This window comes from Macrobrachium rosenbergii, chromosome 4 (genome assembly GCF_040412425.1).
Source record: "Macrobrachium rosenbergii isolate ZJJX-2024 chromosome 4, ASM4041242v1, whole genome shotgun sequence".
Lineage (NCBI taxonomy): Eukaryota > Metazoa > Arthropoda > Malacostraca > Decapoda > Palaemonidae > Macrobrachium > Macrobrachium rosenbergii.
In genome coordinates, this window is record NC_089744.1 from 8,456,963 (window position 1) to 8,601,141 (window position 144,179).

At 40.4% G+C, this 144,179-nt stretch overlaps 1 protein-coding gene across 1 annotated transcript; it reads left to right on the top strand.

Moving 5' to 3' along the window:
- Positions 1–7,861: 7,861 nt before the first annotated feature.
- Positions 7,862–98,285, top strand: S2P (membrane-bound transcription factor site-2 protease). Its single transcript, XM_067089921.1, has 9 exons — positions 7,862–8,068; positions 13,174–13,322; positions 29,561–29,678; positions 35,120–35,223; positions 63,961–64,075; positions 66,955–67,086; positions 80,995–81,178; positions 84,540–84,693; positions 97,345–98,285. Exons 1-9 carry the CDS (start codon positions 7,994–7,996, stop codon positions 97,799–97,801), a joined length of 1,488 nt encoding a protein of 495 aa, XP_066946022.1. The 5' UTR covers positions 7,862–7,993; the 3' UTR covers positions 97,802–98,285.
- Positions 98,286–144,179: the final 45,894 nt, after the last annotated feature.

Genomic DNA, 144,179 nt, shown 5'->3' on the forward strand with positions numbered 1-144,179 from the left:
AGAAAAGTAAGCATAATCTATTTAAAATCAACACACCATTTGTACATAGGTATAAATAACCAAATATCCATCGTGCTCAGATGTAGTTTAAGAACGATTTTGCTCTTAGTTACAATACGTTCATCGACTTTATGAGATTAGATAAACGAACCATCGAACTACGTGGCTCTCGGCGCTCTCGAAATTTTCGACGAATAACTAAGCTAAATTCAATCATGTCAATCATCTCACGATACATGTATGTGACTGTCATTAGATACCAGTGAAGAAATAAAACTGAGTTCCATACTCATAGGACTGCCTACCATTCTATTTATCGATGATAGTGTTCACATAGGTAGGGAATTGAGCGTAACAGTATGCTATTTTTTTTTCAAGGAATCCATTTCAAGACAATGCATCCGTGTATTTTCTCTAAATAAGCCGAGTTTTGTACCAATCCGGAGAGCCTCCTCAGCCGAGCCCGTCGCTGTGTATTTCGGTGGTTTTTGTCGGGGTCGATTCTCGTTTTAGTTTGAGGTTCCCTGGTCCCAAATCATTGAATAAAAGCTAAAAGGAGAAAATGCAGTTTCGTCGGTTTTCAGATGACCGACGTCATTCCATGAGAGTTTAAGGTCGTTGACACTAATAGATATATACATTGTATGTGTATATTTTGTTAATTACTGATTTCGATTTTGGCCAAGATGTTACTCGATTCGTTTTACGTCAGGCCAGAAACTATCTTTCTTCTTGCCTCGTTCTTCTTCGTCTGCAGTTAAGTAACAACGAAGTGATGATAAAATGATTTATTATTTAGATGAGTCCTTTCTGTGGGTGTGTCTCTCTCGTTGCTTTCTCCGTTTTGATACCATTTTGTTTGTTCAGTGGTCTGCCTTCTTGAGTTACCCTTATGAAAAGAAAAATTGTCCCGTTTTGTTTCTTTTGATACTACATTGAATACGAGAGTAAAACATCCTCTTTCATTTCATATACTAGATATGGGAATATATACAGTATATATGTGTGTGTAATCTTGATAGCTTATAGATTTAAATCAGTAATGGTCAATAACTACTAGAATTCGAAGTATAAATATCACAAGTACAATAAGATGAAAGAGGATTGGTAGAGAACCGCCCTACAAACTCCCTTCATTTACGCTGATCTGACAGAATCGTTCAAACCAAAATTTGTATTAAGCTGTCTTTGCTCCCAAACACTATAAAATATGGTGCTCTCCTGTTTACTTAGATCGAGACTACCCCCAGATTAAATACGATTATCACCCTTCCCTTTCTAAGCAATGAAAAGATTTTGTACAGCATGTGGTGTAGCACTATCCTTCTAAGCACACACGTATTTTCGTTTCAACTTACCAGTGGTCAAGTATGTTTTAATATTTATAGCAACAGTGCTTACTTATTATGAAGACATTGATTAGGATATAGACATTTCAAAAACTGCTGGTAGCGCATATCACATCCCCATCTGCATCGTCTGTACTCTCTGTAATAAATTATTAAACAAAACAATGACTTTCGTTTTCTTTTTGTCCTGATCTCACTGTCCGGGTCCTTTGACAATATCAAGAGTATGGAGAACGGCGTTTGACACATGAGCCTTTTCGAGTTCACTGTCTAATGGTTTTTGCCTTGACTTCAAGGCTGTATATTGTGTATGGGGGGCGGGGAGAGTTGCTGTTACTTAACAGTAATTAAAAAAAAAAGGGGGGCCCTTGTTCCTTCTGCATCGTAAACTTTCTTAGTGCTATAATCACATAAGAATACAACACTATCTTAAAAAAAAAATTAATAAATTTGTAAAAATGTTGAGCCATATAATTAGTTTTCAATTAGAATATCCAAAGATACAACTTGGGAAGCAGTATTGCAAAGGACGAGTGGGAAGTTCTCCTAGCATATGCACTGATTTCCCGCCTGATTCGCAGTACTTTTGGAGTGGTAAGATGGAGAAAACGCAAGCACAGTACAGGGAAACTTAGAAAACAGCAGAACAGTATCACAACGAACAAATAGTGAAGTCACACAAAAAGTTCTAGAGAGGTCAAGTATTAATTACGAACCTGAAGAACAGGAATACAAGAGATAGCGAGTCAATAAGGAATAAAATAAAAAAAATGGAGAAAGATACGAAAGAATGTATAAGAATATAAATAAAATATTAACAGGAGCAAGAGGTGACTCCTGAAGAGTAGAAAATTAGGGTTCTATAGGCAAAAAATCAAAGACAACTCAATTAAGTTTTGGATAAGGAAGAAAAATTTTCATAAGAAATTCAGGAGGGAAATTCTTAGCGAAATTAAGGTTGGGAATAATTATGCAAGAAATTAATGAAAAGGTGAGTAAATATCAGTGTGACGGTATTAAAGGAATATCCACAACAGCTCGTTCAATTTACTCTCATCGCTATTGGCAATTACAATTCTAATTCGTAGTACCTAGGTGTGATGATATGGAGATGCCCTCAAGTGGTTGAAAAACTCAGCCTCGTTGACTACCGAAGGGCTGGGAAAAATAAGTTTGGCTGAAAGAGGCATCATTAATTTATCAAATAATTGGAAGAAGAAGAGTAGTAGTCTACTCAGGTAGGGAAAACAGGAGAGACTGAAATACAAGGAAAATTCTCGCAAGGCACAGCATTTGAACGACAATTGCTCTTAATACATACTGACAGAGTGAAACGATAAACCAAAGAAGCCTCACACAAACAAAGGACGACGAAATACAACACTGATCTACATGGAGTCCATCATGTGCCCTAGCAGAAGAAAAGGAGGTTGAAGTAGCCTAAGTCAACGACCGGAGCACAGTGATTTTGAAAAAGTTTGCCATCAATACAAAGCCCCAGAGAAGTCAGGCCATCAGAAAGAAGAAGACGTCCAAATGAAAGGTAAAGTCAGAAAATTAATGGTTCAATACAAAGAGTATATAGAGAACGGTCACCCGGAGCTTAGTGTACGTACGAAGGAAAGAAAAACGGAATTCATGACATGAAATAAAGCAGTATAGATGCTTAGTAAAAATGGGAGATGTTACCCTAGAAATGAGAGTTAAAGTATATTAGAATGAAAAGATAAATGCAAGCGAAATGCAGGAACTGGAAGGGACACGGTACAAAATCATGAATCGAATACTAATCAGTAAAACAGGTCCAGGGCTTGTAGAAAATAGGACAGAATATAAACAAATGAAATAATAATGTGCCACAACATCGTGACATCAGTTAGAAAAAGGCTACTGAAGGACATAGTAACAGACAAAATGAGGAAACTATTAAGACTGCTGGAGAGAAAATGTGGTGGATATGCGTAGAACCTATAAGATTAATTTTGAGATAAAACAAGATACACAACAAAATCTTAGAAATGTAAGAAGAGATAGGATTATCAGAGAAAAAGAAAAGATTAGAAATTTTTGCAAATGTGAAATGGAATTGAGGCTCCTTGATCGGTTAGAATCTAACCAGAGATAATTATACATATGGATTGAGTACAAGAGAGACTATTAAAGATTGAGACTGGGCTATATATGCCTAGAAGCAACTATAAATAAAAGAAATATCGATGACGCGCTGTGAATTTTGCTGGAAAGAAGAGTAAAATAAACCGGAACACATATTTTATCAAAGTTTTCAAAGGCTGAAGATATAAGATGAAGGAACTAAGAACTGGAAAGGTAACATTCAAAATAAAGGTTTGGGAATAAGAAATACGTGAACTGCTGTCAGGATTAAATATAACTAATGGGGGATGAACTTTCCAGGTAAATTATCCACTGTTTAGAGCTATTGAGTGAGCAAAAGGTAACCATGAAGAAGAGGAAAGTAATTTTTAAAGGAAATAACTTCATTCGAACAAGGGGCGTTATAAGGAAAGTCCGGTAGGCTTCTTATTAGCTGGTCCACTCCACGGAGGGCTCTTTGTGGGAGTTGCAAATATGTAAGGACAGGATTGAGTGACATACTGGCTGGATGTTGACTGGTTTATTGGTGGTTCCTTACTGACTTGAATTTACAGTGTTGTTTCAGATTTAGCTGGCCTTGTGCCAGCACGGGCTCTTGCTCCTAGAGCAGCTCGTAATTGGATGTACAGAATCTTCGAGGAGGTTATTGGCCTGTGCGAGCCGCAAAGTAGTGTCTACACACAGACAGAGCAAAACAGAGGTAATGTTTCGGACATCTGCGTTTGTCGGCAGACAAACAGATGGCGATTGTGAGAGACATAATAAACGTACAGTGATAAAACATATATCAATGGAAACGCCAGGAAATTCTACATATGGCCAATTGCATGAGATTCGAGACAGATTAATGAATACATTGCAGTAGCATAATATATGTGAAATGGCGAGACGTTGGGCGCCTTCACAAACAGAGTAACCTACATGATTAGAATGCTTGCATGGCAATGCAAGTAGTGGTGATTGTACATACTGTATATCAAAACAACAATGGTTAGGGAGAAACAGACGGAAATATTGTATGGTAGAAGTTGCGTTCCTTGAGAGAAAACGGGGTGTTCTTGTTCTCTCTTTGTCTGGGTCCCTCCGAAGATGTGACGCACAAACGCACACACGCGTGTGCTCGAAAGAGACCGCCATTGGTGCGATGGATGGGTCTCTTACAAAATAATGCATTCGACATATACGTTCGTTACAAACGACATTCGAGGAATCAGACAGCTTATTCCAAATTAATTGTCAAATTTACACTATAATGCATCCAGAAAACAGGAAAGTCTTAATTATTTTTAAGGACCATGTTTTCAGTTCTCCTTATATCAAGTGGGAGCTTATTGTACAAATCTGAAGATTAAAACCAAGTGCAATTTGGCCCAGATAAATTTGGACAACCAGTCTTCATAGCTTGACGAATCATAACATATATTGTTTAAGAATCATAGATTCTGGTGTTTTGGACATGAATGATATATTCGGAACAGATCTGTATGAGCTCAAGTTCTGACAGTCGGGTGCATCTTTCAAAACAGTTTCATGAGAGCAACTTTTTCTGATATAGGAAACTTGCACTCGGAAATACAGATATCAACAACTCATCATTGTATTAGTGAAGCGTGACCAATTTTCTACCCAAACAAATTTTGCCTTTTTAGTAATTACAGTTATATCATTACTTTCAATATTAAAGCTCGATAGTTTTACTCCCTATCAGGTTCAGTATTGATCTGATTCCGCCTTTCGACAAGTTACGGTTATAGTTTCAATTTTGTTTTTAAAAAAAATCAAGAAAATTATGAGTTAGTTCATGATCAGTGAAATCATAAAGAAGTCGAGACAATTTATTCGTATCTGTTGCCGCTTCTCGGATTTTCTGATAATGATGTCCAGTTCCCGGGCTCCTTTCAAGTGATTGTAATGGTTCCTTATTATTTTATGGTGTTCCAGTTTTTAACTGCGTCAGTTACCCTTTTTACGTCTTTTTCCGTCTTTCAGTTGCAATTAAGGTTCTCCATTTAACCAATGATTTTACTTGAACCCTTTGTATATTCCTGTACTAATTAGTTCCTTTGCGGAACTGAAGAGATATTAAAAGACATCTACTCTTACAAGGAACTGATGGAAACAAATTATCAAAATATAACCTGTGTGGACACCTCGTGGTTGGTCTCCAAGTGAAATGATGAATAATGCTTGCATTGTAGTTATTTTGGCTTATTTATTAAAAAAGAAAGACGTTGCCGCAAAAGACTCAATTGTAGAACGCAAAACTCTCAAAAGAGACTGCCTTAGGCTGAGCATTCACGATCAGGTTTACCTGTCAGTCCATTTATCAGTTCATCGAAACTGACGTTAAAACTTACGTTTGGACAGCAGTTTGTGGGAGTAGTCAGTCCACTCGCCAGAACGGATGAACTGATGGAATTACCTAAAGTTCATCCAACCGACTGACAGGTGATCGCCCGTGTGGACGTGTAAGGAACGATTTTGTGACTTCTCCGCTGGATTTTGTCGGCGAGGGATAGCAGCCGCTCGGACCAGAATATGAATAAACATTGTATAGGCCTAATTCTTTTTATTGTTAGACTCTACGGCGCTATTTGTAGACGGTTGTGAATCCAAATCATATGATAAAATATATATATTTCCATGTTATGCAGACAATTTGGTATAGGCCTATGCCAGTGTCCTGCCTTTTTATGAAAGGTATTATTAGTGCAAGAAGGCTTCACGGTCCATTTCATAAATAACTGGACAAACCCCAAGGTCTAATTTAACCTTATTCATTAATATTGTATGAGAATAGACATCTCTCTTTAATAGGCAATATTTAGACCATACTCTGTTACGCCTTTTTGCTTCTTTCCTATTTTTAAGTGAATTGACGCAGTAGCTAGTCTTTGTAGTTCCACCTCCTTATCAGGCAGCGGAGTTTCCATCGCTGCCGTGTAGTGTTGCCGAGACGAAGGCTAGTTCCTCATTGGACTGGTTGTTATCGTTCTCAGCTAGCACTCTGCTGGCCCGCGTTCGAATCTCCGACCAGCCAATGAAGAATTAGAGGAATTTATTTCTGGTGATAGAAATTCATTTCTCGCTATAATGTGGTTCTGATTCCACAACAAGCTGTAGGTCCCGTTGCTAGGCAACCAATTGGTTCTTAGCCACGTAAAATAAACCTAATCCTTCGGGCCAACCCTAGGAGAGCTATTAATCAGCTCAGTAGTCTGGTTAAACTAAGGTATACTTAAGACGAAGGCTAGGCGAGCACTGAAGGCGATGACCTCGAGACTCGAGTTGACGGTCCCGCTGACAGTCCTACTCTTTATGTGTGGACGGTCATCCGTTGAACGGTCGTGGGTGAACTGACAGGTAAACCGATCCTTAGGTGCATCCCACAATACTGGTGACTTTGTACAAAACAATGAACTGGGATGTTTAATAAAAGAGTTTTTCCATCTTGCTTCTCCAGATTTGCTAGTGTTTGGATGGTGAATTATGCAATTATTGTTTTTCTGGTTGTGAAATCTAGTACGTGGCACTGTAAAGTCACCAGTTCGATAAGCTGCCTGGATCTGTAATCAATAGCACCTGCTCGTTTCTTTGACATAAATGCCAGAAGGTTAGGTTAGGTCACCCTTCATTAGAAGGTGCAAAAGGACATTCAGATTAATATTTTAGTTTTATTCGGAGTATGGGCTATGCTCCGTAGATGTATAGGGGTCAATATAGTTAGTTATTTTTATAAAGATGTTATTTTTATAAAGATGTCTTTTTTTTTACACCTTAACCCCATAGGAGATTTAGTGCCGTCAGTGGTGCACTGTAGGCGTTATGTAAGGCTCTTTGCAGCTTGCCTTCGGGCCCTTTCGTTCATTTTGCTGTACCTCCTTTCATATTCTCTTCTTCCATCTCACTTTCCACTCTCTCCTAACAGTTGGTTCATAGTGCAACTGTGAGGTTTTCCTCCCGTTACACCTTTCAAGCCTCCTTTAATCTCAATTTCCCTTTTAGCCCTGAATGACCTCATAGGTCCCAGTACTTGGCCTTTGGCCCAAATTCTACATTCAGTTCAATTCAATTTCCACTCCTTAGGTTCAGGAAACTGCCATTGTGGTGGAATAAAAAAAATAACAATTGAAGTGCTAGTGATAATCAGTCAATAAAGATCTGAAGAAAAGTCAGCTCAAACAAAGAAACAGATTTAATCTAACGACAGAAATCAACAGTTAGATAAAAGATATTATAAAAAATTCTGGACGAGTAATAGTTGTTTGGTGTTGACTTTGAAAATGCATATCCTGCCGGGTTAAAGGGGTGGAATTATAATCGATACAATTTTGCAAACGTCATGACGTTCGCAATCTTTATTCAATTGAAAGAATGATTCAGAAGACAAACATGAGCCTAATCTGAACCATGCGTGCAGGCGTTCGAACACATTGCAGTGTTTTTGTTTACATTTGCCGAGTCGGTGCGCAGACTGAGGTTGTCTAGGGTATGCCATGGTATCAGGTTGTAGTGCGCTGTGTCCATAGATGGCTTTGACAACTTTTTTAGCCACTTCTGCCCTCATTCATGCTGCTATATATTTTACCGATCAGTTTCTAAAGGTGAGTTTGTTGTAAATACCGGAAACGAGGTCTAAGCCTAACCTGTCATTCCTTTTCAGCCTAGCAGTCGTGGTAGTTTAGGGTAATGCAGGACGAACTCCCCTGCAATCCCTGGTGGGTTACCTAATTAATATGGAGGTAGTGCTGGCCTACTTTAATTCGTGGAAAATTCTATAAACCATATTTTGTTTTAGGATAGGCTGTGTAGGCTACGTCAAGCCTACTAACTACCGTGGTAGTATGTAGGACGTTGGGTCAAGCCCGTAGGCTAGGCTTATTTTCATTATGGCAAATCCAATTTAGGGTAAATGTAATGGAGTGGGGCGCAAAGAGATATCCTTTATTAATGCTGTAAATATTTTCATTTTGTAAACAGTACAGTACAAGCGAGGTAATCTGAGAAAATGACTGAGACAATAAGAAATCTGCCGTCCTTTGTGTTTGTTCTTAGGTCAGTCCCCGAGTGGCTGGTACTAAACATGGCAGAATTTCCACAGGACACCGTGATTAGGCCTAGTACCAGCCTATTGGCGAATAAAGTAACAGTATGGGCAATATATGGTGAATTTCTCTTTATCTCAGTAAACTTCTCTAATCTCATATGTATATTGCATTATATACCATTTTCTACATTGTATAGCTGATATATGAAAAAACAATGTATTCATGAGGTTGTCTCCTCTACATTTACCCAATTGAGTACAGACAGTCCCCGGTTTACGATGGGGGTTCCATTCCTACCCTGCGTCATAAGCCAAAAATCGTCGTAAGCGGAAAATCGAAAAATCGTCAAAAATCCAAAGAAAACCTTACTTTGAGTGCATTGAAAATTATATAAACTGCATTTTTATCGAGTTTTTCATAAAAAAACTCCAAATTTTGAGTATTCTGCCGTTTTGGAGCCATATTTCTTCCTTCGGATTGGCATCGTAAGCGTCATAACCCTGGAACATGCATTGTAAACCGGGAAATAATTTCTGATGAATATATTTGAAAAGCGTCGTAACTTCGGAACATCATAAGCCAGACCCTTCATAACCCGTTTACTGCCTGTATTACCTTATTATTATTATTATTATTATTATTATTAGGTAGAACTAAGTTTTAGCTCCACGTCAGTAATTACCTTGGAAATTGACTTTTGCTATAGTATTTTGGTTGCTTATCAAGAATTTACCATTATTTTTTGTCACTCAACTGTAATTAACCTGTAATTAACCTCAGAACTAATTACATTTTTGCTGTTGCATATGCACATTGTTATAGGGGAACTCTTGGTTGAAAGTGGAGTTTCCTTCACTGGGGATCTGGGGGCATAGCCCCCCCCCAGCAAAGTAACACAGCCTACTAGGTTAGGTTAGGTTAGGGTACGTTAGGTTAATATAGTTCCTTTTATAATAGATTTCCTTAGCCAATCCTTCTTGAACTTTCCATACAGTATCTCTCAGTATTCATGGAACCTTTCCATACAATCCTATTAATATTAGAAATTATTATTATTATTATTATTATTATTATTATTATTATTATTCAGTAATAGGTAAATGTAAAGGAGACAACTGCATGAAGATATCAACTGTTAATATAATTCCTTGGCTGAAGAATATAGAGAATGGTGTGTATAATGCATTTCTGCTTTGCAATCACCAGCCATTGCATTTCTCAAGCTTCTTCACCCTCTCCAAGGCCTTGGTAAAACAATTGCAGTTCAGTTGCATCATTGGGTTTCTCCATCAGCCCAATAAATTTTTCCAAGATCCTCTATATCTCCCTGAAGGAATTTAGTGTGTCTGTTTCGTCTAGTCCAACACTAGGAAGGATGGGAATCCTTTTTTTCTCCTTCATTCCTGAATTTGTGCCGAAAATTCAGAATCTTGAGCATTTGACAAGAAATTGGAGTTTCTCAGTTCCTCCCCTCCCTGATTTCATTGATGGTGACTTAGAGACAAGATGCTCTTATGAACAGTGTGAGCCATAAAATATTACTTGCTCTCTGCATCCAGAGGTTCAGCACCTTTTCGTTAGTACAGGTAATTACAGGAAGGTTTTTAGAAACACGCTTTCCTTCTATCTCAGTGAGATAATCAAACAAGCTTATGACTCCTCTGTGGAGGATGTCCTTATCCTTACATGTGCAAAAGCCAATAAAGTGAAGGGCATTTAACTGATTATAACCTTTAGGAAAAAATTCTCATTACAACAGGTAATGATGGTTGGCGTTGGCATAGACAGACAACCATTACCTCATTCTACTTGAGGGGCATCACCCACGTTCTTAGGAGCCTATGGTAGCCACTCAGCAGTTTTTGTTAAGTGGGTACTCGGTTCCATCAGGAGAGGAAGGTGTTTCACCCGAATGCTTCAGCTTAGTGTGACAAAACCCAACTTCTTCCGTTCTTCCTCTTTCTGAAGTAGTATCTAGGCTGAAGTACCTGCTAGACCCAGACCAAGCAACTAGTCTTGGTTTAGATCCTAAGATGTTTCTCCCTCCACCCTCATTTTTGACAAAGCCAGGGGAAGAGATGAGGTAGAGTATTCTAAACTCATTACTTGGTAAGTATTAGTCTTTCCTAACTTGGGTGTCTCTCCCTGGATCAGGGACTCACACCCAGGAACTACTGCTCTGCCAGCACATATGTCAAACTGAGTGACAGGTAGCATGACAGTTCTTAGTAAGATTCAAATCCAGTCAGTTGTAAGAAATGACCTCCTACCTAATTAGTAAGTCTATTAAATAAAAGGCAGTGGTTTGTATTTTCATAAGAATAAGTAAAAAATTTTAGAAAGTAATTTGTATTTTTCATAGCTATACAAGCCAGAGCATTTAATCATAATCCCACATCAACCACCCCTCTTTTTCCCCTGTGTCCAAAGGAAAAGTTTAGTCTATTTCATTCCATCTGTCTACTCCCCAACGTAGGCTTTAGGTAGATGTGACAATAAACACAGCTAGCACACAACTGGATGAAGTCAATATTGTACCCTTATTGTGATGTGAATGCAAAATATTTCTTCAGTAATACAGGCAGTCCACGGTTAATGGTGATCCAGTTTTATGGCTCTTGTCTAGCCACGAAAATCGGCAATTTCCACTTATTGGCGCTGATAATTGGGTATTGGCGCTGATACATACCTAACAGAGGCACCGATAACTGAAAATCGGCACTTTTCAGCGCTGATAAGCCCCACAACTCGCCGAAAAAGTGTCGAAAATCGACGATTTTCGGTTAGCAACGATTTTCGGTTATCTTCACACCCTCAGGACAGAACCCCCGTCGATAACTGGGGACTGCCTGTACATCTAAATGCTTATACTGTATACACAAAGAACACACACACACAATATTTAGACCATAAACATGCTGGTTTATATCAATAGTATAACAATACAAGCACACGAATTATGAGCTCATAACAACAGAGCACAGGCAGTCCCCAGTTTACGACAGGGGTTCCGTTCCTATGCTGCATCATAAGCTGAAAATCGTCGTAGGCCAAAAAATTGTCGAATATCATAAAAAATCCTAAGAAAACCTTACTTTTAATGCTTTGAGTGTATAGAAAACAATGCAAACTACATTTTTATTGAGTTTTTTTTTTCAAAAAAACTCTAAATTTTTATATTCTGCCATTTTTTAGCCATATTTCTTGCATCGGACCGGCATTGTAAGTGTTGTAACCTCGGAACGTCGTAAGCTAGACCCGTCGTAACCCAGGGACTGCCTGTATATACAGGTCAAACACAAATGAACGATGGGCTTTAAATAACTTCTTTTTTTTCTCATTTTAGATAAATAAAAAGACATCTGGCTATGTGAGTGTGAATAAAGGGTAGTTTAATAATTAATTGCCAGTAAATTACGCAAGTACGTTAATAGGCTGCCTGGAGCCTGGGAGAGGTGAATGGAACAGCCCCTGCAGTTCTGGATGGAAGACAGGAAATTTTTCAGTTAATACATGGCATGATGACAATGGTGTTGTGGTTTTCTGCATATTTATATAATTTTTGCTTGAGTACACAAATCATCATAATAGCTCAGTGATTGGGCACTTTGGGACTATTTAGCCAAATAACTTGTTGAAGAAAAGTTTGAAACCCCATTGAGTTCTCATCATCCTTAGTGTGTTGATAACATACTGTACATCCAGCTTAAAAGGCTAGCCTAGACATGCATATTTTTTTATTGTTTGGCATTGGAATAATACCCAGATAAATGAACAAGTAAAGATTGCAGTAAAAGGTAATTTTGACAAATGAAATGAAAGTGTGCTTAAAAGAGGCCAGTAAAATAAAATATATATCCAGCAAATCAGTAGCATAGGCCTAGCTTTATTGGTTCAAGGCTTCCTGGTCTAACAATAGCAGTATACAATATTAAAGATTATTTTTCAGCTTACAGAAGTAGATATGACTTTGGTATCATTACAAAGTTATTTTTATATGTATGTAATAAAACTATACATAGAACAATGCTAAAATGACAAAAGCATGTGGTTTGAACAGTTTATAAGCATAGATCCAAGTGTAGTGTGAGCTATGCTAATGAGACAGAAGAATCATTGAAAGCTCATTGTTCATTTGTGTATGATCTGAGTAGAATGTTTGGTACAACTTCACCTTTCATGTGTTTGTATTGGTATGTTATTGTTGCAAATCAGTGTACAGTATATGATTTATATAAGAAGGGACAAGGGTTCTTTGTATATACAGTATAAACATTCAAATATGTTACTGAAGAAATAGTTTAATATTTATCGTAATAAGCCAACGATACCAGAAACGTTGATTGTCAGCCACTCACGTGCCACCCATCTGCATGTGCCACTTCTTCACCCGTGGGAGGAAAGATGGAATGAAATTGACTTATAGTGACAGAAAGTGCGTGAGGTACATTCTCCACCAATAAACGACCTTTTTACCAAGTGCAATGACTACTCCAGCTCACCCTGAGGATACTCTATATAAAAGGGTTTGGTTTGTATACAGTATAGTATTAGGAAAAATACAGATTACTTATCTGAACTATATTACATTTATTTACTTGAAAAGCTTAGTTTTCATTTTGATTTTTGTGTAAGACTGACATCCATTATTCTTCTTTCAGTCATGCATCAATGTTCCATATTTGTACTTCCTTGAAAATATTGGATTGACCGTAAAACCTCTCCAGTTACTTTGGTTTACCACAGCCTTTAACAGAAGTGTAACAAAATGGGCACTCTGGAAGCCCAGGTTCTTCAGGGTTTGGTTCACGTAAGTGTTTTTTTTTATTATATTTTGTTCATATGATTGACTAACACTGTTTTAATTTGTACTTATTCCTAGCGCTGTAATCAGACAGCCAAGGGCTAATCATAAGTATATCTATTACAGTATATATATATACATACAGTAAACTCCCGTATTCGCGGTTTCACAATTCGCAGACTCACCTATTTGCATATTTCTCTGGAACATATATACATATTGTACTGTATTTTCATCTCATTTTTATGACTAAATGCACTTTTTGTAATAAAACTATTAAAATTTTCACTGAGAAATAATTCACTAATTATGATATTTTCAATGAGGTCATTTTTATGTCGACAATATTTATAAAACATTTTAAAATTGCACTTTTTGTAATAAAACCAAACTACATTAACCAACTTCTTTTCCTCCATCTCTTTATCCCATCCTCTAGTTAAAAAGTAAAAGAGAATGATTATGATAACGTTATACTCTTGCATAAATGTGTATGATAATTAGAAACTCTTGTTTTGCATCACCGTATCGGATAATGCCGTTTACCTGGTATTTCAGCCAATTAATACACAGTTACCGAGTGCAAATATTTAGAATAAAACTTATTTGGGTATTTCGACAAGGAAATATTAAATTTAAGATGCAAGTTGTAGCTGAAGCTGAGGAAACAATGTTCAAGCTGCTAATAACTGTAAATTATTGGCACAGTATGGATGACCATAATTAAAATTGGAGAGTATTTTAATCAAAACTACTGGGCATGAAAGAACACACAAATGCTATTTTTATGCCGATAAACGATAAATACGCAAAGCTCGTATTATGATGAAATAAAGTGAAAATAGTGAACGAAATCTTGATTTTTTTACACAAAACAAACGCCCCCAAACGGGCAACATCATGTATTAACTAAAAAAATAGCCAAGGTAATTTCTAGTTAACGTAAAAGTTATATTTGATTAAAAACACTTAGTATAACAAAAATAACCTTGCATAAATATAAATAAAGTATCTACAGATTTGTTTACACTAACTAAAAGCAAGAAAAACTGAACTTGTTTACAGCTAAATCATAATCGGTTTCCAAACCCAAAAATTGATCGTTATGTTCACAATTTATAATACAAAAGCAATATAAGAATATTTACCTGGTAGTGAATTAAGGCATAACACTAAAAGATCCATGGAAAAGATGCATATTTGTTATGTTGATGTTTGTATACATGTGTGAATATAGAGCACAGTATAAGGTAGGCTACCATATATGCATATGAAGTTAAGTAGAGGCTAAGGACTTGATTGTTATTCAATTTCTCTTTGTATTGAATTATCATTAGTCACTCTGCATGAACCTCCAGAATTAGCTGTATGGATAATGTAGGGGTAGATCGTATACTGTACAAGGTACCAATACCTAGTGTAGGCTAGGCGCTAAACGTTTTTTACGGGTTTTTTGGAACCTAACCCCATCATAAGTTAATACCTGTATAAGCTCAAAACAATGTTCTAAGTGTTTTTATAAGGGTTCTAAGTATTCATGGGTTTTAGCATCAGCAGCGTAGATATATAATATATCGACCATAATTAAAATTGGATATAGTATTTTAATCAAAACTATGTGTGTGTGTGTGTGGGTATATATATTACTATGAATATAATTGATCTATTTTTATGGCATTGCTGATTCTGTAGGATCAACACTCACAGAACAAGAAAATTGTATGTTAAGAAAGAAATCAGAAGGGACTCAGTAGAGAAATAGTCCTAATTAATTACTTGATTTTATTTAATCAGAAGAGTAAAAACAGAGCCATTCACACTGGCTCTTGCACGTATGGTGTTAACTGACACAAGAATGAACTAACTGGGGTCAAACATGCAATCAATACTTAAATCTGTTAATTACACAAAATAACTGGGGTGCCAAGCAATGAGGCAATAATTTAACATGCTTGAGGACTTGATGTATTTAAGTTATATTTACAATTGGAGAAAACACTTAACGCTCAATATATTAGAAAAATAACCAAAATGAAATTGCCCCATTTATAATCAGGCAAAAGTATTAATTCTGATGATTTATTTAGACAATGAATAACTTATTGAAAGCAATGAGAGTAAGAACAAAACTCTGAACCAAAACTACTTTAGTTACTGCTAGTGGAGCTACATCAAACTAAACTCTATCAGTGGGACGTCTTATTGGATCTTTGGATAAGGAGGTTTCCAAAGTTTTGGGAAAAAATGCAATCTGGTCTGTGTCTCTTATGTTCTGGCAATTTATAATACAAAAGCAATATAAGAATGGTATATACAGTATACATCATTGTACTTTTCCCAGAGTGAGGCATTACAGTATCTGAAATAAAACACTTCAAAAGATCATGGAAAAGAGTTTAGAATGATGGTTTCGTAGAAGTATAATTGATGTTTGTGTTAAGTTCAAACTGGAAAAGCAAGGATTATGTCCTTATAGACTGTGTTTTCAAAACAGAAAACATGGTGAGGAGAGAAGTATTTATTAATACTTCTAGCAGCTCCCCCTAAGGCCAAGACATTTTACACCTCTTTCAGGTGTGAATATCTTCTTGGGAGCCTAATGCTTTACGTTATGGTCTCTCTCCCAAAGCCTTTGTAAAATGTGTTAAAATAAAATTACTAAGGTGTCTGCTTTTAATAATGAACAACAGCTGAATTGGCATGCATGAATACTTGAGCAGCACCTGCAAAGTTTAGTATTACTTTTTGTACTTTTATTACAAAATGGATTTAACTTGTAGTTAAGTCACTTAGGCAAATGATACAATAATGATACGGAAGATATTACAAATACAATATTGCATGCATATGGGCTAGGACGGATTTCTGCCTGGTAGGGTAGAGACCCTACTTACTAAAATAAAGTACAATTTCATACAAATCTAAAAGTCTGTATACATCGTGTAACTACTCATTTGGTGAGGGCCATGGTACCTTGCTAATGTGCTGGCAATGCACCAGGTGTGGCACTAGTGTCTTCAGGGCCTAGTGGCTTTGTGATATACTGTTAATTTTCCATTTAGAGGGTTTTAAAATAAGGAAAGTCAAAGATTTGAAGTGCCTCTTTTAGGTTGATGGTTTGACTTTGTAGGGGGAATCAGCAAACCCAAGTCCAAGGGAGCTTTGGAGTGCCACCTGTTCCAGCTGCTGCAATACCAAAGCAAGGGCAGTGCCAACAATCTCATGATCTGCTGTTGCAGTTCCTTGAGCTCTGCAACCAGCTGGGATATGGAAGAATTTTCCATCAGAATCTCATCTTGTGACAACAAGGAAAGAGAGGAAGAAGTCTTTGTGGGCCTGCAAGGTTCACAGATTGCAATGACCAACTCAGGCATGGGTTGCGAGGCCATGCCAGGGGTGAGCTTCCACTGTGGTCAGGGGAGTCCAGAAGGGACCCTAGTAAGCTTTGGGTTGGCTCTCTTACCGGCACTGGTAATGGGGCCAAGCCAGGAGGAGATAGGTGATCCAGACTGAGATCTCCTGAAGGGAGATCTAGGGTGTGCTCTGGCACTGGCACTAGGGCAGGACCATGCACAGGAATTAAATTTGGAATTGACTCAATGTTCGGGACAGACAGAGCGAGGCACTGCTCAGGGAGCTCAAGTGGCACTGGCAGGGAATTTGAGGCAAGGTTTGCATCTGAAGGGAGATCTACAGTGTGCTCTGGCACAGGAACCAAGGCAGGGCCAGGCACGGGAATTAAATTTGGTAAGGGTTCAACAACCGAGACGGCCGGAGCCTGGCATTGCTCAGGGCACTTAGGAGGCACTGGCAGTGGTCCTGGTGTAGGTCTTTGGGGACTGTTTATGCCTGAAGTGGACTGAGAGGGCAGAACCCCAAGGTTGTCTTGCGTTAAGTTGGGACAGAGAGTCCTGTCCGAGGAGGAAGTCGTATCCTCCAGGGAGGTATTTGGCTACTGCAGATGTGCAGACCCTAGTTCTGTGGGGCCTAGTGACTCTCAGACGAACTGTTGGGAGAATCAGTCTTACTTGATTGATACTCTTGATGGATTTGAGCTTACGGTTCTCAATTTTAGCCCCTTAAGAGACTGTGTCTTCCGGTATCGGAGATTTGTGTGCCAGTGTCTTCAAATGCTGTGACCTGGTGTACAGGGTAGCTACTGTGAGGAGGAGCTACAGATGATTGATGATTGGTAACCGCCAGTGCAATGGTGGGTGCAGTGGCCTTGCTAGGGCAATTCTTCCAGAGGAAGGAGTGCCCTTAGACTTTACATACAGTGCAGTAAATCTTGCTAAAGTCCTTTTGAGGAGCTGGAGAAAGTTGAGGTCATTTTTTGGATTGATCAGGGAGTGGCATTGCAGCGACTCCTCCCTTAAATCAGTTTTGGTATTCCAAGAGTCCCCTTCTTGCATTGGATACATGGTATTTTCATAATAAATTTGTTTCATATATACTTACCAAGTAATTACATAGCTATACTGTTCCACTCGTGCTGCAGTTAAAAATTTGAAGTTCGCGGTAGCAATTCGTTTGTTTATAGTGTAGGTAACTACCCTGCCCTCTATCGGGGAACAGTAGGTACAACGTAACAGCGATCGTCACTACTTTTGTGCTTAATGTCCATCAGAGGGGAGGAGGGAGGGCTCTGATCTAGTGATTACTTGGTAAGTGTATATGAAACTTAACTTTATTATGAAAATACCATTTTCTTGTATGTAACTTGCCAAGTAATTACATAGCTGAATCCCACATTGATAGGTGGTGGGATAAATGGACATATTCTGTTCCAAAAACAATCAGATATGAGGATGACTTTGCAACATAAAAATCTGTTAGCATTGATAAAATGCTTTTTGTAACGTTACCTGATAAGAGAGCTGCAGTAGATGATTACTGCCTTGATCTGTGCTCATCTTGACCTTTAGCGACTAAGCAGAATGCCTGTTATAAGTCCCTACTTTTTAGGGGGGGCCATAGAGGGAAGGAGCCTTCCAAACACCCATAAAGCAATGTAGAAAAAACTGCCCTTGCCCTGGGTGCAGTACCAAAACACAATAGACCAATAAAAATAGTTACCCACACCAAGAGCAATAAAGATTAAAAACCATCATACCACTACCACAGACTGGTGGGCACTGGATACAAGTACCCCCAGGCTCCCCAAAAAAAACTCAACACCCAAAAATTCAAGGAAAGAAGTTACTGGTAGAAAGTGTTGCTTCTTATGCTTCCTCCCCAGTACCAAGCCAGCCACTAATAACAGACCTAAGGTACTGCAATTTTCATTCATCATTTCAATTTCTTTAACATAGTGTGCGGCAAAAGCAGAATTGCATTTCCAGTATGTTGACTGGAGGATAGTCAAGAGCAACATACTATGCCTAAAGGCATATGAAGTGGCAACAGCTCAAATATCATGCGCTCTCACCTTCCAGGAAGGTAGGACATCTTCTATTTGAGAGTGCACCTCAATGATCAGACTTTTAAGAAAAAATGACAGAGCATTCTTGGACAGCGGTTTCAAAGGGTTCTTGACAGAACACCAGAGGTTACTGGCAGGGCCTCTGATTCTCTTTGTCCTGTCTAAGTAATACCTCAGCACCCTCACTGGGCAAAGGACCCTTTCCTCCTCCTCTGGTTCTAGAATATCCATGAGGTTTTGAATAGAGAATGAGCATGGCCAGGGATTAGACAGGGACTCGTTCTTAGCCAGGAAGCCAAGTAAGAAGGTGCAGACAGCATCTCCCTTCAAGAAACCAATGCGCTTGTATATAGCCTGCAACTCTCTTACTCCCTTGGCAGTGGCCAAGGCTACAAGAAAAAGAGTCTTCTTAGTTAAATTCTTGAATGAAATGGTACGTAGAGGCTCAGAAGCAGGACCCATTAACCATATAAGTACAACATCCAGGTTCCATGACATGGAATTGTCCACTGAATTGAAGGGTAGATAGAGGTCTATGTACCTTGTTCAGGGACCAAGTAATGGGAAGTCTTTCGGGGGCGGTGTTTGTGGAGCAAAAGAGCAGAAGGGAAGTAACAACGTATATGCTGGAGTCAATCCCGAATCCATAAAGCAAGGGTTCCTTTAATGCTGCCTTGTATGCCGTGATTGTTGTAACTGCAAGACGTTTGTCTTCAGAGGTATATCAGAAAATTTAAGTGTTTCTATAGAAATCTCAACTGGGCTCTCAGTATGGATATAATCTAACTATATCTTCCATACGGACTGGTATTGCTGCACATGTCCGTAATTTTTGCACTAGGTACCTAGCAGTGTTGGGTGAGTAGTTTTCAAGGTAGATAATACCTAAAAAAATCCACACGTGAAGGTCTTGGCTCAGAAAGGAGGATACGTACACGGTTAAACAAATCATTTTTCCTCCTACTCTCTTGGATAGAACAGTGGTCAATAGTGGAATTGATCTTTTTGCCCATTGTTGAAGTGATAGGAGCCAATGCCTGTTTGGTCAATTTGGGGCTATTAAGTAAGCTGTTCCTTTGAAGGTTAGGAGTTTGCTCAAAACCTTCGAAATCTAGGACAATGGAGGAAAAAGATATATCATCCTCCATGTATTCCAGTCTTGTAGAAAGGCATCTCTTGCTGTTGCTTGATTGTCCAAGTTCGGAGACACATATACTGGGAGTCTGTGAGTCTTGTGTATGGCGAACATGTCCACTTCCGGTTGTGGAAGCAAGTTGGTTATTGCCTGAAAAGAGTGGATGTCTCTGTTGAGGCTCGTTTTCCGTGATAGAGAGTCTGCTATTACGCTGAGAGACCCTATGAGATGAATTGCAGACAGGTGCCACTTCTTTACTTGTGCCATCTGAAGGATGGCTAGCATTACCATGTTGAAAGGAGGTGAGCGTGTTCCCGATCTCTTGATGCAGGACACTGCATTTGCATTGTCTAGAACCAACAGAATATGTGTCTCTTCTGGAGGTATGTGTATTTTGAGAAACAAAAAGATAGCCATCAGTTCCAGGAAACTGATATGACACTTCCTCAGAGTAGCTGACCACCTCCCTGCCACCTGACAATCCTCCCAATGTCCTTCCCAATGTATCAACGAGGCATCTATGTGTATTGTCACTCTTACAGATGGAGTAGTCAGGGTGACTTGTTTTGCCAGAGATTCCTTCTGGGTCCAAGGCTGAAGTATCTCCCCAACTTTCTGATTCTTTTGGTGAGATCAGTCTTGCATCTTTTTTCTTGCGTGCAATAGCCAAAATCTGTTCATGTTTTTCAATTGCAGTCTGAGTGATGGACCTATTACTGATGCAAACTGCACCAGATCCATCATGTGTTCTAATTGCAGTCTGGAAACTCTGGGCTGTGCAAGAAACCTTTTGAGGGTGTTCCTTATTCTGTTCTGAGTTTTGATGGGGAGAGACAACAGGCCCTGGAGAGTATCCCAATAAAGTCCTAGCCACTGAAAGCCTCTGCTAGGCGTGAGATGGAATTTTTTCTGATTTATAAAACCTTTTGACTAGAGTTTGTTGGCCAATGCTCTTAGGTTTTTCAAGCACTTTTCTTGTGGACCCCCAGATTAACCAGTTGTCTAGGAAAGTTGTTAGTTGTATTCCTTCTATCCTGAGTTCCCGGACAACTACCGTTGCTAATTTTTAAAAATTCTTGCGACAACATTTAGCCCAAAGGCATGACTTTGAACCTGTGCGTATCTTTCCCTATCCGGAACCTAGGAAGGGGTGGAAGGGAGCAGCGATAGGGACGTGCCAGCACGTGTCTTTCAGATCTATAGAAACTGTCCAAGTCCCTTCTGGAATGACTGAATGTACTTGGGCAACGGTAGTCATGAAAGTTTTGGCAAACAATGTACTTGTTCCATGCTGATAGGTTGAGGATCACTGTTCATTCAGAGGAATCCATTTTGGGAACACTGAAGAGGCGTGCTTGGTGGCGAACATACGCATGTTTCTCTATGGCAGCTTTTAACAGGGCCTTTTGCACATAATCTTCCAGAGGGGTCTGGTTCTTGAAAGAAACCCTTTAAAGGTGGCAGGGGGAGGAGAGACTATTTCCACCCCACCCCATTGAGAACAATGCTGTGTCCCCAAGGAAAAGACTTCCATTTCCTGTGGTGTCTTTGAAGCCAACTCCCAACCAAACAATGCCTTTTACCTTGATAGACATTCGGGGTGCTGCTTTTCCTTTTCCTTTGTAAGATGGTTGTTGGACCTTGTGAAAAGGATGTCCTTGCTGATGTGGCTGTCACTGTCCTTTTGAAGGGTGTTGGCCCTTCTGACCACCTACCTGTTTATGAGGAAAAGTTTTGGAGGTGACTGCAGGCTTATATGATTTTTTATCAAAGCAAGCCTTTTTTGAATTGGGTAAAGGGAAATTTCAGGTTTTTTGTTTCCTGAACTCTCCTTTTTCCAGAAGAGAGTACACTGTACAGTTTTGTTGCCGTGCTTACTCGTTGACTTGAGTTACAACAGAGTCCTCAAACAGGTCCTTACAGAAGGGGTTAGACTGTAATAAAGCAGTCACATTGGGAAGTGACTTGTTGGAGCCTTTCAATGTTTCCATTTGCACTTTTACTCTCAAGTGCCAGTCTAAACAGTCATAGAGTGCTTCCCATAGGGTTCTCATAAGACTATTAGGCAAACAGCAAAAAGTGTCCTTTTGGTGGCAACTTCTAGCAAGGTGGAAGAGGTTAAGATACTAAGGAGAAGAGTCCTAGAATGGAATTCTGACGGAGCTGTCTCATCTGAGATTCTTCTCATAGGGATACCAAATTGCTGAGTAGCCACATCCAAGGGGAGCTTTTTCCTTTTAAAAGGGAGTTGAAGTGTTGCCCATTCCTTGGTGGAATTTTGTGAAACTGGGAGGAATGCAGCGAATGGTTTTAGTTCTGTCATTGGCTCCTGTTTTTTAGTTACTACATAATTCTCAGAGTTTGTCTTCACATGGTTAATTATTTTAAAAGTGAAGGGACAGAAGGCTGGGGTTACTTGGTGAGCAAGTTGGGTTTTAATCAGAATGGGAGTATAGATCCACCTTCCATTGACCTGGTAAAGGGCATTATCTATAGCTTTTAATGCTGTATTCCCACATACGAGAACTATTTCCTTTTCAGGTTTCTCAATGTCTGGCAAAGGTGTTATCAGGCACCATTCTATATTAGGGAATGCTGCCCTGTCTGTAAACTCTAAATGTACAACTTCAATCATGGTTTTTCTCTCATTAATTAGATACTTACCATCAGGAGAGAAAATTCACACTGAAGCATCTCGCCAAGGATTATCAGTATCATCAGGGGAGAATACTGGAGCCCCTGTTATGTTCTGATCTGAAGCGCTGTAGTCCGAACTTGCCATTTTGTTGGTTCCAGTTGGAACTCTAACCTTGGACCTTGTTTGGTCCGAATTTGTTTCCACTCTCCCTTTTCGGTTGCACTTTGGAGTGTACATCACTGACTTGATTTCTTTGATTTCCCATTCGGAATCTTGCAATATATCCATTATATATTGCCATTCTGTGGCAAGGGCATCTTTGATATTACCCGTAATTTCCGTATGGAACTGATCAAATGCCACAAACTGTGTATCCCTTTTGGGGGCGCTTGCATAATCTGACTGAGCATCCACAGTTGAACGGTGACTGCCTGTTACCAAGGGGGCAGAGGTCCTGGGTGAGTTACTATACCCCTCCAAAAATGTAGTCATTTCAGTTGGGCTTAAGTGAATCCTTGTATCCCTTTTAGGGGAAGGATCCTGATCAGCTTCTGAAAGCTGCATGGGGGATTGAATTCCTTCTGGAAAGTTTCTCCTAGGTTAGCTGAAGATTGTGTCCCTGATCCTTCTGGGTGGAGCAAGGTCATTTCGGTAGCAATATCAACTTCACTTGTACAAAAATCACCTCTAAGAGGAACTTCCTCTATTTCCTCCACAGGGTTAACCTGGGAGGTATTGGGGACTGATGTTACTGGGTTTTGGTCCAAATATAGATCTGAGAAGAGGTTAAATATTTGCTGCCGGAGTTCTGACAGAAAGATATAATCTCCCCCTTCCTCAACCCTAGGACCCATTGTGGCAGCTTAAAACGAGCTGTTTCATCCTTGAAAAATTGCTGTCAAGAGCACACTACAAATTTCACACATATCTGGCGACCAAGCAAATTTGTCTTGCCTTTTTACAAGGGCTATGCTCATGGCAGGTGGGATGGGCTGTACCCACTGGCAAAAAGCAAACTGACCAATTTGCTATGGAACACTTGAGCTGAGGGTCCTGCATAATGGCAGCCCTATAGTGAAAAAACTAAGTTGTTATTAGAAACTAATTGGTATAAGTTGTTTTTAATAAAGGACACTTTTGTAAATCCCAGTATCATTAGCATATTACATCTTATAGGTTAAATTGATTACTAGTGTGCAAATATAATACCTTTTATAAAATATCTATGTAACTTAAACCCCTTGAGGTTTAGGTTAATTTTGACACTGTATTTGGCTGTGTTACTTAAACTGTTAGTCCTTTTGCAATGCCTATGTGAAATTTTAATTCTAAATTGTCATGACATTCAGACTAATCTTCTATGAACTAATTTTATCAACTAATCCAAGCTACTGTTTTATATGGCTATGGCTTAGGTTAATCCTTCTAGTATAATCTACGTTAAGCTAAGCATAGAAGATTTCTTAGAGGGTTCTCGATTAACCTATTCAAAGCCGCTTCTCATTCTAGGTTTATTTAAAACCTAAGGATATAAGCTATACAAAAATTAATCCTCTTATAATCTGGCTTTCTGTTTTATGTAGCCAAGACTACCCTTTTGTCTGCTACTCAGCCACACTGTTTCTAAACTTAGCGAGAATATTCCCTTAAAAAGGATTCCTACAGTACAGTACTTAGTCTGGTTAGGCTATTGCCTGTTCTAGGTTTACATAACTTGTAAGGGCTAGGCTACATAAGACCTTACCATTGTTATTGATCTTATAATACTGTTTATATTTATATGTATTCCCACGCTTATTTGTTCTTCTTAGCCTAGTATAGGGTATTACCTAATCCAGATTTTTATAGATCACACTTAAATGTATAGGCTATATAAAACCAGCAACTTACTAATATGTAAACTTATAGTTAAGGTATTTTTGTCTAATGCAGGCTTTTGTTTGTATCAAATCCTAGGTTATTTGGTCTACTATACAAAATAGTAATCCAATAATGTGTAATCTTATGGCTAGGCTATCACTTACTCTAATCTAGGATATTGCCTAATCCAGATTATTTAATTCACGTAAAATACAATTGCCTTAGCATGTAGCCTTAAAGCTAGGCTACCATCTTATCTGACACAGGTTACTATTTTCATCTAGTCCTAGACTACATGGTCTAGGCTAATGATTTAGTCCAATAATGGGATGTTTTGTAAAAGTTTACCACTTAACCTAATATAAGGTACAGCCTAGTCCTGGATTATTTTAGATCATGCTTTAATATACAGGCTATATAAAGGGAAAAATTCTCTAGCCTGTTTGTCAAATTCTAGGGTTCTTGGTGTTAACTAGGCTGCTGCCTAGAACCATAGAGGAATATGTCTTACAAGGTTTGTTCTTAATCCAGGTTATTAATTTTAGGATATTAACTGCCTAATCAGACGGGTTATTTAAATCACCTTTAGGATATCCCCTGGAGGCTACCACCTAGGCATTGACAACATCTACTATATCTGAAAATTATTATCTAAATTAATTAAATTGTGGCTTTCATTTTAGCTAAAACCTAGAATGGCAATTGTAGACATTGTTATCTAAATAAAGGATTGTGAGAGAGCATTTAGATGTTTCCATGGTTTCTCACTACTCAAAATAAATTTGTTCCACAGTTTAAACTAACAATTTTTGTAACTTAAAAATAAGCACTTAAGGTTCACATTTAGATGTTTCCATGGTTCTCACTGATGAAAAAATTTGGAATCGAAGCGATTTTGTAACATGCACTGACTCGTCGTGTGCACTAATATGTCTAGTCTAGAAGATGGTAATGGAGGCTGGTCTTTTGCCTGCCCAGGTTGTAAACAAGATGGCAGATGTGCATGTGCAACAGTCACTTCTTACAGTTTTTGACGTACCAAAAACTGGGTTCAGCTTTGCTGAAGACAAAGAAAAATGCCGAGTCCACTATACTCTATCACATGTCATAGTGTTTTCATTATGACAAAAGACCAGGCTAAAAGATATTTCTTTGATACTAGTCTAGTCACCATGGAGTGCTGGCACACCAAGGGGGGTGGGGGGGTTAACTCCTTGAGGACAAAACAAGCAACTACTGTATAAAAAAATGCTAGTATTTTGTTAAAAAAATTGTATCACATATTTTCCAAAAAACAAGAGTATTCTGCATAAAAGTGTCACTTTATTTTTCATATCATTTATATCTAAGGAATTTTAACAAAGCTAAAAACTGTGAGAGATTGACCTTATTTATTCAAGAATCACTTTGGTATTTACTTATTCATATTTGATTTTTTTCACAAGTTTTTCCTGGGCTGGGTGAGTTATTGTAACTCTCTTATTAAAGGCCATGGTGGGCATCCTTCTACGAAACTGTTAGTTCTTGGTAAATCTGATTCAGTTCTGTTGTAGACATTTCACATTTCAATATCAAAGGCTGGACGTCTTCATTGACCTCATTGAATGATACCAAGCCCAGTTATTTCAAAATATTCTATGAAGACACTTAAGATTTCATCTGTTGCTAAGTCAAGTGATTGCATAAGATTTGTAAACAGTTCAGAAAAATCTTCTGGTGGACCAAAGGCTAATGTTTATATCTCTGATTATGAGAGCATTTTCAGGATTTGTGTACCAACATTGCAAACCCACGTTTTGAATTTTTCACAGGCATTGACTGAAATGAAAGAAACAACAATGCATGGACACATTTGGAAAACATTTTAAACTTTTTATTGTTTCTTGTTCAAAATCAACAGTAACCAACTCTGGATACAGGAGTTGCTCTTTGAGGAACTCAAATATTACCTCATAGGTTTTTTATCTTTATTAGATGTAAGACAGTACACTCTACGTAATGTACTACTTGTGGCAGCAGTGCAATGAATCATTTGTATGTCAAGAATAACTATTTATCATTAATCTCATCTAAGAAAAAATGCATGAGAAGGGAGGGGAAAAAATGAGCACACAGACTGAAAAATTAACAAGAAAATGGTGAACATTAATGAGAAAATATCCTCCTAAACTTGGAGTAGCAATGATGTATATGTGTGTGTGTGTGTGTGCATGCTCAGGCTCAAGACATATAAGGGAATGCTGAGCAGTAGCAATGATGTATATGTGTGTGTGTGTGTGTGTGCTCAGGCTCAAGACATATAAGGGAATGCTGAGCAATTGTTGGTGGCACTGCAGTTTGTAAATGAATGGAGTTCATTATTTTAGTATTTCTCTTTGAGTGCTGACTGCATGGACAGGTTCTTGTAAACTAATTTGATTTGTGCTAAATAAAAGAAAAGAACCACTGAGCTCACAAGTTGTAAGCCAAAACTCAGTGTATTCTACAAGCAATGAGTTTTCAACTCCCAAAAAATCTCTAAGGGTCAACTTGGAAAAAAATTATTAGTGATGATTACAGTTAGTGGGGGCTGCCCATAGTATATAACATATACATATGCATACACACTATATATATATATATATATATATATATATATATATATATATATATATATATATATATATATGAATGAATTTTATCACATCACCATGATTCATATACAAGCATTAAAATTCACTCATAATATGGCTCGTCGACAAACGCACTACATGGTCAGCATGGCAGAGGTGGGTTGATACCGATTCTAAATACAAACACCTGAGTTCGACGGGGATTTGTAGGCGAGGGTCGGTATCAACTTATACCTCACTTGTTGGCCATGTGGGTAAAGGCGTCAGCTGTGTCACTGTAGTCCTGAGTTCTTGTCTTTCGTTGGTTCAAGCCCGCGGGACGACGAACTTATTATCAACTAAAAAATTCCCCTTCGGTAACATATATATGAAAATATATTACTTCCGAGGTAGAGAGAATTGGATATTAAAGAACGTTTGTAGCTTAATGCTCATATATATATATACTGTATATATATATATATATATATTATATATATGTATATATGTATATACATACAGTATATATATATATATATATATATAGGCAGTATATAGTTAACTGGCGATCCGGTTTTACGGTGCTTGTCTAGCACGAAAATTGGCAATTTTCGGTGCTGAAAATCGCCGATAATTGGGCACTGGCACCGATACATACCTAACAGAGGCGCTGATAACTGGAAATCGTTCAGCGCCGATAAGCCCCGAGAATCACAAAAAAAAAAAGCCCCAAAAATCTCCTGGTTAGTGGCAATTTTTGGTTATCATCACGCCATCAGAACTGAACCCCACCTATAAGTGGGAACTGCCTGTATACATATATATATATATATATATATATATATATATATATATATATATATATATATATATATATATATATATATATATATATAGCTAGAATCATTAATAAATACTTCTCTCCTTGCTATGTTTTCCGTTTGGAAGACACAGTCAAATATATATAATTTTTATAAATATTGCTGTTTGACCTCTCTCCTTTAATTGGTAGGAATAGAATCAGAACCAAAAGGAAAAGAGAAAGTTTAAACAAACTCTGCTCCATTCTCTCACAAAGAGCAGGCAAGAAATTTTTTTTTTTCACTGCCTTCGCTTAAAAGTTCAACAACTGCCTCAGTAGCACTCACCCTTCAGGCAAAGACCTTGGTGAAGCCGATTTCAGATAATGTAGAGCACAACAGTACCTAAAATATATAAAGGCATTGAGCATCAAATAAACATGTAAATATATCATAAGCATGATAAGAAGCATTTTAATCCTTATAAAACTAGTGGTTGACTTCAGGGTATGAAATGTAAGTTACAAAATATTGTCAGAAACACTAATGTTATTATGATGCACCACCTTCAGGATTGCATGGAACACATTAGGTACGGTATTCATAGCATATGAATATTATTGATGCTAAGGGGGAATAAAAGTTTTGACATAGTATCTATATTAAAATGTAAGTTCACTACCAAATTGCTAATAATAATAACATTAAAGTGTATTAACTATAATGCATAATTAAACTGTATAACTATACCAAACTAATGTAAATTCAAATATAATACTAAGGAAGCTTTTTTCCAAATTACTATGAAATACCTACTCCGAGAGAAGCTGTCAGTAATATTGCACAACTGTTATTCTGTACCTGCAAATGCCAGCACAGGACAGGTAGTCCTCTACACACAAACCAATTCCACTCCAAAAGCTGGTTTGTATGTTGAATTGGTTTGTGAATTAAACAGAGTTAGCCTATAGCATATAACTCTGTAATAAAACTTTCTATCAAGACATTTTGATCTTTGGCCATAAAAGTTTATAGTAAACAGAAATTTTTATTCTCCTTGAAAAAGTGGCAGTGAAATGCATGAAATAGAGTTTATATATCTCAAATATCATGTAGACACGGAAGTTTGTAAGTTGAAAGTTTGTAGGTAAAAGTACAAACTGCAGTAACAAGGCACTTCCAGCCAGCAAAATAAAAAGTACCCATTATTTGAGGACTGGTGGAATTATGCACATGTATTAGCACTAGATAGATATTGAAATCCCAGCAGAAATACATATTAGTTATGAAAAAATATGAGTTTCCAGGAGCAAAGGCAGCAAGTTACTGCTGGCTTGTTGGACACAGAGAGAATAACTTAATTACCCCTCTTAACACCAAAGGTAATCTTCAGAGAGATGCTTGCCAAGTGAAGTTTCTTCTTCTTCCTTATATGTGTGACTCGGTAACTGTTAACTCGACTGGAGGATTAGCCATATGGTTAACTAATAGGGTCAAGTAAAACAAGTATAGAATGTACAGTATAAGGTTTGGTGTCATACATTATGTCTTAGAACATATTCTTCATGTGTAAATTGAATACTGCATGCAGGTGTTTCATTTATTCTGTGCTTTACATTATTTGTCTGTATATTGGGTATACCTAGCACTCTGCCATAATAGATGTAATCATACCATTTAGATATGTTATTCCAATATTTATTTTAGAAGTAATCTTAATACAAGTGCTTGCTTATCCTCATTTTGATAATTGTGATAGTCTGTGGAGTTTTTACCAATAGGTTTTTCTTTTATACAGCATAGGTGCAGTCCTTGTTTCATTGCTGCTTCTTCCATCCATCTTTCTTCTCTTGAGTTGTCTTGTCAGCTATTTCCAACCAGTGCACGAAAAATCATCTCGCATCCTCGAACCAGTGGTAAGATCATCAGTGAACAGGCAAGAAATGTTAGTGAAACAATATGGCAAATTTTTAAAGTAATATACATATTTTGTAGGTATAAAACCAGAGCCTTTTATGAGGGTATTCCTCAGCATGAGCTGGAATCAGCCATTGAATGTTTGTAACAGGGTAGTTAACTGGTGGTTGAGGGGTGTGAGTGAGTAGTACCCTCACCCCTTGCTGTCACCAAGCACTTTTTCCTTTGACATCAATGACAAAGTTAGGTGCCCTTCTATATACAGTAGGTGACTTACTCCCAGACGTGCCATGTTCCCAGTCAACGTACCATGAGCAATGGGAGCTATCACTCTTGTAACCTGCTACCTGGTCTGTCAGGGATGCCAAAGCAGTGTGGTCCTGAGTGGGAATGACTGTCCTCCCCTAAGTAAGGAAATTCTCAGAGAGGTCATTATAAGCCCTTGGGGTGACACAGGTCAGAAGGTAGCAAACTCTGGCCAATGCAAAGAATGGGCTCGATTATAGCTCAACCACCCTCTTTCCCTTGTTATAAAGGAGAGCAGAGATTGATATTTTATCCACCAAAGCTCCAAGACCAGTTGGATTTAGTAGCTACTTGCATATGTGCCCAGTCCAGCCTGAGGTGTTGCCCTGTAGAGGTAGAATGGAGAGCAGCCAGTCACTCTACCATTCAACCCCAGCCTTACACTCTCCAAGTACCTTAGACAAAATACTTTTCTGTCCTTGTGGAGCTGGATGAATAAAGAACCTGTTGAGCAGACTTTATAGGTCCCAGAGACAAGGTGTGTAGACCTTGTGGATGATGCTCCTCAAATGGATTGAGGTAACACTGGTCTAATGCTTCAGACACCAGTTTTCAATACCTGTGTTACTGAAAAATTAGAAAATGCCATGGATGGTTCTATGCCTCTTGATTTTGTAACTTTTTGCCCAAACTGAACGACAGTCCACTTTACCAGAGGCATTGTAAGATTGTTTGGTTAGAGCAAAGAGGTGCCTGTACCCTGGTGTAAGAGGTCAAGTCCAACTTAAGCAGTATCCATGGCTCACACCGCACAGAGAGAGAAAAAAGAAAACTCTCATCTCTTGTCAGAAACTGACACATTCGTAACACCTTCCAATTTGCTTGTATTGCTTCAAACATAAGCTTTTTCAGTAATTGTGTATGCCACCTATAACTTTTCTCTCTTTCAAACTTCTTCACATATTTGTCTCATAACAAGAACTTGATCCTCTCATTCTCTTCCTTGTCTAAGCTCACACTTTCTACCCCTATCAGTTGTTCAGCCTTACATTTCACTTTCTCATTCAAAATCCTACCATACATCTTCTCTGCTTTATCAACTGTTTTACCTTTATATGAAAGAACAGTTAATCCTTACACCCATTCCTTCAGAACCTCTTCATTTATAAATACCTTACAGAACCTGGTCAGCCACTGGCACTCACCTCTTTACTTTAGCATTGCACTTACAGTCCTATCAAGTCTGGTGTCCTTCCATTTTCCAACCTCTTAATAGCTATTCTTGTCTCAACAGTTGCTTCTGCAAGCATTCTCGCCCTTACACTAAGTTTTTCCACTCTTATTTCATTCAGCTCTGCCTCTCTTGTACCCTCCAAATTCGAAAATCTTCAGAATACCCCATCAACCTCGGACATTCAATTCAGGCTGCATCTCTCAATTTGCATCTTTTATTCTGAAATCAAGTTGTCCATTAATTTTTTTTCTTAATTTTTTTCATTGTAGAATAACTTTTTATTCCCTTTAAAGTTCCCTCACCTCTTGATTGTGCTATCCTTACCCCTGTATGCCTCTACATAGTCTTTATTTCTTTCATGCACCTGTACCTCAAGTAACTTCCTTTTTTCCTTCAATAAGTCTTTTATTTCCTCATTCCACCACTTAGTGTTTTTCTTCCTTTCCATACTCCTATACTCCTTTACAGTATCCATAAATGGACCCTGCTGTCCTCATGACCCCTCCATCAAATTTTACTTACTCCACATCCACATCTTAAAATATTGCCCCAGTCTTGCTAATCTCTAGCCTTGTCATGATGAATGCAATATATGAGGATCACTATCCAAAGGTGACTTGGAAGTGTTATGGCCTCTGCCAGGAGGATCCTGGCAGGTACATTAAGGCATATTGAAACTTAAGCTATGAAAAACAATTAGTGTAGACCTAAGTAAGCACTGTGTAAGTTGGTCAACATATCACACATTATGTAATACAGTACAAGTGCTGAAGGAAAGTACTGGATTGTAACAGTGATTCACAGTCAAAAGCTGCAAAATCACTGGATAAACAAATGAAAGAGTGAAAGAGTCAAAACCAAAGTCAGATATCTTGAAACTGAGAAACTGGTAAATGTTCTTAAACAGAAGGGAGAGATTGTGGATGGTGGTAATTATAAAGGAATCTTACAAAGAGAACATTTATTGAGTTTTTGAAAGAATACTGGATGAGATTTTCCAAGCAGTTGTGAAGATTGGTGAACAACAGTATGATTTTAGAGTGGGAGGTACAGGTGATGCTGCCTTTATAATAAGACATACAAGAAAAGAGGCTGAAAGGTAATCAGAAGCTCTACTGTACACATATAGATGTAGAGAAAGCATTTCACAAAATTCCAAGAGGCAGTGTTTTTGTTAATTAAGAAATATTATAGCGTCATAAATGTTGGTTAGACGGGTTGAAATGATGCGTAAAATAACAAGGACAGCAGTAATAACAGCCTGTGGCAAAACAGAAATGGTTAAAGTTGGTTTACATCAAGGATAGGCACTTAGCTATTTTTGTTTTTACTGGTTATGTATTGAGTGAGAAAAAGTATATCTTAGTTTAACCAGACCACTGAGCTGATTAACACCTCTCCTAGGGCTGGCCCGAAGGATTAGATTTATTTTACGTGGCTAAGAACCAATTGGTTACCTAGCAATGGGACCTATAGTGTATTGTGGAATCCGAACCACATTATAACGAGAAATGAATTTCTATCACGAGAAATAAATTCCTCTAATTCTTCATTAGCCAGCCGGAGAATCGAATGTGGGACCAGCAGAGTGCTAGCTGAGAACAATACCCACCCATCCAATGAGGAACAATATTAGTGAGGATTAGGAATGAGAATGTATGGGAATTGGTATATGGTGTTGATTGCAGAGACTGAAGAAGAGTTGCAAAGAAGGGTAAGAGAGTGAAAGGGAATCTCTTGATTTGGGTGGTGTGAAGGTAAATGTGGTAAAAGTGAGGTTATGGTGCCCAGCAAGCAGGTAGGGGATTGGTTATTTGTACAAGGCAAAAGAGGCCTAGATTTAAAACTGGTAGAGAATTTAAAATACATAATATCTAATTGAAGTGAGGAGGGAGGGTGTGAAGCTGAGGTTGAAAGCAGGAAATAAGAAAATAGAGGAAGGTGGTAGGGATAGTGTCTTTGACAAAGGAATGCCAAGTAAACTGAAAATGAGAGATCTATTGCACTATAATCAGACCAATAATGATGTATGATCAAAAACATGGGATTTAGGACTCCAAATCCATCAGTATCTATTGCCAGGTTCAAGTCTTTCTTGATCTTCTCCTCCTTGGACTTTGTAATCAGTGACCCAGATCAATCTCTTCTTTGTCCTGTTAGGGTGCTGCAGTACTTTCCAAAAAGGCTCGACATTTCTAACCTGGACATTATCAATTTTTTCACTAGTACTAACTCTCCCAAGGAAGAAATGTCTAATATCTTTCTTCTGGCTTCATGAGGTAATTGGAAGGATATACTCCATAGCTGCTGATGATGACACCTGTACACTTTGCTCGAGAGCTCATGAAGTCAATGGCCTGGTCCTTCCCTCACATTCCAGAAGATTCTGTTGGTCTGGAAGCAAGATGTGGTCTCATTAGACCTTATTTACATCTTTTACCTTCAGGTCTTTGCCCACAGGCCCTTGGAACCTTTTTTTCCATGGTCCTGTGGTGGCTGCTCAACAAGTTGTGTTGTTTTCCTACCTGCCTCCTTTAAGAGGACAGGTAGCATCTCACCTAAGATGTATGGTTCTGGAAGTGAGAAGGATTCCGAGAGTGACTGGGCTCTCCACCTCCTCCTTCCTCGTCCTACTTCTTCACTTCCTTCAGGCTGAGAATGGAACTGGAACTGGCGTCTGATGCGGTAAGTCTACACATCGAGCACCCGTTCTATTTTTCTCTTTAGAATCATAGAAACAATCCCGGTCCTTCATCTAGCATGGGGAGGAAGGAGACCCTGGCAACAAGGGAAACCCTTTTTCGGGTCTTTACCTTACTGCCTCCTACTCTTTAAATTCTTCCCAGCCTGTTTTCGTATGAGTTATGATTCATCGCTCATTTGAAAAGGTCCAGATGTCTGACATTTGATCTCACAGTTCCTATACTCCGATCAGTATGTCAAAGGCACAGTACTCCTCCTCGCTCTTTCAACCAGGAGGAGTAACCCAGGTGTGCAGAACTCCAGTCAATTCAAAGAGACTCAGTCAGATTCCTCCCTCCAACCAGTGAGCCTTCCTGATGTAGAGGACCAATTGTTTGTATATCGTGTAGGAACAAATCACAGTTTTTTGAGGTAAATTGTATTTTTCCTAACTATACAAACCTGAGGTCCTTTACATTACATTTTTATGCCCACCTCATGCCACCCCTCAATCTGAAACCTGGGCCGAAAGGCAAACTACATCTGGGCAGTCAGGTATTCCCGCATACCTGACAATAGTTACTGCCTAACCACTTTGTTCAACAGTTTAACAGCCGTTTCCAGCTTCGTCATAAAGTAATTCCTCATATAAAGGACCTCAGGTTTGTATAGTTAGGAAAAATACAGTTTACTTTAAAAAACTGTGATTTTAGGAGAAACATAGGGATGGTACAGATTATTAATGTGATAAGAGAGTTAAGAATGATATTATGTGGGTATGTGGTAAGGATGAGTGCAAAAGGAGCGAAGAGGAACCTCTTATAAGAAGGTCAAGAGGGAGGCAAAAGATTAGATGGAGTAATAAAGTGAAGGAGGGTTTGGAGAAAAAGGGTTTAGTGAGGGGAGATGCTCGTGGTAGGAATAGTTGGAGAAGATACATCACTCAACCTACCATTGAGCATATGGGAAGCTGTGGTGTGAAGAAGTTGGAGCATGCAGTGTGGGAATCTTCCAAGTCTAGACTGATAAAATCCAGTGAAACCGGAATTTTTTGCATTACAGAAATAAGGCTTATGGTTAATGGGATTGTGTGAAAAAAAGAATACTGCATTGTTGCGGGTAGAATGAGTTCTGTACACTGGAGACATACACTTGAATTTTTAAGAATTTTTAAACTGGTAGTGTATTTGCAAATTTTTCATAATTGCTATCATTTCAGTCATCTTTATATTTTATAGGCTCCTGGGAGAGATTTGACTTTGTTACTTTGTTTCCTAGGTACCTGGAATTAATCTTCCTTTGAAAGAGCTCCCATATTATTTTGCCACATTGCTAGTGGCATCATTCATCCATGAGGCAGGACATGCTATGGCAGCTGTCAAGTAAGTACAGTGCTCATGCATTTTTCTCTCATTCACATTTTAGCCAAGACTAGCCTCATTTTATATATATATATATATATATATATATATATATATATATATATATATATATATATATATATATATATATATATATATATATATACATACATACATATACTGTATATGTATATATGTATGTATATATATATATATATATATATATATATATATATATATATATATATATATATATATATATATATATATATATATATATATATATATATATATACATACATACATACACATACATACATATACTGTATATGTATGTGTATATATATATATATATATATATATATATATATATATATATATATATATATATATATATATATATATATATATATGTATGTATATATATATATATATATATATATTATATAATTTATATACAGGCAGTCCCTGGTTTCGACGGGTCCGACTTACGGCGTTCCGAGGTTACAACGCTTTTCAAATATATTCATCGGAAATTATTTCCCGGTTTCTGAGCGTTCGGGTTACGACGCGTTGTATGCGATCCGACGGAAGAAATATGGCTCCAAAACGGCAGAATAATCATAATTTGGAGGTTTTTTTGATGAAAAACTCAATGAAAATGTAGTTTACTTCATTTTCAATGCACCCAAAGCATTAAAAGTAAGGTTTTCTTATGATTTTTGACGATTTTCGACGATTTTTTGGTTTCGACGGATTTTAGGTTTCTGACGCGGCGAAAAGCGGAACCCCGTCGTAAACCGGGGACTGCTTATAATATATATATATATGTATATGTATGTATACAGTGGCTCCTCACTATATGAATTTAATTCATTCCAAATTCCAATTTGTATATTGAAATGTTTGTATATCAATCAGAATATTACCCATAAGGAATAATGGGGATTCAGTTCATTCATCCCACACATGAATTTCAACCATACCCACCCTTTGTACCCACTTTAATACAATTATTTTAAGCGCAAGCACAATGTATGTTTAGTGATAACCATATTCACCAAAATAGATAAAAGAATAAAGCATTTCATAATAAAATTCAACATAATAAAAGATGAACAAAATCATGTCACCACTGTGACGCACAGCTGACTTGAGAAAAAGGGGGGGGAGCATTTACAGTATACTGTTGAGGAGAGGAGAAGAGATAGTAAAAACATTACTGTATGTAGGTAAAAGCAGTAATAATTCACATAAAAAATAAAAGGGACTTCCACAATAAATTTAACATAATGATACAATATATAAAAACAATCAAATGCAATACAGGCAGTCCCCGGTTAACGGCGGGCTCGGTTAGCAGTGATCTGGTTTTATGGGGCTTGTCTAGCGACAAAAATCGGCAATTTTCCGCCAATAATTAGGTATTGGCGCTGATGCATACCTAACAGAGGCGCCGATAACCGAAAATCTGTACTTTTTGGTGGCGATAACCCCCAAAAATTGCTGAAAAAGCGCCGAAAATCGCCGATTTTCGATTAGCGGCAATTTTCAGTTATCATCACACCCTCAGAAACGGAACCCTCGCCGATAACCAGGGACTACCTGTATAGTAACAATAAAAAATCAAAAGAGATTCTTACCTTGAGCAAGTGTTCGGGACTGTGCTGAGTGAGACAGTAGAGAGAAGAGGGAGGGGATGTTGGTGGTGGGTTATTGGGTCGGAGACAGTGGTCCGCTTCCCACTGACTTCTCAACTGGGGCCGGGCTTGGATGATTTTTCTCCTTCACTACATTTCACCCATTCTTTCACTTACACTTGATTCACCCAAATCACTTCTTGTTAAGGTAAAATACCTATCAAGTGACACTTGCTCTTTACAATTTTTTAGCACTGTAAAAGTAACTCATCCCCACATCATAAAACACACTGGCGCCATGTTCAGCTTTTGCGTGCCTTGGATTGTTTGTTTAAATGACTTCCTTGTGAAAAGTCATTTGATCTCTCTTTCCTTTTCTTACTTGCATTCTATACTTATTACTTATTTGTTTACAAAATCCTCATGTTTATTGGATTTATAATTTTAAATTCTGCCATTTGCCAACAGTAAGTTGATATGTTCTGGCATAATTAATCTCCTTCTTGCACTCAGGATCCAAGTGCAAAAAATGCTTTGACAGTCATATACGCATTAGGGATTGTTTTCACATCTGCCGGACGCCGGTTACTCTCTCTCTCTCTCTCTCTCTCTCTCTGACATACATGCACACAGACACACAATTGGACACACACACACATTATCAATTCCTTCAATTATCTTTGTAAAATGTGTAAAATTGATTTTGTTATCAACCTTTGCCTACTGCAACCATTTCAGTTTCCTCAAGGGGATCATATCTCTCCCCCCTCAATCCTGGCCAGCCACTCACCATTTACCACCAAATGGCTTGTAAATCAAATTTTTAGCTCATACTGAGAAACAAAATTGTCAGAAAATTTTACTTCATATAACGGAAATATGAATACAGGTAGTGCTTGAGTTACGATAATTCGACTTACGATGATTCGCTTTTACGATGGGGTTAGCAATTAATATCGATACGACAATATTTTGAAAATACGTATTTTTAAATTTCGTGGGCGACTGGGCGCAGGCAACAACGTACAATCAGGCAGCGTCACGATTGGTGTACAATCGTTGGCCCGAGAGGCTGGAATAGGTACATTAATTCAATGAGCTGACCTCACTTGCTCGTTGTGTCAGAAGTTAAAATAGGTCAGTGTTCGTTTGCAATTTTTGTGCGTTTGTAAATACAGGTAGTGCACAGTGACGATAATTCGAGTTTATGATGGAGTTAGCAATTAATACCGGTACAACAATATTTAGAAAATATTTTTTAAATTTCAAGCGTGGCACAGGCAACAGCGTACACTACAGTTGCCCGAGAATCAGGCAGCAAGATAGACCAACTTACAATAGACCAACTTCTTTTTCTCCATCTCTTTATTCCATCTTCTAGTTAAAAAAGTAAGAGAATGATAAAAGTATTGTTAGTAACCTTATACTCTTGCGAAAATCGTGCAGCCATAAACAACCGAACAGAGACTCTTTTGTTTTGCTAATAACCGAATCGGATAACAACTGTTTTGCTTGTATTTCAACCCATGCGGTTAAACAATTATCGTAGTTATGTTAAAAATGACGTTAAGTACTGATATGTTTTTACACTACCCTTATCTGCTTTGGAGAAAAGATCGGCAAGGAAATATACTGCTACAGTAAATTTAAGCTGCAAGTTGTAGTTGAAGCTGAGAAAAGAATGTTCAAGCTGCTAATGACTATAAATTATCGTGCATTGGCAACATGGATGAAACTCGACAGCAAATAAAATTGGAAAGTATTTCAGTCAAAACTACTGGGCATGAAAGAACACATATTACTGCTGTTTTCACGCCGATAAAAGATAAATACGAAAAACTCGTAGTATGATGATGAAATCAAGAGAAAATAGCGAATGGAATCTTGATTTTTTTTTTTTTTTTACACAAAACAAACGGCCAACCGCCAATGTCATGTATTAACGAAAAAAATGGCTAAATTAATTTCACAACGAGACATATTTGTTATATTTCGACTTAAAAACACTTCGTATAACGAAAAATATATATGTCCCTTATAAATAAAGTATCTAGAGATTCATTTACACTAACTAGAAGCAAGAAATGCCCTCTGAAATGAGTTAAATGCGGAAATAAAGACCGCGTGATTGATTCCCAAACCAAAACATTTGATCGCTATGATCGAATTTATAATGCAAAAGCAATATAAGAATATTTACGATTGGATACAGTGTAGTAAAGCATAACTTTTTAAAAGATCCATGGAAAAGATGCACATTCGTTATTTTGATGTTTGTATAATACGGTGTTATGTGAAAATAGAATACAGTATAATGTAGGCTAGGCTACCATATATGATATACGAAAGTGCAGGCTTGGCCTTGTTTGTTATTCAATTTCTCTTTATACTGACTTATCATGTCAATCTGCATTGAACTGCAGAATTAGCTGATACTAATAATTACTATACCATTTATGTATAAAGTATACTGTGTAGTGTAGGCTAGGCTACCATATATGTATAGATGGTACTAATTACCCTAGTGTAGGCTAGGCCATACTCGAGTTACGATTTTTTCAACAAACGATGGGTTTTTTGGAACCTAACCCCATCGTAAGTAGGGGAATACCTGTAACGAATCATTCATATACTGAGGATGTATACAGGCAATCCCCGGTTAACGGCAATCCGGTTTTATGGGGCTTATCTAGCAACGAAAATTAGCAATTTTTGGCGCATATATATACATACTGTATATAGGCAGTCCCCAGTTTACGACAGGGTTCCGTTCCTACACTGCGTTGTAAGCCGAAAATTGTCATAAGCCGAAAACCATCAAAATCCCAAGAAAACCTTACTTTTAATGCTTTGGGTATATTGAAAACGATGTAACCTGCATTTTTATTGAGTTTTTCATCAAAAAACCTCCAAATTTTTATTATTCTGCCGTTTTGTAGCCATACTTCTTCCATCGGATCGATTGGATCGACGTCGTAATTGAAATGTGTCATTAACGGGAAATCATTTCTGATGAATATATATGAAAAGTGTCAACCTCAAAACGTTGTAAGCCAGACCCATCGTGAACCCAGGGACTGTGTGTGTGTGTGTGTGTGTGTGTGTGTGTGTGTGTGTGTGTATATATATATATATATATATATATATATATATATATATATATATATATATATATATATATATATATATATATATATATATATATATATATATATATATATATATATATATATATATATATATATATATATATATATATATATATATATATATATATATATATATATATATATATATATATATATATACACACACACACACAATCTCTCTCGAACTTACACGAGGTTAGGTTCGAGCCCCTATGGTGCAAGGTGAATTTTCGCATAAGTTTGGCATGGTCTTTAAAAATGCTAATAAATGTTTATGTCCAGAGTTTAAGTACTAAATATGACTCTACTCATGCTCCCAAAGTATTAAGCTAAATTTTAAATGAACTAAAGTTAGTGTAATTTTATTTAAAATTTAGCTTATTACCCTTAAAAAGAAATACAGTAAATGGTTGACATAAGAATTGAGTACTGCACAGTTTCATGGTTTTGCATTTACAGTAGGTCTGTTAATATACTAATGTTACCCCTAATTCATGGGATGCCGTTTTCATTTTCACTTAGAGTAAAAGCCGTTTTTCTTTGCATCACTAGGCAGAACGTCATGCGTCACAGTCATAACAAAGGTACAATTCCATAAAATATCGAAAACGTACATAATGTTTGTAGAAGGTAGTACAGTACAGGTAAAATTCAATCTATTTAAAATTATATACTGTACAGGTAATGACGTACAGAAAAATAATAAGTTGTAAAAATATGTTTGGCGCTAACTCTGAATGAGAGAGAGAGAGAGAGAGAGAGAGAGAGAGAGAGAGAGAGAGATAAAGCGCATTAAAAATATTGGACTGTAATAAAAAAAAAAACAGTGCGTATGGGTACTCACCAGTGATGAATGTTGATTTGAAGGTGATGATGAATAAGCTGTGCAGTCCAATGAATGACGATGATAATGACTGCACAGCGTACTGGAGGAGTTACAGCTCCTCAGAGTCCTCCTCTTCAGATAGAGGAAACTCTTCTACCAGGACTACTGTACTTCTTTTGTATCATATTTATGTGCAAATATATAAATACAAATTTTCCATTCTGATTTTACACCTAAAAACACGTAAACTTATAAAATAGTGCTTCAAGAATTAAACACACTTTCTGCAGGGGTATCATCTTTGAAAAGTGCAGTAACTGTGAATGGGTATCACATCCTGTAAAAGTACACCAGCTGAACGTACTGTAATTACATGCACGTACAGATTGCACCAGCACTTTTCTCTGGGGTTAAAGTAATTTTCAAAGAATGACACTTTTATAACTTTTAGTTACATCTCTGATATTGCACCAACGAATCCATTTTATCAAACGAGCGCGACTGAACAACCTTATCTCAAGGTCATGTAACGACGTCCTTTGTATGATATTTATGTACAAAAATATAAATATAAATTTTCCATATTGATTTTACAGTTAAAAGCATGAAAACTTATAAATGTACTGTACTGTACTTTAAACATTAAGTAAGCATTTTCTGCAGGGGTGTCATCTTTGAAAAGTGCAGTAACTTTGCAAATGGGTACCACATCTTGTAAAAGTACACTAACTGAATGTGCTGAAATATACTTTCCATCATATTTACGTATATACAAAAATAAAAATAAACATTTTTAAACATCTAACTTACCTGGTAGTTATATATATAGCTTAAGTCCCTGACGTCACGGCAGAATTTCAAAAACTCGCGGCAATCGCCGATCGGTAGTCAGGTGAACCACCTGTGCACCCTCTACCCAGGTACCTGGAACCATTCCAACTATTCCTCAGATCTTTCCTGCCGCTGTGTCGGTAACATCGATGGAATTTCGCCAGGTAAGCCTGTGTTTTTCGCAACTTATTTTGGTGAAGTACACGTTTTTGGCATTTGTTCGATTTTTTTGGATTTTCTTATAACATATCTGACTTCATCGAGTGTGAAAATGTGTGTGGGGATGCAAGCGGCTTGCTAAAGTCTCCTTGGATCCCCACTTAGTATGTCTGAAGAACGGAATGAAAGACCGGCTCAGAAGAGCCAAGAGTACTGTTTCTCACTCTTCCAGATATTCCCAGGGAATAGTTAATTCTTTTCCCTTGATAACTATCCTATTGATCCTTCTCCCATAGTGGTAGTCTCTGAACCCCTACTGAAACAGGTAAGGACCCAATACTTAATGATTTGTTGGCTGCCATTCAGACCCTGGCCCAACAGGTAAAATCCCTCTCAGAAGACAGGGATAATATGTGATCGATAATAAGAGATCTAAAAATACAAGTGTTAATATGTTGTTAGTGCAAGTGCAGTGGAGGGTGCGACCGCTCGGTCCTGTTGTGCTCCTAGTCCTAGACCTCTTCCAAGCTCACCAACCCCTGTGAGAAGGAAAGTCGACAGACGAAGGAGGCAAGAGGCTTTAGCTACCGAAAGCAGTACCCCTCGAAGCGTACCTGTTGACGTTTCCCAGGGCGCTCACCCTCGCCATAGGAAAGGCGAGGTTAAAGTGTTTTTCGTCCATTGGTTGCTGCACGTCAACCGAGGAAGCTTTTGACCGATGTCGCAGGCGGCCAGTTCTCAAGTAACCTCTAGGTTTGACGGGACAGCGAAAGTTAAGTATGGGCGCCAGGGCGTCGGGCGTCGAAGCTGGGCGCCAGGGCGCCGGCGTCGAGAAGCTGGACGCCAGGATGTCAGACGAGAAGCTGGGCGCCTGGACGCCAAGTGTCGAAGTTAGACGCCAGGGCGTCAGGCGTCCATGAAGCTGGACGCCAAGACATTAAGCTTCAAGAAAATGGGACGCCAACACGCCAGGCGTCAAGAGACTGACGCCAGGGCGCCAGGCGTCAAGATGATATTTTGAAAGACGCCATTACTTTCGTCTTCATTAAAATCGGAAGAAGAGAATGATAATATCTCGCATTCTCCTGTGAATCCTATTGTAGAAATTTCTGAGGAAGACAATATAAAAGGCCATCAGCTTTTATCAGACTTGAAAAGGCTTATGAAGATATTTTCAGGAAATTTTTCCCAGAGAAATTTATCCTGACTGCTCCTCGTTCCCCGCCTTCAGAATTTACTCTTGTGAAGGCGTCTAAGAGGGCAGCATTTACGAAGAATGGATACTTTCGAAGGAGAAACAATGAAAGACAGCCTTTGTTTTTCCTCATATATCTGATGTCGTGTATGGATAAAGGACTGGAGATAGTTCCAACAAATCAACTGCACCTTTCTCAGCGGGACTCCTGAAGAAAGGGCCCATCTTTGCTCTTTCCTGGCTAATGGGGTCACGTCCAATCAAAATCAGAATTGATTTATACCTCTTTTTTTCCTCACCCCTTCTCTCAAGGTTTGGTATAGAGGCCTTTTCATCTTTGGCCCAGAAAACCACGTAAGATTTAAGATCTAAAACAGCAAGAAAAAGTCCTACCTCGACTTTCATCGCTAAAAAGAGTAAGGCTGAGGTTCCTGTGTTTCAGGTATTTCAGCTCTTTCATGGTAACCCTCTGATAGAGGTTCCTCTAGGGCGGGTAGATGAATGATAACTTGAAGAGGCTCTACACAGGGAAGAAGAAGGACCTGCCTTTCTTCTCCTGCAGACTGCGGTAGGAGCCGGACTGTCCAGCCTGAGTAGGCCCCCTCTAGTAACAAGACAATTCTGACCTTTCTGCCAAATGCAACGACAGAACCAAGGCAAAGGTTTTACAGCAACAAGTGTCTATGATGTTGCAAAAAGAGACCAGACAGAGAGTTCAGGATCCGAATTCCCCAGGATTCTACATTCGGTTATTCCTGATCCCCAAATACTTGGGGGGTTAGAGACCGGTGCTAGACGGGATTGCACTCAATTTTTTTTTTTGTGCAATAAACAAAGGTCACTATAGAAACGACAAAATCGGTTCTAGCAGCGGTCAGACAGCATGACTGGATGGCCTCACTGGACCTCCAGGATGCGTATTTTCACGTCCCCATGCACCCGATCTCCAAGAATTTTCTGAAGTTCGTCCACGGGAAAGGTTTTATAGTTTCGGTCTCTCTCTTTCGGCCTAAACAGACAAGGTTGACGTCTGGCTCTGGAGCCGAGACCTCTCAAGAGCAAGTTACCCAATATTGAGGGACGTCATGATAACACTTCATAGACTACAGATTGTAGCCACAGCAGCAGCCGGAGCTCTTCCCTTCCAGCCCCAAGGGTAGCTCTCCTACTAAGAACAAACATAGACAGTTCTATTCAGTCAGGATACCGGGCTGCAAGAGCGTGGCGGACAATGTGCTGCCTTCCGTTTACATCCTCCTCTTCCTCCTTCGGATTGGTACTCGTCTGCAAGGAATACCCTCCTCGGTCCATTATTGACGATGAGAAGGAAATAATTGCCGTGCAGTTGAGGCTTCCCAGCCTGTCCCCAGCAGCAGGAAGCCCGCATATAGCTTCACTATAAAATATGCAGCAGACTTTGTCTTCCCAGCTGCAAGCGTGACAACCAGGAAAACAGAAGAATGATAATAGACGTCCAACTAAAGCTTCTAGACGTCCAGAAGTTTAAGACGCTGAACGTAGTGAATGAAACTCTAGACGCTGGATGCAGTGGCGTCAAGCATCTAGGAGTGAAATACCATGATGACAAGCGTCAATGAACCCAAGGCGTCAAGCGCCGAGGCATTGGGCGTCAGGGCGTCAGGCTTCAAGATATTGGAAGCCAAGACGTGGAGTTGGCTCAGGACGCAAGATGCACTGGCATCAAGCGTCTAACAAAGAATTAGGTCTACTGATAAACAGATAGAAATCTCAGCCGATCCCATCCCAAGAGGTTCTATGCCTTAGGATGAAGATTCAGAGTCAGGATTTTCGGGCTTTTCCGTTTATTATAAAGACAGGACAAGCCTCAAGAAAATTTCAGAACTTTATAAAGAGACAGTCATGCTTGGCAAAGGAATGGATGAGTCTGCTGGGAACCCTTTCCTCGCTGGAACGGTTTGTCTCCTTTGAGAGGTTAATTCTATGCCCGTTACAGTTTCATCTAAATCGGAACTGGGACAAGGAAATAGAACTGGAGACCAATTGCATCCCCATTTCGGAACCAATAAGACCGTATTTGTAGTGGTGGAACGTCCCCGTCAAGCTCCAGGAGGTCCCTTCTCTATATTAGAGGAACCCAGACCTAGTGTTGTTATCCGACGCGTCGGACTCAGTATGGGGAGCAACACGAGGGAAATAAAAAGTCTCGGGCTCCTGGACCAGAGAGCAGGAGGATTTAAACATCAATTAGAAGGAATTAACTGCAATCCTTCTAGCTCTCAGGGAGTTCGAACACAGTGGGGAACAAAGAGGTGCAGGTCAACACCGACAACACGGCAGCGTTGGCCTACATCAGCAAACAAGGGGGCACTCACTCCAGGTCTCTATACGAGACAATAAGAGAATCTCTTCTTTGGGCAAAGGAGGAGAATGTAAAACTAGTAACCCACTTTATCCAAGGGGAAAAAATGTGAGGGCGGACATTCTGAGCAGGAAATAAAGTCCTCTCAAAGAGAATGAACGCTACATCAGGACTTTGGGGATGTCCTTGCATAGATCTCTTCGCCACAGCGCAAACGAAGAGGTTGGACACTTACTGCTCTCCAGTACCAGATCCCGGGGCTATATACATAGATGCGTTCCTGGTGGACTGGTCCAACTTGGACGTGTATGCATTTCCCTATTTCAAGATAATACACAGGGTACTGAAAAATTTGTGTCACATGAGAGGACCGGAATGACCCTTGTGGCCCCTTACTAAGCGACAAGAGATTGGTTCCCAGAAGTACTGGATTGGATGGTGGACATTCCGAGTAGCCTACCTCAGAGAGTAGATCTACTCAAACAACCCCACTTGGAAAGATATTACCAAAACCTACAAGCGCTACTAGTAACTGCTTTTGGACTATCGGAAAACTCACAAGAGCCAGAAGTTTTTTGAAGGAGGCAGCTGGCGCTTATCGCAAATCAAGGAGGTTATCCACCATTAAGGTATACCAATCCAAGTGGGAGGTATTTAGAGGATGGTGCAAGGACAACCATGTGTCCTCTTCCAATATTTCTGTAACCCAAATTTGTATATAGAGAACTCACCAGCATGGAACCTAGACGTGGTCCTGAGGTTCCTCATGGGGAGTAGGGAGATCCCTTGCAGAGGGCATCTTTAAAGGACCTCACCATGAAAACTCTTTTCTTGGTCAGTTTGGCTTCAGTAAAAGAGTTAGTGAGATACATGCTCTCAGCAAGAATATAGATTTTATAAAAGGCAAGGCAATCTGCTCACTGCAACTAGGCTTCCTTGCAAAAAAATGAATACTCATCACAACCCTAGCCCAGAACGTTCGAGATTCGAACCTAACGGACATAACAGGGAGGAGAGAGAGAGTCCTATTCCGGTAAGGGTTCTAAGGCTCTACCTGGATAGGACAAAGGACTTTAGAAGGAATTCAGAAGGGCTTTGGTGCTCAGTCAAAAAGCTCTCTGTATAGATGTCGAAGAATGCTCTGTTTTATTTTATCAGACAGTTGATAAAAGAAGCAAATATGGAATGTAGAGATAGACTACAAGATTCTGAAAGTAAAGACGACGAGGTCAGGGCAGTAGCAACCTCTGTAGCTCTTAAACAGAACAGGTCCCTGCAGAGTATCTTGGACACGACCTTCTGGAGAAGCAAGTTAGTATTTGCCTCTCACTATCTAAAACAAGTCAAGACATTATTTTCTTAAGATTGCTATACGCTGTGCCCGTTTATAGCATCTAATTCAGTAATGGGAGAGGGAATACCCTACAATCCCATAAACCAATACCCTTTTTCTTACCTTGGAATTGAGAATTTTTATGGTTGTTTGTGAAGACTGGGCGCAGTCTTCCATAATCATTGGGATGAAAGTTCCTTGGTAGAGCCCGGAACAAGGGTATTGAGAGGAGGTCTAGTCACATAGAGGTTATACACCGGTTTGACAGCCCTAGAGATTTTCAGCCCCTGGGTGGATCGCTGGATCTCTTAAGGAATGCAGACATAATGAGAGGAGTTCATTGAAGTCAGCTTCCTTAATCCAATCCTATAAAATAATACCCTTTGTTCTTGCCTTGGAATGGTTGAAATTTGATGGTTGTTTGTGAAGATTGAACGCAGTCTTCCACAATCATTGATTTTAGTCAGATGATCATTTTGTTCCTTGGTGATGCCCGGAACAAGGGTATTATAGGTTGTCTGTCACATAGAGGTTGGTACACGGTTGGCAGCTCCTAGAGGTCTTCAGCCCCCTGAGTGGATCGCTGGACCTCTTAAGGAATACAGACATAATGAGGCGGAGTTTATTGAACTCAGCTTCCTTAATCCAATTCCATAAAACAATACCCTTTGTTCTTACCTTGGAATGGTTGAAATTTTATGGTTGTTTGTGAAGATTGAACGCAGTCTTCCACAATCATTGATTTTAGTCAGATGATCATTTTGTTCCTTGGTGGCGCCCGGAACAAGGGTATTATAGGTTGTCTGTCACATAGAGGTTGGTACACCGGTTGGCAGCTCCTAGAGGTCTTCAGCCCCTGAGTGGATCGCTGGACCTCTTAAGGAAAGCAGACAAAATGAGGGAGTTCATTGAAGTCAGCTTCCTTAATCCAGGTAAGGACCTTAAGTTGGTTTATTAACCCTTAAGCAAATTCCAACGATGTTGGCTGTCTCTGACCCTCCACCAAAGGTGTCAATCAGCTATATATATAACTACCAGGTAAGTTAGATGTTTAAAAATATTTTCATAATAAAATAAATTTTTGAACATACTTACCTGGTAGTTATATATAATTAAATTCCCACCCTCCTCCCCTCTAGAGACTAGGGGCATGGAAGATCTGAGGAATAGTTGGAATGGTTCCAGGTACCTGGGTAGAGGGCGCACAGGTGGTTCACCTGACTACCGATCGGCGATTGCCGCGAGTTTTTGAAATTCTGCCGTGACGTCAGGGACTTAAGCTATATATATAACTACCAGGTAAGTATGTTCAAAAATTTATTTTATTATGAAAATATCATTTTTCATACAGATTTGACACAAAAGCATGAAATGCAATTTTCATACAGATTTTACACATAAAAGCATGAAAACTTATAAATTACTTCAAAAATTAAACATAACCACTTTTGCAGGGTTTCTCAAGAATTTTGCGTGTCTGTGAAAAAATTGCATATGCCAGTTAGTTAGGTTCCAGTGAAAAGTTCGTGTGTGTGAATTCGCGCAACACAAATCGTGTAAGATCATTTATGACTGTATATATATATATATATATATATATATATATATATATATATATATATATATATATATATATATATATATATATATATATATATATATATATATATATATATATATATATATATATATATATATATATATATATACACACACACACACACACACACACACACACACACACACACACACACAGTAGGGTCCCCAGTTATGCAAGAATTTGGTCGATCCACGGCCTCACAGACCTGGAAAATCTCAGATTTCGATACACTGCACATACCTTATGCGAATAATTCCATTCATTGCCAAGGCAAACATCAACTTACCCAGTAAAAACTTTTTACTATCCATTTTCAATACTTTCTATGTACTATATTGTATTTTTTTCCAATATGAAATTGTTCTTATGGATAAATAAAACATTAAAAAGATTTTAAAGTTTTGATAACTTAAAAAACTTTTAAAATTACACCCAGGATGGTGACAACTCCACACACAAACAACGCCACCATTGGGTGCAAGCGTGTACTGTACTATACAGTCATTTCCTGGTGTCAAAATCTAAAAGCCTTTTGGAAGGAATTTCCTCTACCCTTTCTCTGCCAAAAAACCTTCGAACTCCTCTATTTCATCCTCTGTGAAGAGTTCTTCTGCAAAAGGAAGGTTTTGAAAACCGTTTGAGGTTTCAGGGACTGGCGGATCATTGGTGTCTTCACTCCCATTAGGTGTAACAAATTTGGTTATGAGCGCCTGTCTCAGTTTGTTTTGTTTCAGGATGTAAAGATCCGAATAAAATCTAAATGCTTGGTTGGCACTCTGAGCCATCTCAGCCTTCCTAACCTTGCAAATCTGTAATGAAAAATGAAAAAGAAACATTAAAAATTGAACTTGATATGACAGTTTCTAAAGTTTAGATCGAATGATTCTCTCTCTCTCTTTCTCTCTCTCTCGCTCTCTCTCTCTCTCTCTCTCTCTTCTCTCTTAATCATCTTTCTGTTAACCTTTTTCATCAAAATCTATTTCAACAATTGAAAAAAATAAATGAATAAATGCCAAAAGTTAGTCAAATCAAGTTAACCTAGACAGAAAAAGTTCTTACTTCATGTTCAGCAATGACAGATTTCAGGTTGTCAACTGCTGCCAAAATGGAGGATATGGCACACAATGAAAGCTCCTTAAGAGTAGCATCCTCATCTGTTGGCTGCTGCCGAGGTTCTTGTTGAAGAGTGTCCTCAACTGCAGCGGCACTCATTATGTCTTCCTTCGTTGCTGCTTCCCCTTCGGCATGGATTTCTAGGAGCTCGTCCTCAGCAACGTCACCAAAACCTGTGAAAAAAACCAAACACTTTGAATGAAATTTTGAATACAAACATTTTGAATGAAATTTTGAGTAAGATTAAATAAAAGTTAGGTCAAATATTCTAAGATTAATTTTGATGCTATGGTACCTCTGACAAAATGTAAAGGGGTTATTCTAAAAGAAATCAGGAAAAAATATGAAAAATCGTTAACTGTAACACACCTGGGACGAGACAAGCTTTGTGCACAGCAGCTGAAAGAACATCAGCTGATCGCTGGATTGGTTGAGCAGAGACGCTCGGAGTGACGAGGTGGGGGACCAGCTTCAACCAAACATGCCTCACAATTGCCTCATTTATGTTTCCCCCTGCTGCCATAAGGTGGTCTATGGCATGCCTGACGGTAAATTGCCACCAGTACTGGTGCACTGAGAGGAAGTCCTTGTTCTCTTCCTCCTCCATCGGCTCATCATCCACATCGGAATCTTCTTCAATTGATATCTGTTGAAGCTCCACGTTAGACTCTGTACATTTCCGAAAATCTCGGAAAACGGTCGGGGCGGGGGGGCCGGCCTTGGCAGCCAGGCAACCTCTTCTCAGGGGCCTCCTCTCGCTTCGTAGGGCAGTTCCTCGAGCAAGAGGAGTCTCCTCTACTAATCATCTTTGCTTTTTCGTTCAGGTTGATAGTGAGCATCGTAGGTGCATTAGTAGTTGGCTAGATATCTCAGTTGGGATATCTTTGCCTGAAGGAGTCCCTCATTCTTAGTGTTGCTTCAAGATCGACCACACTACCTGGTTGGAATGGCATAGATCCACATCAGGTTCATTCTGACTCTGTTCCCACTGATGTGGATCGATCACTGCCATTGCTGGCCTTTGTGTATGCTGTGGCACTGCCTCTGGCATATCTGTGGTCCATCTGCTCCTCCTGTGTTTTCTGTGTTATTGCTCCTGTTGACTCGGTGACAAGTCTCTGGGCGTCTCCTCCTGGTCTCCTGCCCCAGCTATCCTGATCGCTCCTGTTGCTGCTGGTGACGTTCATGTGACATTCCTGGCTGTTGCTGTAGCCCCTGCCTTCTGAACCACTTCCATAGCTCCTGCATCGGCTGTCCTAATTGTGCCTGCTGCTTCTCCTGGTGGTCGTGTCTTGGGCCGCTTTCGTTGTGAACCTGCCTAGCTGCCCTGAAGGTTACGATGTTTCGTGTACACCATCCTGTAGAAGATGTCAGGGTAGCTGCCATCTTCAGGTTATCTTCGATTTTGTCTTCTGCTGCCTTTTCCCTTCCTCTCCCGAGGTTTGAGGGGGTCCCAGGAAACCGGATAGACCTCCGTTGCTCAAAGGAGAGGAAGGCTGCTTCTTCCCTCTTGAAATCCTTGGGACGTTGAGGGACTGCCTCCTTCCAAGGAGGCAGTGGGTCTTTCGTTGGCTCTTCCCAACCTTTGGGTTAGGGAACCGATTCGCATACCCCTTGGTTTTGTGTTTCAGGAGCTGTGGGTGCACAGACCTCTGTTTGCACTCCCATTCCAAGTCCTAGAGGTTCTGCCTCTTAGATGGGTGCTGCTTCGGGCGCTTGTTCACGAGCCGCTGTGAGTGCACTAGATTCTGTGGAATATTGAGTATCCTGATCTGGTCTGGAGAATATTCTCCTGGGCCCAGTTCAGGAGCAGCGTGAGAGAAAGGGCTGAGGCACCCAGGTGTCTCGGCTCTTCCTGCCAGCACTAAAAGCGCTCCCTGAGTGCTAACCAGTGCTCGGTCGGGTTCCCAGCCCGTTGTCTCGATCCTAGTGGTTCGAACACCAGAAGAAGCAGGGAAGAGGTTCCTTTCGGGAGTCCTGTGGGACTTCTAAGGGACTGCCTCTCTTCTGAGAGACAATTTTCTCTCGCTGGCCCTTTCTGCCCTCGGGCAGGAACCGTTCGCATACTCCTCTGGGGTCTCGCATTTCGCGGGCCGTGAGAGCACGGCCTCTAGAGGCTGCGCCCTCATGGCCAGTCTTAGAAGTCTTCATCTCAGACTGGTTCTGTGCTTGGCTCTTTTCAATTTCTTACAAAACCAAAAGCAGCCGCTCCCGATCTTTGGGAGTCTCATAGGTCGCTCGAATTTTTTATGAATCACGAGTGTTCTCCTGGCAAGAGGCACAGGACGAGAGAAAGTGCCGAGACCCTGGTGTCTTGGTGCCAAGATGCCCAGGTGTCTTGGTACTGCCTGCCAACTGCTTCAGGTGCTTGGCTGGGTTTCATCCTCGTGTCTTAACCGTAGGGTTCGAGCATGCAGGATAGCAGATACAGAATTCCCCCTTCAAACTTTCTTCTCGAGAGGCCTCAGCCTTGAAGGAGTTAAGAGTTCGGGAAATTAGAGCTTGTTCATGGCAGACGAGTTTGCCCTGTCCAGTGCATGATCGGCTCGGTTCGCTCAACTTGCTTGGCTTGCTCGTCCCACCCAGCCCCTGGTCGCGTTCACGAGACTGGCTCTGCTCTGCTCGCCTTGCTCCATAGTCCACCACTTACCACCCAGTCTGGATTGCGTTTGTGTGATCAGCTCAGTTCGGCTCGGCTCAGCTCGGCCCCACTGAGTTTTTCCGAATCAGGTTCTCGGCACTGTTTGAATGAACTTTCTGCTCTTCTCAGGAAAGTGCTTTGCCACAGCACAAGTGCTCTTCTTCCCCCATGTGGCAATCATCTCCTTCGGTTGACTATCGCTCACTGTCCGCCTCTCCTGCTGGTCTGCTTGGCACAGGTAGGTGTACTCTTTCTCCTCACCTGTTCCCTTTTCCTCTCGGGTGTTCCCAGAGCCGCGAGATGGGCAGACAGAGCTCCAATGAATTTGTCTTTTTGGAGTTCGGCTGCCTGGCGTGCTTTCGGTGCCGGTCCACGATTGTCTCGTAGTACAACCAGTTAGCCGAGGAGGGTTACTTGGGGTGTGTCAAGGTCTCCCTTTAGGGAGAGAGGTACAGGAGTTTCACGCTTCGGAAGCAGCGAGGGTCTTCCTCTTCAAGTTGCGACCGCCCTTGTTTCTCGGAGAACTTTGCGCCGATTCTTCAGTGCGAGGATCCCTGGGACATGACCAGGGCTCCCCAAGTGAATAATCTTGATCACATGCAACCCTTGCAGTTCCCAAGGGGGCTGAGATTCTCGGGGGCTGCTGCAGTCCTTACTTGCGAGAGCGTTCTCGACAGATGAATAGTTTTCTTCAGACAAGGTGTTCATTCAGGTCGAGACACCAAACTCCTCCCCCGCATCAACAGAGTACGAATTCTTCTTGCCTCAGAGGGGTCTTGCCGACTGCAGGTTGTTCTGACTCTGCTTCATCCGGACTGGGTTCTCTCTCTGTTTCTTGCCGTGAAGGGTATTCTCTTCCGCAACGAGAGGCTGCGATCTTGGAGGACACCTCTTGGTTTCCTCCAGAGTCTCCTGGTGGATCCACGATCCTTCACTTTTAGGCTTTCTCTCTTTGGATACGACCATTCCTGTTCTGGAGACTGGTCCTGTCCGGCGGTGGGTCTTCCTACACCAGGCAGCAATCTGTGGGCAATTCTGGATCTAAGAAGAAGGACTTTGTCTAATTCGGATCACCGATTTCGTAAGTCCCGGGTTGGCTCGACCCGTAAGAACAAACCTTAACTCAATTCTGCCTTTCTCTTTCAGAGATTTGCCAGATACTGCGTTGATCAAGGTTCGTACCAGGGCACTGCCTTGTCCTTCAGACAATGGCCAAGACCTTTGGGTCTTAGTCATCTTGGCTCAACCTTAAGTTCAAGCCAGCCTCCTCGACTCCTAAGAAGTCCCAGGCTTTGGAAGAAGATTGCTGAAACACACAGCCCTCTTCTTCCCTTCTGGGAAAGTGTGCATAACTGTGTCTCTCTCCACCCTCTTTTCCATAAGGAAGGAGGGCAGAAGGGAAGAGAGGAAGAAATATCGACCAGGCAGAAGTTCTCCTACTGCAGATACCTGGATGAAATGATACTTGTCAAGTCTCTGGACCTGGCAGTGACATTGCCGAGACCTGGGAATGAATTCCTTCAGGAGAAGTATCTATTTCCCTTAGGTCTCGGCAATTCTTTTCATCAAACTTCCATCCCGCTTCCTCTCCCGTGCTCCCAATTCTGGAAATGCCAGCCCGGCTAGAGCCATTGTCTTGGTATCCTGTCATCTTGCAGAAGCTTCCCCATGGTGGAGAATGAAGGAGGTCTGCTTCCAGTCATCCATCCTTCTTTCCTCTTTGAAGTATGAGGAAAGAGTTAGGCTAATGCTTGATTGAAGGAACCTTCGAATATTCTTGCATATTCTCCTCACATCGTGTGTTTACTCTCAGATTCACTGATCGAGGAATAGGCGCATACCTGTAAGACTTTGTCTTGAAGGGATGTGACCGAGACGATTGATACCTTCTCATCAACATCCAGAGATCAAGGCAGCCTTTTGGCCTCCCGAGAATTTCAGGATGAGTTTTGCAACACTCAGTGGTTTCATTGAACACCAACACCACAGTAGTGGCGTACGTCAACAAACGAGAGGGAGTCATTTTATACTCGTTTCATCTGTCAGCATGTGCAGGTACTCAAGTGTTCTATAGAGCACTCACTAGCTCAGTTAGCCAGATACATTTCCGGTGGGGATGTATTGGTAGGTGAGCTCGGCTTCGGGTTTGAGTGATCGGGACGGAACATGCTCTTCACTCTTTTCTTCGCTCCTTCATACCAGACCCATGGACCTGTACGGTGAGGCGTGTTCTCTGTATGGGAAGCATCAATATCTACATTTTTCCCGCCGTATTCGTCTGTTTCACAAGGGGTTCACAAGCATTGCTCACCCTGAGTTACAGACAAATGCTGGAAGACTTCGCCTATCGCCCGACTTATAGCTCTGCTTCCAAGGCATCGAGAAGAGCTCTCTTGATCCAACCTCCTGTAGCAGCTACACAAGAAGCGGTTCTTCAGGCAGTACATCCCTGTGTGTTCAGGATTGGGAGACTTCCCAGCTTTCCTTGCAAGCATAGGCTTTCTCGCCAAGCAGCAACGGATATAGCTGGATATCTCTTGAAGTCCTCTGCTACACTGTTCCAGGGACTGGATCCGTCTTCGCTGGTTGGTGTCGTTGACAGAACTTCTTCTTGGGTCAGAGTCGCTCTTCAAGTCAGGACTATCTTGTCTTTTCCGCCGAGGATTGCTTCTTTCCGTTTCAGTTGTGAAGAACGTAGGCCCTTGCGACCTAGTCCTCTATCTGGAGTAGCCTCTTTCTCCTCAGTCAAGATTTAGCTACTGATGAGAAGCTTCTTTAGTCTTACTATCCCAGGGAACTGTTCCCTGAGTGGCATGTGACTCTTGTTTAGGGTTCTTGTCTCATGCTCTGCACGCACCCTTCGGGAGTCGTTGGACAGAGATGTGTCGTCTTAGGACCATCTCTCCTCTTGCTCCAACCTTGACATAGATGGAAGAACAGGTGAAGGGATCATTACCTCGACTTCTTCTCGGATGTCGTAAGTGGACTCCGAATCCTCAGCATCTATTGTCAGGTTCGAGTCTTTCTTGTTCCCCTCCTCCTTGGACCTTGTATCGATGATCCAGATCAGTCATTACTTTGTCCTATTAGGGAGCTGCGGTACTTTCCGAAAAGACTCGACATTCCTAACCTGGATGTCGTCAATGTTTTCACTAGTACTATCTCTTCCAAGGAAGAAGTGTCTAAGGACACATCTTTCTCCTGGCTTCGTAAAGCGATCGAAGGAGGTACTCGGCAGCTGGTGACAACGATACCAGTACTTTCCACCCGAGAGCTCACAAAGTCAGTGGCTTGGTCCATCCCTCACATTCCGGAAGTTTCTGTCGGTCTGAAAGCAAGATGTTGTCTCATAGACCACACTCTTGTCTTCTTCCTGTGGTCTTGCCCACAGGCCCTTGGAACCATTCTTCCTTGGTTTTGTGGTGGCTGCTCAACAAGTTGTGTTTTCTTACCTGGCGCCTTCAAGAGGACAGGTAGCATCTTGCCTAAGGTGTTGGTTCTGGAAGTGAGAAGGATCCCAAGAGTGACTGGCCTCTCCTCCTCCCCCTTCCTCGTCCTCTTACTTCTCCTTCGGAATGAGAGTAGGACTCGAACCGACTCTTGCTGGATCTTGCGTCTGATGCGGTTTGACTACACTTCGATCACCCGTTCTATTTTTCTTCTGGAATCATAGAAGCAATTCCACTCCTTCTTCTAGCAAGGGGAGGAAGGAGACTCTGGCAATAAGGAAAACCCTACCTCGGGTTTTCCTTACTCCTTCCCAGCCTATTTCGTGTGAATTACATTTCCCCACTCATGCGAAAAGATCCAGTATCTGACATTTGATCTTGCAGTTCCTACACTCCGATCAATATGTCAGAGGCACGGTACTCCTCCTCACTCTTTCGACCAGGAGGAGTAGCCCAGGTGTGCAGAACTCCAGTCAGTTCAAGAGTCTAACTCAGATTCCTCCCTCCAATCAGTGAGTCTTCCTAATATAAAGGACTGATGGTTTGTATATCGTGTCAGAACAAATCACAATTTTTTAAAGTAAATTGTATTTTTCCTAACCATACAAACCTGAGGTCCTTTACATTACATTTTTATGCCTGCCTCATGCCACCCCTCAATCTGAACCTGGGCCAAAAGGCAAGCTGCAATGTTTACATCCAGGCAGGCAGGTATTCCCGCCTACCTTGTGGTAGTTACTGCCTAACCCCCTTGTTCAAGAGTTTAACAACCGTGTCCAGCTTTGCCATAAGTCATTCCTAATGTAAAGGACCTCAGGTTTGTATAGTTAGGAAAAAAGGGATTTTAATAGTGGCTACCACTCACCCCTTAGTGCATACCGACACCATTGTGGTGATCGATCCAGGGGTAGTAACCCTGGCATTATGGATTGCTTTTTTCTCTGGTATATTTAGCAATATTTATACCTAGAAATGTGTGCTATTGGAACCATTTCACTGGGTGACACAGGTCGAGCCCAGAAATACAATTTGCTTTTAAAAATTGTGATATTTAACTAAAGAACTTTGGCTTCTAGGCCTATTTATTAGTTAAAAGCTAACTCAGATGTAATATACATTATCAGTGGTATGTACCAAAACCGAGACAGGCATAGAAAGCCTAGCATAGTGTAATCTACTGAAAATACATCTCGCACTATACATGATGTATATGATGAAATCATGATTTTAGGCAAAATTTTAATGATCACATGATACACAAGATCAGAAGATACACGAGCACAGTAAATACGCAAATTACAGTTCTTGTGTATGCTGTAAATTTTTTAGTTTCACAGAATGTTTTTGTTGGAATTTAACTGTACTTGGGTATTTACGGAACAAGCTTCAGTTCTGAAATCCAAAAAAATCGAAAAACTGAAACATGGAGCCACCTTCATAGCTGCTCAAGAAGTAATGGCTGCTGATTCAAAAACGTCCCAGACCATGGAATGCCGAATTTTCAAGGTTGGACCATAGCAAACTACAGAACATAAGAAAAATATGTAGTGAACTTTTTTATCCTGCTCATATATTTTGGAAGAGGCTTTGCAAAAGTATTAGGGAGAAAGAAGGACATAAGAACACCCATTGCATGCTTTATTTCACCAGCTGCAATTCTGTCAAATTACAGTAATGTCAAAAATTTTTAGTGTTAACTTAATCTTTTCATATAACAAGAAAACATACGTAATATTTTCATATAACACTAGAAAACATACATATAAGAAATTGTCCACACCATAGTAACAACATTCTTTATTGAATCCCTTGTATGGATTGTGATTCACTGCATTTGAGCCAGTTCTGATTGTTCATTCTCGGCTCACAGAAGGACCTCACCCTGTGGGAAGAAGTGAAGATGCTGTGGGTGTCTTCTACCCCTCTTCCCACTGAACCGGTTCATTCACCAGAACCAGCCCTAGATTGGGGGTTGGGATTTGAGGGCTGTGTATGCTCAATACCTACCCATCGGTCCTCCCACATTGTAGAAGTTCCTGTCTGGGCAGGAACAACCCACTCAGCAGTGACACATCATTCTGGTTCATCTGTCACCATTGTAGATTCAGTCCCTCAGGCGGCTTCACCTTCGCACTTTTATGCGGAGGATGAAGGTGGATGTGTCTCATGTGAGAGGTCCATCTCTCTCTCTCATCTTCCTCTTCAGAGGAAGTGAGGAGAGAGCTAACTTGGTAGCTAGACGACAGGAACCTCTCTTTATGAGTGCCAGTGGACACTCTCCATCCCTAGGTGCTCTTGTCTTTTGGACATATCTGCTAAGGATAGAATGCACACCTGAAAGAATGTTCATACAGGAGTGTGGGACCAGAATGACAGACACCTCCACATCAGTGGCCTGAAGCTCAAGGTGACTTTTTTATCCGAAACCAGCGGGAGTTTTGGACCCAAATAGTGGGACACTCTGTGGTGTTGACAAGCAGCAACACTACAGTAATAACATACGTCAACAAGTAGGGAGGACTGAGGTACTACCAACCGCAAGGCTGATAGTGCAGGTACCCGAGTGGGCAGTAGCACACTTGGTGGAGCTGTCAGCTAGGTACATTCTGGGGTCTTGGATCAGGTGGCAAACAAGTTCAGTCACCAGAGTCTGCTGATAGGGACGGAATCCCTACACCTAGACATTGCGGAGAGACTCCCCAAATTATGGGGAGTCCCAGCCATGAGCTCTTTAACCAGTACGACAGAAGTAACCAGAGTACAGCTCATTTGTGCTGGACTGTGGATTGCAATGGAGAATGTTTTTCCATCACCCAGGGGACATTTTAGAGGCTGATGCCTTCCTCTCTGATTTTGTCTGTTTCAGTAGGTGATCAACAGGCTTTGATCACCCTGAATTTCAGTTTGACTCTGGTGGCACCCAGTGGCCACACATCGAGTGGTTCCCGGTCCTGCTGGCGCTGTTTTATGAGAAGATTCTCCCATGGCACAACCTTCTTTACCAGCCGCATGTGAGAGGTATTACCAGGCAGTGGAGGTGATGACGCTTCACACCTGGAGACTATCCAACATCTGCAAGTGAGAGGATTTTTTCTCAACGCATAACAAGGAGATGCCTGGATACTTGCAGAATATTCAGCAGCTGTGTTCCAGGGGAAATGAACCATCTTCTGTAGTTGGTGTAGTTGACGGGGTATCTCTCCAATCAGAACTGCTATGCAGCAGATAGTGGACTTTCTCACCCTTCACTATGAGAAGCTTCTCTTTGTCTTGGCCATTAAGGGCAATAGAGCTGCCCCGGGCCCAGTCCTTTGGTTGAAGGAAATAGATCTCGTCCTTGAGAGGGACCTATAATTCTGAGAAGTCTCTGAAAGTCTTGCCCATCCGGGGAACTCAGGCCCCCGAGTCATTTGCAGTTCTCATCTTCAGGAGCATAGCTCATACACTGTACAAACTGTTGATGGGTCGTTGGACAGAGTTCTTAGACAGAGTTCTAACTCTAAGAGTGTTATTATTTCCTTTACTCTTCTTTGCTACTTTGTCCGATTAGAGTGCTGCGGTACTACCTTCAGAGAACTCAGTGTCTCAGGCCTGAGCGTCGACACCACCTCGTTAGTACCAGCTTGGCCATGGCAGAGGTGTCCAATATCACATCCTCGAGCTTCGTGATACAGCAACAGTTTGGCTCTTTATTTGATGAGTTAAATGGGTGAAAGATCACAATCTGGAAGAACCTGTCGGTTCACAAGATAATACATGCAAGTATGTGGTCATGCCAGACCACATTTATCTCATATTATCTTCAGGACTTGCCCATAAGAATTTGGACACACTTTTCTTTGGACTTTGTGGTGGCTGCCCAACAAGTTGTGTGGTTCATCCGGCTCCCTTAGGGGACATGTGCATCTCACCTAAGCTGTTTGGTAAGTGGGACAGAAGGGGTGTGAGTGACTGATATCCTCCCTTTTCTCTCATTTACCTGTCTCTCTCTCTCTTTAGACAAAGAAACAGGTAGCGAGCCATCACATGCTGGACAGACATTTTTGTGGGTGACCACATGATGAGGGCTTCCTGTCCTTCATCCTACCTAGATGGTTTGGATGCATGTCCCCCCTTCTCTCTAGGCAAGGGGAGAGAGAGATGGACAATAATACAAACCTGTTGGTCTTATTAGCAAGTTTTATTGTCTCCTACACTCTTGGGTTCTTCCGAGCTTTTTTTTTTTTTTTTTTAAAGTAATGACGCAACTCATTACTTAAAACCCAGATGCCTAGCAGCTACAATATCACATATGTCCAACAAGGTAGAGGTGCTCAGTGTCCGAGTGCTCACCTGTGCCCGCATGTCTACCTGTGTCCTTGCATCCACCTGTCTGTTTGGCACCAGCCTGCTAGTGTCTGGTGCCAGTTCCTCTTTGGCTTGGCACCTGACTTTTTAAGAACACGCAATTGTTTTTTCTTGTGCACCAGTTCCGATTGAACAGGGAGCAAGTCTACCCAGAGGAGGACATCTGTGTTCCAAGTCTTTGAGCTTTCCTTCGGTTCTTTCCTAGAAGTCTTTCAAGATTGAAACTGGGCTTTTGTTTAAAGGAGTAAGACAGGTGTCTTTTTTGTCTTTCCTCCCTCTAGTGCCTAGATGGATCTAGGCCTGCCTGTCAAGTTATTGGAAGCCCTAATTTTCTTGACTGATAGCAGGAGCACTGGCTAGAGTCCTCCTTTGGGTTTTCAGTCTCATCTCTTGGAATTTTGGGCTTTTCCCTCTGCCATAGAATCACTGCCGCCTTCATACGGTCCGAATTCTAGCCCCTTTTCCCCTCCTTGCTTGAGACCTTAGGGGTTGAACATACTCTAGACTCTGGTGCCCACCAAGAAATTAGCCTGGTTGGACATGGACAATCTTTATATGAGTTTTTTTTTTTTGCAACTCATCCTCCAGTTTTCTTCCAATTCTGAGGTTTCTGGCGAAGACTGAAAATGCCATAAAATTCTTCATGGCCACTGAAGATGATTGCTGTACTCCACTTCCTGTCATTGGTAAGGAAGCTAGCCTTTCACATCCTTATTGCAGTTTCGTTCTTTGTTGAACAACCTTAATTGGGCTCCAAACAGAAGAGAAGCGCCTTGTACCTTCTAAGACGTTCTTTCCTGTGCGGCACCAATTCCGAAATACCTGGGTCCATTCTTGAGCTCCTGCCACCAACTTCCTAGCTTATGGCACTGTCTACCAAGCACCCGGCGCCTGTTCCAGAGCGCTCGACAATATCTTTCTAGTGCTCGGATGCCGCCGCCAAGCGCCTAACTTCCGCTCACGTTGCCAAGGCTTTTGCGGTTGTGGAATTCTTCAAGCCTGTCATAACTGTTCCAAATATTATTTTCCACCACAAACGGTTCTGCACGTTTTCGTTCAGTGTGAAGGTGACGTCGAAGTCCATGCAAGGCGTGATCAAGTTCAGTAATGTTGAGTCTCTATGGATATCGACATGTCTTCACGGCTGTCTTAGAGTCTGCAGAGTCAACAGTTAGTCCGCAAGGTTGTTTGCAATTTTGCATGTGGATCTACAAGTTCACTTATTTCTCTGCGAGTCCACATGGTCATCAGCGAAAGGCATATCCCACAGCCCCTTTTTTCCTTCGATTAGAAGATGAAGTTCAAAAAGGGACGAACCAGACAGCCCCTTCCTTCAGTCTTCATGGCCATTGAATGAAAACCTTAGAGATGCAGGAAGCACCCTTCCTTGTCCCCGCCAGACTCTGGGAGTGTCTTAGACCCTTCTTATGGGACAGGGTCTTCCCAGCTCAAGGATCTGTGCTTTGGCCTCTTTACAGCATAAATCTTCCATGGAGTCATCGCTCCTCTTGTATTTGACATTGCTTTTTTTTCAGGGTATGAGTATCGGTCCTCACCTGGACGAATGGCTTCTTTGATCCCCTTCAATGGAAATGCTCGAAGGTTTTTGGTCTCAAGTCCACTGAGGGCAGGGAAACTCAGGCGGACACCTTTGTTTTTTCTCACAGCCCCGAATCAAGTCAGAACTACGGTGGTAGCTGTCCAAACATTAATTTTGGAAGGGAAGTTCCTTCATCCTTGAGCCTAAACCTAGTTTTCAACATCTCAGATCGAGGTTGGGGAGCCCTCCTGAGGAACCTGGGGATTTTCCAGGACGTGGTCCCCAGATGGATGGATCCTTCACTTCTTTCTTGTAGAGCTAGAAGTTTTTTACATAAAGTTCAATGCTTTTTGAGCGTAATACACTCCTGGACTGTGGTAGCCACTCAGATAAGACCACAGTTCCAACATATTTTTGTAAGCAGGAGCTGTCCCATGTCTCCCCACCTCCAAATAGTAAGAATCCTTTTTCTGTGGACAGATCATCAAGTCTTCTAGTAAATCGGTTCGTTCAGGGAACTAAAGTCCTAGCAGACGTACTGAACTGTCAGAAGCACGCTGTTTTCATCATGGACCTTCAATCACTTGGTTTCTGAGGTCTGTGGAATCTGTGGGGCAGGCCCTTTTTGAACCTGTTTATCCCTTCAAGGAATTTTTGTTTAACTTTTTTTTTTCTTTTTTTTCCATACCATCCATATAGCATGCTCAACAGACACTATGCTACAGTCAAGGAGGAGGAACACAAGCTTAGGCTAACCTGCTCGGTTCTTGGTGGACTCTGCAAGATCCTCCCCAACCGTGTCTTCTCAGACAACCTCGCCTCAAGAGATCTACCAAAGTGGTTTGCTCTTGCCCCGACAGGCTCCAGACTGTCTGGAGGCTTGTCAGTTCTAGTCTTTTCTAGACGTGCTGCAGCAGCTATTGCAAGACATAGAAGTTAATCTTCTCTCTTCGTATGCCAGACTTAAGGGGTGATTTTCCGAAGATGGTGTCTCAAGCAGTATGTCAGTATGTCTCTTCTGTTGAGACGTCTATGACCCCTTTTGCGAATTACCGTTTCTTGCCAAGAAAACCTGTAATCTTGTATTCCACCATTTATGGGTATAGAGACCCAGTTCTTTTGTCATCCCATCTCAATGACCTTTCAAGTCCTTGGCACGTCCAAGCAAGGAAGAAGAAGACGGGTTGCTCATTTTCCATTAGATTTTAGCCAAGAACGAGGACCCATCCAGTCCTGGATCCGTTTCTTTCTCCCTTGAGAATTTTATGGACATCCTGGGCTTTCAGGAGCACCAGACAGCACCCGAGCTCATAACTCGTCTGGCACAGCTCTCCTGGCGCCAGCTTTTACTCTGAGCGCCCAGAAGCGCTCACTAGCTCTGAAGAAGAATAGAGAGCTCTGCTCAGCTGGAATGTTCAGGTATTACCTGAAAGGGACTGGAAGTTCAAGACCTTCCATACCCCTAGGATGTTAAGTAGTGTTAAAATTTGGCAGTACCTTGAATTTATTGTAACTGGCACGGCATTGTGGAAGGAAAGACAGGATTTTCTCCTACTATCTCTTCACCTTGTAGTAAGGTGATGAGTTTAGGGAGCCGAGGGGGTACAAGGTACCTGGAGCACCCACCATTCTCAGTTGATGGGTTGTGGTTTTTATTTCAGCGTAGGTGACAGTGTTATCTGGCTGTTTTTATTGCAGCACTGTGCCCAGGGCCAGGGCATATGTGTTTTATTTTGTAATACTTTGGCAGCCCTTGGAGTACTCCTCTGCTACAAAGCTCCCACTATAGTAGAGGAGACCCTCGGTTTTACCACCACGCCACTGCAGGTTAAGTTGAGCATCAACCAGAGGCAGTTGCTACTATAGGCTCTCTTAACTAACAAGGAACAAAGTCATTATATTCAGTCCTAGCAACTTCTCTATTTCTAATTTGTTACATAACATGTTTTGGAATAAATATGTCCATCTATACCACCTCCTGTCAGTGTGGGATTCAGCTATGTAATTACTCGGTAAGCTATTTATATAAAAATGACATTTTTATAATAAAACAAAGTTTTATATATACTTACCAAGTAATTACATGATTGAGCCCTCCCTCCTCCCCTCTGATAGACATAAGCATAACAGAATGAGGTGATCTGCTAATTCATTCCTAGTATTGCTATTAGTGGGCAGTACTGATCACTTGCACTAAATAATTGAAGCGTTACTGCGAATTTTGAATTTAAGCTATCATACTAGTTAGAGACTACAGCTATGTAATTACTTGGTAAGTATATATAAAACTTTATTTTATCATAAAAATGTCATTTTTTTACCACTGCTGTTCTTAAATTTCAAGGATAAAATGATACAGTCTCTCTCAGGAAGATAGGCAGATCTGAGTTTTTTATACTGGTGTGAATAATATACACTATTTTCACAGTATTACAATTGAATAGTAGCAAATAATATATATATGTTTATGGCTTTAAATAATTGATAATGTGATGAATGACAGAAATTGCTTTTCTTGTAACAGAAAAACATACCTTTGAAGGTTTTGGTTATTAAACATTTTTCTTTTTGTAATAAGATGTTTGCTTTTGCAGAGAAGATGTACATGTTAATGGCTTTGGAATTCTCTTACTCTTCATTCTACCTGGTGCTTATGTTGATGTCCCTACCGAAGAGATCCGCACCCTCACACCATTCAGACAACTAAAGGTAAAAAACATGCATGTGGTTTATTATTATGATTATTATTATTATTATAAGGTGATGAATTTAATCCTGTACAAGACCTGTAACTTCTTTATTTTCATGATGTTTCAACTCCTCAGGTCATTCTCAAATTTTACTAAGAATTTAACCCTTAAGGGATGGGCTAAATATATATCAGGCACGCCCCCAGACCAGGCAAACTTTAAGGTTGGCCAATTTAAGAAAAAAAGACATCAGTGGAAAAGAGGAAGATATCGAAATGCACTTGGTGTAAGAAAAAAAATTCTAAAAATTTTTGTCTACCTTCCACGGGAAGTTGAAAGTGACTATTTACAACCCTGTGTGGGGCCTCTTTTACAAGACACTCATAAAAATATGCTAATTTTACCAAGTTATACATGTTTTTTTTAATAATTTGTTTAATTTTATTTTGTAAAATTATAATTACAGCTCACACAATATCATAACAGATAACACCTAAACTCAGTAACAAATTTTGAGTATATTTGTTGTAAAATATTTACAAAATTTACTGAGATGGAGAGATGCAGTATCTTTTTGTGTGGTGTGTGTGTTTTTTCTAATATTTCTTTGCACTTTTCTTTGCAAAATTACAATTATAGCTGACATACTATCATAAAAGAAAAGAACTAAAACCAACAGCAAACCCTGGGTATATTTATGAGCAAATAAATAAAAAGACATAATGGGATAGAGAGGGGAAATACATTCCCCCATCAAGTCTCAAGGCATACTGATCCCCCTCTATCCTGTGCTGAGTTACTAAAGTTGCCATGAGTCATTCATGGACCATTGTAGTTCTATGGAACCTCTTTCCCGCTAAATTCATCCAAATCGCATGGCACGTAATATTAATACTTATATAATACTTATACTTATGTATACATAATACTTATACTTACTTATACCTGTTACGGATACTCATATGGTGATGCCTGTCCATTAAGGGTTAAAGATTTGCAAATAGAAGTATAAAATTAAGTAAGCATTGTGTACAGCAGTTTCAGCTTAAGAAATTAAAGCAAATTCAAAACTTGTAGACAAAAAACAAGGAAAGAGGAAACAGAAACTACAAAAGCAGTAATTTTAATGTAGGACATTAATATCAATTGAAAACAAGTAAAACAAACAAGGTAATAACAACAAAAAACTGGAAAAACAGGTTAATTAAAATGTCAAAAAGTATCAATAAATCTTGATTCAAAGGCTATCAAGTTTGATAAAAAATAAGTTGTACTATTCTTACTTCTTCATGTATCTTGATTTTGTAAGGATTTTGAGGTCTTTGTTACTAAAGTGATGATATGAGTAAGCCGTGCACCTTCCAAGGGGGATCCTCTGCAGCGACTGAGGTATATGCCATCTGGAGTTATGATGCACTTCAGTTTTTGTTGCAGATGGTGGTATGGGTTGGTAGGGGAGACATTCTTGTCAGTAATATACTGCTCTAGCTGGCAGTTGCTCATGAAGAGGCAGGGGCATGTTAATGTCTTTTGGCTGGTGTTTTGGGGTTACAGTATACCATCTCTATATTTTCCTGTAGCTCTTCGTTGGGCGAGTCAGTAGAGCTGTGGACTGGCACTCGCCAGGCCCGAGTTCGAGTCTCCGGCCGGCTGATGAAGAGTTAGAGGAATTTATTTCTGGTGATAGAAATTCATTTCTCGCTATAATGTGGTTCGGATTCCAGAATAAGCTATAGGTCCCGTTGCTAAGTAACCAATTGGTTCTTAGCCACATAAAATAAGTCTAATCCTTCGGGCCAGCCCTAGGAGAGCTGTTAATCAGTTCAGTGGTCTGGTAAAACTAAGGTACACTTAACTTATATTTTCCTTTTTATTGTGCACTGGATATCTTTATTGGCATATTGTTTTTAACATGGATTTAGGGCATCTTGCCAAGTTCTTTGTAAGTGGCAGTCTAACTAGAACAGTTTTTAAGGGCCTTTCTTTTAAAGGTTGACATCACACTATGTGTACCTTATTGGGTACTTTCTAGTCTCGTTCAGGCAGAGATCCAAGTTCATAGGTTTTTTTTAAACTTCTGCTTGCAGTCTTCCTTCTTGGTTTTTGGGAATATCCAGAAAAAGTTTGCCATGTTATTAAATGGACCCTTTAACCATAATGTGCCCAGGTATCTTGCTCCTGCACCCCCAGTAATTATGCCATGGTCTTCAGGGACCACCCTTATGTGAGTCTAGACATTTTGATGCACTGGTCTAATGAAACTGTGTTATGATAATAGCAGATATTCTCCCTGTATGGTCATGACTATAAGAATAACATCACTTTTTTTATATAAGACAGAAACTGACTAAATTTGGATTTGATTGTTTACCTAGGGCTAAGGTTTTTTTAAGTCTGAGAGTATTTCTCTTGACCCTTTCATTTTGAGATTAGATTTTAGATGTCAGATGTACAATATTATAAAATACGTATTGTGTTTGTGCTTTGGAAGTTTAAAATTTTGTCACCTTATCCTTATTGGTAGTAAACAGTAATCATATTTTGCATCCATTTAGGTAAACTAGCTTTTAGTTAGATACAAGAAATTTTAAACGTCAAGCATATCTTGACTCTAAAGACTTTTACCTTTTGGATATAGTTTGTCCAAATATATTTAAAGTTAATGAGTTTTCTCTGAATTTTCTTATTTTAAGCTGCCATTCTGGAAGAAAAATTTTTAATTAATTACAAAATCCCATTTACGATATTTTTCAAAAGAATCATGGCATTTTCTGAAATATGCATGTGTAACATACCTGAAAAGTGGATACATTTCTTTGGTGCATGCAACTCAGGTACTCTTTAAAATAATAAAGTCAGTTTTACTACTTTAAATGATTCAGCTGTGCCTCTTTACAGATACTGTGTGCTGGTGTGTGGCACAACATGGTGTTGGTGATATGTGCTTTTTTGATATGCCTTTCACTGCCAGTGCTTCTTCAGCCACTATACATGTATGGGCAAGGCATGATGGTGCTCTCCCTTACAGCGGTAATGAAAAGTGATGTTATGTGTCACTCAGTGTATCTCTTACTTTTATTATTATGATTATTATTATATATATGTAGTAGACCCTCTTGTAAACATTTAGTACAGGCAGTTCCCGGTTATCGGCTGGGGTTCAGCGCCATATAGGCACTTCTGCTAGGTATGTATCAGCACCGATACGCGATTATCAGTGCCAAAAATCGCTGATTTTCATCTCTAGACAAGCACCGAAAAACCAGATCACCAATAACCAAGCCTGCCGATAACCAGGGAATGCTTGTATTGAAGGCGATAGATATGCCTCAGCTGCATTCAATTTTTATAGATTTTTTGGGTTACTGCATTCTGCCAGTAACTTGCCGATGTTTGTCATTCTTGGAGAGGAAAGAAGATTGCAAACTTGGGTAGTTTTATTTCGGATAAATACAGTACGCTATACCAGTTACATAGTAATGACTGTGGTAACTGAAACTGGGAGTTCATCCTCCATGGAGTTGACCTTCTTCAGGAGAGTTTTCTGCAGTGGTGATCGAGGCCTCGCTTCACTCAGGCTCCACTGAGCATGATCACACTGAAAGACAGGAGTAGACTGTCATTCATGGTGAGTCTTGCTCATCAAATACAAGATGGTCAGCAGGGAGTCAAATGTAGGCTGACCACTGATTGGCTGAGGAGGAAAATTCACACTGCTGATTGGCTGGCAAGTTTTCCTTGCAAGCCAAAAACTTATTGTTGATGGCCCTCGCTGCTGCAGCCTTACCATCATCATTACTCTGTTAATGGTATAGTGTATTCACCCGAAATAAAAGTACCCAAGTTTGCAATATGCTTTCCTCTCCAAGAATGACAAACATTGGCAAGTTACTGGCAGAGGGCAGTAACCCAGAAAAATCAGTTATCAGAAAAATATGAAAACTATACAAATTGAATGCACCTAATGTAGCTATCATCTTCAGTACTATATATAATTATTATTATTTTTAATAAATATTATGTTGAAAAGAATGGCAGTATAAGTTGAATTGATTTTATACAAGATCTTTTCAATTCTTACTAATACAGGCAGACCCTGGTTATTGTTGGGGTTCCCGATGGTTGATTGTTGGGGTTGGCGATTTTCAGATGGTGTGACGATAAGCGCCAAAAATCATTGATTTTCGGTTATTGGCACCTCTGTTAGGTATGTATTGGTGCTGATAAGCAGAAATCAGCGTATATCAGTGCCGAAAATTGTAGGTTTTCATCGTTAGACAAGCGCCGATAAACTGGGTCGCCGATAACCAGGGACTGCCTGTACTCTGTTTTCTTCAAGATTAATACTGTATTTGCTAAGAGATGGCTGATTTTTATAATCTGGATAAAAGGAAAAGCAGGAGTTATGAATTCTGTCACTTTTTGTTTTATAGGCCCAGGCAGAAGTTAAACACAGCATGATGCATGAGTACTTTCCAGTGGGCAATGTACGATAATTAAAATCTCAGAGTCATTCTTGGGTGATATAGAATCTTTGTAGAAGTTTTCTAAGGGCATTGACATTTCAGCTGTCTTGGCTATCTTCTGGCCAGGGTAGGTTTGTTCTGGTTAGAATTGGCTCATCACTCAGTATATAAAAGGTTTGATGGTGGGAGAGGAGCTAAATTCTGATTGCCTGTAAGGAGATTAGTGCCCCTGAGTGAAGCCTTGTCACAGATGTTGATGGTTGTGTCCGTCTCCACATGCAGACATTGGAAACAGGGTGTTTGATGACATTGGGAGGGTTGTTTACATTTGATGGGGGCTCCTGCTTGGTCTACTCACTCACCTCTGGAATGCCAGCAGGCGGCATTCTGCATGGCACCATCGGGAGGAGGAAAGTTTCCTGAGGGGTATCATGGTTAAGCCATTCCTTTCTAATGTATAGAATCTCCAAGAGGCAAAGACAGAGATGATCTGTTCCACTATTGATAATTTTAGTGTTGGGAATTAAATCACTTTACAGTCTGCCCCCAGATTTGTAGACTCACCTGTTCGTGGATTTCTCTATGGAACATATGTACACATTATTTGCGGAAAAGTTGCTTATTCACGGTATTTTTCATAGGGAAATATTCATAAATTAATGTATTTTCATAACATTTTCGTGACTAAATACACTTTTTGTGGTGAAACTATTAAAATATTCAGGTACAGTATAAGCATTTTTAGAGGGTTTTTTGGTGTTTTGAACTATCAAAATAGGCAGTTATAAGCATTTTTAGAGGTGTTTTAAGTATTTGCAGATTTTAGCTGTTCATGGGGGCTAGTGGTATGCATTCCCCACGAATACCAGGGGTCAACTGTATTTTCATATTATGAGCATTCTTAATGTGATTGTGTGTGGCACCTTCCTGGACTTGGCAGATCTTTTTGGAAAATCTCATCATAATCGTACTGATGCAAGTGCTGAGGCATCCTTGGGCTGGATATTTGTACTTTAGACCAATTGGTTCTTTTCACAGAGTCCAGCAGTCCACCACCAAAGGGACAGGTTGCCACACTACCCTAGGAGACATTTTAAGGATGCGTTTCACATGAAATATAGAGGACAACGTGCCGTTCGTAACACCATAGTGAGAAACACCTGCCCTACAGACCTGGAGAAAAAGATCAAACTACAGTGCTACCCTATCTTCCACTTTTCTGCAGGAACTTTCACCAATTCGCCAATTTTCTCTATGGGCCGTATCTCTAAAATTATCATTAATTTGCTTTTTTTCTTAGAGCAACACTATTTATTCACTAATCACTGTATTTTTCATATTGTGTTTGTGACTAAATACAGATTTTTATGATAAAAACAGTTTACAGTGTACTTATACTGCACAGTGCTCCCCCATTTTTATGCGGGAATAGGTTCCAGAACCTATGGCGGAAATGCAAAAATCCCCCCTAAAAATGCTTATAACTGGCTTATAACTGCCAAATAACTTGTACCCCTTAAACTAAAATGCTTATAACTGACTATTTTAACATTTCATTGCTTAATTTGATAGTTCAAGCAAAAAATGTACCTTAAATTATCATACTAAAACAATTTAATATCATTTTAAAGAAAAATACACCCTAAATCATCATCCCAAAACACCCAAAGTAACCTTACATTACAGTAGTCTCCTACTACTGTTATTCTTAAGTAGGCTATATGCACCCCTAAAACACTTATAACTGCCTGTTTTATCAGTTCATTGCCAAACTTGACAGTTCAAACAAAAATATACCTCAGACTATCATCCCAGACCACCCTAATATCATTTCAAAGTCATGTTGCAAAATTAAATTCAAACCTACAAATGTTACTCTGTCATTCAGACATGCACGCTTTCTTTTGCCTACATAACTTTTTGCATTGTTTTGCTCATATTGTATGTGATGCAGTGGGCATATATTTTATGTTTTCCTGTGTTGCAAGATGATTTTGAAATGATATTTACTGTACAGGTATGTATTTTAGGGTAGTTTAGATCGACCGGACACGTACATACCTCCAAACAGAATGCTAGTTTTGTTAATTACGTCATGCTAGTATTTTCGTGGTTACGTACAAATACATTTATGATAAAAAAATTATTTACTACAGCAAATTATTATTAATCTTTGAAATGATATTATTAATATCATTTCAATTAAACTTTTTACACATAAAAATACATATGTAATGGGGAAGGTATTCACTTCTTGAAAACTCTCTGTTGTACTGCATGCTTTCACTTCCATAGGAACAAGATGCTCGATGTTATACTATATGTTGAAGCTTACACCTATCTTGCTCAGATTTTGGCTATCTTCTATATTTTCATGTGTTTTCTGTTAAAAAATAGGTTTAAATGAAAATTATGTTTCTCCTTAAATACATTTATTTTAGTTTTCAAACTATATAACTTTCCACCTTTTCAAAGGGTAGCGGCGACCGAGTCCATCTTAAAAGGCACATTGTAAAATTCTTGGACTTAAAATTTTACTTAGTCTATGGGCATTCAGAAATTTTATATAAGTTCACAAGATTGAAGGCGCTGTCCAACCTAGACCCATGCAGCCATTGCCACCATGGGTTGGGAATCGCCCATTTCTTTCCTCTCCTGCCGGTATCTGCAGCAAGACTGGAGGAGTGCTCAGTCCCTCTCTCCTCTCTCCTCAGCCTCTTGTGGTTATACCGGGAGGTGCGAGTCGGATAGGAAGGGCTCCGAGTTTGAGAAACCCGTTCTCACACTCAAGCAAAACTCACAAGTATCCTGACATGCTGGTGTTATGGTCTTAGTACCATATCAGCAGGCTTGGAGAGGAGCTCAGTTATTCCTGCCTAAGGAACAACCAGTTCGACGGTGGCAAATCGTCCCTGTTCACCTGTTGCCCTAGGAGAAGCTGGGCCCCCAGGAGTGGCTTCACATTCATTCCCTTCAGTGGAGAATCAGGAGTTCTGTCTCCAATAAGGGACTCCCTATTCCTTCCTTTCCCCTTGGGGAGGAAAGAAATCGGGGACTAGCCTAGTGGCTAGACAACAGGAACCTCGCTGGAGTGTGTCTTCACACTCCCCCTCATTTCATGTCTCTCTTCTCAAAGGCATTGACCAAGGGAAGAGGCACACACCTAGAAGATTTGCTGCTTTCAGGTGAGCGGAACCAGAACGACAAACATTTCCACATCAGTATCCTGAACTCAGAACGCTGAGTCCTGAGTTCAAGACAGCTTCCTTAGCTCTTCAAGAGGCTCAGGATCTTGATAAGCTACTCTGTGGTACAGATGAGTGTCAGTACCCCTTCACCACTAGAGTAACTTCTGTCAACAAACAAGGCAGGGGCGCTGGTTTCCCCTCAACTCAACATGTTGACAGTCCAAGTGTACAAGTGGGCAGCTATATAACCAACAGAGCTGTTAGCCAGGTACATTCCAGAGAAATCGGAACATATGGCAAATAAGCTCATCACCAATATCAGGTGACAGGGATTTGGCCCTCACACCCAGACATTACACAAGGCCAGTCTTCGGAGTCTCCCAACGATAGATCAACACAGCAGAAGCTGTTGGGTGTACTGTTCCATTGTACCACTTCCAAGGTCGTTGGTAGAAACATCTCCCAAAATTCATGGAAAATTCTTGAAGGCTCAGAAGAGGCAAGGGATCTCTCATTTGCTATTCCCTGTCTACGGACACTGGAACTGTGGTACGGAGCTCTTTGGGGCCCCGTGCCACGAGAGCACAGAGGCACTGGTCTCCTTGGACACCCATACCTCCGACACCAACCCCGGAGGTCATCTTCCCCGAGCTGGTGAAGAACCTTCCACTGCTGCAAGGGGCTCCTCGGACTCCGTGTATCAGTAGCAGCTGTTGTACGAGGTTCCACAGAATCCCGTACCACGGGATTCACAGGCATGCGGATTCCAGGGATACGTGCGTGTTGCCTGAGGTGCACGGTTCTCCATGGACCCATGTCGCCAGAGGTGCATGGGGCTCCAGTTAGACCCACATGTCAACAATGCCTGCCTCAGGAAGCTTTCCCCAGGTAAGTTAAGGTTCTTCCACCACTGCACAAAGTCCCATGGACTCACGTGATACTGGTAAAGTCCCCTGGTCTACGGACCCAGGCCCAACATACGAGAGAGAGTGAAGTTCCAATGCTCAAACCCTGCCTTAACCCCCCCTGCATGTTCCTGCATGGGAACAGTGCCAGGTCCCAGACAGGTGATGCAGACCAACAGGTAAGCTCGCCTGGAAAGGAGGTCTCCTGCTTAGTCTTCCTGTCTGTAGAGGCCTCGCCCTCTAGGAAGACTACAGCACTTGAAGAGATGAGGTTCTGTCGTTTGAGTTTGTCCCGGAACTCATAGCATGACTTTCGAGTCACATTCAGACCCTTCTAGGAACTGGTTGGTAGTATTTGTACAAATTATTACAGAATCAAATATGAGTGCTGAAGTACTATGTTCAGAGGACTCGACATCTCAGGCCTGAGCGTCGACGACTCTTCATTAGTACTAGCTCAACTAAGGAAGAAGTGTTCAAGAACACGATTTCTTTCTAGCCTCGTGAGGTTATAGAACAAACGCACTCTATTTCCAACCTGTGGCCAAGAATTTATTCCGCGTACCTCAGGAGGATAGGGACATTGGTCCATCCCTTGCACTCCAGAAGAACCTCTCGGTTTTACAGGTATTAAGACAGACAGTAGCACAGGCTGTCTACTTGCGTGTCTTTCTACCTTCAGGACGTGGCCCACAGGCCCTGGGACTCCTTTTCCCTGGGCCCTGTGGTGGCTGCTCAACAAGTAGTGTGGCTCGCCCAGTACCCATAGTGGACAGTTTGCATCTCGCCTTAGGTGTTTGATGGCAAAGAGCGAATGGGAGTGAGGGACTGGCTCCTTTCCTTCTCTCTTTTATCTCCTCTCTCTCTTGTGCAGAGAGAGACGAGTAGCCATCCACCACATCCTGGTCAGGCGGGTTATGCAGGTGAGCCTACATAACTGAGCACCCTGTCTGTAATCTTAGATGGATTAATAGATGCAAGTCCTCCCCTCTCTTTAGCAAGGGGAGAGAGGGCTGACAATAAACAAACCCCTTGGGTGTCTCTAGTTTTATTGTTCTCTGACACTCTGGGTTCATCCAATCCTTCTTCAAAGCAATGTTGCTACTCACACACATTATTTCGAAAGGTCCAGAAGTCTGGCAGTTGAACACACAGTTATTCACACTTTTGTTTAACACGTCAGAGGCTGGTCTCCTTCCTTTGATCTTACATGACCAGGAAGGAAACCCAGGTGAGGCGAACTACCAGTCACATCAGAAGCTTACTCAGAATCCTCCCACCAAGAATAAGTCTTCCTATTGTAAAGACCAGTGGTTTGTATATTGTGTAGGAACAGATGACAAATTTTAAAAGTAATTTGCATTATTATATAAGTAACTTACCCAGTAATTACTTAGCTAAGAGTTTTCTCTTGACAGCAGCTTAAGTTTTGAAAATTCACGGTAGTGCTACTCTTTTGTTTATGTAGGTGAAAGGGATAAGGGAGAGGAATGTTTTCTGCCAGCTTAAGACCAACATGGTGTTAAGTTATGCAGCTGAATTTGAGTTTTTGGTTGATGTCTTCCTCTGTTGGTGAAGTATTTTTGACCAGGTAGCTTTCGCCATTAATTATTTAGATAGCTTCAGTTATTAGCTTTCTTGTGACCATGCCATTAGATATTGCAGCAAAGGCTGCAATACTCGACTAACTAAAGCTTCATATGACTTGCATACCGTGTGCACTGCTTGTAGGGGACAGGTAAGTTCAATTGATTTGACGTGCGAGGAGTATAAGGGATGGGGCAACAAAAAATAGAAAACTTTAGCTACTCATCTTTCTGTATTAGAGAGAGATCGTAAGAGGAAAGCAGCTTCTAGAGCCGAAGTAAAATCATTAGCTAGCCAGGGTTCTATTCAGACACCTATTAATGTTGACGAGCCTGTTGTCTCCTCCCCTGCTAAATTAACTTCTCCCATTTCCAGCCCTCCTCCAGTTCCACTTTCTCTGTCTCCTGGCTTCCGCACTCCCGACTAGGACCGCTACGCCAGCCTTGAGCAAAGCTTTGACCAAAAGTTGGTCTGCTCACAAATTCTGTGGCCCAAACTGGGGAATCGATGCATTTCCTCATGGAAAAATTTAGTGAAAAAAAGTGCTAGTGATAGTGGAGGTGGCCGCCCATCCCACAAACTCTCCTAAGCGAAGGTCACTGCCATACTTCCCCAACCCCGGGAGGAGGCATACTGGAAGCCCAAGGGAGGTCGGTGGGGTCTGCCCATGGGTAATTGCCCCCTCAGTTGCATCTGTTGTGTCCCAGGTTGCAGCAAGAGACAGCCACTGAAATGGCATCTCAGGTGTTCATGATCTCTCGAGTTCCGGAGACTCAAGTCTGAGTAAGAGGCGCCAGTGGTGTTTGTCAGACGAATCATACCCTCTGAAAAGGCGCTCTTCATTCAGGGATAAGTCCCCACTTCCCAGCAAAAGGCTTAGAGAGCCTTCACGTAGCCCAGAGCCATCGTGCAGTACTTGGGGTAGCCCCAAACGCTTTTCTCAGTCGGATCACCCTTCAGTAATGCCTGGATTATCTGTCTTCTAAGCATGCTTCTCATTCAACTAAGCATGCCTCTTTTCAAGAGCACCTGCGCTCTTCTGTTGGTCACTCTCATTTTGGAAGTGAGCGTCTGTCTAGTGTCGAGCGCCTGTTTGGAGCCGAGCTCCAGTTCGGCGCCGAGCACCCATTTATCGCTTAGGGCCCTCTAGTAGCTGAGTGCCCAGGTGCTGTAGAACTCAGGAGTAGCGGAACGCCAAGTAATAACAGGGCTCGCATTAGTTGCTGAGCTCCCAGTGGTAGCCGAGCTCTCGCTGGCAGCTGAGCGCCAGATAGTGTCTGAGCTCTCGCCAGATCGAAGTAGTATATCGGATCATCATGCAGTTGCAGACAACCCATTGGCTCCTAAGCACCCTTCTTCAGTGGGACTTCCATCGGATCATCAGGCACCAGTTCCCGTTGCTTCACCTTCTTCATTCAAGCTCTCAGCACCATCATCAACTGGTGTACCCAATGCTAGCACATCTGTTCGTACAGGCCCACCTTCTTCTAAGGAGCTAGATCCTTTGTTGGCCCCTCTTCAGAGACAGCTGGATAGCATTTTGGGACTTCTACAGAAAGCTTCTTCTGCCCCAGCAGTCACATCTGCAGATCCTTCACTTTCTGCTATTTCTTGGGATGAAGAGGATATAGACCAGGAGGAAGTTCCTTCAGCCTATGCTTCTTTGCTGAGATATTTACTTCAGAATTTTCCCGATTTTTTCACCCCAGTGGCTTCTGCATCTCCAGCCTCCTCGTTCATGATGAGTGATCAGCTGGCAAGTTCAAAGAAGCTTCCTAAGATTTTTCTCTTGTCCTCTTCTAAGAAGGCATTGTTGGAAGTGGACAATTGGTTAGCCGAGAAGATGCGTCAAGGCATGGCATCATTCAGCATTCCACCCTCTTATCTTTCTTCAAGAAGATATCAGTCATGCACTACTGGAGAAGCTCCCTTGTTAGGAGTGGCTGCCTCCTCCCAAGGGGACTTCTCCAGTCTGGTGGATTCAGCCCAGAGATCTGCCTTCTCTTCAACTTAAGTTATGTTTTCTTCCCTTGAGATTGACCATCTGCTTAAGAACCTTTTCAAGGTTCTTGAGGTTCTTAGCTTTATGGACTGGTCCATCGGAGCTTTAGGTAAGAAGATCCGATATTTACCCCATCCAGAGGACATTGCCGTAGATTGGTGCAGTGTACTTAAGTTATGTTTTCTTCCCTTGAGATTGACCATCTGCTTAAGAACCTTTTCAAGGTTCTTGAGGTTCTTAGCTTTATGGACTGGTCCATCGGAGCTTTAGCTAAGAAGATCCGATATTTACCCCATCCAGAGGACATTGCAGTAGATTGGTGCAGTGTACTTTCTTGCGCCGACAAGGCTGTGAGAGATGGTTCTCTCAAAGTGGTCTCGTTGTATGCTATGGGCATACAGTACTTAAGAAGAGAGAGCTGTGGGTTTTTTTACCTCCAAGGGTGTTACGGCTTTCCACAAGTCAGCGCTTGCTTTTCTCACCTCTCGATGGTCTCCACCTATTTCCTCAAGCGGCAGTAGAAGGAATCGCCTCCCACTTGCACAAGAAGTCCATTCAGGATCTCCTCGTACAGTCATCTAGACATTCCAGGGATTGGACCACAACTACACCAAAGTCTGCTTCTCCCCTTCAGCCACAGCCCTTTCGAGGCATCCTTCTTAGGCCTTAGTCGAGATCACGAGGTACAGTGCATTTTGCCTCGCGAGGAATCAGAAGATCCTCCTCTAAGCCTGAGGATAAGAAATGAGGATCCAGTCCTTCATGTGCCCGTAGGGGCCAGACTCCACCATTTTTGGGAAAGGTGGAAGGAGAAAGGGGCAGAGCAGTGGGTTATTCAAGTGTTAAAGGAGGGGTATTGCATTTCCTTCAAAGAGAAGCCTCCATTGACCAACATTCCCATTGATTTAAGGCCTACTTCATAGGATCGGAGAAGTTTTTTGCCCTCTCAGAGGAAGTCTCTTCCCTCCTCAAGAAGAGAGTGATAGAGGCCATGGAAGATGTCTTTTCCGAAGGGTTTTACAACCGATTGTTCGTGGTTCCCAAGGCTACAGGAGGATGGAGGCCAGTCCTAGACGTGAACGCCCTGAACGTCTTCATCAAGAAAACAAAGTTCTACATGGAGATGACCCAGTCTGGACTCGCATCCATTCGTCAAGGGGACTGGATGATATCTCTGGACATGAGAGATGCATACTTCCACATTCCCATACATCAACATTCAAGGAAGTACCTGAGATTCATTTTTGGGAACCACATGTTTCAGTTTCAGGCTTTAGATTTCAGGTTATCAACAGCCCAGCAAGTGCTTACTTGAGTGCTCGCCCCATTGACCAAGTGGCTCCACTTGCTAGGAGTCAAGATATCTCTCTACTTGGATGACTGGCTAATCTGCTCTCCCACGAAAGAGAAGTGCATGAAGGACCTTCAAGAGACTACTTTTGACACAGGATCTAGGGTTGTTATTGAATCTGCAAAAATCCCAACTGACTCCTTCTCAGCAGATTCTGTATTTGGGGATAAAGATACTCAGACCTTCAGGCTTTTCCATCCCCCAGAAGAATAGCAGACTGTCTGATGAAAGTCAACCTTTTCCTGTTGCTCCAATCATGTTCAACAACCCAGTGGATGAGTCTGCTAGGCACTCTGGAATCCTTGGAGCAATTTGTGAAATTGGGAACTTACACATGAGATCGCCTCATTATTTCCTCAGGGTCAGTTGGGATAAAAAATTGGATCAGGATGAGTGCATATTTCCGATAACAAAGGAGATCAAGGAAGAACTTCGGTGGTGGAAGTCCACAGACAAGTTTTAGGAAGGGATGTCTCTCTTTGTTGTGAACCCCAACCTAGAGTTCTTTTCTGACACGTTGGATTTAGGTTAGGGAGCTCTCCTGGGGGTCAAAGAAATTTCCGGAGTTTGGACCCAACAGGAGAAGAGCCTACACATCAACTTGAACAAGTTGAAAGCTATCTTCCTAGCGTTGCAGCGTTTTGCAGAGGAAGTCAGCAACAAGATGGTAGCAATCTATGCGGACAGCACCACGGCATTGGCGTATGTAAGACTTCAGGGAGGGACCCACTCATTCTCCCTCTATGAGATGGCCAAGGATCTGCTAGTTTGGGCGGACCAAAACCGAGCTCAACTGATAACTCGGTTCATCCAAGGGAGATGCAACATGATAGCAGATGAGCTAAGTCGCCATGAACAAATCCTCCCCATGGAAACTTTTGGGGGGAGCCCATGCTGGACTTGTTCGCAACATCCAGAAACCATCGTCTTCCTCTTTTCTGCTCCCCGTTTCCAGAACTGCTAGCTTGGGCAACAGACACAATGTTGCAGAACTGGTCTGATCTGGACCTATATGCCTCTTCCCCGTTTGGGATAATCAGCCAGGTGCTCAGGAAACTTCAGTCACACCAGAACGTCAGGATGACTCTAGCAGCTCCTTTTTAGCCACAAAAGGAGTGGTTCCCAAAGTTTATCAGCCTACTTGTAGACTTCCCGAGACTCCTGCCAGCCATTCCAAGTCTGCTCAAACAACCACACTTCAGGAGGTTCCATCAGGGCTTATCCACTCTGGCCCTGACAGGATTTCAACTATCACCAGACTTATACAAGTGAAGGGCTTTTCTAGAGCGGCAGCAGAAGCTATCAACAGATGTAGACGTAAGTCTACTGACAAATTCTACCAAAATAAGTGGGCAGTCTTTAGACATTGGTGTAAAAGATGAAACATCTTGTCTTCTAAGACTACTTTAGCAGAAATGGCTGATTTTCTGTTGCATTTACGATCTTCTAGAGGCCTCTCCTCAACGATTAGAGGATATAGGTCGATGCTGAGTTCAGTATTTAGGCATAGAGGTATAGATATTTCTACGAACCAGGACCTCTCTGACCTGATCAAGTCGTTCAACACAACAAAATCTAAAAGAGAAGAAGTTTGCCCTTGGAACCTGGATGTAGTCCTAAAATGGCTTATGAGTCCCTGCTTCGAACCCATGCATTCCTCCACTCAGAGGGACATACTAGAAAAACTCTGTTTTTAGTAGCCTTAGCTATGGCTAAAAGAGTTAGTGAAATCCATGTGATGGATAAATGGATTAGATTTTCCCAAGGGGATGGAGTGTGTTCCCTCCTCTTGGCTTTCTTGCAGAGAACAAGAATCTGACGCAACCTTGGCCTCGTTCTTTTTCTATTAAAAATTAATTGAACAGAGAAAATCAGAGGTCCAGCAAGTAACTTGTGGTGCTCGGTGAAGAACCCATCAAGGTCATTATCTAAGAATGCACTCTTATTCTTTTTGAGAGATCTCATTATAGAGGCACATTCCCAGGTTAAGGAAGATGAATTACCTGTCCTGAAGGTATGGGCCCATGATGTGAGGGCAGTTGCTACTTTGGTAGCTTTTTAACAATCTTTCCATAGCTTCTATTCTTCAGTCTACATTCTGGAAATGTAAATCAGTTTTTGTGATTTATTACTTAAGAGATGTGGAGACAGTCTACGAAAAATGCAGTACATTAGGATCTTTGTCCATGGCTAGCGTAGTATTCAGGGAGAGGAAATGTAGGAAGTAATCCTTCCGTTATGTAATCTCTTCACCTTGACATAGGGTGATTGAGTCCTAGGGGATCCTGGGGCATACTGTGTACCAGGAGTGCCCACCAGTTTTTTAGTGTCGGGTGGTGGATTTATATGTGTTTTTTAATTGAAAGGTATAGGTGATGATGTTCGTTTTTTCTGGTTATGTTTATTGTACTGCGCCCTGGCTGGGGCTATATTGTTGGCTTTGTTGGCATTCTGAAATGTCCATCACAAAAGCTTATGTTAATACTTCATCAACAATCAGACTACTCCTTTGCTGCGAAGTACCCACTTCAGTAGAGGCGATCCTGGCTATACTGCCACGCCGCTACAAGGTTGAGATGAGCACCAACCAGAGGCAGTATCTACTTGCAGCAGCTCTCTCACCAGGTAAGGAACAACAGGCATTGTACCAATGCTAGGCCATTTTTTATTCTGTTCTCAAATTCATTAACTTATTAATGCATTGGGGTACTTTGTGTCCATGAACCTCACCACCTGTCAATATGGATTTAGCTAAGTAATTACTGGGTAAGTTACTTATATAAAAATGACATTTTTATGACAAAAGTAAAGTTTTATATATACTTACCCAGTAATTACGGATGGAGCCACCCACTTCCCCTCACATGGACTTTTGGGGCATCAACAAATTGAGCTTTTGGCTGAGTTGTTCCTCTTTCTCTTACCCCGAAAGTGGGCGGGTTTAGTCGTCTACATAAACAAAAAAGTAACTCTACCACAAATTTTCAAAATTTAAGCTGCCATCGAGTAGAAAACTCTTAGCTAAGTAATTATTGGGCAAGTATATATAAAACTTTATTTTATCATAAAAATTTCATTTTTCCTAAATATACAAACCTGAGGTCTTTACAGTTAAATGCCCACCTCATGCTACCCCTCATTCTGCTCCCTAAGCCAAAAGGCAAAGTGCAGTGTATACCGACTGTTGGGCTGGGCTCCCACCCATAGTCGGTAGTTAACTACATACTCCACCACCTTGTTTAAAGTTAAACCGCCAGTCTCCAGCTATGCTGAAGGTAATTCCTATTGTAAAGACCTCAGGTTTTTATAGCTAGGAAAAATACAAATTATTACTTTTAAAATTTGTCATTTTTTACAATATAAATGGCTGGGTATAAATTTTTTCTTTATTTATAGAGTTGTAATATGTGATGGAGATATAACTGAATTTTATTTGCAGGATTCTCCAGTTAGAGGCCCAACTGGGTTGCAGGCTGGAGATGTTATTATGGAAGTCAATCATTGCTCTGTTCAAACCCAAGCAACTTGGGAGCAGTGCATTATAAAGAGCATTACAAGTGATCAGTTAGGATTTTGCATACCAGAATCAGCAGTTCACTCATATGATGAGACAATTCACCATGGTGAGTGAAGTTTTTAATTGCTTTCATTTGCTTTTTTCTTAATCATAAATGTTACTCTTTTCCACACCCATGTTGTTGCCTTTATATAAAACCCCAAGAGAACTTTCTTGGAAACCAAGATACAGTAACACTCAACTTAATGGACTTTGGTACTTATCACCTACATTAATATAATTTTTTTGCTTGGCTACCATGTTACATGATGTAAATTGTTAAAATAGTCTCTTAAATCAAATGTTAAGTGTATAGAAAATATTCAAGAGGAGGCTACAACATAGGCTCTTTGTTACTTATCAGAAAGCCAGACCCCCAAAGTGTCTCTTGAGTTAAGGTGCAACTGTACATTCAATTTGATGAACTGTCAGATGACCATGTTCACATTTAATCATAGTATATATTTAGGGTTAGGTAATAAATACTTTCATGATACAGTATGTGTGATTTATTTTAAAATGAGTTCTGCCTTCAGCAGTAAACAAGAAAATTGATCTTTGGAAAAATTTAATATTTAATGTTTGCTCAAATAAATAGTTTTCTCCCACAATCTTTTGATGCAGTTTTTCCTTAAACACTTTAGCACATGCACGATCAGCACTCACTACTTCACTCTGACATCCATATCTTGGAACTTATGATGACTTAAGGTATTGGAATCACCCATTACTTGCTTTAAAGTTCTCCATATAAGTAGGATCATTGGTGCCATGTTTAAGGGTTTCAGAATCAAAAAGGATTGCCTTAGCTTGGATCATCAGTAAGCTAAGCAGCACATTCCTCTAATCCATCTCCTCAATTGGCCTTGCTCTTTTCTTCAATTTAACTGTGGATTTGATTGATGCCAAAGATTTCAAAGTGCCATTAATTCATTTCTTATCCTTCAAGATGGTCGAGATCATCGATTGTAAAAGCCTAAATCCCCGTGCAACAGGCATAACGGGCATGCCACCTTCATGCTTGGTGATTATCTTGATTTTCTCCTCAAGAGTAATTGTCTTCCTCCTCTTCTTTCTTAGCCATATTAGTTTTTTCTGAAACATAGAGGAAAATATTAAAAATAATACCATAACAGCACAGAAGGATATTGCAATTGCAAATTGTATTTACAGTGTGTGACCACATGGCAGACTAAGAGGAGAGGAGCATTGCTGCTGCCCAGCTGCATAGCATTTGCAGAAAAGTATTGTACCCAGCATCTCTTTCCCAGGAGAAAATCTAATTTCAGAATTTTAGAGTATGCTTGCATTCTTGCAAGTGCAGTTCTAAAATTGAAAAATCATAAAAACGAACAATCTTAACTCAGGATATGTTTAAATAGAGTTGTACCCTCAGGAAAGGGCAAACATAGACAATTGAGATTCGGGACGAGGATGTGGCATGGTCACTGCACTGGTATGATTGCTAGAAGAGGAGCAGACACTAATGTAGGTGTAGTCACTATCAGAGAAACAGTCACAGCTACTGGTACAGTCAGTGGAAAATGAACAGTTACCACTGCAGGTGCAGCCATTGCTGAGGCTCAGTCACAGCTGCTGGTACAGTCAATAGAAAATGAAAAGTTACCACTGCAGGTGCTGGTAGCAGTAGCAAAGCAAAGAGAGCCACATTTATTAACTGACTCAGATATTAGTGCAATTAACCAATTGTGGAATAGAGCAGAGTTGATTATCTGGGGGGGAGACAGGTGCAAGTCAACCTAAGGCTACTGGGTAATGGGCAGAGCAAGGTTTGAGCAGGCAGTTAGATGTGGAGCAGTCATGATGCGTGGCTTCATGACTGCTGTGAGTAAGTAGGATAATCAAGTAGAGGAGCCAGCCACTAGTGACTGGGCTGGTAACGTGTCACAATTGATTTGCACATCATGATGGCTGGTGCTCATTGACTACATGATACAAGAATACAACTCTGTAGCTGACCTAGAATTAGAGGACCTGGATGCAGACAAAGCAGACATATCCACTATGAAATTCTTGGACTGTCTGCACTTGTGGGCACTGCATCCACTCAGAGCAAGTCTCATGGGTAAGGAATGCAAACACTAGACCATGGCAGCTTCTGCAAAATCTTTGGGTCTCTGTCAAGTGACAACATTGAGGCATGACAGGCCCTACCAGGAAGGCCTTGTCACATGTGCATAGGCATAGCAAAAAAAGAAAACAAATATGACACCAATAAAGATCACAAAAATCACAAAGTGGCAGATGACTACTAATATACAGAACGTACACACTACATTGTAATAAAAGTAACTAATATTAGAAAGTTTGGGCAACTTTAAAGTTTAATTGATACTCTAGCAAAAATCACCAGAGCTTAGTACAAGAATTTTGGGATCCTAATTTAGGTACAAGAAAACATTTATTTAAGAGAAAACAAAGCAAATCTTAAAGTTAGTATTGCCCCAGAAATGCTTAGTGTATACAAAGTAGTAAAGATAATCAAAAATACCAAAAAATATATTGCAAAGTAATAAGGAGAGTTTATTCACCCTTCACACAGAACAGCAAAGAGAATGATTGAATGAAGTTATTGTAAACAAAACCCTACTTACAGAAACTAACTAAATGTAGCTCATTAGCTAGTTAGCATACAGCTTAACACTAAGAACCTGGCACCAAAAAATTTGAAAAATAGAACTATTATAAAAACCTGGAATGCTGAAAAAATCACTGAAACATCTATGATGCAAAGAAGCCAATCTTAGGAAAAATAGGTTATTTGTAAACACAGCTAGCCTACACCACTAAGCCAGAGAACCAGAGGAAAATGCTGGCAATGGAAGTACCTGCTGAGTTGCAGAAAGTACTTTTTCCAGCTATCTAACAGAAGTGAATGAAAAAGAATAACGAATGAGCTCTTGATTACTGAATAATGGCTTTAATAATGCAGGAAAATGGGGATCCTGGAACTGAGCTGGAGAACTTTAGACAAAGCTGGTAGCAGCACTGCAGACTCACAAAATATGAAGTGAGTTAGTGATTCATTATTGTTGTTTCAGGCTATGTATATGACAGATTGCTATACTTCTGTCTGTTAGTCAGGCTGCTGTATATATCTGGGAACATTCAAGACTGCAATTGTGGGTAGACATTTGATTGATGAATGGGTTGGGATGACACAATCTTAGCTTACATGTTTTTTGTCAGTATAAGTTCTATGTATATCTGTTCAGCAAAAATGATAAATTGCTCTTGAAAAGACCTCATATAACTTATTTTAAACTCCATTTCAAATAAAATGACTGTATCTTTATGTATGGCAATTAATTCATGCCTTTTAAATTCATTGGATATTATTTGTAATGTTAAAGGTACACATTTTAGAGAATAAATACTGATAAGCAGGTTAAATGTTTACTCAACAGCTTTTGAAAGCTCTGATGGATCAGTTCAATGTTGTAGTGGAGACAGTGAAGCACATCTGTGTTTTGAGTTGTTAGAAGATAAAGAAAAAGATTCGGGGGTGGCTGCCATGCAGCCATTCTCATGTTTGCCTGCACGTTTAGCAATATCTATGAGGTAAGTAACGCCTTCAGTTGTGTTTGAATATTGTACTTTTAAGAAGTTAATGAACTAAGTGTAAATATTTTATAGAAATTATCATATTATGTTTGAGTTTATATATTTACAATTACCATTGCATAGCTGCTGTTTTATTATTATTATTATTATTATTATTATTATTATTATTATTATTATTATTATTATTATTATTTCCTTTTAAAAAGGATGGCTGCACCATGTGAATTAATCTTAACATAGGTCAACAACTGGCCAGTGTTCGTATTTCGGCAAAGAGAAATATGTAAATAGCATTTATACAGCAGTTTCATTTTCTATACAAGTGCAGGTATTGAAATAAAGTGTGTTAAATGCGTAGACTTGCCAGCAGATGGATCCTGGATACTTGAAGTATCCAGGATCCATCTGTTTGCAGATCTACGGATTTACCAAACCGGATTTCAATACCTACACTTATATAGAGAATAAAACTGCTGTATAAACCCAGTTTATGCATATCTCTTTGCCAAAGTTTGAACATTGGCCAGTTGTTGGCTAATATTACCGTGGAGGAGAAGCAAGTCACGAGAAAAATTGAGTAGACTCAATGTAAGACTAACTCGCATGGTGCAGCCGTCCTTTTTAACAGGACATGCTCAATAGAGGGTCTACTTCCTTCCTATTATTATTATTATTATTATTATTATTATTATTATTATTATTATTATTATTATTATTATTATTATTATTATTATTATTATTATTTATTATTATTATTATTATTGTGTCACCTCAACTTAACAGATAGCTCAGGGGTCTGTCCCTTCTGGTAAGAAGCCAAATCCACGAAATAACAAATACTTACACAATAGGGTACCCCAGGGCTAACTTTCATAGCTTATGGTCTGGTGCAATTCCATATAAAGCATAGATCTGTAATTATCAGTCAATTCAAAGAATTGAATAACATATTCGAATTCAGAGATATATCTGCAAAATGAATTGCTTCTAACACTTTGAACATACCTGTACCTATTTATGCTTACAAGAAGTTTAAAGAAATGTATACAAAACACTTACAGTATCAATAAAACATAATTTTTTTAAATTTTTAAACATAATTACCTCAAATTCTTCATAACACTATATTGAGAAAGAAAGAGAGAGATAGCAAACACATTCTAAGTGTGCAGTTTATCCTAACATAATGCATACATGTACAGTATATATACCCTGTACACATGAACACGTACTGAAAAATGTTTAACACTACATTAATGTATTGTATGAAGTACTGTACTACATCAGTTACAGTACTGCATTAAGTAATGCCAATAAAAATAATGTAGGAAAGTGAGAGAGAGAAGTTTAGGCCCATAGTAAGTGCATATTGTTTCCTAACATTATGCACAAAGGGGAAAGCACTGGTCACATGTGTACATGTGTTTGTTCCCTATCCACCCTCACAGGCACAACCATGAAATCGTCACTCATCATGAGTATGTTTGTTCATTCATTCACCCTCCACCCCCACAGGCACAAACAAGAAAACCTTGGTGTACCATCGAATAAGCCTGTTTGTTGTACTTACTGGATTTCTTCAGTAAGTACAAAATATTTATATCATTTTTATTGGACTTAGGCAAGTCCGTTAAGTAACAAAATCCAGTAAGTTGAGGTGTCACTGTATTATTATTATTATTATTATTATTATTAGTATTATTATTATTATTATTATTATTATTATTATTATTATTATTATTATTATTATTATTATTATACCCTGCAAAACATTGATAAATCACTTTGCCTTTGTCCTTTGTCTGTGTTACACAATTTCCAGGCTGTAACTTGGCAAAAACAATCATTAGAGGCTTATACATGATACAAAGATTGTTTAGAACCAGAGGATGTGTCATAACCCTTAACTAAAGTCATTTGAACAAGGTTATGATTGCACAGAGATTTGGAATGAAATATGAGCCATAAATGTAATGCGTGTATTAAACAGGGTCCCATTTTGCACAAAGGTTCTTAAGTGCTGGAGAGTATGCATGACCTTTGCAAAGATGCAAGGTCAGATAGAAGAAGGTAGATCTTGAGTGAGTCATAATTTTTAAGTGTAGGTATTTGGGGGAGAGCTCACATGTTTTCTAGGTGCATTGAACTTTAATGAAGGTAGTGTCACAAAGAAGGGAAGAGGGGAGTTTTTGTTCTGGCCTTAAGTTTGATATTCACAGGTTATAAAAGCTGAAAGCCTACGCGTGACGGAAGGTCACTTAGGACCAATTACAGTTTTGGGTGGTATGCTGGAACCTTTCTTTTATTATAACACTAATAGGTCATGTGGGAATTCAGATTCATGCGGGTATAAAAAAAAAATCCAGATTCATTCAGGTATAAAAAAATGAGGTTTGCTGACAATAACAAAGAAGCTGACGTTTTGTTTACTATGATCAAACTGATTTCATTGTGTCGCTAAGCTCATTGCTATTAAAAAATGAGAAGGTTAAATCTAAAATTTTAGTGTGGCATTCTTAATATCATTAGGATTGCTACATGACATTCTATGAATAATTGATAGATGCTCTCTAAGACCCAGTAGCTAGCTGCAGAGAGTGCTTTTTCATGTGTTATATTAATTTCAGCCAAAAGTAAATGGAAGGTCTTAAACAGGTATCTATAGTAATTTCAGCCAAAAGTAATTTTTTTGAGGTGAAACTCACCCTCTTTCATTTGGTTTATGTGCAACCACTTGGTGCAGGTTCAACAAGTGTTAACATTGAAACAATCATTAATGAACCCCCCCAATAGTTACCCCCACTCTTTGGAGGGTGGGGTTAGACAGTGATGGTCATCATTCTTCTCTTGTCGATGTAACCAAGTGCTCTGAAATTTGGGTTTGTTTTTCTTGGTTAACGAATTTGACCGTCTGAATTTTGGTTTGTATTTGGCAACATGGATTCTTCTTCTCAATCTTCCCTATCGAAATCTGTTAGATTTTGTAAGATAATGGTTGTAAGACCAGATTGTGTTCATTGAAGTAGGGTACTCACTAAATATGGATTGATCATCAAGGGGTGAATTGTGACTCAGACAACTGTTTTGATCATTGCAAGGATTGGTCTGTGGAAGAGATAGAGAAGATGAAAAATAGCCAAATTAGAAAAGAGAAGGATAGGCCTAGAAGAGGGTAAAGAGAACAGCTACAGACACCATCCTACTTACAAACGAGTTATGTTCCGAACAGCCGTTTGTATGTTGAATTGTTTGTAAGTTGGTTACTGTACTCTTCATGTACAGAAATAGGTGTGCAAAACAAAATTTGAATTTACAGGTAGTGAGGTAGCAAAGGGGAGTGCTCTGAACACAATTCTAATTTGCGATCCCATTTGTTTGTATTTCTGATTGTTTGTAAGTTGAATGTTCATAAGTAGAGTGGTGTCTGTAGTCTTGAATCCAGGTTTTCTTTAGAATTTAGTTAGTTATAAATGATTTGTTTAACCAGACCTCTGAACTCTAGGATTCTTCTCGGGCTGGAATTAACACCTGTTCAAGAAGAGAGAGATAAGTCTATAGATTCTTCTCTAGTGGATATAGATTCATTCTTCTGTCCCCAAAATGTCAGGTCATGATGATAGGTTAGATTTAATGTTAAATTTGAGTAACAGTTTGAGTCTTTTGCATTGACTGTGCATAGTGCATTGGCAGGGACAGAGTCCCCTCATTCCTTTGGCCACTCTGTGGACACAACCTTACCTGCCACCTCAGCACCCCCTGCCAAGAGGCCTGGTAGTTCCAGGGTTTCCAGACAAGAATAACATAACAGGATGTTCAAGGACTGTGCCCTCTGTCTCCTTCTTTTGCTTCTCAGTCCTACATAGACAAAGTTAGGTCACGGTCGCCTAAGGACAGTTATGATAGGTTTAGATCTTCATGTTTTATGTTAGGTCTAGATCTTGTGTTTGACCCCATTGTCCCATGGCTATTCCAGTGATTCATCCAAGCAAATGAACCAATGCGATCCATAGCGAGTGCTGCTGTTGAGCATAGGAGTTCTGAGTCTGTAAATGGGCAATCAGGTAGCAAGCGTCTGCACCAGTTGTCCCCTTTGATCTCCAATGGTACAAGTTTTGTTTTTGATAAGTCCACGGTTATATCCCTCCCTGGGCTTCTGTGGCTTTTATGGACTGCCTTTCAAGCTTAGCCTAAGTGTGCCAGATATTCGTGTTTATCTGTTAGTCCATTGGTTTCCACTAGGCATTGAGTCTGCACACATTCCACATATGTTGTCAAGGCTGCACAAGGCTTTATTGAGTTCTCATGAGGCAACATTGAGTCCTTACAGGAGGCATCAGCAAGTCTGCACGGGTATCAGCAAGTCTGCACGGGTATCCGCATGGGCGTCAGTGAGTCCTCACAGCTGGCAGCAAGTCCTCACAACCAGCAGTGAGTCCACACAGGCATCAGCAAGTCTGCACAGGCATCAGCGAGTCGACACAGCCGGCAACAAGTCCACACGGCCAGCAGCAAGTCCGCACAGGTGTCAGCGGGTCCACATGGGCACCAGCGAGTCCACGTGAGGTATCTGTAAGCGAGGCATCAGCACAAGGTGCCAGTAAGTTTGCACAGAGAGAGCTTTCGACTTTCAACTGTCTGCCAAATGGATTACAAGATACCATCTGGTTCTGGGGCTACTCTTGTCCCTGATGAAGATGACTCTTATAGACCTGGCTCTTCCTGACAACATTCTCCTTCACCTCCTATACAGGAAGATGAGCATTTAATCTGTCCCTTCAATTGTAAGGGATTGGCTTAGTTGTGCTAAGACAGGTATCTGCAGTTCTTCCTTTAAGCTTATCAGATTCTGTACATGGGAGACTTGATGCAGTGGCAAATGTTTGGCCAAAGAGAATCTCTCTCTTGCCTCCTTTGCTGTCTGCTAGGAAGAATATGGTGTATCAAGCAGGGAATTTTTCCCCCTTTCCTCTTGATCCAGCTTTTTTTTTTTTTCATGTTTTTCCAGCCAAGAGAGGTGCAGTTGCATCGGCTAAGTGGCATTTATCAATTCAAGAATCCGAAATATGTATAAAAGCTTGGCTAATGCCATCATATTTATGTCCTTTAGTGAATGGTGCTGAACACGGTTGAACAGTGTTTGAAGGAGTTTGGTGAATTTCTTCCTTCTTGGACCAGGGAGCCTTTGATAATGTTTCCCTAGATAAGGCATTTCTTGATGTGATAGGTGGATTGTCTCATGTCACTAGCAACCGCAGAGTTCACACGAGAGAGCATCTATGCTCTCAGCGGTTCCTTCAGTCTCCCTCTTTAGCAGACAGTCATGGGTCTCAGCTCATTTCTTTGGGAGGATAATAGACAACAAACATCCATGCCTATAGCTGCAGATAGAGAAAACCATATCAGTACTTTTCTCCCCCTGTCCCAGGCCACTTAAGAGTAGCCTCATCTTCCTCTTACTATAAATGGACTTTGGGGAATTTTACCTCTTACCCTTGGTCTTCCTTTCTGGGCTCGGGAAGGAAGATGTGTCCTTTTGGCAGCAAGGATCCAGATGTCATTCTGTCAAAGGAGGATGTGCAATTCCTCCACTAGTGTCAAGTCCTAAGTCTGATAAAGAATAGTTCTTTGAGCCCTCAGATGCCTGTGGGTAGCAGGTTGGGCCACTTAACTCGATTGTGGGAACACTTAGATTTACATACCTGGGTATAAAGTTCTTTTGGAAGGTTATTGCATTCCTTTCTGGTATTCACTGCCTCTTCAATCATCTCATAACTTTTAATTCATGCAGAGCAACCTAGAGGAGACAGGTGTTGAGTCTGGAAGTCTTTCTCCATTAGCAAAGGCAGCATTAGAGGAAGTACTGGCTACTTTGCTGGGCTTTATACCATAGGCTGTTCCTAATTCTAAGGGCCACAGGAGGTCGGAGGCCAGTCCTAGTTATATCCAGGCTCTCAGCCTCTGTGTCCGACTGTTCCCATTGTTTCCATGGACTCAACCCCCATGGTCTTTAACCTCCATGGAGAAAGGTATATGGATGATGACGGTGGACATGAAAGGTGCGTATTGTCGTGTCCCCATTCACCAACTTTCAAGGAAGTTCATATGCTTTGTCTTTGGGGGAAAGACATATCAATCTTGAACACTTTATTTTGGGCTGAGTTCTGTGCCCCAAGTTTTCACTAGGGTGCTATCCCTTATGTGAATAGCTTTACTTCTTAGGAATAAAGATACTTCATTGGAAGACTAGATTATCTTTGTGAAGTCGAGGGAGGATTGCCTGTGGGCAGAGCTTGTAATGGGCTTGGCAAGAGCCCTAGTCTTATAAATAAATGTCGCAAAGTCATCTCTGGAACCGACACAGAGTGACCTATCTAGGCAGTGTGATTGATTCAGTTCTTTTCGAGGTTTTTCTGATGCAAGCTCAAGCAGACCATCTGTTATTAATCACGAGAGATTTCTCCTCCTCAGGGAGCATGTCAGCTAATGCTGGTTGTATCCCTTAGGCCATGTCTTCTCTGGAGAAGCTAAGTTCTGGGTGCTTGACTGTGGATGATACCTCTTCAGTTGCACTTGAGAGGCACTGGCACAGAGATAGAGACACAGCCAGACAATGAGTTGGGGCCATGGAGCCAAGATCTGATCCCTTCCCCTTGTTGGTGGATGTCCATAGTAGTGCTTCTTGCAGGGAAGTCTTTAGAGTCCCCAAGCCCAGACCTCCCATTGTATTCAGTCCCCTCTGATGAGGATGGGGGTGTGGTTATCGGGAACCAAGACGCTTCAAGGGTGTGGTCACCAGTAGCAGCAAGTCTTCACATTAACTACAAGGAGTTTTTGGCTATCCAGAAGGGATTTAAGACCTGGATGAGCAGTGTCCAACAAAGTAATTTCTGTCTTCTCTGGCCTGTCTAAGAAGGCAGGGGCCCATGAAGTCAGAAACCTTTGTAGCCATCACCAGAGGTATAGCTTCTAGATAGTGGAGAGGAATTTGTCCATATGCCCCAGTTTGTGCCTGGTTGACTGAATGTTTTAGCAGGCATGTTAAGTCATCCAGGGCAGGTACTCTCCCACAATTGATCTTTAACCTTGTAGTTTGCGAGGTGATTTGGAGAGTGTTCAGCCAACTCCTCATTGATTTTTTTGCAGCGAAGCTGAATCGTCATCTTCAGCTGTATGTGTCCCAGTTTTGGACCCTCAAGCCTGGGTAGTAGATGTTATGCTTCAAGATTGGACAAACCTATTCATGTATGCCATCACCATCTTCCCGCTTTTTAAGGGGGTACTCAAGAGTTGAGGGCTATTGGGAGCACCACCTTGATTCTAGTCACACCTTGATGGCCAAGGAGGCATTGGTTCCCAGTCCTTCTGGAAATATTAGTAGAAGTTCCCAGACAGTTACCTCCTTAGACAAATCTGCTTCATCACTTGGAGACAGGGAAGCTTCACAGTAATATTGAAATGCTTCGTCTAACTGCATGGAAATTTTGACAGGCTCCTCAGCTCTAGAGACTTTTCTAAGTTGTATAGGGACTCTTTCCTAATGGCAAAGGGAAAGTCCACTAAATTCTTGTTCAGTACAGTGGAAGCTTCATAGATCAGAGTGCAAATCCAGGGTTATTTCATGTCTTCACAACAACATTAACAATAAAATAAAGTTGCTGCGCTTCTTAAGAGATGCCAAAGGTTTGTCTGTTTCCTCCATCATGGCTATAAATCCATGATAGCTTATATATTAAGGCATTGTGGATTGGGTATTTCAAGAGATTGACTTAGACAAAGCTATTTGCTTATTTCAACTGGAATGCCGAAGGCTCCTCTAAGTAGTTGGCTTAAGACACCTAGGTCCTCCCTTGAACCACTGGAAGAGGCTCCTCTCAAGGATCATTCTTAGACACTTTCTGGTGGCCTTGGTTTTGGCCAAAAGAGTTGATGAATTACAAGCTATATTATCGTTAGTAGGGTGCTCACATACTGAAGTAGAACTATATTTTTTGGCATCCTAAGGATTGTGTCAAGGCCGAAGCTCTTCCAAGAGTTTTCTCCATCCCCTCTCTAGAAACTAACTCTTGAGGAAGAAGATCTACTTTTATCCCCTGCTAGGGCTCTAAGGATTTATGCATTCCATCTTAACCACTAAAGAAGCAGTGTAGGAATCCATGCACTGTCAAGAATCCTGATGTTCCTGTGTCTGAGAATGCCATGGCTTTCTTTATTAAATCCTTAATCCTGGAAGCACACCATGCATTGTCTCCAGAGGATTGATTGATTCCTTTTGAAGATGAAACTACACGATGTCAGAGTAGCAGTTACATCTATTAGCTTTCATCAGCACCTCTTGCTGGTGGCACAGTGGAGGTGTAGCTCTGTGCACACTTTGAACTACTGGAGGGCTGTCAAGATCCATTGGGAAGACTGCCTAACACTAGCACCAATGGTTTCAGGATGGAAGATTTCTCCTAGTTTTCCCCTGACGTGTTACAAACAGCTATAGGTTCTTGCTATTGACCCCCATCCTGGGTAAGTGAGGAACCTTATATGTTGGGGTTTGTACATGGTAATATCATACTCTACTTCTGTTTTGATTACAGGCAAATGAAGTTAATTAGAGTAAGTAATGTTGGACTTGTGTTGCAGAACCATTGCTCCTTATTATAGAAAGCTACCCTGAGATGATTAAGAACTACCTTTTCATGCAAATTAGTGGTGGTTTTTTTGGGTGTGAGGTGCCACAGCAACTCAGTTAGGTAGGTTGTAACTGTTTAAAGATCATGTTTAGTTGTGGCTTTAGATCCCATTAGCTCTGCAGGCCTATGGCAGAGAGGCCTAACTTGCCATTCTGCATTGCACAATCTCAACCAATGGCTATATTCAGGGCTCACGTTCCACCTCCTGCAGCAGTGGACTTCACCTTATGAAGATCCTCATCTGACAAGTACTTGCCATGGGAATGTATTCATCAGGTAAGCAGCGATAAAGATATTTCTAATATCTGATAATTTGGTTATAGGGAAATCTCTTGCCCTTCTCCAGCACACAGTGTTGAAGTCAGCAAATGATAGAGGGTAAGTTTCATCTCAAAAATAATTATTTTTATGATAAAATCATTTTTAAAAATTTTATCATTGAGATCCCTCCTTCCTTCCCTCTCAAGAGATAAGAGAAGAATGACGACCAAAGCAGTCACTGTCTTACCCCCACCCTCCAAAGAGTAGGGTTAACTATCAGGAGCGTTCAATAATGATTGTTTTAATTTTAACACTTGTCGAACCTGCGCCAAGTAACGGCAGATAAAGCAAATGGTAAAGGGTAAGTACCTAAAAAATTGATATCATGAAAATCATTATTATTTAGGATGAATCTTACCTACTGTTAAAGTAGCTCACATCTTCACAATGGACAGGTATGGTCAGCATTCAAAAAGGAAGAAAGCTTGACTGACTCTACTAGACTGTCTAGTTCACCTGTCCTCCACCAGGCGGGTCTCAAAGTTAACAGTTCTTCTCAGAATTCTTCTTGCTGCTGTAGTAGTTAGTGCTTCTGGACATTCAGGATTTTGAGTGTTGCACTGTTTCATAGTATTGTAACTTTTTTTGCTTTGTTGAATAGGATGTTCTCGACTGGAAACAGTAAAAATAAGAACATTAAGTTCTGTGTAAAGAGGCTGTATTCAGCAGAAATGGATAGGCACTCTATTTGTGTCAGTTGTACAGTAGAAGTCAGGAGTATGACCTTAACTTCTGGTGTAAGGAATAGAGTGAGTGGTCTAACATTGTGACAAAGAAATTCCTTAGTTATAGGAAGAAAAGAGAAGGTGATAGGCAGGTTACTTCCCTTCTGGCTTCCCCACCTATTCCTTCTTGCTCTTCAGCCCACCTCCTCTTCCACTCCCTTCTCCTGCATCTGTTCCACTTCCTGTTACCCCTATTGTAGCATTGTCTTCTGGTACCCCTACCCTTTAGTTCAGGAAAAGTGACTGGATATGTTGGAACAGGATGATAGTCTGATTTTGGGTTCAATTAAGGGTTTAACTAAATTTATGTTGGGTAAAGGAACCTATGGTGTGCACTCTTTTTTTTTATGTTATCCCCTAAGAGAAAAGGTGTAGGTGGCCTCACCTGTCAGTAGCCAGAGCTCAGGACTGCCCTGTGCCAGTAGGAAGCCTGAGCTGCCAGAGAACTGGATCATGTCTTGCAGCAAGGTTGTTCTGTGCTCTCCGACACCTTTTCTTCCTTTCTTGCAGACAACGAGTTGTATCCCTTGATAGTCTATAGATTGGTTCAGTAAATGTAAGTTATGCACCAATCATTACCCTCACCGTTGTCAGGTTTTAATGGTAGCAATGTAGGTTTAGACTTAGAACCTAGTAATGCAGGAGATAACTGTAGAGACAAAGGTAATGTTTTGTCTGTTATGGGTTCTGCTAATGAGCGTTATTCACTCCATTTTTTACATATTCTATCTTTTTTCCCCATGCAATTTCACCCCTATTATTTTTTCCTCCTCAATTTCCTTCCCACTCATTACCTCTTTCTCCTCATAATCTTCATCTCCCCTCTGTCTTGTCTGTTTTATTTGTGGCCCTTCCTCTTCTGTTACCTCAAATGTATCTTTTGAGGCTCTTGTTTCCTCCTCAGAAGGTGCCTCCTTAGAAACTAAGCTAAATGCTTTACTAGAAGTAATTTTGAAATGTTATTTGTACTCATCAGGTGGTAGGATGCCTCATAAGGTGGTGGCTGGTGAGTCGGTCATGCCAGGCCTCACTGACTCACTCCTCCCCCTTCCCTTCCAGTCGTCTTCCCAGTTGTTTACTGCACTGCTTGTCGCTGTTGTGTTATTGCTCCCTCAGCTACCTCTTGGTGCTTCAGGTGTTGCTCAACAAGTGTGTACTTTCTGCCTTACCTGTTGTTTTGCTTGAGGAGTCAACTTCTGTTGCCCCTGCTCCTTTGTTAGCACTTGCAAAGAAGTTTGAGGTGGAAGAGTCATCTTTTGTTTTTAGGCAGTCTGTGAATCCTCAAGTATGCCAGTCTCTGGGGAAGCTTTGGGGAACTCCAAGCATAGACCTCTTTGCAACAGCTCAGGACATGAGCTGCCAGTATACGATTTCCCCTTCCAGAACCCTCAGGCTTGGCCGTTAGACACATTTTGCAGGATTGTTCGGATATGGACACTTACTCCTTTCCTTTAAGGCAAAATCCCTTCTTAGGGTACTCAAGATACCAAACTTGACCTCCTAAGTGGTTAATAAGGAGGGGGCACTTTTATGCTGTGTAAGGGCAGTTAGAGTTTACTTAGATAAAAGCCTATAAGAGGCAATGTTAATTATTAATTTTGTGGAATTAGGAGACCAAACACTGCTGTGTCTAATAATGCCATGCCCTCTTTTGTGTTTTAAGTAGTTAAGTTTGTTCAGGAGAAGCTTAATACCAACATTTTACCTTTGCTGAAGAGAGATGTTGAGATTTCATTAAAGAATTGTAAAGCCCTTAGTCCACGCTTCATAGCTGGTGCAGTCTTTTCCTGAACTGAATGAAAGAGCTGACTTTTTACCCTTTCCTTAGTGTTAAAATCCTGGTCTTGAGTTTTATGGAGAATGAAAGTACAGTACATTGTACAACATACATATAGGAGCACACTTTTATATCTGTAGGTATTCATGTACTCCCTGTGAGGGATACACCTTCTGGTGTTAGTATGGTCCAGGAAGAATCCCAGATCTCGTAAGGCTGTTTTGGGTTCCATATAAGATGGGCAGATGTTTTCCAGCTGCACTAACCCTCTGTCCTTCTCTCAATGTGGGAATAGGCTGTGGGAATAGCAGGTAAGATTCATCCCAAATAATATGAATTTTGTAATAAAATTTATTATTTGGGTACTTACCTACTGTTAAAGTACAAGCATCCCAGCCTCCCCACATCTTGGTGGGTTGTCAAGAAGAATTATGACAAGAACTAAAACATAGACACCTGGCAGATTACAAACAGGTGAACTAGACAGTCCATCCAGGGACCCAAGCATTCTTTTTTGAATGGCTACTACACCTGTCTGGCACAAAGATGTAAGGTATCATCAACAGTAGGTAAGTATCCACATATAATAAACTGTTATTATTGAAATATATATCTCTAAGATTCAGTTTTTATTCATCAGAATAAACCATTTTATTCCAGAGTTCTATTCCACCTTTGTTCCCTGTACTGTCACACTTGAGAAATCTCAATTAGATCCTGTTTTTCCTGACTCCTCAATTTGTTAAGAGGCTGATCTGTCACTTCCTTCTATGTTGAGCTCCTCTCTTCCTTTCCACCTTCCTTATCTTTGTAAGCTAGATAAGGTGCTGTAAATTACCTCCCATTTGCTTCATAAAAGTATTGAATTTTTTTGCTACACGAATGCCTTTTTTATATTCATATATCCTAATACTTAAGCTGTTTTGGAAAAGAAATTCTTTAACCAGTAAAGTAAATTACCATCTTGATTTTAACAGTTATGTAACAGAGGTCATCCAGTGCTTGATGTCTACCATACTTACTTTACTGAAACTATTAGTGAGTAAAATAATGAGATATTTGTCTTTTTGTGCTATTTTCTATAAAACTATCAGTGAATAAAATAAATGAGATATTTGTCTCTTTGTGCTATTTTGTATTGCAGCTCAAAATCGTGTCTGAGCTCTGCTTCATGTCCTCGTGAGACTCACTGCCTGGCTCCCTCCTTGAAAAATGCAACGAGGTTGATAAGAATTAAACGTCAAGGATGGAACAGTCAGCATAAGGAGGATGTTATATATCTTGGTCCTCCAGCATACCTTTACCACACAGTTTCTCTTACAGGCTACATTCCAAAGTTTTCTATACTGCCTGTCAACTGGCCTTCTGCCATTGAGATCTTCTGTGATTATATGGTCAAGTTTTCAGGTGCCCTTGCCATTCTCAACATGGTCCCGGTTATGTACTTAGATGGTTACTGGATATTTGGTGCTGTCATTGACTTACTCCTTTCATCACATTGTGACAAAGTTTCAAGAAAAGTCATTCACATAATCTTCACTATATTAGGAAGTATCCTGTTGCTTCTGAATATGATTTTAGGTATTCAGAATTTGTTATGAGATTATGTGAGATTATTGTAAGCAAAGCAACAGGTATGGAGATATATAGAGGTAAATATGAAAGTGGTTGCCAAGATTTTGTCCACATAAGTTATAACATTGATAGTATGTTTTACACAGTGTCTATTTTGTCTATATAGGCACTGTATTATCTGTGATTCAAATATTTAATGATAGCTTCAAAGTGTACTTTTCGGTAAAACTTGAATATTTACAAATGAACTTTCAGAAAGGTATATTAACAGAGAGGTAACTTTCAGGTACTTGGTATGGTCATAAGTATAGATGTATGATACCAATGTAATATATCACTTATGATCAAGTAAATCATATAGATGGACTTTAATTGCTTATGATAAACATGACCAGTTTCAGTGTATGTAGAGTATATACTGAATCTAGAAGTTAGGAGAGGGAATTATTGTATTCCACAATGACATACTGTGACTTTGTTTCATTTTGCTGATTAAAAAATTTTTATTTTTATGTGGTATCTATATATATAATGCTGTAATGATCATTTTTGAATGATATATATTATATATATATATATATATATATATATATATATATATATATATATATATATATATATATATATATATATATATATATATATATATATATATATATATATATATATATATATATATACACACACACACACACACACACATATACATACTGTATGTATTTGCCTAACATTGCTAGGTATCTAGTGCAAACTACAAGCTTCACCTGTCCAAAATACAAGTCCATATGGGAAATGTGGTTAGATTACCCCCTCACTGAGAGCCCAGTTGAAACTTGTTAAAACCGTTTTGCATTTTACTATCTTTTGAGGTCAAGTGCCTTGCTCTTTCAACAATCATGGCATACAAAGCAGCATTGGCCGAACCCTTGCCTTATGGTTTTGGAATTGATTCTAATTTAGAAATTGTTAATTCCATTTGCCATTCTTTTACACTGCAAAGGTCAGCTCCTGCAGGGTTTCCCATTGCTTGGTCCCTGAATAAGGTTCTTAGACTCCTCCATCCACCCAGTTCATGTGCTGCAAAAGGCAGTCTTCTTGACTGCTTTGGCATCAGGAGCTCAGATTACTCTACTGGGCTCTCTTAGAAAAAGACAACGTTTCACAAGCATACACTTAGTTATCATTTGCTGTTGTCTCCTGGCCTATCATTCCTGGTCAAGAATAAGGACCTTTTTAAAGGGAAAATCCCCTTTTTTGAAAAAGGAACTCAGTATTTCACATAAAGTATTATGCCTGGTTCAGGCACTTAAGATTTACATAGATGTCACGGCAAACATCCCAGGTGGTCCTATTTTTCTTATACCTTAGCACAAACAAACCACTCTCTCTGCATAGGCTGACAATTACTTTAGTGGTCCTCATTAAAAGGCAGAACCCCACTCCTTTCCTAAGTCACATTACATCCAAAAGGTGAGTACATTGTTTACTTTCTTTGGAAATGTTTCCTTTGAAGGAGTCTTCAAGTGTACGGAGTAGTTATTATAGACAGTATTCCTGAACTGGTGACGGTGCCGTAACCCTGCAGGCAGGCCCAACATAATTAGGTAAGTCACTGTATGATCCATTGTGGTTCTACAGTTAGTTAGTTATAAATGATCTGGTTAAACAAATCATTTATAACTAACTAACTGTAGAACCACAATGGATCATACAGTTATAGGTTCGTGTGCCTCCTGTTCTTTATTGCCAGACATGAATGGGTACTGAAATAAAGAAACTGTCGATAACCTGTAATTTTACCTTGAATGAAAAATTCCTGAAACACTGTTGTCATGAGAGTGGTGGTGGTGCTGAGATATTGCTGGGGAAAGCCCATTAATCATGCAGCCAGACCCAACATTAGGTAAGCCACCTTTGAACCAGAAAAGTAGTACACACGTATTGGTTCGTATGTTGTTCCCTGTTCTTTATTGCCAAACCCTATGGGTATCCAGAATAAAGAAAATGGTTTATAACATGTGACTATACCTCGGACCAAAAATTAATCTGGGTTGTTGGGAATCTTTTATTAGGGGCTAAGCCATTTCATCACCTGTCAATTTCTTTTGTAATCTCCTTTGGGGACGAACAGTGGCTATGTGATAGGAAAACAGGTTTTGACATAGGAAAAACCTATTTTTGGTAGCCGCTGCGAGTGCTCCAACCCTCCCACTTTCCCTGACAAGAAGGCACGGGACTGGGGTGAACATTTATCTTGCACAGACCTGGCATGTACTGAAGATGGTGTTGACTTGTTGTCACATCTGTGCGAGTATGACGTAGAGCCTAGGTAATCATTGTAGGACAGGAGATAGAGCCCTCCTGTCCTGAGTCCTTTACAGTATATTCTATCCCTGTGCCAACAAGCACTATTCTGGCCAAGAGCAACTACAGTATAAGAGAATTCTTTGTAATTGGTTGGTCTGTCTTATGGAGCCTTGAGGGGGACCATGAGAGTATAACTCCCACGAGGACTCACATGGCTACAAAAATAGATATATATAAAATATATATATATATATATATATATATATATATATATATATATATATATATATATATATATATATATATATATATATATATATATATATATATATATATATATATATATATATATTAAATATATATATATTCATGGGGATAAACCCCTGTATTCTGCACCCCATGAATGGCTAAAATCCACGAATACTTAAAACCCCTCTAAAAACACCTAACACTGCCTATTTTGATAGTTTAAACAAAAAAACCCTCTAAAAATACTTTTACCTGAGTATTTTAATAGTTTTATCACAAAAAGTGCATGTAGTCATGAAAATTTTATGAAAATATAGTAATTAGTGAATATTTCTCAGTGAAAAATACCGCGAATGGGCGAATTTTCTGTGAATAATATGTACATATGTTCCACAGAGAAATCTGCAAATGGTGAGACGCTAATGCGGGGGGTTTACTGTATATACATACAGGCAGTCCCCGGTTATTGGTGGGCCCAGTTATCAGCAATCCGGGTTTATGGCGCTTGTCTAGTGACGAAAATCGGCGATTTTCAGCACCAATATGCACCTGTGTCTGCTTATCGCCACCGATAGTCAGGTATTGGGGCCAATACATACCTAACTGAGGCACCAATATCTGGTTATCGGCACCAATAACCACAAAATTGTCGATTTTTGGTCATCTGCAATTTTCTCTTATTGTCATGCCGTCGAAACGGATCCCCTGCCAATAACCGGGGACTGCCTGTATATATATATATATATATATATATATATATATATATATATATATATATATATATATATATATATATATATATATATATATATATATATATATATATAATAATTTGTGTGTGTGTATGTCTGTACAGTAGTCTCTCCCAATCTTGATTGATATTTCCAAGGTCTTGCCAGCTAATGGAGATTCCAGAAGTTGTGATAAAACACTACGGGTGTAAAACATTAACATTTTTGGGAATGCTTCTGCGTCCCTTCATGAGTTGGGCACAAAAGTCATCAACTTCAAAGCCTTGGAAGTTGATCATTCCCTCTTTGTCATTCAAGATACAGTTCCAAGCGTGCTCCAGGGTCTGCAAGTTGACACCCTTCCAAGCATTTGCAAAGTTATAGATGGCAGATTCCAGTGAATACCTTTGAAGATTCTTCCGAGTCCATTCCCTTCATGTATCCAAGCCTTGCTCCTTCTACTCCTCATTCTTGAACACCATCATCTCCTCCAGGAACTTCCTTCAGTATAGCCATTTCTCTGCAACAAAAATGTTGTGGTCCATTGGTTGAGTGACTGCAGTTGTAATTAAAGGCAAAAACATGACCTTGATATGACCTACTGTACATCACCAGCCAATTGGGTTGCATTAGAATGTAGTCACTTTGTCCACAAGAGGAAAAGTCTTCATCTGATGTATAGCAATTCCAAGGTCGTGTGTATGATGACAAACAAAATCCTTACATAAGTGGTTATAGAACCCATGAGAAATGCTCTTGGAGATTAACCAAGCCTTCGCCATGTGATACCAATTCACAAGATTATCCATCAGCCATGCAGGGTACCGTGATTGGTGTGCAGTGATGCCTTCCAGAAGTATTTGCACATAACAAAACAGACCTGTGTATCTTCAAATGCTTTTGTTTAGGTAAATTCTTTTCCTTTTCATTAGCCAGTGTTAATTTGAAGGGAGTGATACAGTAGACCAGTTCCATCATTGTTGTAGATTTAACTTGAAACAAGGCCTTCCTTTTTCATCGTCTTTCACTTTCTACCAAAATTCCTCTATTCCGTCTTTGGAAGCATCCAAAGCTCCACCATAAGTCTTCTTGTTGGAAAGCCCATGTCAAATCTCGAACAAAGTGACATGTCAAGTGAGTAGTGCTTTTAAGCTAATAGCAGTTGTGGTAGCTCTCAAGGAGTCAAACACTCACCTAACACTCCCAACCCATTCTGCATGGCTGTCTCACCTTCACTCCAAGCCCTGAAAATTTTTTACAATCTACTACCCCCACAATAACCCTTTCTCAGCCTTATGTCTGTTAGCAGAATTACCAACTCTTCTTTGCTCTCACACAGTGTTGCCAGCCATTGAGCGTAGTTTTTCATTTGATTTAATTCATATATATATTTTTACCCCGTTATTCGCCGGGGACGCATACCACAACCCCCTACAAATAGCTAAAATCCATGAATACTTGACACCCTTCTAAAAATGCTTATAACTGCCCATTTTGATATTTCAAACACCAAAAACAAACTCTTAAAAACACTTATACAGTACCTGAGTATTTTAGTAATTTTATCAAAAAATCCATTTAGTCATGAAAATGTGAAAATACAGTAATTATGAAAAATACCATGTGTAGGCAAATTTTCTACAAGTAATATGTACATATGTTCCACAGAAAAATCCATAAATAGGTGAAGCCTCGAATCCAGAACCGCAAATAGGCGGGGTCCACTGTATATTGTGGTGCTGGGGACCCTCAAGATAATGTCAAGCACCAGAGAAGGTGAAGCTTAATGATTAAACAATTACCGTATTTATGTACAGTACATAAATTCCTACATATAGGCATGCATACACCCTGTTTTTTCAAGAGGAATGGAATAGTGAAAATGCAAGGGACAAGGTGACTGTTTAATCAGGCAAAAGAAGGAACCAAACAGAAAAGTGTACAAGCTATAACTGGTGCATGTAAAACTGGACTGACTTGCGCTTTCTAAAATAGGTTATAGCAACTTTCTTGTATATACACCATCAGTGCAGCATACATTATAATTATATATTTATATATATATATATATATATATATATATATATATATATATATATATATATATATATATATATATATATATATATATATATATATATATATATATATATATATATATATATATATATATATATATACATATATATATATATATATATATATATATATATATATATATATATATATATATATATATATATATATATATATATATATATATATATATATATATATATATATAGACATATATTTCATATATATACTTTACATTAGTTAGCAGGAAGCATAAAAATCCATGAAAGTAAGAAATCATGGACAAACAGTAAAAAAGTGCAAAATCATTTAAAAATATTAAAATGTATAATAAGTAAATAATACATAAAATCATGTAAAAGCTAAAACATTTTGAAACATTGTATTCTTTACATGACATTCGGTGCATGGTTCCAGCATTTTGCCTTGGTTTATGGCGGTTTATGCATGGTGTTTGGAAGAAGCTGTGCCCTCAGTTTGTTCATGCTCTAAAGGGCTTTGACAAGGCAGTTGTGAGCAAGCCTTGATGATGTTGAGAAGTGAGGCATAAAAGGACTTGGCGAAGGAGGATTTTGTCTCATTATTTGAGGCAGACAAGCAGCCACTGATGAAGAGGAGTTGATTGAACTTCATGAACAGCAGTGCCAGGAAGAGGAGCAGGAACAGAACTGTGATGCCTCATCATTAGCAAAATACAGCAAGCCTTTGCACACATTGAGAAAGGGCTTGCAATTTTAGATGGATCCCAATACTGAATGCATTGCAAAAATTTTGAGGGATGTCACGTTTTTGCTCCTTATAGGATCATCTTCAATGGAGAGAAGAGCAAAAAAATTCAGGATACTCTTGAACATTCTCACAGTGCATCAAAAATGAACAAGGACAGTTTGAATCCTATGATGAGGAGATTCAGCCATCAACAACAATTTCAATGTAGTTTCATCCTTTTCCTCCAACTTCCACCTCCGGCCCAGTGAACACATCAATGTTACCTACCTTTTTTTTTTTCTTTGCTCTAGCATAAATTAAAATTATGTTTATTAAAAATACAGTAACAATTTTAAATTTTCAAATGCTATTATAGTAGTGACAATATAGGTTTGTTAACAGGTTGTCTAGGTTGTTTTCTAAAGGCTTTATGTTGCTTAAGCCATTTTCCGACTTAAGTCATGAGTCTTGAGGTGAATTAACAGCATCATGTGAGATGTGTATGTAATTGAATTATGGAATTAATGGGAAAGAAAGGATAATACAACAGTTATAAGGATATTAAGAGAAGAATAATAATGGAATAATAATGGAAGGAAAGTATCAAGGGGGGAAAAGAATAGCGCAGCATAAGGTACAATAATTTAATAACAAATATTGTAACAATATATTAAGTGTACTGCAACATGTGGAAAGGGCAGAGTTGGAAAAATATTACAGTAAAGTAGGGATCTCAGCTTAGGACCAGTAGCTAATTGAGGTCTTGCTGAGTTCTCCTTCACACAGCTACAATACACGTTATCCTCTATATTAATGAGTGGTTGTTACGAGGGAAAACAGTAAAAAATTAGGGACAATAATGGGTACTAGATGGTCAAAGGGTGCATATACTGTAACTGCCTTTCTGTTGTCATGCTTGCTTTTATAGCCAAAACTCCAAGGTAATCATCAGTAAAGAGAAAATATAAGGTGATCATGTATGATGAGAAAATTATTATTAAATAATGATATTACTCTAAAGCATGGAAGCCATAGGTAATGTGTTTGTGTAATGTACAATAAATGCTGTGCACAAGTAACAATAGAATAAGAACACGACTACAGAACCAGACTAACCACAAAAAATTAACGGCAGTGCTCAAAGTAAGTGTGATGCTACTAAGCCTGACTAAATGCCTGTATTTATATTTTCTAATGCAACCATTTTCTTTGTATGTATACATCATCAGTCAACTGATCATGGAGTAAACATTTACAGAACTACATATAGAGTAATTAGCAGTCATGCACAAAGAGTAAACTTAAATGGTTGTACCTTCAGTGTTCATGCCTCTCTCTCTTTCAAGTGATTTTTTTTATAAACTGCAAGAAACAAGTGTTATATACATAACAGACATCTATGGAAACTTGTAAAATTGTTGAAGTAATGGTAGCAATTAAGGTGAAGGAAATAATAATGCCAGTTCATTACTTTAACTTCACACCTACTATGGGTAGACAAATACGCACACGCCATTCATCATTTAAGTAGAACTGAAGCACATGAAGGATGCGGGAAAATTTGTCTTTAGATGCATAATACCAGCATGTAAAATTAATGATCATTAGAGGGTTTTCTTTGCCACTGTACAATTATAAATTTGCAAGTGAGTTGGGAAATAATACAAAATTTGATTTTGATATCTAACTCTCTTCATTCTGAACTTAAAATTTCACATTTCTTTTTTTGCTGTATAAGCCAGAACTCCATACTGTTATTTTTCAAAAGTTAAAGTGCCATATCATTGTATCTTTTCACAGTCAACCACTCTCTCTCTCAAGAACCTGTTAGACAAACACACCTGATAGATCAACACTATCATTTCCACATTAATAAAATAGGGAGAATTTACCGTGAGATACATAATAAAAACATCTTAGGAAGATTTTGAGATATTTGATGTTACTTTACAGGTTTATTCTAGTGGTAAAGAGGTGTATTTTTAAGAAGTGCATGATTTTATGTTAGCAAATAATCAAGTTAGTAAATTATATAAAATTTCTGTCATTTTTAAGCTTTCTTTTATCTTAATCTCAGTTTGCGCATTTGGTTTAGGAAGAAAAGGTCTTTTAATAAGCATTAAAATTACAAACATTCAGTTTTCCTAACTTTGTTTGCCATGTTATTTTTACAGGATGTATTTAGACTAAATATGACAAGATATACTCTATCCAGTCTTGTAAGTTGGCTTTTATGTTAGCCACAGAGGAATGATTGAGCACCTGCTTTCTTTCTCTCTTTCTTTTTTATACCCCATTACCACTTATTCACTTAGCAGCATGGAAACATAAGCTTGAGATAAAGAAAATATTGCTAGTCATTCATCCATTTTTAAATTAAAGGAATTTATTAATAGAAATAATAGTAGTGCATACCTAAGATGGTATATTTTTAAAAAATTGGAAATTGAGGCAGTGAGGTGAAGTGAGGAATTACTGTAAGTATTTATACATTAACTTATAATGAGTATATGTAAAGTCTGAATTCTCAGATTATTTAACTTGACAGAATGTCTACTGCATTCCTGCTTCCACCCGTTGTTCCCGTCTCTAATACTAAAATCGGGTATATTGATGGACGAGGGAAAGTTTGTAAATAACAGTACATGTGCGTCCTTGCTTTAAAGACCAAAGTCCATCATTATCCCTGGTTTCTATAAGTTTCTTGATATATAAACCTGGCAAGGTGAAGAAGGTTTAGCACCATGTCAGTCTTCAAGTTCTTACACCATGTCTACATGTATTTGTAATATATTTCCTTAATCCCTTTGGCACTCTTTCATATTTTATACTTGATTGATGTTAATTGTGTTTTAATAGACATAATTCTTATTTCTCGTTTCTTTTTGTCACACCTATTATATCTTAAATTGTAGTATTTTCTTACATTAGAAAATCAATTTAGTGTTCATATATGCAGTCAGGTCATCATGTGGATTTCTCTGTATTCAGATTTTGGTAACATGTTAGGTTCTCTGTATGTTTATCTGTGTAATTAGGTAAGGTCTTGTGCAGAACCTTTCACACTGTTACTTAGACTTGCTTGTATTATATAACTACTGGATTTGTTGTAATAAATTTTGTAGGAAATGTACAATTTTTGCTGTCACCATCCTAGAATAATGACCTACCTTGATATCAAGACTTGCATGCCAAAAGGTGGCAAATAGAGAAGTCTGCTAGACATATAAAAGAAAACTGGTTATCAACAAAGGAGTTACTAAATACATAATCTGAATCCGTTCCTATGGAAATACAAGTTGAAAAATATGATAAAGAAAAATAACCAGATAGTAAAGAAAAATACATATACTTTATCTCCAGGTGGAAGTAAACCTTTACTTGTATCTAAGAAAAATTAATGTACTTGAGTATGGCCAAAAGGGATGTGACCCACGCAAAACTGGAGTCAACTGAGAACTAGAAGAATTGCCTGGGTAATGAGTTTTAGAATTTAATATGGATTTCATGGGATATACAGTAGAGTAAATTACCATTGTTGCATGACAGGCTGGTACCACTAGAAGTGAAGTCAGAAGTTGCATATGCAAGGATTTCATGGGCAATGTACTCTGTCCCTACACTCTGTCACCTGAGGAAAGAACATCCTCCACCCATGTGATCCAGAGTCCACAGCTGTGTGGCTGATCACTTTCACTTTTCACAGGGATTTAGGCATACATGCTAGCAAGTTAAGTGCATGTCAGGCATCATACATTAGGAGTTTGAGAGGGCATCCAGGCCTTCAGTCAACAAGGTATTCTTCTGTTCATAAATGTTGATCACGCTTCCCTTGCTTTGGCCATTTTTAAGCAGCACATTGTTCATTGTGTGAAACGCTAAGTCTGCTTGGGTATGCTGCAGACAACTTAGTCTACCGTGCACCATTTTCTTTTATGCTTATGCCTGCCACACTGGAACTCAGGTCATTATAGTCATCCTTGAATGTACTGTAAGAGCACTTTTACTTTACAGCTGCATTCATTTGCATAAGATAAAATGTACTCTTGACTTTAGTAATGTGTAGCTGCCTCAGTAGTGCAAGCTGTAGATGGTGTTGTATATTGTGATGAATATTCAATAAATCCACCACAGACTTCACATGGGAATAAGGTTTTAAGTAAATAATCTGTGGAAACTAGCAATGTGAAAACATTTTGAAACTAAACATCACTCAGTCCAGGGTAATAACTAACCTATCAATTTCACTGTTGGTATCATTGTTCATCATTTAAATTTAGTATGTTATCAACCCAAGCAATTTTGATACAGTATGTCTCTTAGTGAAATTCTTTGCTGATCCGAGAGTTTTTACTACTTTTAAAACAGATTAAATTAATTTCAGTCAGTGGAATGAGATATATAAAGTATGATTTTATCAGTCAGTGGAATGAGATATATAAAGTATGATTTTAAGATTTATTTACAAAATATACAGAACTTACTCCCTAACCTTACAATGGGGTGGAGAGTATCAACACTTATTACAATACAGAGTAAATAAAAATCAGGATTAAAGATAATCTTTTGTGAATTGAAGAGAGCCTTGGGTTCTCAGTAAGGGCTAGTTACCTTTCTCTGGTGCTTTTCATGAAAGCCCATAGGCCTCTGTTCTACAGAAGGGGCACTTGGTAGCCCAGTGACCCTTGTTTGTAGGAAGGTTAAAAATCCCAGTGTTTTGATAATCAGAAAAGTGTATTGTGATTATAATGGAAACAATAATAATTTATTTTGGTTCACGGTCATCCAATCAGCAAACAGATATGTAAGAGATAATACAAAATACATTTGTGGGATAAAAGAAATGGTAACAGATAACCCAGTAATAATAATGATAGTAATGACAATTATTATTACATATTTTTATCTAAAGAAACCCTCCTGTATACATGCCTCATTTAAAGTTATGACTGCATCAGCAGAGTTTAATTTATAATAAGTAGTTCTGTTTTCCAGACAATTCTAAATGTAACAATTAACTATCCAGATAGTCTGCCTCTCAGTCCCATTCTTCAACACACAACCCGCACTAAAATATTGTCAAGGAAAGACCAAAAGAGAAAGTGTTAGTGACCTTCAAACAACCAGTGCCCAGCAGAGTGCGTCAGTATGTAGGGTAACTTTTCACAGGAGAGTACATCTAACCTTCAGGGTGTCACCATTGTTACAAATGCAGACTCTAAAAAGACCATTGCACAGAATTTCTGATTTGTGGTATTTGTAGCCACTGTCACCACACTCAACTTTGCCGTGATAAATTAGAAAAGGATATACAACAAAGTTAAAAGTCTCAACTACTCATTACCTCATCATGCATGGTTCAAGGGATGTAGCACTAGGAGTGCAAAGATGAAAGGATATACTCAAGTGCAAGTCTTACTGGCCTTCACAACTAGAATAACAGTGTCAGTACCAATACCTGCCCCAAGAACAGCAGATCAAAATCTAGGGCAACATCTAAAGAAAGGGTGACAAACTGGTTCTCAGCAGAGAGAAAAAATGAAAAAATCTAGCGAACATCGCCAGCTCCTTTGGCAATCTTCCAAACACTACTGCTTCCCTTTCACCCCTGCTACCTTTCCTCAAAATTGTATTTCCTTCTCCTCTGTCATCTTTTCACCTCATGTTCCCTCTGTTGTCCAAGAAACAGATGATATTTTGTCTCCCAATGATCCAGTAGACTACGACAGAATTATAGAACTGCAAATCATCTCAAGACAACTTGAATGTCTACTCTTCAAATTACTCAATTATATAACAAGGAAAATGGGAGGAACTTCAAGTAGTAGCAGATTCAAAAGAATGATGCAGAAGGGACTCTCTAAGGAATCCATTCCTTACACCTAAAAAGTTCTTATGTAAACCATCCTATCACCTTCCTCCTAACTGAACTCCATTTACTGATGATCATTTAAGCACTTACTCCTTTTGATTTAAGATTGCTCATTCTCTCTAACTGAAAACTTTTCCTTTCCCCTATCAGGTCTTCTCTTGCATAGACCAAAAAAATCTGCTATCCTCAGACTTCCTTACACCATATTGCAGGGCGATACACAAACCAAACAATTAGACACATTCACAGTCTTCCTTCAAGGGCCAAACAGGCCAATAGCTAATACTGTAAATACAGTACAGTGAAATCTTACAGTTATCCTCAAAGGACATACACAACATGTATTCCTTTGAGTTAATGTGAAAAACCTCATTTCTGCTTCAAATTTACCCTTTCTTCCATCAATCCCCTACCCCATGAAGACATGCTTTTAGCTACTGCCAAATAAAAACCCTGAGGAAAGTAAATAAATACTAATTGCTATCACTGTGGACTTTTATAGGGTTTTTTAACTTTTTCTCTATGATGAATTTTTCAGTGCTCCCTTGCTAAACTTTTCATCTCTTTAATGGCCAAAGGTTTCTCTCTCACATATTTATCTGTGCTTTTGGGCTGCTCTTGGACCAAGAGCTTATGCTGGCATAAGCCCAACTTAATCATAACAACAATGCTAATCCAATCTAGCCACAAGCACTTATGTCATTGTATCCCTCAGAAGGGAAATGTCAATGCCTTATTCAACTACTTCTAAAGGACTGACTGCTAAAATCAACCATGGCTGCCCTACTGGCCCTGATTTCTAGCATCTGCTCTGGATTCAGCCCATGCAATAAATTTGCCTATAAACTTAACCAGTATCATGATAATCTGTGTTTTTTCTAGTAATTAATAAGTCAGGTTGAGTCCAGAACAAAAGATTATATTATATATACACACACACTATATATATATATATATATATATATATATATATATATATATATATATATATATATATATATATATATATATATATATATATATATATATATATATATATATATATATATATATATATATATATATATATATATATATATATATATATATATATATATATATATATATATATATATATATATATATATATATATATGTATGTATGTGTATGTATGTATGTATGTATGTATCACAAAATTTCTAAAAACCTGTCTGTATGGTTGGTAACACTGCACAAGTGGAAAGAAGCAATGGTATTGCGGTTTACAATCATTACCACATTGAGAAAGGGGTATATGAGGGCGATAGGATGGGGTAAGCATTTGGAAGGGGGCAGGAGAACTGAGTAGGGAGGGCTGGGCAAGCCTTTGTCTTTTTGAGAGCTTTCATGAACGTTATTGATTTGGAAGTGCTATGTTATTTAATACATCATCACATGTCACTTTGTTGATCACTTTTGAATGGATGAGAAAGATACATCATCGCTACAATAATTTATAGTAGGTGTGTAGGTGATGAGAACTCGTGTACTTGTAAGCTTTCTCACTCTTGGCACAAAAGCAGCAGTTCATTACACATCAACATCTTTATTGCATTTGAATGGCTGTTAGAGATATACATCATAACATCATAGGAGAGCCTTCTCACATTGGCTGCATTCAAAGGTTTACTGTACCAGTACACTTGTGTTGAGCATGCTCCCTGTCTTTTGTTCAGTTGTTCGTGATTTCTTGATAGTCCTGTATTAAACGGTTGCTGTGTGACCATTTGTCGCAATGCTTTCCCCAATCTTGTTTTTGGTACAGGTGCTGTTGTTGCTGTGTATTGTGTGAATGGCCTCACCACCTTCAGAGAGGGCCAGGAAGGTGCTGACACTTCAAAAGAAGCTGGAAATCAACCAGAGAATTAAGGCCAGGTAAACAATGTCTCGCATGCTATGGCACAGTGTACCTTGCTGGACATCAAGGCAGCCAAGGACAAGCCAAAGATGGACATTGGGAAACTGTCAAGGAGCTAGTCTTGTAAGGTGATGGGAAAGCCTTGCTGTGAAAAAATGTAACAGTTGTCCTTGCTCTGATTTTGTCATCAAGAGGTCAGCTGGGATGAATGTATCTGTCACTGGATTGAAGGCTTCTTCCACTAAGTTCGCAGGTCTGCATGGAGTTGTGGACTTTAAGGCGTATGAGGGATAGCTGTTTTGGTTCAAAATTCAACATGGGCTTTTCAGCAAAAAATTCATGGTGAATCCTTGGATGCTTCTGAGGAGGGAATAGATGACTTATGGCAGATGTTGAGTCAAATCTGCAATGCTGACAAAACTGGTCTATTCTATTGCTTCTTGCCATAACACCTTAGCTGACAAGAAGGAAAAGAATTTACCAGGTTGAAAGCATTTGAAGCAATGCATGTCTTCTTTATGTGCAAATGCTTAAGGCAGCCATCATTACAAACCAATCATAGTTGGACAAGCAAAGCAAACACATGCCCTGTGTGGGTATCCCAGTGATCTGGTATTATTCAGCAAGGGCTTGGTCCACCTCCAAGATCATTTCCAGCTGGTTCCATAACCGCTTTTGCAAGCAGGTTATTCATCATCAGACACAGGACTTTGGCATTGCTAGACATAGAGCAAAAGCTTTGCTTCTCATTGACAATGCGCCTGTGCATCGTACCACAACCCGGTTGGTTGGTGATGAAGGTCGCGCTAGGGTCATGTTTTTGCCTCCTGATATGACCTCACTCATACAAATGATTGACCAAGGTATTATTGTTGCAACAAAACCACTATATGAGAGGGAATTCCTACAGGTGATTGTGGTGCTTGTTGATGAGGGGAGAAGGAGCAAGACTCTGGAGAATCTGCAAAAGTATTTGCTGAAGTCTGCATCTACAAAGATTTGCTGAAGTCTACCATCTACAACTTTGCAGATGTTTGGAAAGACGTCACTGTGCAGATCTTGGAGTATGCTTAGAAACTTAGCCTGAAGGGGGAAGAAGGCCTGGTCAACTTTCAAGGTTTCATTATTGACAACTTTTGTGGCCAACTTTCAAAGGGAGACAACATCCCCAAGGATGACATATGACAGTGGCGGGACAACAATGTGGTGATCCTGTCTTCCAACTGGTGTACAACAGGAAGAAAGCTGTTGCAGTTGCTGCAGGTGAGATGGAGGAGGAAGCCCCTGAAGACAACATGGACAACAACTGGTCTGCCACACACCCAAGCTCAACCTACAAGGACATGCGGAGGATGTTGGACAACTTTCCAAAGCTTTGTGAGAACCCCAAAATCGATGGTAGCTGTTTTGTCAAGCCTGTTACATGGGCTGAAGAAGTTTCAGAAATTCAGTGGCTGGTGACTGTGAAGCAGGATCATAATTTTTTCTTTAGAGTACCCTCAGCAGCTCCTTCAGACCCCCATTCCCCCATGCACCCAAGCCCCTCACCATCCACATCTTCAGTAACGTGGTTGTTCAGCTCAGAAGTACAAGCAAACACTTCAGCACTGTTTTTGAACATTCCAGGTTCTTTTCAGCCAGGAATCTGGTTTGTCTCTGCCACCTCAACGTCTCATCCCACTAGTTCTCCACTTCATGACCTTGACGAGACAGTGATGTGGGAAGTGGAAGAGGAGGAGGGGGAGGACGTGTAAACCCTCCTTGCAAGATTTTAAAAGTCTGGCCCATGTATGCTGTTTAGGATTTGCACACAAGGATAAGAGAGAGTTTTGTATTTCTAAGAGGCAAAATAGAAAAAAGATACAGTCACCATTTTAGTATAGTGCAGTAGTGTGTGTGTGTATATATATAGTGTATGTATAACTTGTTACAAGATAGGAGGAAAAAAGGTACGAACATATGGTATAACATCCATTCATAACTATAAGCATATACTGTACTGTATATGGTATCTGGTTAAACAAATCATTTATAACTAACTAACTAACTGTATATGGTAATGTGTAGTGACAGGGTAAGGGGATGCTTTTTCATGCTATCTGGAAATTCCAGTATCATGTACAGCCCTGGATGCATTAATCTGGATAAACAAGGGATTACAGGCAGTCGCCGGGTTACGGCGGGGGTTCCGTTCCAACAGCGTGCCATCAGTCAGCCCTATGGGGCTAAAATTGACAAACATAAACTCGTCACCATCAAGAGTATCAATCATGTAAAACTGATACTCCCAGCAGTTCAGCTGATGGTCTCCAGGCCCCACAGAACCAAGATCTGCACTCTTGCAGTATCAAATTACCTTCTTGGAGGCTATGACTTCCTCCTAGAACGGGACTCTCTGTCCCCACCTAACTCAATATGATCCAGAGATCCTGCCCCCTCACAGTCTCTATCAGGCATTAAAAGTCCTCACAGACCTGCCTCAGAACCACTGCCAGTGCCACCTGAGCACCCTGAGCAGTGCCAAGCTCCGTCTATCTCAAATGTTGAGCCCTTACCAGATATAATTCCTGTGCCTGGCCCTGCCAAAGTACCAGTGCCAGTGCCAGTGCCAGAGCACACCAAAGCTCTCCCTTCAGGAGATCCCAAACTTGCCTCAAGTTCCCTGCCATTGCCACTTGAGCATCCTGAGCAGTGCCTGCCACACTCCGTCCATCCCAAACATTGAGCCAATTCCAAATTTAATTCCTGTGCCTGGTCCTGCATTAATGTCAGTTCCAGAGCATGCCATGGATCTCCCTTCAGGAGATCCCAGTCCAGATCACCTCTCTTCTCCCGGCTTGGCCTCCCCACCAGTGTCAGTAAGAGAGCCAACCCAAAGTTTATTAGGGTCCCCTCCGGATTCCCCTGACCACAGCGGAAGCTCACCCCCCGGCATGGCCTCGCAACTTGTACCTGAGTTGGTCATTGTAACCTGCGAGCCTCTCATGGCCATGAAGACTTCTTCCTCTCTTTCCCAGTCCTCAGAAGATAAGACTCTGATGGAAAATTCAGCCATGTCTCAGCTGGTCACAGAACTCAAGGAACAAATGGTAGAAATTGTAGACACCACCCCTGCTTCAGTTGTAGCAGCAGCCGAAACAGGTGGCCACCAATGGCTTCCTTGGACTTGGTTCCACTGATCCCTCCTATAACGTCAAACCATCAACCTAAGAGAGCCATCAAGTTCACCTGGCACTCATGACCTTATGGCACGGTTCCCCACTTTTATTGAGTATCTTGGCACCCAACCAGAGTAGGATGCTACGTTACTCCCTTACTCTCACTCTCTGTCAGTGTCTAACTTAATTTTCTTCTTGTAACTTTAATCATTTATAAACTCATTTTACGCCTTGTAACAACTCACTGTTTACCTGGCATCACACTCTGCCCAATGCAGAGTGCCAACCGCAAGATCTCCTGGCCCTATGAGACTTTGACTTTCTGTCCGTGCAATTACTTGCATGGAAAATTTAAATTGTATATGTAACAGAGCCACTAGGCCCTTATGACAATAGTGCCACCACCATACCTGAGTACCATGGCATCACCTAACCTGAGACCACTAGTATTTACATCACCTCATCAAGACAATTAACCACATGAATTTATATAACCAAGATAATCTTATATTTAAGTGCATGACTAACTTATAGGTCGTAATTCTAATAATAATTTATATCATATGCCTATAATATTAAATCTTGACATAAATTATAAAGTTCATGTGATACAATTTTCATTGTGATATATAGTAAGTGCTGCTTCATTTTAACTCTTAATTACTAACATACCTTACTCCTAGCAGCAAATTAATTCTGCATTAATGCAACTATTGCCACCAGTGTGATAAAACTTGCATTTATCCAAAATGCAGAAATCCTAATTGTAAGTTCATTAAAGTAACCAAGGACTAGCAGAGGAGAAGTAATCCTTAAGTGTCAATGTGCTTTGCCTGCAGACATTCCAATCCAATTAAGAGTGTGATGTGTCTACTAGTTGGGGGAGCTGCCAAGAGAGTTAATTCTCTCAAGGCAACTCCTCTTTCAAGAATAAAGTAAAAGTTCATAATAAACAAACTAACTTAATAACCTTCTGTTAATTAACTTTGTGTGGCGCGACGCTGACGGTCAGTCGTGGAAAAATTGCCCCTCCAATCTCATTCTGATTTCCCTTGTTTCTTTTAATCCTCTCTTGAGTTCTGTGACTGCAGTGAGCCCTTATTCCAGATACTGACCTGAACTCGGAGAATATGCCTGGCCACCTGAATGACCCAAGGCACTGATTAAGGCGTCCATGCTTCCTGTTTGGCTTAAGGCACAGATTAACCGGCCAGCCTTCGTCAAAAGAGAAAGTGGGATGCATTAACCGCCCAGCATTTGCCCAAAGAAGAAGTTGGGTGTACCAAGAATGCATCTGGAATCAAAAAGCTGGCAATCCTAGGAGCTGATAAATAGCCCCCATTGCAGGTATTCGGACAGAGACCAGAACCCCGCCAAACAAGTCATCTTTTGACTGCTTGCTCCTTCAGAGCTAACATCCCTCTGTGGCTGAATGACTCAGTCCTAGTATCTTAAACCCAGTGCCAATCCTCCCCCTCCTGCCCTTCCATTGGTACGACTACAGGAGCCATCTCTTCAGAATTAAGGTACAGTAAGAAATTGAGGTTGTCCAGTCATTCAGCTTTTTCTTCTCCTAAATGTTTCCGTTTCAAAGGGCAACTATTTCATAGACCTGACCTGTCATATTAAACTCGTGTCACAAGTTTATTCAGTGTATTCAGTAGTATTTTACGTAAAGATTTCTGTCGCCCTCAGCGCTAGCCGCTTATCATTGCTTTTTCAATTAATTGATTACATGATCGTATGCCTTTCTCTATTGCAGAAAGGAGTGCCTGCCGCTGTGAACCCCTCTGCCACAAGTGTGTGCTTGTTGGTTGCACCAAAGAAATTTCAATTGCAACCTTATGAACAGTGCCATTGAAGTGTAATCCCTGACACCCAGTTAATGTCTATTATTCATTTTATGTACTGCAGCAGGACCCCCAGTGGCCTGCCTTATCCCTCCTTGTCTTCTAATTTTGTATTGTAAATACATGTAATTTAGTTATCCCGAGAGTTTCTCTCCAGAATCCCTCTAAAGTAGGGCCTTCAGGCCCTGTTCCTTCTTATTATTTTTACACTTGCAGGTGATACAGTCAGATTAGCAACATCCTTTTGTGGTAAGTCCCCCACCTTCAAGCTTAAGAATATATATATATATATATATATATATATATATATATATATATATATATATATATATATATATATATATATATATATATATATATATATATATATATATATATATATATATATATATATATATATATATATACACATACATATGTTGTAAGGTTGAAGGGACTCCGGGGTCACCAGTGTAAGGACTGGGGTTTGAGTGACATACTGGCTGGGTGTTTACTGGTTTATTGGTAATTCCTTACTGAGATAAATGTACGGAATCTTTGAAGATGTTATTGAAGCGTCCGAGCGGTAAGGTAGCATCTACACACAGACAGGTAAAACAGAGGTACAGACTTAGGCATCTGTGTTTGTTGGCAGACAAACAGATGGCGATATTGAGAGACATGATTAACATACAGTGATGAAACATATATCAATGGAAAGGCCAGGAAATTCTACATATGGCCAATTGCATGAGATTTGAGGCAGATTAATGGATACAATGCAGTAGCATAATATATGTGAAATGGAGAGGTTTGGCGTCTTCACAAACAGAAACACACATACAGTTTGATACAGAAGATTCATTGGAACATTATGAGTACATGATTAGAATGCTTGCATGGCAATGCAAGTAGTGGTGATTGTACATACATTAAGACAACAATGCTTAGGGAGAAACAGATGGAAATATTGTATGGTTGAAATCGCATTCCTGTAGAGAAAGAAAACGAGACACTCCTGTTTTGTCCTGTCCACTCCGATGGATGACGATTGACGAACACACGAAAACACACGTGTTTGGAAGAGACAGCGTCAGGCTCTTACAGATACTCTCCCCCAAGACGTGGGTAATGTCTGATTAATCGGCTTGACTGCTCAGGCAGAGGGAGCGGTGTGGTTGTTTGGAAGAGACGGTGTCGGGGTGATGGGCTCTTACAATACTCCCCCCTCCCCCCCCAAGCGAGGTCTCGATGCGGAAATTGTCTTGCCGACAATTGTAGTTGGCTCGAAGGGCTTGGGCTAGGGGCGGGTAGGAGGCTGAAGGGCGGCGCCGGCCGGCAGGAGCTCGAGGAGGACAGGAGCGGGTTGAAGGGTGACGTCGGATGATCCTTCGGTGGCCGGCTCGAGGGCTGAAGGATGATGGCGGCTGATCCTTGGTAGCCAGCTCGAGAGGGACGGCAGCAGGCTGAAGGATGACGTTGGCTGGTCCTTCGTCGGTCAGCTTGTCCAGTATGAGTGCGGGGGCGGCTTCAGGCTTCCTGGAGGAGGCATCCAGGGCTCTGGTGGTGGGGTGAGTCATCTCAGAGGGTCGGACTTCTACTGAGAACTCAGGAACGGCGGGAAGCAGTGAGGCGGTAAAGGGTCTGTCAGTGCATGGGTCGTCATCTTGGGTCGGCCAGCTCGTTCGGGTCACTCTGGGGTCGCCAGTGTAAGATTGAAGGGACTCCGGGGTCACCAGTGTAAGGACTGGGGTTTGAGTGACATACTGGCTGGGTGTTTACTGGTTTATTGGTAGCTCCTTACTGAGATAAATGTACAGAATCTTTGAAGATGTTATTGACGCGTCCGAGCAGCGAGGTAGCATCTACACACAGACAGGTAAAACAGAGGTACAGACTTGGGCATCTGTGTTTGTCGGCAGACAAACAGATGGCGATATTGAGAGACATGATTAACATACGGTGATGAAACATATATCAATGGAAAGGCCAGGAAATTCTACATATGGCCAATTGCATGAGATTCGAGGCAGATTAATGGATACAATGCAGTAGCATAATATATGTGAAATGGAGAGACGTTTGGCGTCTTCACAAACAGAAACACACATACAGTTTGATACAGAAGATTCATTGGAACATTATGAGTACATGATTAGAATGCTTGCATGGCAATGCAAGTAGTGGTGATTGTACATACATTAAGACAACAATGCTTAGGGAGAAACAGACGGAAATATTGTATGGTTGAAATCGCCTTCCTGTAGAGAAAGAAAACAAGACGCTCCTGTTTTGTCCTGTCCACTCCGATGGATGACGATTGACGAACACACGAGCACACGTGTTTGGAAGAGACAGCGTCGGGCTCTTACAATGTACATGTCTGTTACATATATATATATATATATATATATATATATATATATATATATATATATATATATATATATATATATATATATATATATATATATATATATATATATATATATATATATATATATATATATATATATATATATAATTATATATATATATATATATATATATATATATATATATATATATATATATATATATATATATATATATATATATATATATATATATATATATATATATATATATATATATAATGTACATACATATATATATATATATATATATATATATATATATATATATATATATATATATATATATATATATATATATATATATATATATATATATATATATATATATATACTGTATGTTTATATATATATATATATATATATAATGTATTATGTACATGTCTGTTACATTATATATATATATATATATATATATATATATATATATATATATATATATATATATATATATATATATATATATATATATACTGTATATTATATCTATCTGTCTATATCAGTGGACAGGAACCGATCCAGGTTTTCAGGGAAAGGCATTTTGATAACATTGTTTGTTCTAAAGCTGATGTTTCACAACACGTGATGCATTCTCAAAGCTGAAAGTGAGTAAAATAATAAGTAATTGCATACATTTTGTCATAAATAGAATTTATATTATAGCCTATGTATATATATATGCGTAGACATATACACATTGTATTTAAACAGTGAACATGGTGAATGATTAATGATTACTTCAGTTTTGTCAGTCTTCCTCTGTTGGCTAAGATGGAGGCCTTTACTGTAATTCCGTTTTCTAATGTTGACCCAAAGTTGTTCGGCAACAACAGGAAAGGTCCGGTTTGCTATAGTTATGACTTCGGCCTCATAGAAATTAGGTTCGTAGTTTGCTAGCATCATCCCTCGGTCCTCTAAACCTTTAAATATTCTGAAATAACAGCAATTCTTAAAGTTCAATGATAGAGATAAACATAGTCACTAAGATCTATAGATATTATGAAAATAAGAAATAGAAAAAAACACAAACTGGAAATAATAGACAAGGCACACATGCGAGCAAAAATAACCTACTCGGTGACAGTCATAATAAGGGGCTAATAGCTTTGTACAGAAAGATTATTTTGAAAGAGTATTGCTTTACATTTAATTCTTTATAAACCAGGTGTGCTTATGTTAACAGTGTATGAAATTATAAGGCTGTGGCAAATTTAAAATGGGGTTTATATAACTTTCTAGGAAGAGCTAACCATACTGAAAGGTTAGCTTGAAGAGGTGGGATAGGTGGCTGGGGTATTAAAGAGATATAAAATGTATCATGATGGAAAACATAAGAAAGTGAAAGAGCATGCTGGAATAAACTGAAGTTGAATGAATTGTCAGCGGAAGAACGTAATGGAAAAAAATACATATAAAAGAACCATTTAAAAAAATAAATGCTCAAACTTGGAACAAATACATTTCAGTTATAAGTAAAGAGCAGATGCTGTAGCCAGTTTAGAACGGAGTACAGATTTGCAGGAATATTTATGTCTACTTTGTTTTTCATCGTGAATCCGAAAAGGATGATTGAAATAACATGAATGACAGAACCTCATGAAGAATGCACAGTATTACTGGAGTAAACTGAACTTTATTCATAAGTGAGAGCAACATAGAGAAAGGGAATTCAAAGAGTACAATGATGAGATGTAAGAGCTTTATGTGTTACAGAATAGTACTCGGATGCACAGATGAAACAGTTACTGATTGTGTTTTAGCTCGTAGAGCCAGAGAGGGGCACGGGAAAATGGCATGCCTCCAAACCCCTATTCCCTCACCATTCCTTAGTTGCAGTCCTCTGCAATGCCAGGGCTAGTGAGTCGACTCTCAGACCTTGGTTTAAAATAACAAGAAAAATTTACAATAAGATAGCATTCACATCGCCATCAACTTTACCTTGTGTATTTGCTTATAGCGTTGCTGTAAGCTGATGCATTATAAGAGACATCAAGGAAGACATCGAGGTGTATCTTCAGAGCAAGCTGTTTGATGTGTTCAAATAAAGGTGTCTGGAAAAACAAAAGACCATGTACTATTGATCTAGCTAATTAACAGTAACCAATTGCTAAATAATGCAGTATATTCAGTCTGTATGACTGTGATATTTGTACTTGTTGAAAGTTTGTAAAATCATAAAAAAAAAACAGTATTAGGTACTTATACAGGAACTTGCCTTCAAGATAGAATGTTCAAGAATTTCCCACTTTGGACCATCTGCATCAATTTTAAGAAAGTCCAAGGAACCAAAGTGTTGGCCTAGGTGAGCCAAGGTCTTTTTAAGAGGTTGGTAAAGGCCAGGTTGCTTTATATTGGAGACTTGGTCATGAGCAGCTTCCCTGCTGACAGATGCTAGACGGAAATAGGGAAAATAGGCCCTGGAAAAGTAAAATAAATAGAATTAAAGACTGCCAAAAGATGTGTGATTATTATTTATATATATTACATACAGTATATATATATATATATATATATATATATATATATATATATATATATATATATATATATATATATATATATATATATATATATATATATATATATATATATATATATATATATATATATATATATATATATATATATATATATATATATATATATATATATATATATATATATGTATGTATGTATATATGTATATATAGATATATATATATGATCATGAAGCTACAAATATCGCTTAATATCAAATCCACGCTACCTCGGGAATATCCCCGATGGGGAATTATCACCAAAGGGGAATTTATAAGTGATAAATGGACGGGCACTGCCAGTCTCGATCCCACGACACACAGGCGCATCCAGCGAATCCAGTCGACGCTAACCACTGAGCTATCAAGAGAGGTATAAGTTAACGCCGAGTCTGGTGTACTATATTTACCCGTCGAGAGCGGGAAATTGTACTTAGCCTCGGCATTAACCCACCTCGACCATGATAGTTCATTGGTACGTTGGAACACGCAGCTCTTTTTATGAAATTTTTTATCACACCGTGATTTATATACGATCATGAAGCTACAAATATCGCAATATCAAATCCACGCTACCTCGGGAATATCCCGATGGGGAATTATCACCAAGGGGAATTTATAAGTGATAAATGGACGGGCACTGCGAGTCTCGATCCCGACGACACACAGACGCGCATCCAGCGAATCCAGTCGACGCTAACCACTGAGCTATCAAGAGAGGTATAAGTTAACGCCGAGTCTGGTGTACTATATTTACCCGTCGAGAGCGGGAAATTGTACTTAACCTCGGCATTAACCCACCTCGACCATGATAGTTCATTGGTACGTTTGGAACACGCAGCTCTTTTATGAAATTTTTTATCACACCGTGATTTATATACGATCATGAAGCTACAAATATCGCAATATCAAATCCACGCTACCTCGGGAATATCCCCGATGGGGAATTATCACGAAGGAATTTATAAGTGATAAATGGACGGGCACTGCCAGTCTCGATCCACGACACACAGGCGCTCATCCAGCGAATCAGGCGGCGCTAACCACTGAGCTATCAAGAGGTATAAGTTAACGCCGAGTCTGGTGTACTATATTTACCCGTCGAGCGGGGAAATTGTACTTAGCCTCGGCATTAACCCACCTCGACCATGATAGTTCATTGGTACGTTTGGAACACGCAGCTCTTTTTATGACATTTTTTATCACACCGTGATTTATATACGATCATGAAGCTACAAATATCGCTTAATATCAAATCCACGCTACCTCGGGAATTATCACGAAGGGGAATTTATAAGTGATAAATGGACGGGCACTGCCAGTCTCGATCCCACGACACACAGATGCGCATCCAGCGAATCCAGTCGGCGCTAACCACTGAGCTATCAAGAGGTATAAGTTAACGCCGAGTCTGGTGTACTATATTTACCCGTCTAGAGCGGGGAAATTGTACTTAGCCTCGGCATTAACCCACCTCGACCATGATAGTTCATTGGTACGCGTTGGAACACGCAGCTCTTTTTATGAAATTTTTTATCACACCGTGATTTATATACGATCATGAAGCTACAAATATCGCTTAATATCAAATCCACGCTACCTCGGGAATATCCCGATGGGGAATTATCACCGAAGGGAATTTATAAGTGATAAATGGACGGGCACTGCCAAGTCTCGATCCCACGACACACAGACGGCGCATCCAGCGAATCCAGTCGGCGCTAACCACTGAGCTATCAAGAGAGGTATAAGTTAACGCCGAATCTGGTGTACTATATTTACCCGTCGAGAGCGGGGAAATTGTACTTAACCTCGGCATTAACCCACCTCGACCATGATAGTTCATTGGTACGTTGGAACACGCAGCTCTTTTTATGAAATTTTTTATCACACCGTGATTTATATACGATCATGAAGCTACAAATATCGCTTAATATCAAATCCACACTACCTCAGGAATATCCCGATGAATTATCACCGAAGGAATTTATAAGTGATAAATGGACGGGCACTGCCAAGTCTCGATCCCGACACACAGGCGGCGCATCCAGCGAATCCAGTCGGCGCTAACCACTGAGCTATCAAGAGAGGTATAAGTTAACGCCGAGTCTGGTGTACTATATTTACCCGTCAAGAGCGGGGAAATTGTACTTAACCTCGGCATTAACCCACCTCGACCATGATAGTTCATTGATGCGTTGGAACACGCAGCTCTTTTTATGACATTTTTTTAATCACCGTGATTTATATCACGATCATGAAGCTACAAATATCGCTTAATATCAAATCCAAGCTACCTCGGGAATATTCCCGATGGGGAATTATCACCGAAGGGGAATTTATAAGTGATAAATGGACGAGCACTGCGAGTCTCGATCCCACGACACAGACGCCGCATCCAGCGAATCCAGTCGACGCGCTAACCACTGAGCTATCAAAGAGGTATAAGTTAACGCCCGAGTCTGGTGTACTATATTTACCCGTCGAGAGCGGGAAATTGTACTTTAGCCTTGACGGGTAAATATAAAAGAGCTGCGTGTTCCAACGTGCCAATGAACTATCATGGTCGAGGTGGGTTAATGCCGAGGCTAAGTACAATTTCCCGCCTCGACGGGTAAATATAGTACACCAGACTCGGCGTTAACTTATACCTCTCTTGATAGCTCAGTGGTTAGTGTCGACTGGATTCGCTGGAATGCGTCTGTGTGTGTCGTGGATCGAGACTCGGCAGTGCCTGGTCCATTTATCACTTATAAATTCCCTTTCGTGATAATTTCATCGGGATATTCCCGAGGTAGCGTGGATTTGATATTAAGCGATATTTGTAGCTTCATGATCGATATAAATCACGGTGTGATAAAAAATTTTATAAAAGAGCTGCGTGTTCCAAACGTGCCAATGAACTATCATGGTCGAGGTGGGTTAATGCCGAGGCAAAGTACAATTTCCCCGCACTCAACGGGTAAATATAGTACACCAGACTTGGCGTTAACTTATACCTCTCTTGATAGCTCAGTGGTTAGCATCGACTGGATTCGCTGGATGCGTGTCTGTGTGTCGTGGGATCGAGACTCGGCAGTGCCCGCCCATTTATCACTTATAAATTCCCTTCGTGATAATTCTCATCGGGATATTCCAAGTAGCGTGGATTTGATATTAAGCGATATTTGTAGCTTCATGATCGTATATAAATCATGATAAAAAATATATATATATGATAAAAATATATATATATATATATATATATATATATATATATATATATATATATATATATATATATATATATATATATATATATATATATAATATGTATAATGAATCACAAAAATATGGAATGATATATATATATATATATATATATATATATATATATATATATATATATATATATATATATATATATATATATATATGTTTTTAACCTGACCTACTTTATTCCTGGCTCAGGGTCCACTTCTAGGGTCTAACTGATGGGCAGGTCACTTACCATAACAATTATAGGTTCTGACTGCAATTGCTGGGTCAGGTAGAAACTTACAAAGAAAAGAGATGGACTGAAGGCCTTACTTCAACAAGGAAATGTTGCAGGTAAAAACTTGGATTTACTTTAACTTTCAATATATTTAAAACACTTACTGTGAATCAGAAGAATGGGAAAATAATAGGCATGTAAAACAAAGTTCTGTCGAGTGATCAAACATTTCAGCAATTTAAACATACTGAAGATCTAGGGCTATGCCACAGCAAGGAGCACAAGACAAGCGGTTGTTTCCACAGCTAACAACACTGTCTGTAGTTGAGTACTCATGCGGTAACATAGGGAAAAATAGTGATGTCAGGCAAATCGAGGGCTCACAGAGGGTCCAGGATAACTCGATTCTTGTGCGAGATTCTTATGTTAAGATTACACACTGTACTAACTAAGTCAGGTCTTTGCAACAAATTGCACTTAAGAAAAGAAAATAGAATTCAGTGAAAGATCAAAATATAAGGTACCGTTGAAAGAACCTCAAATCAGGACGTTACCTAAGACAGAGCGATGGAGGGGCCACGCTGAATTTCACCAGGTATAGAGGGAAGATTTTACGGGACTGCACTGATAAGTAACCTGGGGGACCGAAGTGGCCATGTGGGATAAGCTCAAGAAGGAGCGGTCAAGGGGCAAGTGTAAAGAATTGGCTACCAAGGGGTGTTCTGAGGTGATGCCACTGGTACCCCGCTTTATATGACCTCGGTGGATTATTTTTTCTTTCCTCTCAGATGGTACTTGAATCACTGGCATCTGCATTCTCTATGTCAAGGCCTTGTGTGGACCTTCCAATCCAGGTGACCTTGGCAACCACGTGTTTGCTAGTTGCTATGTGGGTGCAACTTTCTCCCAGTCTTCATCCCAAAGCCAGCATCCAGGAGGCCGGATTTTCATCTCCATTCGCCTTTACCTGAAAGAGGTTTTTCAAAGCAGTCACCAGGCCTAGGTAAGATTAAGAGATTTACCAAAGGGAAAAGCATGGAGAGAATTAAGAAGGGGCTGGTTTTCTCACGCCCTTCCTTCATTAGTTATCAGAGTGGCAAAAGGTTTTTGAGCTTGTGTATGAACAATAGTATATTTTATGTTCTTGCAACTTGAAGGTTGAGTTACTAAGAGGTCTCCCTCATTGCTACTTGCCCACTAAGTTGACAATTGCACCTTAATTTACAGGTGCTCAGAAGCACAAACCTAAGTACATGAAAGATACCCATGTATGTAAAGTACATGGTCTGTGCGGGTCAAGGACTCGGGGGTTATTAATTACAATGAAATAACAGAGGAAAATAAACAGCATATGCAAGAGTAAATAATGACCGTTAAAAGAAAATTTACGATCAATATGCCAGTATTATATTCTTTAGGTTATGAAAATGGCTAGGTTCATTCTTCAGCCCAAAGGCATTAATTACACCAGTAGGGGCCGGTGGATGTGGTGAAGGCTGTCAGAGGCGCGACTCCTCTGACAGGGGCATCTGCCAATATCTTTGGTAATGGCACTGTGCCAGGTGTGGCACTCATGTGGTAAGGCCCTAAACAGCTCTGCTTTACACAATTTCAAATTTACCATATAAGTAATTGCATGAAAGGGAAGTCAATGGACTTATAGTACAAAAGGGGTCAGGCAATTTGCACTCTGCATTGGCAGAGTGGGAAGTAAGGTAAAAATGAGGAGCCATTATAAGGCTGTACAAAGGTATTCACGAATGAGCAGGGTTGCCAAGAAAATATTAAATTAAGAGATTGGAGAGAAAAAGAAAAATTATCAAAGCAGTAAAGGGAATATTACAAGAAGTTAAATCAAAAAGTTATAAGAAGTAGTATTAAAGGAAGAAACCTGGCATCCTAATCTGGTTTAAGGCGCCAGAACCCATGAGATACGTAAGGCACTGTGCCAGGTTGGCAGTAGTGTGAGGAAAGCTCAGTGGCTCACTTTAGGCTGCCTGGATGCTCTATGCCCTTTACCCTTCTTCCTTGGCCCTCTTTTAGGTTGCTGGTTCAACGTTCCGTGGGGAATCAGTGGAACTGAGTCCGAGGAGGATGTTGGAGTGCCACCTCTTCTGGCTGCTATGGCACTAAGAGTAGGGGCATTGCCTACCATTACCAGTACTAGCTGTCGCAGTTCCTTAAGTTCTTCAGCCAATTTAGATATGGCATGAGTCCTTACTTATGGACTGGTCTCCTGCAGATGGGGAAAGAGAGGAAGAGGTTTTGGCAGGTGTGAGAGGCTCAGGCTATGGTGATCAGCTCGGGCACAGGTTGCGAGGTCGCACCATGTGATGAGCTTCCACTGTGGTCAGGGGGAATCTGTCTCTCTTACTGACACTGGTAGCGGAGCCAAGCCAGGAGAAGAGAGGGGATCCGTACTGGGATCTCTTGCATGGAGATCTATAGGGTGCTCTGGCACTGGCACTAAGGAGGGACCAAGCACTGGGATTGAAATTGGAGTTGGCCTGCCATTCAGGGCGGACGAAGCCTGGCTCTGTTCAGTGCATGCAAGTGGCACTGGCAGAGAATGCGAATCAAGTCTGAGATCTTTGGGGTTCCTTGGCACTGGCACTAGGGTAGGACCCAGCACTGGAATGAGATTTGGAATTGACTCAACATTCGGGACGAATGGAGCTCAGAGTGTGTAAGTGGCACTGGCAGTGGGTTTAAGGCAGTTTTACGATGCTTATTTATGCGTGACGAAGGCTTTGAGGGGTTAGGACCCTTGGATTGTCTTAAATTAGGTGGGGACTGAAAGTCCTGTCCCAGAAAGACATCATAGCCTCAGGAATATATGTTGCTACTGCAAGTGTGCAGATTTTGGATCTATGAGGTCTTGTGACCCTCAACTGAACAGTGGGTAGTATCAACTGTAGATGATTGATACTTCAGTCTTGACAAGTTTATGTCAATGAATGATAGCCCCATAGGTGACTTTGTCTTACCTTATGAGGGAGATTTGCGCGCCAGTGTCATCGAATGCTGTGACCTGGCATGTGGGATAGCTACCTCGAGGAGGTGCCACAGAATGGGACCCTCAGCTGGAGGGCCTAAAGATGAAGGATTCATAACTACCAGGGCAATGGCGGGTGTGCTGCTTTATTAGGGCATTTTGCCCATAGGGCAGAGTGCCTATATGGCTTATAGGTGGTGCAATAATTTTTACTATAATCTGTGCTTGGCACTGTCCCAGTGGAGGGAGCAGAGCTGTTGTTGTTTACCCAAGGGCCAGGCATGGCTCCTTTGGGTGTGGTCCCATTTGGGGACTTGGAGGGAGTTTCTTGCTGATTCTCAGCCTTCAGGTGGTACTGTTCAGTGGGGTGCCCTATCTTTTTACAATGGCCACACATGGGCTTCTTGTGAGGGTGCCCATTCTTGGGCGGAGGGCCAAATCTTACGCCCCCAGGAACTGGCTGCAGGATGGTGAGTGTCCCAGTGATTTGCCAAATGGCAGCACTTATCTAGCATCGGAGGGTTCTTGTCGCAGAGATAGGTGGCGAGAGCAGGGGGTGCGTAATGTAGAAAGTCCTCGAGCTGGAAACTTTTGATTATTTCCTCTGCAGAGATGGCGTTGCAGGCATCCAACCACTGCCTGAGAGCTCGGGACTTATGGCATGCCCAGTCGGCCCAGGCTTGACCCGCCTCATTCGACTGTCCTCTCCAACATTGTCCCTGTCTTTTGGGGTAAGCTCATAGGCCTTAATTATGGACTTTCAGACCTCCGCGAGGTTTCCACGGTCTGCTACAGGAATGGAGTGGAAGGCAGTAGTGCCCTTTCCCTCCAGGTGTTTTGCAAAAAGCCGAGAGATGTCTGCAGGCAGGGGCTTGAAGTTCTTGAAGACCTCTTCCACCTGGTCAAGCCAGGTCTCAGGCTCTGAGTCATTCCATTTTGGCATCATGTAGCTGGCAGAAGCAAGAGTGGACTGGGGAGACATGGTTACGGGGCCACGGCCCCCTTGGGCAGCCATGGCGAGCTCATGGGCTCGATCCCATTCTTCCTTAGCTAGTCTTCCCTGCCTGCCTCGCTCTTCCTTGGCTTCGCCTTCCTTTCTCTCTTGTTCCTCCTTTGCTTCTCTTTCCTTTATCTCTCATTCCTCCTTTGCTTGTCTTTCCTGTCTCTCTCGGTCCTCCTTGGCTTTTCTTTCCTGTTTCTCCTTTCGCTCTCCTTTCTCTGTGCTGTGACTCAACCTAGCAACTCTTGGTCTTTGTACCCCAGGGCTTTCCCAGCAGCAACAAAGCTTATGATTTCTTTGGTGAAAGAGGCCTTGTTGCTGAGGCTTAGGGGAAGGTTTTATCACAGGAAGAAAGATATATTACCCTGAGGAATGATGTGTCTCTTAGGACAGGTGGTAGCACTCTCGGTGCAGAGCTCATACTTGAGAATCAAACTATGTGGGTTCTGTTCATAAATGAACAGCATTTGGTTGTTTCATGGAACGGGAGGGGTGTTTTTAAATGAACAGCATTAGGTTGTCCATAAATGAACAGCTTTTAGGGTGTTCTTTAGAATGAGAGGGATGTTCTTAAATGAACGACTTTAGCTTGTTCACAAATGAACAGCTTTTAGGGTGTTCTTAAATGAACGGCTTTAGGTTGTACGCAAATTAACGGCTTTTACGGTGTTCTTGAGAATGTGAGGGGTGTTCTTAAATGAACGGCTTTTAAGTTGTTCGCAAATGAATGGCTTTTAGGGTGTTCTTTAGAACGTGAGGTGTGTTATTAAATGAATGGCTTCAGGTTGTTCGTAAATGAATGGCTTTTAGGGTGTTCTTTAGAACGTGAGGGGTGTTCTTGAGAACATTAGGCTGCTCGCAGATGAACAGCTTTTAGGGTGTTCTTTAGAACCTGAGGGGTGTTATTAAATGAACGCCTTTAGGACGTTTCGTAGACTGTGAGGGTGTACGTAATTTAACAGTGTTAAGACATTAGATGAGAACGTGAGGGTTGTTCTTAAATTAACAGATTTTATGCTGAGAGACACCTGGGGTTGGCAAAGATGAGTTAAAGCTTTGAAACAGGAGTTTCGGAGTGTACACTTACTTAACCGGGTATAAATAACTGAGCTGTTTGCAGTACAACGTAATAAATGCAAGAATGTGACACTGTTATGAGTCATAAATCTATTATGCACGAGTCAAATAATTTGCCTATGGTCACATGCTCAACAAATTTTATGTTATTGTTATTTGGACCTGACTGGCACATGACCAGATACTATGCACATTTACGCTACTACACAATGGCCGCATGATTTCTGTTTTGACGGGGAGTCGAACACCTGGGTGACCAGATGGGGTTTGTTGTGAGAGAAATCTCACACGGTAAGCTATGAAGAGACAAACGATGTGGGAATGGTTTTCCTGGCTCATCAACGTAAGATTTATGAATGGAGAAATTGTTCGTTTACGTATAGTTATGGATGGTCAAAAAGCAATGATTTTCGAGGTGGAGAATGGCTCGAATGGCTGTGAATGAAATGATTTTTCGTGGATGCAAAAATTTTAAAATTTTAAACAGTGAAAGAGAGAGCTATACCCCAGCGGAGTGAAATTGCTGGATGGGCTATAGTTCATGGCCCGGATTTAATGTGTAGCCTAGCTAAACTACTATTGTCCAGAGCACATGTAGGAAATAAGCGCACTGTTTCCTTTCTTTATCACTTGGATTCGCACTTCACTGTCTAGCTAATCCTTAGCAGTTAAGACTTGCAGGCTATCGTGCGGTAGCAACAAAGATTGTGGGTTGGAAAATACGCTCTCTATTCATTATAAAAATCTTGTTAGCATGAACGTGGTCTATTGTTCGTTAACACTGTTCACAGTCACGATTTTGTTCGCTCCTACAAGAAGCTAAAAATAATAACACTATACTTACGCTGTGGAAACTTGTTTGCTTGTGCTTATTTGAGATTTATGTTGCCAAATTTGTTTCTGGTCTGGCATCCAGCCTTAGCAAAGCTACTGGCTGATAGGTGGAAATTGCAAGGGTTTCTAGTCGCACTTATGCAGACTGCAAATCTGAGAAGTGGTCGCCACTTTCAAGTTTTTAACCTGGCCTACTTACTTTATTCCTGACTCAGGGATCCACTTCTGGAGCCTAACTGATAGACAGGTGACTTATCATAACAATTATAGGTTCTGACTGCAATTGCTAGGTCAGATAGAAACTTACAAAGAAAAGAGTTGGGCTGAAGGCCTTACTTCAACAAGAAATGTTGCAGATAAACACTTGGATTTACTTTAACTTCCAATATATTTACATTGAAACACTTAAATCAGAAGAATGGGAAAGTGATAGGCAGGTAAAACAAAGTTCTGCCGAGTGATCAAATATTAAATCAGAAGAATGGGAAAGTAATAGGCAGGTAAAACAAAGTTCTGCCGAGTGATCAAATATTACAGCAGTTTAGAGATACTGAAGATCTAGGGGGGATCAAAGGGACACCATACTGTAGTTTGCAGTGGCTATGCTACAGCAAGGAGCACAAGACAAGCGGTTGTTCCACAGCTAACAACATTATCTTCAATTGAAAATGCATGCAGTTACACAGGGAAAAGTAGCAATGTCGGGCGAATCGAGGGGCGCGCAGAGGGTGCCAAGATAACTCGATTCTTGTGTGAGATTCTTCCATTACACATTATACTAAGTAAGTCAGGTCTTTATGAGAAATTGCACATAAAAATGAAATTGGAATTCAATGAAGATCAAAAGATATGGGACTGTTGAAAGAACCTCAAATCAGGATGTTACCTTAGACAAAGCGACGGAGGGGCCTCGCCGAATTTCACCAGGTATGGAGGGAAGATTTTATGGGACTGCACTGATAAGTAACTGGGGAGGCCAAAGGTGGCCACATGGGATAAGCTCAAGAAGGAGCAGTCAAAGGAGCAAGTGTGAAGAGTCTGCTACCAAGAGGTGTTCTGAGGCGATGCCGTTGGTACCTCGCCTCTTATGACCTCGTTGGGTTATTTTTTCTTTCCTCTCAGATGGCGCTTGAATTGCTGGCATCTGCCTTCAGGGGGGCAAGATGGCAGTCAAGTCACATAGGCTGCGACCTTCTGTTTTCTATGTCAAGGCCTTGTGTGGACCTTCCAATCCAGATAACCCTGGCAACCACATGTTTGCTGGTTGTTATGCGGGCTCAACTTTCTCCCAGTCTTCATCCCAAAGCCGGTGCATCCAGGAGGCCGGATTTTCATCTCCATTTGCCTTCACCTGAAAGAGGTTTTTCACAGCAATCACTAGGTCTAGGAAAGATTAAGAGATTTACCAAAGGGGAAAGCATGGAGAGAATTAAGAGGGTGGTGGTTTTCTCATGCCCTTCCTTCATTAGTTATTAGCGTGGCAAAAGATTGTTGTACTTGTTTATGAACAATAATATATTTTACGTTATTGCAACTTGGAGGTTGAGCTGGCTTACTAAGAGGTCTCCCTCATTAAAAAAAAAAAATTATACATATTTATATATACATATTATATATATATATATAGTGTGTGTGTGTATGTATATATGTATGTATGTATGTATAAGTTACAGTTAGCGGTGGCAGAAATAAGGGACTCACCTGTTTTATAATGCGCAACAGCCTTCCACCACTACCGAACACCGAACATCAAGAGATGAAAGACAGAAACATGCTCAATGGGGAAAACAGGATCAAATCCTAGGGCCTTTAATTAATACATACATTTACAGTTACAATTAAATCAATGAAGTTGATAGATTAATGGCACAGTATATCAGTAATTAAATTCCACAAATAACTGTAGGATTCTTCATGTAGAACAGGGCTCTTGATTTGGAAACAGAAGAATATGCAGCATGCAAGGCACTGAACTCTCTTTGCAGTTGAGAGGAACATTGTACGGTCGCTTGAATGTCAATTATGCACAGCCTAACGAATTACTTTTCTATAAGGCTGAAGGCTTAAGGAGGGATTTTAATTAATGATTAATTGCTTAAGGAATGTAAACACAAAGGCATAAATCACTAAAATTGCCAGATGGAAAATATAAGACAAGGAACTTTAGTCAAAGAATCGAGAGAATTGCTGTACAGGAAAAATAGGCTCCCGGAACCCCTCTTCAGACACGTACTTGCTTGACGTTTAGTGTGCTCTTATAGCATGAGCACGGTTGATTTCCAGTCATAGTGGGAATCTTCTGCAGTATGCATGGAGTAATGCGTCTGAGTATGCTGGGGGTCAGCTGCACCAGAATGGGAAGAGCATATCTCTACCCTTGATGAGTTCTATCCTCGTTGGATCCTTAGTAACGTCTGACCCATCTCTCGTCTCCTCGGTCTGACCTCATCCAGCCATGGTAAACTGGTTTGGGCCAGTGTTTTCCAGTTTGTGGCAGTACACATCTGAATGGAGTGGGCCAGTCAGGAAAACAGGTCGAAAAACAGGAAGTAGTCACAAATGTAGGAATTTTTATGGGATCGTCTGGGAGGGGGCAGACAATAGACACAAAAGGCAGTGAAATTTCCTGTCTAGCTGAGAGGGGCAAGACTACCCTCTCACTCCAACTTTTAAAGAGACCCAGTAAAAGGGGCTTTTTTTTTCATTTAATATCAAGATGAGGCAGCACAAATAAACGTTACAATATATATACACACATATATATACATACATATATACAGGCAGTCCCCAGTTTACGATGGGTCCAGCTTACGACATTCCAGGGTTACGACGCTTTTCAAATATATTCATCAGAAATTATTTCCCGGTTTACAACGCCATGTTTCGTTATGTTCAACGGAAGATGGCTCCAAAACGGCAGTCTTTTTTTTGATGAAAACTCAATAAAAATGCAGTTTACAATCAACGGAAGAAATATTATTCCAAAACGGCAGAATAATCATAATTTGGAGGCTTTTTTTGATGAAAAACTCAATAAAAATGCAGTTTACATCATTTTCAATACACCCAAAGCATTAAAAGTAAGGTTTTCTTAGGATTTTTGACGATTTTCGACAATTTTTCGGTTTCGAAAATGTCAAAATCATAAGAAAAATTTTTAATGCTCTGGGTGCATTGAAAAAACGATGTAAAAAAACGGAACCCTGTCTTAAACTATGGGACTGCCTGTTCCATATATATATATATATATATATATATATATATATATATATATATATATATATAATCAGAATATTTTATGAATAACTGCTTTCTGCAAACTTTATTTTTAAACAATATTGGAATTTTTCTTGACAAACAATTCACTGCTTTCTCAAAGTGTCATCACAAAACCTGACAAACAACAGTACCTAAACCTCCAACAGTACCTAAATTAAACTTTTATGAAACTTTTTATGTCAAATTTCCCTTTTTACTTGATGACTCTTTTAGAAACAGTTTGTGCAAATTATCCACAATCATTATGATGTGATTAATTTAAAATTAATTCCCAAAAATCCTTTAACAACTGGTTAATTTTTTAACTAGAAGGATCAATTAAGCCCTTTTTTATCCTCAAAAGTGGTGTATAAGTATACTTGCCCCAAGTTTAGCTGTGGGACATATGTCGGATCCATGAGGAGGTTACTGAGGGTCAGAATTGACTCCCATCGGGGAATAAGCTTTCACACTGGTTGTAGGCTCTCCAATCCAGAACATTCTAACATCAGAGCTCATTCCAAAATTTGTAAAACTCATATTGAAAGAAATGGTTTCAGCATAATAGGCCAAACAGCAAATCCTCACAAATTGCCTATACTCGAGTCACTGTTTATCAAACAACTAGTCTCCCAGTTAAATACCCAAACCTCCTCTACTCAGCTCTACCTGAGTTAATTCTCTCTATAAGCAGTCTGTCTTTTGCTCTCTCCACCTAAGGTTGGTTAGCGGTCTTTGGTTCTGTTGTGTTTTTTAGCAGTATTGTATTTGGTGAATTTCATTTTTCTTATGATTTTTAAAGCTTTTACAGTAACCTTTTGAGTAATTTATTCATTATTCAACAGATCCCTAATGATGTAATAAAAAAATTATTATGAAACATTGGAAATAAAGTAATATGTTGGAGCTAACTGGTTTCCCTGGCCCACCCTCACACTGGTTACGTGTCTTGCTGGTCCTCACCTATATTGCTTTTGATATTATATATATATATATATATATATATATATATATATATATATATATATATATATATATATATATATATATATATATATATATATATATATATATACAGTAAACCCCGTAAATTCGCGGTCTCATGATTCACGGACTCACCTATTCGAGGATTTCTCTGTGGGACATATATCCACATTATTTCGGAAAAATTCGCCCATTAGCGGTATTTTCCACTGTCTGCCTGGGGTTTATGCATCCTATATATATATATATATATAAATACAAGGGGTTTACTGTATGTGTATATATATATATATATATATATATATATATATATATATATATATATATATATATATATATATATATATATATATATATATATATATATATATATATATATTTCTAACTCACCACAGGACCGAACCGATCTTTTGGTGAGAGTCCAGGGCATTAACAATTAGCAATTTGGACACAAAGGTCATAAAAGGAGTTGGAACCTACTGTAAGTACTTACATGCCTAAGGTTTTTCAGGGGAAAAACCTTAGGTACATAAATACTTAGGATCAAACTCTTTTTATGACCTTTGTGCCTGAATTGCTAATGCCCTGGACTCTCACTTGAAAGACCTGGGTTCGGTCCCATGTGGTGAGTTAGAAATTATTTCTGTACATGTTCTCATGTGTTCATTTCCATATACAGTGTATATATATATATATATATATATATATATATATATATATATATATATATATTTTACGTTTTTCCGTGGTTTTAGTTTGAAATATGCTCTGTGAGACAGGTAGCAACAGTTTAAGTTAATTTAGCCTTGTGATTCTGACTTCGTGGAGTGCGGGAAAACGTAAAAAAAGAGGAAAACAAAGGAGAATTTCATATGAGCATAGGGCTCTGGTTACTGAGGGAAATATTACGTAAAACACGTGGGCACATTTAAAGTAGTGTATTTACATAAATGACATTAGTACTGGGGAAAGAGGAACTCAGTAGGTTGAATGAAACTGGGGAATTCCAGCCACAGTCCGAGAAGCTTCCACGAAATAGCATCCCTCTGAAATGAGAGATATGCACATTATACGCCAGTAAGGAAAATAGACAAAAGAATAATGAATTCGAAGCTGCACTGAGGGTGCCAAAGGAGTAAAAGAATTAATACTGCCGATGCAAGAGGCGCACGGACATTAGACAAGGGAGATTTCTGGCTTTCTCTTTAAGAAAATATTACGAGACAAAAGCGTGACTGAAATGGGGCTCTTCCAGGGCACTTTACCTTAGCAGATTTTCCGAGGGCGCGTAGAAGGCGGTGCGTGGATGACTTGCGATTTCCGAGGGCGAGTTTCTTCCACGTGGTGAGATGCAAGGGCTTCCGTAAAGGGGCAAGGCGATGGGGACTCCTCGAAACTCCAAGCAATGGCGTGTGGGCTCGAGGAATACGGTCGAAGGACACGAGGAGAAGTATACTTTTGAAAGGGCCACGTGGTTAGGATGCAAGGGCATCGATGGGGCCAGGTGTTGGGGACGTCTTCACAAGTTCACTCCATATCTTCCAGCCCGCGTGTGTCTGAGACCTCGTGGGCTTTTTCCTTTATCCCCTCCTATGGGGCAGGGGCGTCCATCACAGATGCTTTGACTCATTGCACCTGCTGCCGCAGGGGAGGTTTTGGCCTGTAGGAGAAACGCCAAGCCAGATTACTTTTGCCTCGAAGGAAAGATCTTTATCAAAAATGGGAGCGCCTTTAATCTTTTAAACCTTGTTTTTAAGTCGATAGACAGATGGTCTATCGATCGGCCGGCTGGCAGTAAATGAACAACCAACAACAACAAAGGAGGGGGGGGGAGGTAATTTGCTAGCGAATTCTTGCTAATCATAATACCTCCCCATACAAGATGATGTACATACCTCCTTGGTGTGTACATCGATATTCAGAATGAGCGGCAAATGCTTTACGTTACTCTACATTCTGCCTTGCAATGAACTTTACTCCTAAGGGTTTTATGAAGCTTGGTTACTTTTAATAACACATTGGGACAATTTTCGTTAACAGAACGCAAAGTGATTTAAACACTTGCAAAAGAATAATTACTTTAGATTTGGTTACCCACTGGTAACTTTATAAAGTGACTCGAACAATTGTGAATTAATTAAGATTATAGGACCACATATATGAGGCTATGGCCAACAAATGAAAAGAAATGGTTATTGTTCAAGAATTAAAATACACGGTTACTTAATTTTAGATAAAATGCATGCGGTTAGTACAATCTGCCTTGAAGAGGCTGTGTAAATGAAAAACAGCGTTTATTTTTGTAAATGACATCCCCTTTTACGCGATACTGTAATGACTATACATATTCGCATTGATAACTTATCTTCGTTTTAATGTGCTTTGCCCAGCTATCGTTCAACGCGAGGTGAGGACGACCCACACGGGAATTTGAGTGTATGCGGGCGAGAGTATTCGCGAGGTTTTAATTCGCTAACCTTAAACTACGCTAATTTTATCGTCTACTGCCTACTCAATGTTATGACGGGCGAGCAGACAAAAGATGTGGGGTAGGACAAACAGCGATCTTGGAAGGAATGGAAGGGGGAAAAGGGATAATAATAACAAAAGGAAAATTACCAAGACATTACGAATGAAACTTGACCGCATATGAAAGGCGGGACACGTCCCTCAGAGCTTACAAAAGGGGCATTTAAATCACAAGGGCAAGAGTTTATGACTCGCGATTCATTAAAATAAAGATAACTAAAGGACTAAAAGAAAGTAAATGATATTGGCAGAAGAGCTAAGGGAAAAAGAGTGAGGGTTTTACTGTGTTAGGCGGGAATTTATCGTCCTTTGCCTATAAGTTACCCCGGACTATCACTTCAGTCCCAGGGCGAGGAAAGTGCACCGAAGGGCGCGACTCCTTCAGGAGGGACTGACACGCACGCCCGGTGCCAAGGTATGGGCGCAAGGCGTGCCACTTCTCACTCTGTTATTCTTAATGACTGGTACATTGTGTGGGAATGGTATCCCGTATTTAATTGCCTCTTGTGGGGATAATTTAAGGGAAGATTAATAGAAGGTGATAAGAGATAGAAGTTCCTGAGAACGGAGGAAGATAGAGGAGGTCTGACGTCCCCTTCTGGATTAGGGGTGCCAAGACCTTCGAAAAATGAAATGGCGGCACAGGTGCCATGGGAGCTCTAGAGCTCTTTGTAAATTACCTGGAATGTCCCATGCCCGTGGTAATTTCGCCTCGAGTCTTTCTTAATGGGACAGTCGTCCTCGGCCGGGAAGCGGAGGGCCCGCGACCGGGAGGCGGCACGGAGTACCACCTGGGCCTGCTGATGCGACAGCTGACGCAGGAGTGTTCCGTCGCGGGTTCTACCATGATCCGTCGCGGCTCTTGTAGTTCATCGGCCAAGTGAGATATGGCAGAATCCTGACTTGCAATTGCGTCGGCGACGGGCTGAGGCAGAGAGGAGGCGGTCGGGGTGGCGTGGCGGCTGCGCAGGTAGCGATGACCAGCTCAGGCACGGGTTGCGAGGCCGCACCTGCAGGTGAGCTTCGCGGTGGTCGGGAGGAACCGTCTCTCTGACCCGGCGCTGGTAGCGGTGCCAGGCCGGGGAAGAGAGGGGTCCTGAGTTGGATCCCGTGAATGGAGATCGGCGTAGCGCTCTGGCGCTGGCACTAGGGCAGAGTCAGGCGCTATCAGAGGTTTCTTGGGCTCGTCGGTCAGGACGGACGAAGCTTGGCCCGCTCGGGGCATGCAAGTGGCACCGGCAGGGTGGCATCTCCTGAAGGGAGATCTGATTGGGGCCCTGGCACTGGCACTGAGGCAGGGCCGGGCACTGGAAGTGGATCGGGAACCGATCGAGGGGGCCACTGTACATCGTACTCAGGTGGCACTGGTGGGGACTGCACGTCCTTCTGGTACCCAGGGGCGCCAGTCTTGGCTGAGGAGAAGCGGGGAGGATTACTCGCGCCCGCGGAATGATTCGGGGAATGGGGACCCCTAGATTGTCGTGATTTCGGTGGGGACTGAAAGTCCTGTCCCAGGATGACGTCATAGCCTCCGGGGAGATGGCTTGCTACTGCAAGATTGCAAATTTTGGATTGGTGAGGTCTTGTGACTCTCAACTGGACCGTAGGGAGTATCATTTTAAATTGATTTATTCCCTCGATCGTGACGAGTTTTCGTCTATTGACGATAGCTCCGTAGGGAACTCTGTCCCGCCGGATGAGGGAGATTTGTGCGCCGAGTCCTCGAAAGCAGTGACTCGGCGCGCGGGCTCGCTACCTCGTGGAGGGCCACGTATACAGGCCCTTCGGGCGGAGGGCCTAATGACTGGGGATCTGTGACGGCCAAGGCGACGGTGGGAGTAGTTGATTTATTATTGCGTGGGCATTTTGCCCATGCGGGAGAATGGCCATAGACCTTGCACGCCGTGCAAAAGGTCTGGCTAAAGTCTTTCGCGCTGCCCCTGTGGAGGGCGAGGCGAGTTATTTGTCGGTTTTCGGGAGAGAGAGCCGGTTTCTTGTTCCGGCACTGTTCGGAGGAATGCCCGTTTTCTTGCAATAATGGCAAGTTAGGGGTTTGCCCAGTTCCCATTTTGTGGGAATTTGAACCTCCCGAAGGGACGGGGGATTTATCTTCCGCCCCATGGATCCTTCTTGAGGTGGTGAGTTTCCCACATGTCTGCTATTCGGCAACACTCGGTGAGTGTTGCTGGGGCTTTTTCCACTATATGAGTGGCGAGGGCAGGAGGCGTAGCGCAGGAAATGCTCGAATTTAAACCGCTCGAGTACCTCGGCGGTGTTAGTGGCTCCTTCGAATCGAGCCATTTGTCAACGCCCGCTCGAATGGTACGCCCAATCGGACCAAGTCTGGCCTGCTTCTCTGGGCTGCTCTCTCCAACGTCTCCTCCACCGCTCGGGGGTAATCTCGTACGCCCTTCGTAACTGCTTGGCGTCACGGCTTCCCAGTTTCCCCCGATCGTCTGCGGGAAGGGCGTGGTAGGCAACGAGGCCTTTCCGCCCAGGAATTTAGTGAGAACAAGGAGAGTTCCTTGGGGAGAGATCGCAGCACTCCAGGACTCGTTCGGCCCTTTCAAGCCATACTTCAGGCTCGGACTCCGTCCATTTTGGCATGAACGAGTGAGCTTGGCTGAGGGCACTCATCCCCGCGGCAGGGGGGGGGTGGCGTGCTGTCGTTCTAGCACCTGGAGCTCATGGGGCGTTTCTCTCTCTCTCCTCACGTTCTCTCTCCCTCTCTGCACGTTCTTTTTCTCTCCGTTGTTCTTGCCGACGTTCTTTTCTTCTCCTGCTCTTCCCTGAACCCTCTCTCTCTGCTCACGTTCTTTATCCTTCTCCTGCTCTTGGGCCTTTCGTCTCTCTCTCTCTCTCCGCCTTGGCATCGTCCACTCGTTCTTGAACCCATGCTCTCAGATCTTGCCCCGATAGTCCCATGTCCTTCCCAGCGGACATGTAGAATTTGAAATCCTCGTTTTGTTGGGCTCTGGTATTAGCCATCTTGAAATAATGGGGATATGATATGTCTGAGAAGACTCAGGTTGTCTGAAAAGACTCAATTGCAGGAATCTGAAACACTCAATTGTTCAGACTGCAGGAGAATGGATCTGTCCGAATAAGACAGTTGATTAGTAAGTCTGAGGAGACCTTTTGTTAAAATTGGATGTGTCTTGGAAAGACGTGGTTGTTCTTAGCGAACAAAGTCTAATATGCGTCTCGGAAGGCGAGTTGGATTTTGTCACGCTCGGACTTGGCCGGCTGTAGCGTGAAGTTAAGGAGTTGTTCTAACGAACTAGAATGATCAGTCCCGTAAGGGCTTAGATGTGTGTGAACTACACTATATAATGTCTCAAAGGACTTGATTTTGGGTTCCCAGTCTCTGAGGAATGAGAAATTCTCGCCACGTGCGACGTAGAATTTTAGGAGTCTCTGAGGACTGGAATTTGGAGAAATTCTCGCCACGTCTGAGGACGGCGACGTAGAATTTTAGGAGTCTCTAGGAGGACTGGAATTTGTAGAAATTCTCTGCCACGAAATTCTCGCCACGTCTGACGTAGAATTTTAGGAGTCTCTGAGGACTGGAATTTGGAGGAATTCTCGCCACGTCGACGTAGAATTTTAGGAGTCACTTAGGACTTGGAATTACGATTCGTCCCTTAGGACTTAGAAATTACTAACGGGAAACCCAAAGAAAAATGTATGCTGGGAAATGAATGGGAAAAAAAAAATGCTACACACGGGCATGGGCGGGGTGGGGGTGCAGGTCGTTTGGCCAACACGGAGGTATTTTTAGATTCTGGGTGAATGAACCCGTATATTTATATACCGTCTGGGATTCGGGAATTTCCCAGTCGTCTGAGAGGATAACAGTACAACGGCCTACTAATTTTCCCTATAAGCGGAGTTTAAATTTCGCTTTCCTAACACCTAACTCGAATTCTAACTACACTGAGAGAATTTTCAGCAATGCAAGCTGACCGTCGTGTCCCACGTGGGAATTTATTCGCGCCTAAATAACAGTTCGCTCATTCGAAATGCGAAGTAAAAGTTATCACAGAGGAATTTCTTTCGCACTATTCCTCGAAGCAAGGATATGGCAAAGATTTTAACACAGAGGAATTTTAAGCACTATTCCTCGAAGCAAAGCAAGGATGGTTAGCACTGGTTATTTCCTAACTACCTGTCCTGAAAGGCATGCATTAACGAATCTAATACGGCGGTTCTTTTCTCTCAGTGATTACATGCGTCCCTATTTCTAATTCCTAGGAACAGTCACGATTGTAAAAAGGTTTTGCTAAGATTAACACATTACTTACGTGGAATTTTCTGGATCTGTGTGCTGGTTTTACACAAAAGGTTCGTAATTGTCTCGTACCCAGCTTAGCTTTGCTAATAGCTGATCTGGCAAGTTGCAAATGCAATAAAGCAACACTAGGAACTGCAACTGCAAAACGAGATCTATGGCCAGGTCGCCATTTTTACGTTTTTCCGTGGTTTTAGTTTGAAATATGCTCTGTGAGACAGGTAGCAACAGTTTAAGTTAATTTAGCCTTGTGATTCTGACTTCGTGGGTACGGGAAAACGTAAAAAGAGGAAAACAAAGGAGAATTTCATATGAGCATAGGGCTCTGGTTACTGAGGGAAATATTACGTAAAACACGTGGGCACATTTAAAGTAGTGTATTTACATAAATGACATTAGTACGGGGGAAGAGGAACTCAGTAGGTTGAATGAAACTGGGAATTCCAGCCACAGTCCGAGAAGCTTCCACGAAATAGCATCCCTCTGAAATGAGAGATATGCACATTATACGCCAGTAAGGAAAATAGACAAAAGAATAATGAATTGAAGCTGCACTGAGGGTGCCAAAGGAGTAATAAAAGAATTAATACTGCCGATGCAAGAGGCGCACGGACATTAGACAAGGGAGATTTCTGGCGTTCTCTTTAAGAAAATATTACGAGACAAAACGTGACTGAAATGGGGCTCTTCCAGGGCACTTTACCTTAGCAGATTTTCCGAGGGCGCGTAGAAGGCGGTGCGTGGATGACTTGCGATTTCCGAGGGCGAGTTTCTTCCACGTGGTGAGATGCAAGGGCTTCCGTAAGGGGCAAGGCGATGGGGACTCCTCGAAACTCCAAGCAATGGCGTGTGGGCTCGAGGAATACGGTCGAAGGACACGAGGAGAAGTATACTTTTGAAAGGGCCACGTGGTTGGGATGCAAGGGCATCGATGGGGCCAGGTGTTGGGGCGTCTTCACAAGTTCACTCCATATCTTCCAGCCCGCGTGTGTCTGAGACCTCGTGGGCTTTTTTTCCTTTATCCCCTCCTATGGGGCAGGGGCGTCCATCACAGATGCTTTGACTCATTGCACCTGCTGCCCGCAGGGAGGTTTTGGCCTGTAGGAGAAACGCCCAAGCCAGATTACTTTTGCCTCGAAGGAAAGATCTTTATCAAAAATGGGAGCGCTTTAATCTTTTAAACCTTGTTTTTAAGTCGATAGACAGATGGTCTATCGATCGGCCGGCTGGCAGTAAATGAACAACCAACAACAACAAAGGAGGGGGAGGTAATTTGCTAGCGAATTCTTGCTAATCATAATAAATATATATATACACACACATACATACACACAGTCGACCCCCAGTATTCATGGGCTTAGGGACCACAACCACCCGCAAATACCGAAAGTCCACAATATATTATACCCTCCTTAGAAAACGTTTATACGTAACTGCCTATTTTAATAGTTCAAACACTAAATACACCTTAAACTACCATCCTAAAACACTATACATTTCAAAGTCATCTTACAACATTACCCTTAAAAATATATGCCTTTCAGCCATGTGTGAAAACTAATCAAGTTAACCCTAAGAGAGAGAGAACAAAAATACATATGTACATTAAAAATATTTAATACACTAGTGACAGTACTTACACATAGGTAAATAAAGATTAATGTACAAAACTAGGTTATAAGAGTATACAGTATCAGTAACCATTAAACTAAAATCAATCAGAGCACAATCGAGTTTTCTGTACAGCCGCTACAGCGTAAAATCAAGGCCATCTAAAATAGATCTATCTTTCAGTGGTCTCTGTAGAATGCTGTATGAGCTGCGGCCCATGAAACTTTAACCATGGCCCAGTGGTGGCCTGTAGTATATTGTTGCCAGCACGATTATGGCTAAACTTAACCTTAAATAAAATAAAAACTACTGAGGCTAGATGGCTGCAATTTGGTATGTTTGATGATTGGAGGGTGGATGTTCAACATACCAATTTGCAGCCCTCTAGCCTAAGTAGTTTTTAAGATCTGAGGGCAGACAGGAAAAAATGCAGATGGACAAAACCGGTGCAATAGTTTCCTTTTACAGAAAACTAAAAAGAGGGATAACTCCCTCACAAAGCATCAGAGCTACAAGCCAATCAGCAACCAGCAAATCTGGTAACCTGCTGTGTGATTGGCTACTTCCAACCCTTCCAGCCAATTGCATGTTGTGCTACAGGCCAATCAGCAAT

Coding starts and splice junctions, on each gene's coding strand:
- S2P (XM_067089921.1), top strand. CDS start 7,994: ATGGCTTTGACAACTTTTTTAGCCACTTCTGCCCTCATTCATGCTGCT. Junction 8,069..13,173: donor TTACCGATCAGTTTCTAAAG/GTGAGTTTGTTG, acceptor TTCTTCTTTCAG/TCATGCATCAATGTTCCATA. Junction 67,087..80,994: donor TGGTGCTCTCCCTTACAGCG/GTAATGAAAAGT, acceptor TTTTATTTGCAG/GATTCTCCAGTTAGAGGCCC.